We start from the raw sequence: 144,179 nt of genomic DNA, 5'->3' as shown, positions 1-144,179 counted from the left end.
TGTTTTGTGATTTATTGGTACCTTTTTGTAAACAGTTGTTGAACAAGACAAAGAGTTACATTTTGAGCAACTGTTATGCTACTGATGAAATATAAGTCGATTCTAAATGTGCACTACATCTCATGATATATGGTTATTTATAGCAACATACTGATGCTAAGGTTGGTGTGATAACATAGATAAAATAATACAACTTTACAAAGTAAAAGAAATGGATGAAATATTATTATCAAATAAAGTAATTTCTTTATATGAAAATCCAAGTAGATAATGTAACGTTCTCAAAATGAGAACAAGGTATACAACAACCGAACCAACAGGCAAATAAAAGATTGCCACATACGTCCATCTTCTTATCGCACAAGAAATAGGATAGTTTTAAATGAGATCACTCGTAGAATTTCTTCATATTTTTTATCAACCTGGGTCTTTTGAAACCCTGTGGTACGAATTTGAACGTCAGTTGACAAAAACCAAAAGAAAAAAGTACAGAAACTATATCAGATCTTAAATAAAAGCATCTACGGATTTGTGTTTTTGTTAATGTAAAAACCTATGATGACTGTGGTTTTAGTGATAAAGTGTATCAACGTGTGTTGTGTCAAGTGCCTGACGCTATTGATTCCATGTAGTGTGCGAAACCATTCTGGTAGAAGTCATGAGATGTCTATCATAATCAGCAGACAGGGGGAAAATCATGTACAAACACATCTTTGAATTCTCCATATTTGGACTTCTTGGTTCTAATAGAAATTGTTGATGTCAAAAAGCAATATTCCAAAATAGGTTTTAAATCAGCCACGAAATCGTCATTTAGAACAAATTGTCTACAACAGCCGTATTGCGTTCATGGCTTAAATGGTTGTTAATGTTGTTTTCGGAGCATAAAGATATAAATTGGTTTGAAATGGAATCATTTAGTTGCCTCTACTGTAACATAAACATTATCTGTAAGAATAGGTGGACAATATTTCAATTACATTATTGAAATTACCGTTGAAAATGAAATTACATCGATAGCAGTATATCACTTCGCTTCGGAGAGATTCATCAGTTAGTCAGTTCCTCATTTCCGAAACAATGCAATGTTATGACCAGAGAATATTATTTCAATTGCGAAACCTAAAAGATCACATAATTTATAAAACAATTGTATACATGAATGGGAACGTACACTATATCATCCACAACACAGTGGCTGTCAGATCCTCAAAACCACTCTGATAGGTTGTCTGTCATTCAAACTTTAGCAAGTGATGGTAACAAGATCAAGCAATGATGTATAACACGACAGTGAATCCCGTGAAGGCCGTATTACCAATGCTTCATTCAATTTGGAATCTATATTGTGGCTGTTATACCCAATACGGTTATACCTATCGCTGTAGCTTTCTACGATTTCTGATAACAACAACCATTAACTAACGAACTCATCCAGATGGAGTATTATTTTGATCATGTCTAAAACTGGGTTTCTTCCTGATTACGGTTTGTCTGAATCATAGGACTATAGGGTTATTTACATACATAAATTTATAATTTGAATATTGTCACAGATATTTTTTTCAATTCGCTGGCGGAGCCATATCTGACTACTGTTAACGTACATATTTTAGCAGAATTTGATTTAAGCATTCTTCGAATAATAGTATCATTGAACTAATGACAGGGGTTTTTTTTTTCAATTTTAATTTTTAACATGTATGGGTATTTCATTTTTATTGAAATAACTTGCCAAAACGTTACGTTGTACATACTATAATGTTTAGCACAGAAATGACCTTGGAAGATTTATTATTGAACAAGTTGTCTGTTTCTAAGGTATTTATTCGAATTTCTGGAAATAGATGATGTTTTTGTGTAATTATTCGGTAGTTTTGAAATGTTATAAACCCGATGTCATTAACGTGTCTAGACTTTTAATTGAGGGTCTTGCCATTTCTATCGATATTGCCGAAACTAGGTGCCTCGTAGTAAACAGATGCTAGTCGGGCTTCGTTCATATCAATATTTAGAAAATGTTTCCCAATAATTGATAGTTAAGAATTTAAGCCAGACGTTATCATTAGACTAGGCTTATTTTCTGAAGGTATCGATAACTCCAATGGCCAAAGGTCTTTTTACGAGACGACCGTGTTTATGGCTGCTTTTGCACTGAATATACTTCACAGACAGTCCTTTACCTTAAACATACCTTATCAACAGCCTCTACAAACCTGTATACATTTGTCAAAGTAAAATATCTTTACACTGTTAAACTTATGTTTTCATTGAGGTCTTACAACTCGACTTATAACTAATGCTTTGAATTTCAGTGCAGATGTAGGGTCTTCGCTATCGTCAGTCAGCACAAATGTAATCGTCACTCCGGACGGAAATGTTACGTGGTTGTCCATGTGGATATTTAAGAGTTCTTGTTCTATGGATGTGCGTTACTTTCCATTCGATGTCCAGAATTGCAGTATGGAATTTGCTTCTTGGACGTTCGATAATATGAAGCTAAAGATGGTGAAAATGGGCGAGAACGGGGACCTAACTAATTACATACCTAGTTCTGAATGGGAGCTTATAACATTTAGTTACAACCTACATCCCGTCAACTTCTCGTGTTGTCCCGTCCCGTATGACTTCATGAAGTATTACATCGTGCTGAAGAGACGACCTTTGTTTTACTTGTTTAACATGGTGATGCCGTGTATACTCATCACTCTGGTGGCTCTCCTTGGCTTCTATATGCCCTCGGACTCAGGAGAGAAAATATCCATGGGGATTACCACGTTGCTGTCCATGACAGTCTTCTTAATGATCGTGGCCGAACGACTGCCTCCTGTGTCAGACGTGGTACCCCTCATAGGTAAGTCACGTTGCACCCATTATAGGTAAGTAACATGGTATCCCTTGCTGGTAAGTCACGTGGTGCTCTTCATATTTAAGTCACATCATACTCTTCATACGTGAGTCACGTTAACCCCCACATTCTTTTGTGAGTCGGGTGAAAATATTCAGGTGATGTGTTACAGAGGAAAGACATTCGATAAGTAGTTGTTGACTTTATGTGCCTTTTTACATATATGTACCAACAAAAATATGCGGCAAAGTCTAGTTGTAAACTAGTCAGGTAGATCAACTTAACAGGAAAGGAGATTTCTTGCTCAAACCAATAGGACTTACCACAGCTGTGAACAAGTTATTTCCATTTCATGACACGTATTGAAGTTAAAAACAGTAAACTCCCACAAAGTGCAGATTGTAACAGAGAAATACGGGTTTAAGATAAGAAAAACTTTTACAAAGATGATGATGATGATGATGATGATGATGATGATGATGCAAGTAGGAAAGGATGAAGACGTGTTTTGTTTTATATGTATTATATTCAATGAAAAACATTTAACAAAAAAACAATAATCATAAGGGATAACCTCATTAAAGTAAGACGATGAAGTAGAGATGATTTTTTCTAACGAAATTAAGAAATTTATTTTAATCATTCAAACGAAGAAGAAGAGTGCACGATAATAAAATCGCGAAACAGCTTCAAGTAGATCGGTATTGCCGCCATGTTTGAATGCTTACGGAATTGCCCCAGTGACAGGTCCAAAATCGCCTTCATTTCGAAAGTGTTACAAATCGCGATTACTCTTATTCTACAATTAGATTTCCTTTCAACTAATTTGATCGATATTACTAAATTCCTGTTTTTTTAAACTGAATTTACGTTAATGCAGTTCTTATTTCCACAATTAAATACTCTTTCATTGCCTATGCAGCTCATTCCTGACCTTCGATCTTTTTCATACTGTTAATGTTGGCAAGTATTTTGCATAATCAAAACACGTACATACCATAGCGCGTGGCGATTACGTGTGCTCATCATCTTAACAAGTTCTGTTCAATTCTCGTTTTGTAAAAAGGTAAAGATGCCGTACTTATATTTTAATGCCATGCTGTAAAACGTCCCTTCTTCTCTTTTTCTTTGTATTTTTTTTTATTATTATTCAATGCCAATGTCCAACGTATTTCTTTCTTTGTTTTTAAACGTGAATATGGAATATACGGTAACGATGTTGAATGCTCATAAATTGTTAAGATTACTTCAGTGCATCTTAGTAAATACGTATTATCTCTGTTTCGTGATAGATAAAAAAAACACCACTCCCCTTCTCTGTGCAATTTAGGTTCTTTGCTCTTTGGTACCAAATTAAAAAAAGAAATTCACGAAGACTCTCGCACGTCTTTGTTTTTGATGACGTAGAAAATGTGCCCTTCCCAGTGGCAAATATAAAGGCATCACCCAGATAACTATAACTTCCCGAGTTAAACTGTCACATACACTTTAGTGTTGGCCGTAATTAAGAACAATGTGTATCATGACCTTGCTCTCAAATGGTTTAATTTAATGTATCCATGCTTCATGAGACCTTTTTAACCCCATGTTTTTTTGTTGTTGTTGTTTTTACCGATTCCTATTTACAGGTTTGTTTCATCCTGTCTGTTTCTTGGATTTCTTATCGATCCTTTATTTGACAGCATTAAGTGCTCTGTCGTCTCTTTTCTTTCCTTTTTATGAACCTCAATATTTGTTTTGATGTGGTTCTAGAAGCGTTATCAGTGGATGGGAATTCCATATAATTCCATAATTCTCACAAAATTATTATTTTTATTTCCTTTAAATTTGTAAAAAGCTACAGTATCGAAAAACGTGATGCGCTTTAAACAAATGCACACAAGTGTATAGCAAATTTAGAATGAGTTTTAGTATAGCGAGATAATGCATTATACTGTATCCTAGAGCTGTTTCCAACTTCCTGGTTTTACGACACCTCGATGAATAAGCCTCTTTTCGCTCGGTTATTTTTTAGCCTTGCTGGTGATAACCGTGATTATCATAGATCACGTGATAATCCAATATAACTCCAATTACTTTCAATCGGAATACTTATTAGTACTAGTTGTTGTTTTCAGCTCTATAGCAAATGGTTGTTGTTGATAGCGATTGGCAATACTTCTTGAATACACAACTAACAATGCCAGAGTAAGCCGCACTCGTTTACAAACGTGTCCCTAGTGGGTCTTTTCAACACGGTACCGTGTACCGTTTCTTAGTGGATTTATGTCCTGGTAAACACTACAGCATCTATTCTTAAAGTTTTTATAACATGACACTAACACTGTTTTTTCTATGTAACCCGTGTTTTATATTGCTTAAAATTATCAACCTTTTCCCCGGTGAGCCTGTGTTTTATATAACATGACACTTTCAACTTTATTGGTCTTTGGTTTGTGTAACATGATAATATCAACCTGCTACAGGTAGGTTTGTGTTTTGTAAGAAATGACACTTTCAAACTTACTTCTTATTGGTCTTTGTTTTATATAAAATGACAACCTTTTTCCTATGGGTCTTTGACTTGTGTAACACACCATCAGTCAGTCTTTTCCCAGACGTCAGCTTATATCCAATTAACGAATTGTTTGAATCGTTTCACTGAAATACCTGTATTGGTAACAATTCACTACAAAAATCTCCCTAATTTTACATCAATGATATTGTTTTCTACCCCACATGTCTTATTAACAATTAATCTGTATTTTTCAAAAGCATTCTCAACACTAATTGTCTTTTTATGTTTGTATAGTTGTGTGTGTATAATAAAAAAATCATACACTATGCATAATGTTATACAAAATCAGTTATTACAGATTCTGTTACGGTAACAAAATCCACATTTCATATTTCCGTGTTATGACATATGTACAATGTATTATTGTCCCACTGTTTTCATTATCGTTATCTAATCAATTGAAATAATACTTCGACATTTGGAAGGATTCATATGTTCCTATTTTGAAAAGTAAACCCATCTTTTTCTTCACTTGCTTTTCAAGTTTTGAAGCACAGCTTTATTTTAACCTATATATCACTTCTTTTAAATGTTATTTACATTTTTATTGGACAAAGCTTACCATTCGAGTCCCTTTATAAAAACAATGTTTTTTTTCTATTATAGGTTTGTATTACGGCATCACCATCGCAATTGTCTCATTCGCCACCGCGATGAATGTATTCACGTTGAATATTCACCACAAAGGCTCCCGAGGGTTTGAGGTTCCCATGTTACTAAAGAAGGTTTGCTTTGGTGTCTTTGCCCGGATCCTGTTTATCAAGCTGGATCTACCGGAACCTCCACCGGAGCCGGGAATGGTACAAACTTTACTATGTTTCCCTTTTTACAGTAATTAGTCGATAACCTGACGTGACTTATTTAAGAGACAATATTTTCTAATTGAAAATGTTTATATTGTTGTGTCATTCCCTCTGTGATTATGTTCTTTAGCTTACTGAAGATCGGATATTCAAATCGCCTTATGTCCGTAGTCTGTAAACCATGCTGTTATTTCTTGAACAGTATTGGATTGATCTCTCGTAAAGTTGATGCGCCCGTTTCCCATTGTCCCCTAAGGAATGAAAAAGTGAACATTTTTACAATTCATGATATCTCATGTTTGAAGCCTACGTCATCAAAGACTTACGTTATAGCTTTTTCCGTTTCAAAAACAAATTATATGTATACTCTGTGCACAAAAAAAATATTAAATTTGGGAATATATTTTTCTAGCATTCAAAAAATAGTTATTGATAGATAAATGAAGTCAAACATTCTTTTAGTCATTTTGATGAAAAAGTATACATTTATAATCTACTACTCTGACGTCAAAATAATGATGTATTACGTTACTATGACATATTATAATAATTTTGCTCTCAAATGCATTTCGATGTTGTTAAACAAAGTGCAATATAGTTATTTTAATCCTGATTTAACAATTACTGATAAAACTTGGATATTGAATTGCAAGCCAAAGAGAAGGAAATTGGCTTATTGAGGGCCACTGCATTGTTATACTGAACTTGTTGATGTGTCGGCCTGATTTTCCTCATGTTCTGTGAGGACAGTGTTCGCAATCAAATATTACTTAAGTCTAGTCATTGACAGGGCAAATAGTATTCAAATGCTGCAAACCGAATATGAATATTTTGATAAAAAATAATAATAAAGAACAACTATAAGATTATAATGTACATCAGTCTCTAACTATGTTTACAACTTTTAATGATCTAATATGTCTAATGGCGCAATTATGCTGTTCATTGCCTCTTTTAAAATGTTTGCCTCATTGAAGTTTCAATTTTGCTGGTTTCAAATTTACGTGGTGATAGAACACATATTGAACTAATTATCAAATAGATAAAAATGGTTGACAAAACTTATTTCATAAGATTTCATATATTTTGTGATAACCTGGTTTTGAAAATTGTTTTTTTTTTTAATCGTTATTGTTTTCCATTACCAATATATAAATGGTGAATAATGATTTGGGAAGGTAACAAAACCAGAATTTATGAAAAAGGTGATACAAAAACATGTAACTAATGCACGTTTGGACATGTAGTCAGTTCATTAACGTGTGGGTCCTTTGGGCCTTTTTTATCTAAAAGAGTAAAATTCAAGTGTATGTTTTTGTCATATTGTCGTCATCTATTGTACTATAAACATGCAAAGTTTGAAAGAAATACAGGTGTAGGCGGCTTTTATGGGAAACTTTACATAAATTGGAACCTCATGCATGTATGTAGGTTTCTCTTGGTACCTAGTTGCTCGTTTCTGGTTTTGGAACGGATCCGAAAAACACAACGGCTGTCAGGCGACCATCTTGGATTTATAGTTAAAGATTGCACGAAAGAATCGCACCTTTAAATCACAATTTAGCATAGGTAGCAGAGCTGCTTCGTCCTTATATGAGGGCTGATTGATAAGTAGTGAGCCTTGTATTGAAGAAGATAGGCAGGGATGTCCTTTTTCAGCTCTACTATCCACTTAGTAGTTAAGTCTATGTAGCCAAAGTCATTTGGTCAGGTTGTGTCGAAGAGGTAGCACCGTAAAGTCAACAAGACTTTTGACTTTTGGAAAATGGAAAAAATCGCAGAAAGAGCAGTAAATCAATATTTGTATAAGAACGGTCTAGCACCTAAGGATATTCATACTGATATGGTAGCAACACTAAGGAATGTTGCCCCTTCATACATGATTGCTACATTGAAAAGGTGGATGGCGGAATTTAAACATGACAGGCAGAGCCTTGGGGATGACGCGAATGCTGGGAAAACTGTCACCGTTGCAACCCTAAAAATTATCAATAAAGTCCATGAAGTTTTATTGCTGGCAGGCGAGTTACAGAGTGAAAGCCACTACAGGAAATAGTACATTCTAATCTTACAGAAGATCTTGCAATGAGAAATCTCTCATACCGTATGTTACCAAGATTTCCGACAGTTGATCAGCGTCAAACGAGGCGAACTTTGTTGCGTGTTAAGCTTAACCTTTTAGAAGCAGAACCTGGTCAGTTTCTGAAGAGGTTTGCAACTATGGATGAAAAGTGTAAAGACACTGAAGGGGATTGTGTTTAAAAACAATGCAATATGTTCGGCAAAGGTCAAACTCTTAAATATGACGTTCACAACTTATCAATTAGCCTCGTAGGACTCGTTAGTGATGCTTTAGGCCTAAAGCTGAGGAGGCGTCTGTGATCATTATCGTTATTTCAAAAAAAATATTTTTTCAACTTTCGTATATTTACAAGCACAAAAATTGAGGAAAGAACAGGGACAAAAACGGTGACAAATAAAGACTAAATAATGGTTGTCTCCCTACGGGATCTCTTGTCAATAATACGAATTTGATGATTGATCAGTGCGGACGGTATGATGACAAGTTATATGTGTATATCTTTTAGATATGAGAAGGATTAAATCTGCGTTATAATTTTATATGTCTCTAAAGATTGTATAGATCGGCCATTTATGGTTTGTTGATATATTTTCAATGACTACAGGTAACAAAATAACACTGTCTTGATTTCTTTCCAGGAAAAAGTTCCACAAGGAGAATACTACAAATTTGACAAATTCGAAACAGAAGTTCCTTCTGAAAATGGTGGTGTTTCCCCACGATTCACCAGACGCTTGAACGTCGCAAACAGTGAATATTGTGAACGACAGTTTGTGCGGGTACTACAAAAAGTGAATTGGACAATTGAAAGGAACGAAATGCGTTTAGCGGACCAAGATCGAAAAGATTTCATAAAATTGGAGTGGCAGCAGGTGGCGCTAGTAATAGATCGGACATTGCTGGTTTGTTTCCTTATCCTCTTGTTTGCTGTGACGCTTTCAATCCTGGTCCCACCTGACGACGAACTCGGGGATATTAAGGGTCACTGAATGCAAAACGCATATATATTACATGACAATGAATAAATATCGACATATATAAATATATAATTTTCCAATATGAATTTATTTCTATCAAATTTATTCTTTGATTCGATATCGTTTTAAGTGTAAAACAAAAGTATTAAAAGATTACGAGATTTTGATTTCCACCAGTACGTCAATTTCGGAAGTAGTAGGAGATTGCAAGTCCTTATTTACTTTCGATTGTTCCCATTAGCGTTACAGTGGAGTAAGTGAGGTCGTTGATGTTACTGCTTGACGTATGACAGACTCTAGCGAAACGCGCTCACTTTGACGCCGTACCAATATGAAGATGCTCGCACACGTACCGTCGCTAACAAAGGAACTAAAGCAAAATTTGTAGCATTATTCAGACCTCAATAAGGGGTTCATTATTTTTTGTCAGAATGTTTTTTTTTTTTTTATTTTTTTTTTGAGCGTTTATTATTCATTAACCATTTATCTATTAGCTTGCTTTTATTTTATAATTGATGCATAAATAGCTATACATTTTTTTCTCGAAATAGTCAAACAAGATTCTTACACCGAATGTCGTGCTCTATCAAATTTAAACTTCCCCTCTTGAGATGTTGTTTCAGAATTGGTAAATTACTTAAAGATGTTTTCAATAGATGCCAAGAGATTTTGTATTGTAAACATGGGGGTTCATAATACTTAATTAAGATTTATCCTTAATAATTAGTATTCTGGTGTTAATAGTGTATTAGACTGAGGAAATACCCTGCTTTTTATTGACGTTCCGGTGTAAAATCAAATCACACCGTACTCGATTTGTCAACATTAATTAACATTTGTTTATACATGTAAAAATCTAATAAGCTAAGGAAAATCCTGGAATCAAAAATCCATCATTTAGTGTTAACCCTGTCTTCCCGTACACAAACATCCTCCACGCGGTCTATGTCCTTTCTTAACATGCACTGGGTTAGGCGATGGAAGGACTCTATGTTAAAATGCCTTCCATGCTTAATTAAGTATTCGTGCGATAATTATTCCTTGAAATAACAGTATGTTTAGCATGGACACTAGATAAAACTCCGGTTCTATTATATGAACCTATTAAATTTCTAATTAATTAATTTTCCTATCCCATAAAAGACTGATTTTAGCCTGGAAACGAGTCAAAGCTGTAGTTCTCTTCTCCAGTTATAATCTGTTAAATCTCTTACTGATAGCTATGATGACCGTAATTTGAGTACGGAATCCGTTTTTGAATATAAGCACAACTGAAAAAGAAAAATACCTCTGGATTGAAAGTTACATATAAAAATTGTCCATCCAATTATTCCCTTGTAGTGATGAATCCAACTCATTATTTTGGTTTGATTTCGAAACAAAAGTACGAGGTTTTACTATTTCAAAAAGGTTAGTGTTTGATGTTCTGCTACAAAGAATACAATAGTATTATTGTTTGCTCATCGTCATTAAGGAAGATCTCGATGGGAAATCTTTTAATCTAAGATCAGTTTCGCAGAGGAGTATGATTGCCAAACGGATGTTAAATAATAAAAGGATTGACAAATCGGGATTCCTACACTTGTGAAATCTCAATAAGTTTCTACCGTAAATGTTCATATTTGCAGGATATTAGTCGCAGAGCAGGTGGAAACGTTATGTGCTTTTAATCTCGATCGTTTTCAAAAAGACAAGTACTTCTCTATAAGTCTGTTTAATACATTGATCGGTTTTAAATCTCTGCCAATGGTAAACACATACAACATCTAAAACAAACAGGTTAATAGGTACGAGTTAGTCTGGTGCTGTGGTAACGAAATACCTACATGTTTACGTACTTACCGTGGAACATAACTCTTCAACACTGACATAAATTAATGTGTTTATGTGGTTCGTAAAATGTCTCTTGTACCTTGCTGCTTATTATGTTCTGTTTATTTTCCCGTGTATACTGACCGTGTAAAATGAGCGAGTGTTAATTTCCGGTTATTGGGATGACTGTACAGACAGCATGGTAAAGCTATAGAAACGGCGTCAATACTTCAGTAAACGCTATACAATCAACACTAATGTACACAAAGTCACTGGAGCGTAACTAACGAGTATTTCAGGATGTTGTGTTTATATTGTCTTTTCCAAGTGCTGTATGTACAGAAAGGCATGGCGGAACAGAAAGACCCTCAATCTATACATTGATGTCCTCTAAAGCGTCAACATTTCTTAAACATAAAGAAAATAATTTCGACGAAAAAAATAGATACCTATTTAGGTACTGCTTTGCACTTTGTTGATAGAAGAAAGATTACTTAACGGGTTTCAAACGTCACTATCCTTCTAAATAAAAAATATGAGGGGAAAAAATTTTTTTTCTCGAAATCAACTTTTGTAGGTTTTTCATTTTTCACAAACTATTCAATACATGTACGCATGATTTTATATTTTGAAATCTTAAAATGATAAAAGAGTTTGGGTCGATGCAAAGATTAAATCTTTCAATTGTCAAAAATTCACATGTATCTATATCTTATTTTCTATGATTACTTTGCACTGATAAGAAAACATCTGCATATACATGTATGAAAAGAAAATGGCCTTCATCTTTAAAAAAGATTTATTTTGATACAGTAAATACAAACATGTATCACTATTTTGTATCAGGGGTTTAATTTGAATCAGTCAATAATATTTTAAACAACCAAAGGTTTTCTTATTTTAGAGCTTGATGTGTTTCAGGTTTAATACGTATTGATCTTTCGTTGTAGTTAGTTACCAACACGTTTTTACAGATTTTGTACAGATTAGGTTCTATAGTACAATCTATACACGGATAGCATTATAAAGGGACTTCTGACGTACTATACACCGATAGCATTATAAAGGGACTTCTGACATACTATACACGGATAGCATTATAAAGGGACTTCTGACGTACTACACACCCATAACATTATAAAGGGACTTCTGACGTACTACACACCCATAGCATTTTAAACGGACTTCTGAAGTATTCAGTATTATATTGAATTCAAGGTTGAATTAGGGTATTTTCGACCTTTCCAAGATGACCATTTGTAAAGGAATATTTCAAAAAACAAATGATGAAATCCAACTTTATAATTTCAACGATCATTCCTACTATAGAATTTGTAAAATGTTTACAATCACAGTAGTGATAGGACATAGCATCAACGGACATAGTTACTTTAGTGCATAGCACCAACGGACAAGTTACTTAAGTGATGGGACATAGCATCAACGGACAATTTACTTTAGTGATGGGACATAGCATCAACGGACATAGTTACTTTAGTGATAGGACATAGCACCAACGGACAAGTTACTTTAGTGATGGGACATAGCATCAACGGACAATTTACTTTAGTGATGGGACATAGCATCAACGGACATAGTTACTTTAGTGATAGGACATAGCATCAACGGACAAGTTACTTTAGTGATGGGACATAGCATCAACGGACAATTTACTTTAGTGATGGGACATAGCATCAACGGACATAGTTACTTTAGTGATAGGACATAGCATCAACGGACAAGTTACTTTAGTGATGGGACATAGCATCAACGGACAATTTACTTTAGTGATGGGACATAGCATCAACGGACATAGTTACTTTAGTGATGGGACATAGCATCAACGGACAGAGTTACTTTAGTGATGGGACATACTACCGATGGAAAATTCATTGGTTATGAAAGTCTTCAATGAAGCTTTAAATACAGATTTTTCGTTGCGATATCTCCAACCATCTACATCAGTAATTGAACTATGACCCATACTAGTTATAATGTTCAATCTGTAAGAATAAGTCTTAACTTCTTTATTAATTGAAATATAAATGCGATATCTACATCGATATCTACATCCACTAGCTAAAATGTCTTCAGTGCTGAATATTACGCTCAAATTCAGTTACGAGTAGTTTGATTGATTAGAAAGTTTGAGCCAATCAGATTACTTGTTACTAAATTATGAAGCCCGGATGTGGAACGACTCGTTCCTTACCCGACATTCAGCATTCAAGATGGATAATTTAGAAATCACATTCGAGTTAATCTCGTCAGTCAAACTGATAGTGATGACTGAATGTAATTAAAAAGTTCATTATGGCCACGATTTTATAAGAATTATATCTCTTATATGTAAATGAGTTTTGCTATGTATAGGTAGACATAGTTTGATGGTTGACACAATAGCAGTGTAATGACATGTATTTTTATAACAAAATCAAATCTTTAAACCATATCGTTATATAAAGTTTTATCAAATTTCTTGTTGTGGTAATATCATGTTCCAGAATCGCGATTATCTAATAATTTTCTGATTTTTTTTGTAACCATTATCTAGAGATAATAGACATACACGTTATACTGAGAAAGTAACGAGATATTCTATGATATATTCGTAATATCATAGTGAATAAATAATGTAATATTCCAATTATTCCAATGTTGATGTATATATATATATCAACGTCCTTTGATAGACCAATGAACAAATCAATATTATGATATGTAATATAATATGTAAGTACAAAAGGTACAAAGTTTATATATATATAACGCAGAAACGCAAGTGCTGTAAAGAATAGTATACCAACCAGTTTGTTTGGTAAGGTTATGATGTGGGTTATATCCAGGATGCTATGCTATGCATTGTTACGGTACGTATGCTAAATGTACAATTAATGATAGTTATCATCCTATTGTATTTGTACAGGAACGCTAAATGTACAATAAAGGATAGTTATCATTCTACTTTATTTGTACAGATACGTCGGAGTTACATCCGTTATGTGTGTATATTTATGGCACTATTGTACATTTTTACATGACGTCCTAATTATATGACAACACACATTGGTGTCTTCTTACAAACTTTTAAGCATTCTCTGTGCTATCGTTTGATAATGGAGGTATTCTAGGAGATAAATTAGACGGGATGTGTTAAACTACAGTAGATATTATAGGCTTTTTCATATATTTTGTCCAATTATTGTTATTTCTTTTTTATGATTTTTATTTGTTCATAAATGTAGACAAAAGGAGGGATGATACAGTACCGTAATATCTGTCTGTTGTAAGATGAAATAACCGGGTTTTTTTTTTTGTAATTTGAAGGTTCAAATAAATATATAAATACAAGATATATATATATGTGTGTGTGTGTGTGTGTGGAAATAGAAATAAAGGCTGGTCAGTTCACTATGAAGGTTGGTCAGTTTTCGACTGGACATGATACCCATTCTGACCACGTTACAGGCTACTTGGCTCACAGTACCATCATTCACAGGGTGTCATTTTTCACTCGACTGAAAACCTTATCGGCTCATATGATGGTCATTTTACAGCACATGCAGTCAGTTTAACAGGCCATCTGTCTTATAGCATGACCAGTGAACAGGCTATGTGGTGTACATGATCAGACTATGTGGTGTACATGAACAGGTCGCGTGGTGTACATGAAATTTGTTTGTTAGCAGGTAGATCAATTGACAGTCTGGTCAATTTATTGGCTTCTCAGTTTTTAGTCGAATAAGGTTACTTACCTGTAAATGCAAGGGAGTTTACTAGACAGCTCTAACACTTTGTATATATATTGCTTTGATTACCTGTATACTGTAGACAATCTTGTATACGTAGCTTTGATTGGTCGTTTTTTCTTCTTGTTTTGGGTTTTCATTACGGTTTTGGGTGGAATTATGTAGATAAACATACTTCCTGCAATGTATCATATTTTTGTTTTCTTATCTCAAACAGGAAATGTACACCGTGAATGAAATAGAATCCCCTCATGAAATCAAATCAAGTTTCTACTGGAACAACAATACAAGATCATTTACCACCTATATAAGTATAGATATCAGTATTACTTCATATGTTCCTTTCAGCAACTATCCTTCACCGAGAGCTTTTCAAAAGATTCCCGAATTAAGCACATTGAAAAAGCAGTTTAGTTCTTGACGAAACGAGATCGCACATACAAAAATTAACAGATAAATATGTAACTAAGTTTGACAAGGAATGTCCTGAATAGAGACATCTACATAGAAGTAGAATAATAGGCTGAGTCATCATGATGATACAGTTTTGCAAAGTTATATATAGACAGGAGGGAATAGTCAGGACTGACACTTTTAAAATTTAGTAAATGAAACCAAGTTAACGTGATAATTTCAATGATAAATCAAGATACATAATTCATTACACAATAGAGAGCGCCTCACACTAGTCATCCTAATAGCACAGGCTAAAATTTTCTTTGTTATGATTTATGAACTTTAAACAACGTCCTATATTCCTATATTCGGGAAGTTTTCATCCAAGACATTTGAAGCAATGTTGTACCATATGGTAGGTATATAAAAACAAATCGTCCATTACGTCTTACTTACATATCAAACAGCTGTCTTATAGATCCTGAGAGACGGAGAATTGGAATGTAAATCAGCGCTAAAAACCCTAATATAACACAATTAGAATACGACACGAAACTTTTGTTTTAAATCTAGATTAATTTTAAATGGCAATTTGAATCAATTTAAGACCGTAAAAAAGTTAAAGACAAAAACTGATGAGTAAATAACATAAATAACTTGTCTCTACTCTTTACATTAAAACCATCAGTCTAGGAAACGTACTGATTACAGCTTTAGGTCAGTTACTATATTATCATATCAATGGAGATATGTAGGACTTATAACAAGAAATTGCAAAACTTCGACTATAACAACGCATATATAGTATATCGGGATATTTTTGCGAAAATTCCAAAAATATGTCTTTTTTCAAATTTTGCTTATTTTCTTTTCTTTCGATTCCATCGCCTCAGAAATTTGGAATGCGTCTCTTGAAGACTTTGATCAGAGTAGATCCAACATCAACTGGAGATCGTATTGACTAGTCATACTAGATATGAAGTTTACCTACCAACTAGTATTTATCTATCGTAGAAGTGGTCACGACTACAAAGTATTCAGGTGCATGTAGGTACAGCAACTCTATAGATGTATTACTCGTGTTTTTTAAAAAAAAATGCAAATTTTGTTATCTTGATTTTTTGTTATTTTGAAAAGGTCGCTAAATTCGTAAAGATTAGGAACGCACAAAAAATCCCGATATACGATATACTGTATATATTGTATTTATGTTTCATTTTCCTTTATAAACACGAATAACCAAACTGTAATTTCGAATTAATTACACATTCGACTTATGAAAGGTGAAAGCATTGAGATAAGTAATTAAATGACGTTGGCTGTTCCAGATATAATGTAGTGCATGGACTACAGATACGTGAACATCGAAACAATATTTATGTAAATATACCAAGATTTTAAGAGTGGTACTTTAATTGACAGACATTAAGTGAAACCTGTAACGCGAGAACGCAGAATATTGTCTGCTTTCTCGATAGAGACATGCGAATATTGGGATCTGCTTTCTTGGTGTATACATATTATGTAAATAACTGATACTTATTTGTAATTCAAACAAGTGGAACAAGTTATTCAATAAAGGGTTTGATATAATATTTGTCTTGTTTGTTTTTATTTTCTCCGACAATTACTTTGCATTGCTGTTTATCGTCTATTTGCATGCAGTTTTAGGTACGTTCAACTTTTAGTTTATCATTATTTACATTGGGACCAGTCTGATTTCCATTATCACTCTGCATTAGTTATTTGTTTACCATAACAACCAGCAATGCGCCTCCCCATTTTAGATTTTTTGCATTTCGTTCGATCACTAAAATTTTCCTCAGTCCTTCGTTTCAAAATGTAGACCTTTATCATCACTGACGAATCCTATAAGTTCGAAACAGTTGGTGATGCAGTTAAACTTGTATTTGGCCTTGCTGTATCTAATGACATATGTACATATATGTAGATTCGTGTAATGATGCAGTATATCGCATTATCTCGACAAGTATTCTACTTTAATTACATGTTGATTTAAAAAGGAATAAAATAACAGAACTGCACAACTGTATCATATTTATTGGTAATGATATAGCTGAGCTAGGCTGAAAGTTACAAATTATGAATAATAGATATAGGATTATAAAAAGATTACTTTTTATACGGAATAAAGTAAATTGTTGATATCCTTTTTGTTTGTGAATTGTAGGACTAGCTCGTGTCTTAGATACAAAAAAAAAGTGGACGTGTAATTTGTGATATAGTAGGGTAGAAGAAGTGTTCTAGGTAATGAAGATATTCAATGGACTTTATTCAATAACTACAATTAATAAATACTAAAATCTATAAAGTATCTATATTATATTTGATATTGACCGTAAGCATACGAAAAAAGATAACTATGCTTAATCGATAAGAAATTCCCAGTTACATTAGTAAATGCTAAGGACCCGGACCATTTTCTTTAAGATTGGATTTCTAAAGTTCACAAAAACCCATTTTAATAGCGTTTCATGGCGTCTTACTACCACTGTTCGTACTATAGTCTTTTTAAATACTCGAAAGTGCAATTAATGTTATATGGAATATGAAGCACTGTAAAGAGTTGTTAACCAAATTTGAACAAAAGTATCTTCTACGGGAACATTTTGTTTTTCCACATTTACACTTCTGTATACTAAAATGCGTTAAGATCACTGTCATATCCGTGGGAACAAGCCGTGTCCCTGCCTAGTCTAACGTGCCGTTCGTTCCACTCAAGGCACATTGGATTTATCGAAGAGCATACCAACAAAGGTAACAAAGACATTGCATAGTCTTTCACTTTCACGTCTAGATATACTGGTTGAGTTTTCTTTTAAGAAATACGATATAAATTTCATATGCCTTGTCCATTCTATAAATCCACCAGTCATTAATCGAGGACGCTTACCTCGATATTTTCTTACTACACTAATAGTGATAGTTTTTCATTAAGCTGTTTATAAGCATAATAATTGTTATTTCTACTGATTTTTCGTTTCCATATAGTAAATTCCCTACTTACCTAACCTACGGTGTAACATTCCATATAAAAAAAACTTGTTCATGATTTCTACGAAAATTTTCGACAAGTAATTGACGAGCATACAGCACGGGTTCTTGGGGTGCTGTTTGATGGCAGCAATGGGGATTTTTTATTGGTACTTATTATTATCTCATTGGAAACCATTCTAGTGTCGTTGATGAAGCAGAAGATGCTTACACTCCTGGAACCTTTTGTCCTAAACTCCCTGTGCATTCTCAATGATCTTTCTATAACTTCTTTCTTTTGTTAATATCCTGTTTTCCTTTCAAAGATCTTTTAGATATTTTCTTTTTTTAATCATCTGCAACATTGTTTAAAAAAGATACCTTACACTGACCTGTCATCTTAAAAGTAAATAATGATAAAAAAAGTAAACAAGTCAACACAATAATATAATAATCATAATTCAAATTCAATTTCAAAGAAACAATGGCAAATTATGAACAAAAGAAAGATTTACACAGACTCGAGACAAGGTGGAGAAGACCAGACGTTCCTGAAGAGTTAGCGTTTTCTGCTTAATTAGCGACACCCGCGTAAATGTTGGTCTGGAACTGTGTTCCGTATTTTTTTGTTAAGGTATCTTCAGGCAGGTGAACATTATATGATATAAGGGAAAAAACGTCCATACTGACCAATAGAGTTATTGCAGAATTCCTTATATGACATGATCCTAGAATGTTTTATCAATAGTAAAATGGAAGGTGATTTGGAAGAACGAACTTGTTTCAAGTCGTTAAAACGTTCCTGTAATTAAAGTTTCTTGAATAAATACTAAAAATGACAAACACACCTTAATATAAAATCATAAAGTACTCAAAAATATTCATTGATTGCAAACCTGTTTCGTCACAAAAGAAACCTCCTGTCTTAATTCCAATAGGCAGAGATCGACTCAACAGGCGCTTCGGGTCTATATATATTACTTTGAGTGTGTCGACGACACTTTTCAGGTACATGTACATTTCGTCATCAGTATTCGTCCAGATGACTCTTGGCGTTGATTTTCCGGATAATCAAACAAGATGTAATTTTAGTACGTTGAGAAATTTTCATGTATAAGCAGAGAACCTTAGAATATTATATCTTATTTTTTACACTTGTTGGGAAAAGAGTTTTTTTCTTTCTTTGTTAATGTGCAGATATTCTGTATTTTCCCAACCTTCCTTTTTTATACTAAATTGGTTTTATTTTCCGAACTTTGATTTCAAATCTAGTCCATCTTTTCCTGTTTTTGCTTGTCTATATTTGAACTGTGTCATGTCCTGTAATGTTCCTTACTAACGTCTGTCCCTGACTATCTGCAGGTTTCACTAAATTAATTCTAAATTACATGCGGTAAATTATTGGTCTGTAGTTTTGAATGTAAGTTTAACTTGTGCTGTGTTTTATAATTCAACGATGCATGTTTATCAAATACAGAAAAAAAATGAGTCTATTAGCAACGTAAACGATCTATATATGGATTTTATCTATCTATTTAGCATTAATTTGGGGATCAGTAGGCTTGGAGATATTTTTCTTTGTTTTTCACAAACAGTTTTCAAAAGATAAGGGTTACCGATTTCAGAGAGATGACTCCGAACTAATGAAGTATTTGTTTTAAAATTGACCGCGGTGATATATTTCACATAAAGTTAACTGCATTCGATTCCCGTTAGAATGTATGAGTGCCTAGTACTTTCCTTGTGTCATTCTAAGAAGGTGACATGAACTGGCCTAGATTTACATGACATGCGCCCTTCGAGACTGCATGATTTCCTTGTACTTTTCAATGACCCTCGTATTGTCCACACGTTAATCTTGCTTTATCGATTTTCTTTTTTTTTTTATCTCGGTATAATGTCTCCTTTTTTATATTGGATTATCTTAATTCTTACTTTCTCGTTTGGGAAAAGTTTTTTTTTTTTTTTTTTTTTTTGTCGTTACAATCGGACTGTGCATCGTTAAAGCAATGGTTTTATTATAGTTTCTAGTTCTTAAGGGTAACTGCTTGTACCTTTTATACTGTAACTATTTCTCAAATTACGTTTTAATGATTCTGATGTTTTATGTGGGGGTAACCATTAACCAGTATAGTAGATATCGTGATCTGGATGTCCACGACAACACCATAATATGTGTAAATGATTCAAGTCCTGATAAGATTTAATTACTTTCACCGAAATAGTGTTTTGTTGAAGGAACGATCTGTAAACAGTCTTTTTTACCGGAGAAACTTAACCAAGATTCCAAAATGTCAAGCCCTTTGCTGGCAATAATAACTTCACTCGACGTCAGTTAAAAAACTGTCAACATAAACAGAAGTTATTTCGTGATATATACATCCCTAGATTACCCATTCATTGTAATGGTGGTCAAAGAGGTGGAATGACGGACTGTCCATATAACAACACTATACGGATACCTATAGGACACATCAAGTACGTTTTTCCAACAATAAACAGGAGGCTATAAGGTATGACTTTCACTTACCAACTAATTTACCACACCAAGGAGGCCGTTCAAACAAATACACTGACATCAGACTCTCCACTTTGACCAAAAGATGACGTCACTTATTTTGAACTTTCCTTAGTCGCTTCCTAGGTTTCAAAATCTCGGTCCTCAGCATCACCGACAATTCCTAGAGGCACGAAACAGCTGTATGATGCAGTTTAATTCATTGTTTGGCTCTACTGTACCTTATTCAAGTTTGTATTAAAAGATGTAATCCACTTGTGTGTCTTTGACAACCCAACCTATAACATCTTTTTATTTCCTTTTTTCCATAGTAAAATCTTTTGCTAGTAATCTCTTACCGGATGACGTATGACGCACAGTTTACGTTCTGGTAATGTCTTTCAAATTAGACACACGTGTATTTCCCGAATTTGTTGTGGTTTTCAGTGAGGTGAGAAAATCGTCACTGATTAATAGATATTACAAAAATCGATAGCAAGGAGATATTATTCTACAACTGACTGATGTTACGGTAAATACGCAAACCGGATATCAAAGAACAGTTGATTCTTTGTGAGCATATTGACAGACATTGGTTTTTTTATTTTTTGTTTTTTGATTTTTTTTTTTTTTTTAACATTTCTTTTTTTTCAATTATGTCTTTTTTCCGAATGGGGCGATGTTCAACTGGCTAGCGAAGCCACGGTCATTACAGATTGCGACCTTACACATATTGACCTACACAAAAGGCAGTAGAAGAAGATGATCAAGCTGGTCAGGATTGCACGAGAATGGGCTTTGTTTTACCGGACTAAACGTTCCCGCAACAATAAAGGTCATATGAAGACGTGTATCAAAGAAGACAACAAGAGTGAAAAACAAAGAAAGGAAAAGGAGAAATATAAAGATTTTAAATACTGCCATGGGGGCAGCAGATCTATTTTGGTCTCTGTAATATCCCCTTCATAGAAGAAAACCCCGCAGGTAAACCATTGTTAATCGTTCCGTACGATCATACCGTAGGATATAGCAGACCATACTATTGGGCTCTTCGATGTTCCCTTCGCACGAGGAACGGAGACAACAACCCGAATCTGGAGGAAGGGGCGTCCGACCGGAGGTCGACTCTTACGACATTCGTTCCGCGTCTCCTGCACCATGTTTAATTGCAAAAGAAAAGGGAATAAAGTACGCAGTGGTGTACTGATGTACCAAGGAATTTAACCCATGCAAAGAAAAGAGTAAATGAACTGAGAAAGCTTCCTTGAGACGAAATAAAAATGACCACTTTAAAACAATATCAAAGCTAGGTCTTTTACTCTACGAAAATATCGTGCAAAACATTGAGTTTAATTCTTAAACTACAAGGCGTCATCATTTTGAATGAACTTTGTACATAGTGAAAAGTGCGATCCACATTAAGAAATATTTGTCCTGGTCATTCTTTCGCCTTGCTGTTTGTGTTGATATCATATTAAATACTGGTTGACCTCGTGGTCACAATCATTAAATTCAAACCAATTACCAAATAAGAGTTTCTTGATATTTTTCAGTCATCGGTGATAAAGATCCACTATGAACTTCAACCCATTACAAATTAGATCACTCACAGCGTCGTGTAAATATTTATTATATATATTAAGTAACAATTAATAATATTGATGAGACCAAAAACAAAACATAATTTCGATAACGTAGAGCAAATCAACATGCCCAAATGTTAAACATCGTCTGTCAGAAGAGGGGGGAGAGAACATCTGTTTGTATAACATTGAAGTAACGAGTTTGTACCCAGTGATCACCTACAATTAAAGACAGGAAAAGTATTTAAATCTTTACTTACCACGAATATCAATCATGTTAAAAGTTAGAATCACTGAACATTACGTTACATTACAGCGGCATGCCAACATCGATTTCTCTCCGTTTAAAAGGGTAACATCTGTGAACCAGTTTGTATTTCTAGGTTTACTTTCGTACATTAATAGTTTCTTTCAAATATCTTGATCAAAATTAAACCATAACTAGCTGTTTATATAACGAAGAAAAACGAATCATGATAGCATATCTTTTAGAGACAACGGAAGAGATATATATTGGGAAGTGTAACTCTAATGTATTTCAATAACATAGTTCCTGTTTGAAGGCAGCGTCGCTATAATGAGTTCACATTTTCGCGAATTTGGTTCGCAAAGCCGAGAAATTTAACCTGTTTAGAGCTAGTGCTAATTGTTGTGACAATCGGTGTGTCTGTCACTTTACAACACAAATCGTCTAGTTCCTGTACCCTGTACGCAGAAAAACTCACCGGTACGATCCATTACCGATTGAAAATTGAATTCTTAAGTCACCACTCATGTCGTTTTCTTTCAAACCATACAAGTCCTTTCAACAATACGGTGCAGTGAGTAGGCTGTTTTGTCTGATTACGAGACCATCAAGTTCCTGGAGACCACATAAATGAGCTAATGGAACGAGGTGTGCTGATTGTCATTAATTGATAGTGTGCGACTTGAAAGTAACAAACTTCATTCCACAGTAGGATATCTTCGTCACACATAATTAAAGAAGCCGTGTAAATTCTCTAGTCATTTTTAACAAGTTCTTCAGCGCCCTCAACGGTTCATCAAATGGGCGTGTATTGAAAGCAGAAACATTAAACTTTAAAAGGACCAACAGCATGCCATTTACATATCATTGTTCACGACAGCCTGCTGTGTATGGCTTCTGTTTGAAATTATCAGTAGACTGAGAGGCCCCTAGGGGTGCATCGTAGAATTAGACATATGCACAGATAAGCCAGAAATTACCACTCGACCCCATTCATAAACAAAATCTCATTCAGTCCCTCAAAAGATCAGTAGCTATATGTAAGTAGTTTTGTCTAAATATATTACTTTTGGAGGGTTGGTAAACATGGCTTTTCCAACATGTGTTTGTATTTTATCCAGTCTTCCTCGTTGTAAAACAGTCTAGATTCCGGAGGGATGGCAGGGCTGTCATGGTCGTGGAACCATTTATCACCGGACGGTAAAAAGTACCCAGGACCATCCCATTTTCGATTCCAAGCGGAAGTTTGAAAAGGAAGGAGGTTTGGCACGGGGACACCGGTAAATTGTGTTGGAACTCCCGAAAAAGTTATACCTGCAACGAGAATTTACGAAAATCGACGAGAGGTGACAAAATGATGTATGGCTGCATAATGGTTTATTACGACCAGTCATACATGTATTAGCAAGGAAAGAGCAAAAGTTACATTTTAATATACATAATAAAAAAAAAGGTTTTAGTTTGATTTCCCAATGAAATTTAATTAATGCCAGTAAAACGGCTTTTTGTTTCAGTTTTGTAATAGTTTGGTACTGACTATGTCTAATTTAATTAACTTTTTTAGCTGACTTTCCGTTTTCGGTAAAGTTGTGGATATATTTTATATGTACATGTCCGATAACCAGACATTTCCTATTTTGTTCCTCCTGGACAAGTGTTGTAATTCAGCAGGAGTTTTAGAAGAGCAGCCCCCATGAAATACAAACAAACTTTACAAAACGAAAACACAAAGTTCATTGTTTGTATTATCGATGACGTAATTATAATGGTCTGATCGACAGTGCGGGATATGGGAGGGAGACCTGAAGGAAAGCCACATAAGAAAACAAACAATGCCCTTAAATTTCACGAGCATGTAATTTGGCAGGCGAACGTGTTTTTCTTCACGTCAAACTAAAAATTTCTCATTTCAAACGAAATCAATTTTCTATATCTGCATGTTGGTAATTCAGATTTCACTCGCATCCATTGGAGACTATAACAGCAAAGTAAATCCTATCATGAACTATTTATGGTGGTATGATATGTTTTATGGAGACACGGTATATTGAGCGGGGATCATGCGAGTAATTGGTTAGTCCCGCACCTGTTTGACTTTTAATATTTAAGATTTCTCACATGAAAACAAGATGAGCACTGTAATTCTACACTAAAAACAGAGATTATGTATCCGATATCTGTGGACATTTTTCGCTCCTTGGTCGCTTATATCTGAACGTTTATCATCGAATCCCATCACTTCTGCCGAAACTCTTATCTTTGAAGTCACTTCTGTCGAAACACTTATCTTTGAAGTCACTTATGTCGAAACACTTGTCTTTCAAGTCACTTATGTCGAAACATCTTTAAAGTCATTTCTGTCGAAACACTTATCTTTAAAATCATTTCTGTCGAAACACTTATCTTTGAAGTCATTATGTCGAAACACTTATCTTTGAAGTCACTTATGTCGAAACACTTATCTTTCTAGTCACTTATGTCGCCACACGTATCTTTGAAGTCGACATATTTATGCGCCAGACCTACCGCTAGGTTTCGGAGCTGTATCACGCTTCCTTTGGTACTCCACCCAGGCATCTTCAGACTCGAACAGGACCGCATCCCTTCTTGTTTCCGGTGGAAGTGCCCTGTATTCGTGGTACTGGATCCAGCTGTCGTCCAGTGGTATGTAGTAACCCGGTCCACGATACACGTGTGACTTGCCTGTTCCACTGAGATAGTTGTGAACTGGGGTTGGGTTGTAGGGACCCCTCTCCTTCAAGTTTGTCCCTCCACTCGTTGCGTACTCGACTCTGTGCATCCTACAAAACAAAAAGGGGTGGATTTTGACAAGATCTAAAGTCGATACTGTAGTGTAAGCAGTAGAAGTATATGAAATAATTTTGATATCTTTTGTTGAAGCATTCATATTATACCTTAATTCGAGTAACACAATAATCTATGTACATGTTGATAATGTGCATATGATTTCATTTCTGCAGCCGTCGTCAACAAATGTCACTTAATTTTGTTTGAACGTAAAGTGCCATTATTTCTACGATCTTACATTAACTACTTGCGTCTATTGCAAACCGTGTAAAAAAATCGTTTTCATAAACTGAACTAGTGGTGCTGGTGGTGGTGATGGTGGTGGTGTTGGTGGTGGTGGTGGTGGAGGAGGAGGAGGAGGAGGAGGAGGAAGGGGAGGAGGAGGATGTTTTGATGTGGATTTATCTGAATGTGTCTGAATGGAAATGCGGACTTGTAATAAATGTGCATGTAGAAATGTTTAGTTGTAGACATAAAAAAAACCCTGATAGAAGAAAAATAAAAACAAAATAAAAAAATGTTCCTTTTCTTGTTCAATTAATCTGACAGATCCAGTAATCTTGATGTTTTACATTATACTGAAGTATACATAGATGTTATGTTCAAGTGCTCGCCTGGTCGGTATTCTGTATCGCAATGGCATTAGCGCTGATTAAGCATGACGAATGAGGGGTTATATCTACCTCTAAATGCTATCTTCACCTATATTACAGGGTTATCGGGCGTTTCTCACCTGTACGATCAACCTGTATCAAAATATCTCGACAATAAGCCGTTGTTTAATGCCAAGTTTCCATCACAATTATGAAACCTACCTGCTTTTTTGTAATTATTACTTTGATCTCGATTACACTTGTGCACTTACCTGTGACTGTTGCAGCTGTACAAACCGGATGTTTACCTGTGTGGTGTTACGTTGGGTAACTAATGTAAACTGATTAGGGCGCCCTCTACACACAGACTGCCGATTGTGCACTGTTGATGACTGGTCATTTAAATCTTATCCGATACGCGGAGATTAGAACGACCATATAGGCTAAGCTTGGAAGGATAAAAACAATCAGGGTATTGTTCTACCTGAAATACAGGTAAGACATCACTTCTGCAGGAAGATATTTCAAGGTGATACTATTGCATCACAGGTGTTGACAGTGTTACATCGCTACATGATGTAGGGGAAGCTACTCCCATTGAAAGTTGTTACTGTAGTATGTTGAACGGGAAAACTTTTACATCATTATATCGAATTCTAGTTAGACTTTCATATCATTTATATCGAGAACTAGTTAGACTTTCATATCATTTATATCGAGTTTTAGTTAGACTTTTACATCACTTTATCGAGTTCTAGTTAGACTTTTACATCACTTTATCGAGAATTAGTTAGACTTTTACATCACTTTATCGAGATCTAGTTACACTTTCATATCATTTATATCGAGAATTAGTTAGACTTTTACATCACTTCATCGAGATCTAGTCAGAATTTTACATCATGATTTCTGTTGAATTTTATATTATAGAGATCCAATTAGACAAATAGCATACCGAGTTCGTGTTTATTTATTTATTTATTTTGTCGAATTCATGTCCAGGGAAGTTTGATTTGTTATATCATTATACTGAAATGTTTAATCATAAACAACAGGGTTATGTGACACTTTGTACTCAATATCACGACCTAAGTGGAAAAATCATTGACTTATGACGTCTATACCGTCGATGTATATCACGATACCTCAGTCCATTCCATTACACCATCACACCTGAGTCCATTAATTTACACCATCGCACATGAGTCCATTTCTTTACACTATCACACCTGAGTCCATTAATTTACACCATCACACCTGAGTCCATTAATTTACACCATCACACCTGAGTCCATTAATTTACACCACCACACCTGAGTCCATTAATTTACACCATCACACCTGAGTCCATTCCATTACACCATCACACCTGAGTCCATTTCATTACACCATCACACCTGAGTCCATTAATTTATACCATCACACCTGAGTCCATTAATTTACACCATCACACCTGCGTCCATTCCATTACACCATCATATCTGAGTCCATTAATTTACACCATCACACCTGAGTCCATTAATTTACACCATCACACCTGAGTCCATTAATTTAGACCATCACACCTGAGTCCATTTCTTTACACCATCACACCTGAGTCCATTAATTTACACATCACACCTGAGTCCATTAATTTACATCATCACACCTGAGTCCATTAATTTACATCATCACACCTGAGTCCATTCCATTACACCATCATATCTGAGTCCATTAATTTAGACAATCACACCTGAGTCCATTAATTTACACCATCACACCTGAGTCCATTAATTTACACCATCACACCTGAGTCCGTTCCATTATACCATCATACCTGAGTCCATTAATTTACACCATCACACCTGAGTCCATTAATTTACACCATCACACCTGAGTCCGTTCCATTACACCATCACACCTGAGTCCATTTCTTTACACCATCACACCTGAGTCCATTCCTTTACACCATCATATCTAGGTCCAGACATTTACGTCATTTTATCACAGTACAGATGCACTAGCTAATCTTCCAGGTGTCTACTGGGGTTCGCTTGTCAATATCATTTCGATGTGGATTCTCCTAATTATAGATAGTGGCTACATCACAGAACATGCATGAGATCACGACAGCACAAGATGATTAATGATATTAGATACATATACCTAAAAACACAAACAAGTAGGAATTAAACTACGCACCATCAGAGGGGGTCACGTGACCATGATATTGGAAAATCGCATTGTCCAGGGCTAGTTAATTTTAACACGAAATAGGCGAATAGCTCAGCTCTCCTTATATTTTTAATATATATATATTAGGTCTAAATCGGGTTATTTAAGATGAATTGTCTAATCTAAGTCTTGTACTTAAGGTAGCCTAATTACAGCTATGCACCGGAAGGAGTACGCCACAAGTGGAGGGACTAACCTGAAAGAGCGTGGTCCCACTAATGCCGTTCCCGTCCACAATTACCTTAGTGGCGACGGAAAGTCACATGCATACATGGGCATGGCGCACTACGTTCCCTCGGAGAGAGCATGGATAGCCAAAGACCAATTCCGGGCGTTACCAAGGGAAACCAAGCGGGACGCCATCGATATTCAGTCCGAGGACCAGTGGGTTAGCTTTATGAGAAACCGAGACACGCCTTCCGGTACAGTATAACGTATTCAATGAGTCATCGATGCTTAACTTAAAAAATGCAGTCATTTGAGTAAAAATCCGACAGAACAGGGAAATTGAAAACGCGAGGTTAACGAGCGACTTTAAGAACTTTCCTTGCACACGAAAATACGTGCTTATTCATTACGGTTCGCTTCAATTCAAATTCTGAAAATGATAATCACTGTTTGGACATTTCATGATATATAATTCAGAACAAAACTTATTGCTATATATATGACCTCGTTTAACAAGTAAATGTCTTTGTGTTCTATGAAGTCGCAAGTATCTTTTTCAATCTGCCGTATGCAGTTAATTCGTGTGTAAATAATGTTATGTTGTAATGTTGGTTCGTGAACCGTATTAAAATTATCTGTTGGTTTCCAGGTTACTACAACAAAAACATTGGTCTACTACAAACCGGTAAAGCAGACCTGAAACTCTTTGGATACACACGTGACCTCCCTGCAATGCCTTCAAAGGACATTTTCCAAAACCCTTGGCCGAAGAGCGATGCATTTGTTCCAGTAGAGCGGAAAGGCCGTGGTGATTACTATGGTTATTATCACGAAGCGATCGAAAGTGAACGAGAGCGAAGAAAGAAAGAGTTCCCGACAAGTTGGGTAATAGAACCCAGGGATGTACCAAAGATCTGAAATCTGGATGATTATTGTAAACCTATCCTCAATTTACTGTTCTTCCAAGACGCAATATACAGCAGACTGGACCTCGGTTTTATAAACGTTTCTTAACTAAGGAAATATCCCTTCTTGGTTTAACTCATCATAACGGAAACATATTTTAGTTTGGAATCGTTTGTGAAGCTGGAACCAGTTCTTAAAGGACTTTGAAATGTAGTCGGATGTTATGGGCACTTCTGAAACAAGAAGTCATTATCATCAAGTGTTTGTAAACTCAGGATTTACAAGTCAGAACTTTCAAATATCCTACATACAAATTTAATCAATTTAATACAAACGTGTTCCCAAAAATATCTATAAATCCCCCGAAAATCAACAGAAATAGATTAAAAGTTTCCCGTAACACATGGAATTTTACGTGTCCAACGACGCTATATCCTCTATGTTTCTATTTTCGTTGAATACATCCATGTCTTATAATTTATCGCAACATAAACACGATAGTTACACAGATGATATCATTGTGTGTCACGATGAAAATTTCTTTTTGTGGTGGTAGGGGTGAGGATCGTCCATGAACAGCCAAGGTCAAGATAAATATAAAATTTATAGGGAAGACGATTTCCATAATGACGTTAAGAATGAATCGTATATTTTTTTTAATTCATTTCACATAAATATTATACAAAATGGAAACTTTTAACTCTTAAAAGCTTTTGTGTTTTCTATAGATAAATTATTTATGTATTGTCATGTACAGAAATATGTTGGGTTTTTTTTCAATTGTGCAAAACATAAAATAGATTGCAAAATATGTAGAAATATCTTTCTTGCCGTTTCTACACGTGTTGGCTTTATTCTCCTGTTACACTTTTTTGTATTTATCTGTAGAGGTGATTAGTGTGTGGTATGCCCTGACAACAGTATTAAATTGCAGTGTTTGTGATTTGTGTACGCGTTTTGTTTTTATGAACAGAGCCAGACATTTCATATCTAACTACATACATAGATTTGAAGTCGTTTACGATGGACGATTTCGGGCCATTTTTATAATTCAAAGCAGTATGGTACACATGAATAAAACAAAACACATAACACAAGAAGACAATATGACATACGGATCTCCATGGTCTCGTTGCCATTGCTTCTAACAAAGCCCCCTTCACCCTCTCCGTATATTCCGATACAGTATGGAAAGCCTTTAAAAAGAATTATAAAGGACACAAATCTTTCGCATTTGTCATTTGTCCGGAATATGCTGTTAACGATGTAACCTCAATATGTACCCATTGTTGTTCATCAGACAATAATATAAATTCTGTTAACAGTGTTACCCATCATCGATGATCGTACAAAAATATGTGTATGTGGCTTACAGGAAGTTTAGAATAATTAACAAGACAGACGTTGGCTAAGAACGTGATCGAAATACCTTTTCACGTCCGTTCAGGGAATCGAACACCGGACATTTAGATGAATAGCGAGTGCGTTACCACTGCGCCACCCCGACAGTGATCCAATAAAGAAAAATTACGAAATCTATTGCTATATGGGGCAAGTGCACCTCCCCATCTAGATAACGTGAGGATCCTTAGGTTTTAAAATCTTTACCATCACTGACGAGAGCTAGAAGGATGAAACAGTTGTATGAAGCAGTTTTCTTCAGTGCTTGGCTCTACTGTATCTATTCTCAGTTTTTATTGAAAGATGCTAATTTCTTGTGTTTTAATGGCGTTCACCATGTTAGGAACATCACATGATCTAATAACCATATGTAAATTAAAACTTGTCCAAAAGAAACTTCCTTCATAAATCGATCTTAGATATCTAATACTAAATATCATGAATATGTTTCATAAAAATATAAGATATATCATGACAAAAAGGTAACATGTAACAAAATTAGATGTCTTTATCTAATTCAATTTTGTCATGCATTGGTTCAATATTTTCGGTTCAATGAACAAATCATGGCTTGTCATAGATTCAAATTTTAGCAGGTACACGTTTCTTAAAAAATAGCATTACATGGAGCTTATTATCCCTCTCTTTGTCCTAGTCATAGGCAATTTGTGTAGCTGATCCAAACGTACTATTTTAGGTTTCCCAATATCACCATTTTCACGAAGAGGTTGATGCACAAAGATAATTTTTACTTTCTTTGTATCTTTCAATAGATTAGATACAAAAGACTACAAAGAGAGTGTAGTTTGAGAGGTCTCGCACTTACATGTACTATCAGCTCAGATTTGGATCTAAGTCCTGCTTTCATGACATGGAAATTGACAGTTCCAGTCTTCCTTTGCTCCAATGGTGGATACAAAAGCAACATGGCGGACTATTTGATATTATTCTCATTTATTATTTCATGCATTAATTTTTAATTACCTAAACATCAACTACTGGTTGGAGACCCATTATCGTGACGTACCCGTTATCATGATTTTTCTAAATCGATATCACTTATTTTTAAGTCTTTTCCATACAACAAGGACAATACAATCACATTGCGGACTTAAATATTGACATGTCCTGGTTCATATCTGTGATTTATCAAACTCAATCTTATCGCTAGATGTATTTTGAAATATTTTTTTATATAACTAAGGAAGGTAAATGTTTTACTCGGTGGAATAGCACACATTTACTGAGTTTTACGCGGCGCTTGAGTTTAATATTTTCTCTTAACTGCCTAAGAAGTAATGCATAATATGTACCATCCATTGTGTGTCCCTTTTGCAGATAATCTACCATCAGAATACCATCAGCATCCCTTCTTTGGTTAGGACTGATTCAAGGTGCTCCCATTGTTCTTTGGTCTCTGGGGTGAAATGATGAACCAACGTTTCATCCATAGTCACGAACCTGTGCAGAAAGTAAACAGTATCTGTCTCTAAAAGGTTCAGATTAGCACGCAACAAAGCCTGCCTGGTGTGATTCTGATCAACTGTCAGATATATTGGTACCCAACGGGCTTGAAAGCTATCTGATAGCAAGATCTTTCCTTAAATCACACCTGTACTGGCTATATATATATACATATGTAACTCCTCGGTCAACCATAACACAGTGACATGTTTTCCAGGGCGGGCGTCATCCCCAAGGCTCTGTCTGCCACGCACCTTTTCACTGAAGCATATGAAGAGCGTCAATCCCTAGTGTTGTTGCTCTATCAGTATGGTTTTCCTAAGGGGCTAGAGCTTTCTTATGCAAATATTGAATCTCTGTTTTTCAGCGATTTTGTCCATTTTGCAAAAAAGTCACTTGCCTTGTTAACTTTATAGTATTACCTCTTCAACAACGTCTTAAGTAGTCAGGGAATAGTAAAGCTGAAAAAAGGACATCCCTGCTTCACTTCTTCAATACAAAGCTTACAACTTAACAATCAGTCCTCGTAGATTAAAGTCCGTGGTTTTTCGGTGTTTTCAGAATGAAAATCTTAATTTCTTCCAGGTGAATAATTTTAATTCAAGCTATGCCTAGAATACTATATCAAGCATGTTGATCCGTAATATTTGTTAACCGAGACCTTTAATAGGGGGTTTGATATATATCTATATCCCAGCCCGTGCATTCAAGTTCACAGCAGATGTTTTACCACGGAGCCTAATTTCATTTCAAACACTGAATTATTTTCATTTATATTGATAACTATAGTATTGATAAATATTGATCAGAACTGTCTTTTATTTTTTTACTAACTTAAAAAATCACGATATTTGAGTACTGCGGAAAAAATTCAAATATGACTAATCCTATTACAAAAACGATATGAAAGTTAATATTTCTAACATTAATATTAATTCTATCACATAAAAATATGATGCTGAATCCATGAATTATACAGTCGTCATAAGCACTACACTGTACCATGGCCATCACCAGGCCTAGGGGAGGTAATCATTTCAGCACGTCCGACTGGAACTCTCCTGTCAGAATCAGAACGAGGCAAGCTTCCTTCAACGTCGGTGAGGTTCACATGTTCACATTCGCGCAAAAAATAGGCAATCAATCTACATTTTATAATGCATTGACTCAATGTCGTCATCACAAGCCCATTATTACCTACTTGGTTCAATAACCACATTCATCGATTGAAAATTTATCAAAATTTTGATCGATTTTACTTCACTGGTGGACCGGCGTCAGACTTGTGAATGGTCACCACTTTTGACGGTTTTAGGTTTTTTTAGGAAAATAACTAATAAGTACACACAATTAAACTTTGCTTATTCCTAAAGACAATCGCACGTTGTGTATGAATTGGAAAAAACTGAAAATCTAGCGTAATTACTATTACTCAGTATTACTGACGTAGAGGAGGATATGAGATGCTCAGCCGATTACAATTGGCAGCCGCATCACAGCCAAATGCGATTGCTATTGTTTAACGACTGTCTTGCTGTATTATAGTTTGGCCCATAAGCCGCAATAATTTAGCCGACCACCTTACATACGATACGATTTTGTTAAAGTACGTTGTTTAGAGGAGGAGGATATCCATATATTAGTACTAGGTTTTGCAAGGTTGGGAACATCGACCCTTGGATCAGAGGGAACGTGTGTCATCTTGTGCAAACGAGGTTAAAAATCGTCATTTTGATACATTGGTTTACAAGCCTTCACATGCTTTAAAAATAAATAAAGTATTCTCCATCATTTTAGACATGAGACATGTACAGTATCCCATGTGGGTTATAAACGACTATAGGTTTCTCCTATGTTATAATGCTCTGCCAAATAATCCAAAAGCGAGAAATTATCAAAGAACTGCATCAGATATTTAGGCAATGTTACAGTATATTGAATCACTGAGGTATTTCATTCAGTCACAATTGCACAGACTTTTTTTGAAATCACCTGGGTTTTTCTAACACAAGGATTAAATCATAATTAGTGGTACTATCTTATGTTGTTTTATTAATTTTTAAGAAAACTAGTCAACAGCATGTTTTTTATCATATGATTGAGGACATGCCATTACTTATGACCTGAAAACCATGTTTAATTTGAATTACATGTATTTCATTGGCTCCTACCAAAATTCACACCAAACAATCAGAACTTACACATATTGAAACTGGATAACTTGAAGAAATTCTGTTTAATTGATTTTTGGCAATGCATTGTTTTCTCATCTATTGGCCAAATTTTGTGTATTCTGCTTTACAACTTCATACAGAATATTTTAATGAATGTGCACTACAAATAATCATTGATTATAAATATCTATGATAAGATGTATTGTTTTTGCTCAGATTAGAAGTATGAAGACCTTCACATGCTGGCTGGTATTCGCTGTTATCCTTGTCACTGGAATAATCTCAGTGAAAGCAGGAAACCCATATGATGCTGATATTGAAGACAATGACTTTGCAGAATTTGAAGAATTTGATGATGGTATGTTGATACGATTATAATAGAACAGATAACCACAGTATTTTTCCTGAAATTTACATACAGCAAAAAATGTATCTTATCATGAAAAGACATAATCTGATCTGTTATAACTAGGTAAAAGCTGGGTTGAAGTACATAGATTATATTATGGTCATGCTACTTAAGTCTGTGTACCTTATCACTGGTTACATGGTATATATAAAAGATATACATGTATTAAAATTGAAATTGGTGTGTTTGTTTGATAACTTTATAAAGAGATGATCATTAAGTTTTACAAAAAGTGATACACATGCTTTTGGCTTGGTGTTTTTTTTCAGTAAATAAGTATTTGGAATAAAACAAATTAATGTAAGATATTCCTTATTTTGATTTCCCAAAAGAATTATCAGCTGATAGATGTACTTGCCTTATTTTGATTTCTTCCTTTCTCTTTAGTTGATGTGTTGGAGGATGAGGACAGAGCAGAGTTTCCAGATGAGGTAGAAGTTTCAAACCAGAAGGAAGGGGATGGTGAGGGAGAGGATGAAGATGATTCTACGATAGAGGTATTTCTAATTTACTATAATACTAAAGCAGAAAACAACTTGTAAAACAAAAAGGTTAGAATTAAGTAGTACTGTTGATTCATAATCAGGTGTTAATACTGAATTACAATCTGGTTGGTTTATGTACCATCTAAAATAGTTTGTACCTTTGAACTGCCTCAATAACCCATTACAGTGATTTATTCCTTTTGAAGTGCCTCTAAAGTCTCACCGGTGAAACAAATTAACAATCAATGTTGCTGCGCAATGTTAAATATTTTTGTTTTATTTTTAGACTGACGATGACGACGATGAGTTTGATCACTTCACAGATACAGATGAGTTTATCGGATTTGATAAAAGTCAAGGTGCCAGCTCAGGAAAGTCTAAAGACAAACTTCCTGATTTGAAAATGGCTAAGGTATGTAGGTTGAATGTTGTATGGAGAAATCTAGTAATTTTTAAGTTAGCACACTTTGACAAATTCTGACCAGGGCTGAGTAAAAGCATTTGTCTGCTCATCCTGTTGAGTGGATTTTGTCGACAGATGTGTGATTTTTATTGTCAACTAGCTCCGTCAGACAAGTAAATTTTTTCCCTGTTATCCTTCATACTTTTCGAATAAAACTGTCTACCAATTGATATCCTGTTTATACTGATGAATGAGTATTTTTTAAAGTTTTTTTTTTTTTGAGCCCTGCTGACTGAAATTCATTCGTTCAAACAAAGTTAAGGTGAAAATAGCTGATTCTAGATGTATAATTATACTGCTATTACTGTCACAATGCCTTTGACAGGTGCCAGGCCATTTACGTACAAACTGGGACAGCTTCTACATGGAGATCCTTATGCTAGCAGGTCTTGCTGTCTATTTTCTTAACTTCATCCATGGTAAAAACAAGAACCACAAATTAGCACAGGCATGGCTTCAGTCGAACCGTGACCTACTGGAGAGTAACTTCCACATTGTAGGTGAGTTTGTCGCATAATAATTATATATGATGCTGCCTTTTTGTTACTTCTGAAGTACTCCAGGTCACTGATACCAGTAGCAGAATTCAGTGTAGATTTGTATGATATTAAATCTCAACAGTAGTTTGGTAAGTATTTACAGAACACTGTATTACATATAAGGTTACAGATACAAAGTAGTCACAGCCATATCTAAGTATAATATTATTCAGTCTTGTGTCAAATGGCAAACCATATTTAGATAAAATCAAGGCAGTGAGATACAAACAAAAAACAGTTTCATTTAGCAGTTAAGATTTTATGCTATGTTCATATTACCCTGTAACTATATTTCTAGGTGATGATGGATCCACTAAGGAGGCACAGGCTGGTACCTTGATGAAGGAGTCAGAGAATGTATATGCACTGTGGTGTAGTGGACGGAGTGCTCTGGAGGGGATGTTGGTAGAGCTTCGGCTGTTGAAGAGACAAGATCTCATCAGCACAATGGCCAACATGTTCAAACCTGCCTCCGATCAAATAGTATGTATTGCAAACATCAAACAGTATTTAATTGCAGTTTTCACAAGTAACTTTAAAGACAACACAAAACATTTACTTACTGTTTTCATTAATTTGGGAATAATTCTGAGAAATTGCACTTTTATCTCTAAACATGAAGTTTCTAGACTTTGAATGAAGATATGTTTTATTCAAAGTTACATTATTATTATTTTTATACTTCCTGAAAATTTTCAGGCCATTAATTTACAGGTTTATAGCCCTTTGCTAAAATTTTGCTCTCGGATCATAACTTTCCATGCACATTAACTAAGATAAAAAACTTGATGTATACATTGATCATGATAAGAAGATACACAGTGTACCAAATTCAGGGCCCACAATCTCTTAATTACAAAGTTATTGCTCTTTGTTGAAATTTTTGTCAAGAGCACAACTTGGCCTGCATGTTAACTTAAATAATGAAATATGCTGATTATATTGGTCTTATAAAAGCAAAATGCAGTGTACCAAAGGCAGGGCCTGCATCCCTTCAGTTACGGAGTTATTGCCCTTTGTTGAAATTTTATGTCATGAGCTTAACTTCGCTTGCATTAAACCTAGGATAATGAAAAATAGTGTATACATTGTGAAGCAAATTCAGGGCATGCAACCCATAAATTACAGATTTGGTTTCCTTTGCTAAAATTATTATAATTTTCTTTCATTTAAACTTAGACATTGAAACTTTGCATATACATTGTTTTGTACTGAGAGAATGTACAGTGTGCTAACTTTATTGTCTGTAATCCCTCTTCATTACAGAAATATTGCCCATTGTTAAAATTTTGTGTCCAATAGAGTTGTTTTCGGGAGCATTCATCAGTTTCACTGTTGTTATGGTAGACAATACATCACTAATGAAACCCCTACTCAGAATTTCAATATTTTGCATTGACAGCTGGTGACAATTGATCTTGACAAGAATGTAATGGACAAGTTTGTATTTGCCATTGCTACAAAGAGGAGTTGTGCTAAGTTACACAAAGAGATGATAGATTTGGTAAGTAGGACTGCAGTGAGTTTATTTTCACTTTTGTCTGGCATGGAAAGATAAATTATTAATTCAGAAAAACGACATTGCCAATCAGCAAAGCTAAAAGCATTTTATATGATGCTAAGTTCATCACAAATCTGAAATTTAACATACATTTTGATGTCATTCACATATTTCTTTCTAAGTGACATTAAAGAAGTTCCAATTTGTATTTCACAGAGTCAGTTTACAGAAAAGAAGAATTTAGATAGATATACTGATTTGCCAAACTCTTACCAGCTACTGAGTGAGGTGGGAGAGGCTTCTAGTGCTCTTTTAGATAAAAAGGTAAGTATTCTTAGAGGGAAGTGTTGTCGTGCTATTCACTACCCCTTCCCCAACCACCAAGATAACTACATGTAGGTAGATAATGAGGTAAGTAATTTTAGAGGGAAGTATCTTCATATTTTAATGAGATATAGAATAGAACTGCTGATTTACAAAGAGAAAGAGATATGATTGTAGTGACATAAGACAGAGCTGTCATAGTGATTTTGATCAGTAACTACCCACATATGGAATTAAAGTATTGATCCAGATGGAATTTAAAGGAGTGAGTTTCTTTGTCGGCACTTTAACTCCAGTGACGCTTTGCTTATGCTATGTTGTTATAAAAACATCGTAGAATTAATTGAATTGCTCCATTTATTCATAACATGTTGTCTTCACTATTGGAGTTAAGATCTACATCATTTAGTATTTATTCTAGGATGCCCATATAGACATTTCCAACCTTGGAACAATGCAACCAGAACAACAGAATTAGATATTTATTGATACCTTCTACAGATGGGCTTTGTACTTTATTAAAATGGCATTTGCTCTTATTTAAAAGGATATATACATATTCTGATTTAAAAAGTAAATTTCAAGTGTATTTATATATCAGAGACAAATGTTGTCCCTATTTTGTAACACTTGTTCATAACTTATAATCTCTTTGACATGTTTTTGTGTATTTTTATAGGTTTGCCAGGTGCTGACCAAGTTTGAGGGTCTTATAGAGTTTATGCATTTCTCTGACCAGTTCTGTGGGGCTAAATCACAAGAGTAAGTGACCATGTATATTTAAAGGGCTTGACTAAATTGATGTTTTGACTCACCGCTGCATTGACTGCATTAACACTGAAATAAAAAACTTAATGGTTATTCCTTTTCAACTGTTATAAACTAAATAACAATGAGTGTAGCTAAATATTTTTTCTGTAAAATTTTCACTCCTGTATGGTTGGATTGGAGCACAAAGGGAATTTTGATGAGTGAAAAAACATAAAACCGGAAAGGAACCTATGTGTTCAGGCAAATGACCCAGTATTTTTTTAGAGAAGTCAAGATCTAGATAATTAAACTTCTCTCAACTTTGTGAAAAGTGGATGGTTATGAAAAATGAGTTTATATTTTTTCTGACGAAGTGTAGAGTAGGAAACATTCAATGCTTTATTGGCCCACAGGATATTCAGAGATCTATAAATAAGCTTCCCTATCCAAGATAAGAGACATCACTCCTGAGATTGATCTCTATATAGGATACATCATAGTCCACTAACACTATCCTTGTAAACTTGCAAAACATTTTTTTAACTCCATGTTTTGATATTCACAGTGAATCCCAAACCACAAAAATGCCTGAAGTTAAACCTGTAATGATATTTTGCTTTAATGGTAAGTATATCTAACACATGTGTTTCCTCATCACACTCAACACACCTATTCCATTATTTCTATTCATGTAGCTATACACATGTACAAAGTTTGAGTACAGTCCATTTATCATTGTTGTGTTACTACCCAAAATTGAAACCTGTTTGGGATACAATATTTTATGTAAAATTACCATGATATCAATTATAGTTAATTATATAGTTATGTATATTTATATATAATTATTTATTTTATATAGTTATTTTATATATACATATAGTCAATTATAGTTGACACTATTGGTAAAGGTTTGATTTGGGACTTGTCTCTCTTTGCCTATATGTTCCTTCACAGACAGGAGTTTGTCTCTCTTTGCCTACATATGGTGCATGCAATGCTAAAAGTATATACATATGTGAATGAAGGTATAGGGGTGTATTTTTGTGTGGGTATATTTGCTGGAACACGTAAGTATTGAATGAATTTGACAAAATGTGTAGATAAATTATCATGATATAGTGCTTATTGTAATGGCATTTAGGAATTTGTTGAAGAACTACTAAAAAAGAATGTTCATAGCAAAATTTCTTGAAAGAAAAAGATAATTCAGTTATTCTCCAGTGAATATAAACTGGTTAACTGGGATCTAGACCATTTCTAGATGACGCAAATCTGGTTTCTTGCATCGTATCTTTATTGATGATACTGGTCAACAATATTTATTGTCTGAATAATTCATTAATTTGGTAGTGCATAATTTAGTTCTCAAGCAGATTATTAGGGTAATGGTTTTGTTGTTTAACAGTACCAGGCAAGGGTAAGAGCAAGCCTTCTGATATGGAGCACATGAAACCCTTGTTACAGCTAGTTTTCTACTGCCTGGAGAAAGTCAGTCGTCTGCAGCTCGGCAAGGAGGTATGGTACTTATAACAATGATGTGAAAGAGATATTCCATCCATGTTGCAAAATTTCTGGCTATTCTGACTTTCAACATCAAAATATTTCTCCTGTACTTAGTTTGTACAGGCGAAATCTGTGAAAATACTCCCAGCCCAATGTTCTAAATATGATGCATCACAAAATTTGGACCTGAAAGTCACTGGATCATAGATTTTATGCAGAGTAGTGGATAAATCACAAGTGTGTACATTTTCAATAAGAACATAAGAAGATAATTTTCTACAGATTTCTTCAAAAGTATGAAATCCTAACTTGTGCAAAATATCCCTTTCATGTTAATCTGACAAGACACATATAAAATGTGACAACATATGAGGAAAGGATGTAGTAAAATAATTGTGAATGAACACAATTTTACTAAAGGCATTTATCTTATTGTCTTCATACACTCAATTGTCATTTGACATGAATTGAGACTTTTAGGAAGGAGCAGTCCTTTTCAGGTCCTTAATTACATATTTCTCTGATCTGGTTAAATGTCCCCCACAGGGAGATAGGGGAAATTGGGGGACTATAGTTTTGCATTGTAACCATCCATTTTCTTCTGCTTTCATGTCTGGACTCGATCTCATACACTTCTTACTTGATGGGTGGTTTCACCTTGGACAGGCGGTGAGAAATGTATCAAAAAGAGATCAGTCTGACATACAAGTTGACCTTTAACCTACATCAAATAAATGGTTTGCCTAAGGTTTATCTTCTACACTACTTGTCACTGTAATTTCAACTTTGGGATAAGAGTGAAACTTGGTGAGGCAGTATGTCAGTATGAGACTGTAATTCTATTAATTATCTTGTTTATGTGGGTTTATATAGACTGTCTGTGCTGAATTTCCATTACAGTAAGAATGATGTTATTCAATTTTAGTTACTGTGATAATAGTAGTATTGTTGGTATATAAACAAGGCCTGTAAACTATTTCTGGAAAACACTAGCCTTGTTCCTATATAATTCCATATTGAAGGATGTCCTGTACAATGGTTGAAATATTATTTCAGGCCAGAAACAAGTCTGAAAAGAACAGGAAGAAAGCAGAAGAACAATTCCTGAAAGCAGCTCATTCTCAGCTCCAGGAAGCAGCTCAACTTCGTCGTGAAGAGAAACGACGCCAGGAGAAAGAACGCATGATGAATGAGGAAGATCCTGATAAAACTAGAAAGTGGGAGGTAAGTCAAGTTCTAATGGGTTATAGACCATAGTCAGGGTTGGTAGTCAAGTTCTAATGGGTGATAGACCATAGTCAGGGTTGGTAGATCAAGTTCTAAAGGGTTATAAGCTATAATCAGGGTTGGTAGTCAAGTTCTAATGGGTTATAGGCCATAGTAAGGGTTGGTAGGTCAAGTTGTAATGGGTTATAGACCATAGTCAGGGTTGGTAGGTCAAGTTCTAATGGGTTATAGACCATAGTCAGGGTTGGTAGGTCAAGTTGTAATGGGTTATAGACCATAGTCAGGGTTGGCAGGTCAAGTTCTAAAGGGTTTTAAGCTATAGTCAGGGTTGGTAGTCAAGTTCTAATGGGTGATAGACCATAGTCAGGGTTGGTAGATCAAGTTCTAAAGGGTTATAAGCTATAATCAGGGTTGGTAGTCAAGTTCTAATGGGTTATAGACCATAGTCAGGGTTGGTAGGTCAAGTTGTAATGGGTTATAGACCATAGTCAGGGTTGGTAGGTCAAGTTCTAATGGGTTATAGACCATAGTCAGGGTTGGTAGGTCAAGTTCTAATGGGTTATAGACCATAGTCAGGGTTGGTAGGTCAAGTTGTAATGGGTTATAGACCATGGTCAGGGTTGTTAGGTCAAGTTGTAATGAGTTATAGACCATAGTTAGTGTTGGTAGTCAAGTTCTAATGGGTTATAGACCATAGTCAGGGTTGGTAGGTCAAGTTCTAATGGGTTATAGACCATAGTCAGGGTTGGTAGATCAAGTTCTAATGGGTTATAGACCATAGTCAGGATTGGTAGTCAAGGTCTAATGGGTTATACGCCATAGTCAGGATTGGTAGTCAAGGTCAAATATTTTAGAATCTTTAAATGACTTCATCTCAATAACTAAAAGGATGTGGGTGCTGATATTGGACCAACTTTCAAGGTCACGGGGGTCAAATTAGTTGAAATGCTTAAGCAACTTCACAATAACCAAAAGGCTAAGGGTCTTGATATTAGGTCAGCAGCTTGCTTTTTCAACAAGCAATATGTCCGCAGTAATGGAAATTGTGAAGTGCTTGTGTAAAGAATATGATTTCAAGTTTGCAGAAAATGTCTTGATGAACAATCAATGCCTTCTATTTAGCTGTAAAATAGTTGAGCAAATTATTTTAGGCTTACTTTGCTTCTTTCACATGTAGGTCTTTATAGTCATATGATGGTTAAGGCCCATGGGCTTCTGTTAGGTCATCTGACTTGAAGTGCGTAAACCTTTCAAACTTCTTCTAAAGTGCCACCAAGTAGGATTGAGCTCTAACTTGTCTGAAGTGATCCTGAGATGGTCCTTTTGTAAACATCAGTGAGAGAACACAATTAATTGAGGCAGACAGAATGTCGGGGGTCCAAATGTTATTCCTCCTGAAATATCATTTGGGGAAGACTTATTACTTATATGTAGGAGACATGATTAACCCCTTTTGACACAAGGGCTGTGCCTTCAGAAAGGAAACTTACTCATATAGGGTTGAATGCTATCTGAAAACTGTCAAAAAATAGATAACACTTGTTACAGTTAACTAATGTTCACCAAAAGTACCATCTGCGTCATGCAAAACAGTAAGTAAGATGTCATTCAATGTAGATAAAATAATCCTTCTCTCTGCTGAACGTTTTGTAGTCTGATGGCTGTTAAGGTCCGTGGGCTTCTTGTTACTAATTTATATGGATTACTTGTTCTTTATTTAAAGGAAAGAGAAAGTCGACGAGAAATGAAGAGGAAACAACCAAAAATGAAAATGATGAAGGTAAGTTAATGTCTTTATTACAACTTTAAAGCCCTATATGAACTCTTTATGCTTAATTCATTCAAAAGAGTACCTACAAAAAATTAGGTAATTTTGAATCTTTCTAATTCTCATGTTAAGATTTCATGTATTCTTTTGTTTATAAATATGTAAGTATTAATATATCTTTTTTCGTTTTTGTTTACTTTTGTTTGACATTAAATATTACGAGTTGAAATTCCGCTTTATTTTTTACAGATCTGATCTATGGTGGGTTGTCAGGATTTTGACGCAAGTCTTGTCCAGTTTGATTGTCAGATGTATTGTGAAGTTTCTGAGAAACGGAGAAAGCTGTCCAATTGATATTGATATATCTGTAATAATGGTTTACCAACAACTGTTCTTGTGTGATTGTTGCAGTCAGTTATAAACTAAGATTTGTGAATGGTGAATAAAAGTTGGTTGCTATTGTTTGTAAGAGCCAATATTAATTTACCTGTGGGGTTTTTTTATTTAAAAGTGTATCATCCCATACCTTTAGTTCATATTATCTTCGTAAAAGCCACTTAATGTATTTAGCCAACTTTTAAGACTTAGCACTCTACACTTTTCTGAGAATCATGTTATCTTTGCTATTGCTCCTTACATTTCTTGGTAGTGACTTATCATTCCAACTAAATATAATTCCAGGTTGAAAACCAGATGTTTCTTGTTACACAGAAATAAACCACTTCATTCAGAGATCCCTTTTTTCTTTTCAAATGGTAAATGGGGACATCATTTCTCATTGCATTACATATTATTTCTAGATTTTTTCCACCCTTATTTTTGTGCCTCCTGTGGAGCATATACTTGTTGCTGACCTGTTACAATATGATATGCAGCGCCTGGGAAGAAATGTCCAACAATATAACTTCACGTTGAAAAGTATCGTTTGCTTCTTAGTTCCAGAAAAAAAACAAAAAGTACAAAAAAATGTTTTTGATATCTATGATACAGTACCTTTGTACTGTGTTATTGTAGTCTTCCTATTCATTGACCTCTTTTTTACTGGTCAGTGAGCTTGTCTCTCTAAACCAACAAGTGTTTTTTGACTGACATGATAGAATGTGTGCAAGTAAAAAGGAAAAAGTTGACATGCTGCTGTTGAGAAATAACCAAAATCATGATTTGAAGCTTTAAAGTCTTATGGTACTTTATTAGACCGTTTGATACTCAATTCATTTTAGGCAGTGCTATAAAAAGTATTACATTGTTTAAGTACTGGGTTAGGAAGATTTCATTGGTTTTTTCTTTGTAAAGACATATCATTGGGTGTGACCTAACAGCTTTTCAATCCAAAGTTATTAGTATATAATACAATTGTCTTATGACAGGCAATTTAAGGTATAAAATGATAAAGTTAGCAGAAACTTATAATTATTGTTCAGCTCAACTCTATGCTAGCGGGCTACAATTTTTACCTACCTTTACTGGTTCAAATTAGTGTGACTTGAGATAGCCAAGATGTTTAATTTCATTTTGATGTTGTGAATGAGAGGATGGTTTGATGTTTTGTAAGTGACAGATGTATTGTGTAAAATGTTTTGGAGATTTGATAAGTTGTTTCTATATAAAAACAAATTAAAGTGTATGTATATTGATGTTATATAACTTCATAATAAGGATTTTAAATGAAAAAATCTACAAACTGACTTTGTCAGTACCGTAGATTTGGTACTGGATACCTGTACACAAGATCAACCAACATGTTTCGAAAGAACCTTTAAGTAAAAGTCTTCAAGGTCAGTTATCTTACCTCTTGATTAAAACACTCTGAGGAATCCAAAACATGAAATTAGATTTAGTTAGCGATATCTTTACAATGTAAATAATTTTAATGTTTTCCTTGATATCATTCACAATTTCTGGTTAATGAAACCTGGAAAAACTTCAAATGTGCAATCGACTTTGGCTGTAAATATTTAAACATTTAGCTAGAGATATATTGCATATCTACCTTATTCTATATCTTGCTCATCAGACTTGATACACATCATTTGCTATCCAGATGTTTGTCTCTAGATAAATAAGATAATTACAAAGCAGATTAATTACCTTGATATTGGCCATAACGCAATGCATAACTGTGTTGTTTGTTGTTGGTGGTACAGATGTATATCTACCAAGCATAGGTTCAGACTGGTGCAAACATTGTATGGTCTTTAGGTACAATTTAACTTCATTTTTTGTTCTGTAAAATAATCAGTCTAGCCAGTTTGTGATAATAAAAGGGTTTGACTTCTTATCTTTCAATTTTTGCCTCTTATGGCATTGGCATTGTCTATTGAAGTAATAAAACATGTCAACACCAAGAATCCGTTGTGGAGTTTTCATTGATTGAACATAGGATTAAAATCATACCATAACACCGTCTGTCTGGCTGTAGTGTCTCAGTCATGTTAGTGACAATACACATAGCATTAAAATCATACCATAACACCGTCTGTCTGGCTGTGGTGTCTCAGTCATGTTAGTGACAATACACATAGGATTAAAATCATACCATAACACCGTCTGTCTGGCTGTGGTGTCTCAGTCATGTTAGTGACAATACACATAGGATTAAAATCATACCATAACACCGTCTGTCTGGCTGTGGTGTCTCAGTCATGTTAGTGACAATACACATAGCATTAAAATCATACCATAACACCGTCTGTCTGGCTGTGGTGTCTCAGTCATGTTAGTGACAATACACATAGGATTAAAATCATACCAAAACACTGTCTGTCTGGCTGTGGTGTCTCAGTCATGTTAGTGACAATACACATAGCATTAAAATCATACCAAAACACCGTCTGTCTGGCTGTAGTGTCTCGGTCATGTTAGTGACAATACACATAGGATTAAAATCATACCAAAACACCGTCTGTCTGGCTGTAGTGTCTCGGTCATGTTAGTGACAATACACATAGCATTAAAATCATACCATAACACTGTCTGTCTAGCTGTGGTGTCTCGGTCATGTTAGTGACAATACACATAGGATTAAAATCATACCAAAACACCGTCTGTCTGGCTGTGGTGTCTCAGTCATGTTAGTGACAATACACATAGCATTAAAATCATACCAAAACACCGTCTGTCTGGCTGTAGTGTCTCAGTCATGTTAGTGACAATACACATAGCATTAAAATCATACCATAACACTGTCTGTCTAGCTATGGTGTCTCGGTCATGTTAGTGACAATACACATAGGATTAAAATCATACCATAACACCGTCTGTCTGGCTGTAGTGTCTCAGTCATGTTAGTTACAATACACATAGCATTAAAATCATACCATAACACCGTCTGTCTGGTGTCTCAGTCATGTTAGTGACAATACACATAGGATTAAAATCATACCAAAACACCGTCTGTCTGGCTGTGGTGTCTCAGTCATGTTAGTGACAATACACATAGGATTAAAATCATACCAAAACACCGTCTGTCTGGCTGTAGTGTCTCAGTCATGTTAGTGACAATACACATAGGATTAAAATCATACCAAAACACCGTCTGTCTGGCTGTAGTGTCTCAGTCATGTTAGTGACAATACACATAGGATTAAAATCATACCATAACACTGTCTGTCTAGCTGTGGTGTCTCGGTCATGTTAGTGACAATACACATAGGATTAAAATCATACCATAACACCGTCTGTCTGGTGTCTCAGTCATGTTAGTGACAATACACATAGCATTAAAATCATACCATAACACTGTCTGTCTAGCTGTGGTGTCTCAGTCATGTTAGTGACAATACTCCTATGTGCTTATGAAACCTTTGCAATGAGACAAAAGGTTTGCTTTTCTGAAAAAACAACAAATGAAATAGAAATATGTCAACAAAATCTCAATTCAAACTCAAACTATGGCAAAATGTGAACAAAGATTTACTCCGAGACTCCTGAAAAAGTGTCCAGGTTTTCTGCTTCACTTACGTTTTAAGTCTTGATCAATACAAGTAAGTATTGTCAGTGCAGTTCCCAACAATTCCTATCCAATTGCAAAAAAAAAGAATTTTAAAGTCACTGGTACCAACCATAAAAACTGAATTCGAAAGTAGTATTTCGGAGTCAATGTAATAGTATTTTGCCATTTAAATGGAAGTCAAGAAACACAGGTCTGTGAAGGCTTTGTGGTGTCCTTGAACAACTTCACTGTAATTACTCAGGACGGCCTCCGACTGATCACCTCTGAAATGTTCGTTAACACGAAACTCCACCTCCAAGCAAGCAAACCATTACATGGATCATCAAGATGAATAGGTGAGAAAGCATAAGCAGCAAATATGGTGTCAAACAGTACTTGTCATACTTGTAAAACAAAAGTACTGGTGAGTATTTACAGATATAGTGTTACACAGTACTTGTCATACTTGTAAAACATAAGTACTGGTGAGCGTTTACAGATATGAAATTTAATGTCTGTAATATGAAATTGACTGATGAAGAAATTACAAAAAAATCCTTTTTTTGTAAATCTTTTTAATTCATGCTGATATTGGCATATCTTAACTATATACTGCAACAAAAATAAAACATTAAAACAACAATGTAAGCACATTCTGGTGTTCGAGACTTTGAAAGTCTTCTGACCAATAATATTACAAATATAAGATTATCATAGTTCTTTGTATAACATGTAAATACTGGTATAAAATTTCATAATTGATCATACATATTTATTTGTTAAACATTCATCTGACACTAGCAACAATGTAAAACATATTGTCTAAAATAATGTCAACAACTCACATGATTTCATCTGATATTGGTCATATCATGACCTGCTCAAATCAAGAAAAATACTAGAATTACCCAACATGTCTTTACTTTTGATCAGTGTTTAAAAAGTTTCCAAAATTTTTTTTCTTTTGATATAACATAGTCAAACAAATGTTTAAATATAACATAGAACATCATCTAAATACATATAGATGTGGTAACTGTACAATAAAAACTGATTATAAAGTCTTTCTATCTAAATATCCTTTAAAACACCTTGTTACTGAAGATTTGGAAGGTCATGACCACATATTGTTGGACAAGAGGTTGCCGACATTGCAAACACAAAAACATGGATTCTTAAGATCTTCAAACAGTACAATACAACAGAAAGTACTTTGAATAGTATTACATCTACCAGGTATTTGTATACACCTGTCCAATTCACTTAACATCTAAAAGCTGTGATACAATGTTACACACTAAAGTTTTAATACAAAGCTGTGAAAGACCTTTGCTGTTGGTGTTCTGCCACATTCTTACATGTGCAGGCTATGATACACCACTGCTCTTGCACACCCTTACACTCTCATTTAGTTACACATGTAGACTCTTGTATACCTTTACATTAGTTCTGATATACCGGCACACTTGCGAATATTCTTTTACATATTCAACTTTTCACACAACATTACACATGAAAGTTCTAATACTTTGTTACACATACAACTTCTGAAGACGAACATTTACCAGGTACCATGCAAGTTTTGATATGCCAGACTTCCAATATATTGTTACACAATTGGGTTCTAATGTGCCTGAAGTTTCAACATGTGAGCTCTGGTACACATTTACATATGAGACATCTGATATTTTGTTTTCCGACTCCAACTGGTAGCTTCAAGACAAGCGTATAGCATTTCTCACCCAGCTGTACCTCAGAAACCTATGTCCATCACTGTTGTAACTTTGGATGTACAGCTTAAGATTTAGCACAGGAACGTTTGAAATTACAGCAAAATGGTGCAAGCTTGATCCTTTCAGTCTCTGTAAATTAACTCTCAAAAGAAAATTATGTAATGCGAGACTACGGCTTATTCAATACCAATAGCTCTTTTCACAAAATTACTTCACAAAGCTCAAACATTCATGCTGTATACATCCACATTTTACTAGAGCCAATCATGAATACAATACACTGAGTATTGTTGACTTATTTGTATGTGTATCAGAAACTATGCACCCGAGCAAGGCCAGTGTGTTCATTTCACATTAAACATATTTTAACCACTATCTTAATGATACATGCATCCATCAGGTCTCATCCCACATACAATACATTTTCTGTTTGGATACATAGTCAAAGGAGAGATGTCGTTTACAGGTTTTGATGCCACAGCGGTAACTGACATACTTGCCAGTGGAATCCTTGCCACGACAGTACTTAAGGCCACATGGGTACCAACCCACAGTAAGACTATATGTACATAAACACGGCTTTGTGGCATCCTCCACTTGGTGACAGTGTTGGTATTTAGTTGGGTAAAGTCGCTGTACAGTGCTCATAAGACCATCTCTCCCTGGAGCTGTGGTAAACAGTACAAATACACACAGTTAAACAACATAAGCTACATCTCTCTCGGAGTTGATGAAACAATACATGTGTTGTTTCATCTAAAGCAAGCCTGTGGAAAAAAAATCACAAAAGCTTTGGAGAAAGTCCTTAGGCTCTTCTTCTACTGATCAGTGCTTTTCTCTTCCTAAATTCAATAGAGCTGCCTGTGTAAAGTTATATTTTTGCAGAAAATAGGGAAATATTCTGCTATGGTTTTTTTTTGTAACTTTGGGAAAATAACACTTTTCAAGTAGGAGAAAGAGCTTTTATTTTAGCAATGCTTGAAATTGATTTTAAGTATGACAGGAATAACTGAACCCAAAATTTGACTATTTTTTTCTTTTGTTAATGAAATATTGATTATATTCTAATCATGAGGGTGTATAACACAGGTCACATGACAGACAATAAAAGAGTTGATGCAACAGACACATTATGATATGTATCGCAGTACATGAAAAATATGTCAGTGTAAAATTTGAAGAGTAATACAAGATGAAGATGTACCTCTGGCCCACAATCTGATGTCACTTTCCTTAGTATAAATGGAATCAACTGTATCACTACAGGTAGCTGTAAGATGAGGGGAGATAAGTCCTCCACGGTCTAAGTAAACCTGAGTGTCCATTGTGTGTAACTCTGGGGGGCGTTCCTCCTCTGGCTGACGAATAGCTGTTGGATTTTTCTACAACCAAGATCTCTTCATAAAATCTTATATCAATGGCACATCATATACATCTATTGTAAATATTAAGAATATTTTAACAATTGTTCATTTAATCATATGCAATTGTGAATTCTCTAATGGAGTAAGTTATGGATTTGAACACATTAAAACTTAACTCTGTCAGAGTTTACATACCTGTCTTAATTTTGACATAGCATCCGCTGATATAAACTCATTTTTGTTGAAGCGAGTAACAAAACATAACACTTGTGGTTTGTACTGGGAAAATCCCTGCTCTTCTTCCCACAGAACATGAGCTCTGAAAATTTGGGCCTCCTATAATTGTAACATATATACATCATAACAATTCACAAGAGCTTAAAACAGCAAGCACCTATGAAAACATAAACAGAATAGTTAGAAAAAAAATTGTGAACTTCAATTATATAATGTATTGTATATGATCAGGTCAGACACATTCCCGTTAATGAATAATGCATTTGAGTAAAAGTTAGAGCTTTGAGTAATTAATTAATAAAAAGTTGTGTAATTTGGAATACAAGTATAGAAACACATAGTTATTTTACATGCATAATCAACCTACAAGGGAGCTAGGAGTCATGTACATGATGCCACTTGAAGAATTTCTGGGAATATTTAAATTTTACATCATCAAACCCATCTTTTTTTAGAAATAAAATTGAAGAGGTCTCACGATAATAAATTGACCACTGAACACCCTAAAAGTGCATCATCTTTAAACATTATTGATAGCCAAAGCGACACTGTATTGTATAAAAACAAATTTATGTAACCATATACTAAAATATATAACAATTCATATCACCAATTTTAATTTGTTCTTCCCTAACTACAGAGTACAGAAATTACATAGTGGGATCATTAGTCATAAAGAGTTCAGAGTGCCCAACCTGTACATATATACATATATATAATGCATCTAGATCTGTCAAGTATGATAAACTAGACCCATGAATGTGTATGGTGAACATATATATAGCACATGTCCTTAATTAAATTGTATATCTATGTGACAATAATGTGATGTCTAAGCAAATGTCTGAATACAGAAAATGGACATGTTCCATGTGAAATATAGTTTTCATAACACTAAAATTGCACGAATATATAATAAATTAGCTTATTTCTTATCTGATAGATGATTTTGACTATTTCATCAGGTTGGGCATTACCCTTCATATGGGTAATAGTAATGCATTTGAGGGAGAGTTAGCATTTTGAGTAGTCAGTTATAATAACAAATACAGGGTCATTTTGAAATAGTAACACAAAGTTTGTTTAAGTAATTGGTACAAAATGGAGTGTCATCTTTTTAACGTGGTTATTGGGTCATATGAACAATATGATGCCATTTTTGTTGCAAATGTTGAACGGAATTTGATGTGTTTCTATTTCGAATGACCCTGAATTCGAATAATTGAATACGGAAACTGTAACTATTCCTCCAATGCAGGACTTCAACCTGGTGCGAAATGTCTTCCAGTTATGATGGAAAATAAACGAGAGTTGGGACGAGGTAAATCCATAACGCGGTAGAAGTTTTTAGATCACATGAATGGACAATTTTCATCACGTCACTTACAGATTTGTAGTCAATTAGTTGGTGCACAATCGTTCCGTCTGTGTTCTGGAACTGGAGTTGCACTACGTCATTAGACGTGTTAGCCTGTATAGTTTCAATCACAACATCTCCTCCGCGATTTTTCACGTTGACAACTAACTGGGAACTAGTTTGCTGAAGGAAAAACAAAACTGATATCAACAAACCCAATTTGACCAAAGAATCCATTACGGAAGACCTACACTAGCAGTCACCTGTGCGTTTGAGTTCTGAGAAAAGATTAAAGCATACAAAAGACAAAGATTTTCTGTTCGGAACTTATCGGACAATATACAGTATGTTAATAATAAAACCCGAGGCTCTTGCGAATGCGGAAAAGCTGTTTGTTATTTGCCTTGTGACTAAGAGTCATCTGGTAGATTGGCTAATAAGTGACGATTCTTCAGTTTCAGGTGGAGTATCAAAGTTCCAGTAAGATCACACAGGTATGTTAACATCTTATGTTATCGAGAAAAAGGAATGTTTTGATGATCATGAATTAATAATAAGTACACAACTTCGACTCTACAATAGTATGTACAACGATGTCAGTTGGTGATGTGAAATACTTGATGAGTGATGACTGATATTTTTAGATATCGGGCAATCCAACGAAGTGTACAAAATGAAAGTGATAGGTTTAAATTTATTACTTCGTGTTAATTTCATTTGATATAATTAAAGTGACACAGCAGGTTACCGTGCGAACAGGTTAAAACACAATGACATTAAATTGTTGAAAGATTATCAGCGTCAGGTGCGTAATGTACATAAAACGCTCATAAGCTGATGATATTGGATGACAGTTCACTTTGTCTATAGTTTCGTTTTTGTACCGTATATACTAAGCAGGACAATTAACTTATTTTAATGGCTTTTGTGGTCTCGCACAAAATGTGATCTTTGGCAGGAAAAAGCATAACTTTTCATATGTAATCAGAACCATTCGGACCAGAGCAGGAACGTATAATACCGATATTATAGGTCCATGGACTACAAAGACCCTGAAATAATGGATTCAGCTATAACAACTTACTCATTGTATATTTCAGCTCAAGAATAAATCAAAATGGCAGGTAAAGGTGGCTACCCTGGCGGAAACATGCCTCAATCTTATCAACAACCCCCAGGACCTAATTACTATCCTGGTGGACCAGTGCCACCTCCCTATAGTGCCCAGCCACAGGCAACATACCCAACTGCTGGGGTAAGTTTTTTTCAGTATGAAGTTTCTGTCCTAGAGCCCAAATCTAAGGTAACAAGGAGATTTAGCATGTCTCTCAGAAGGTTTGAGATTTTAAGAAAAACTTGAGAGAGTGTACATATATCGACCACTACAGGATTGTTAAGTGATAATAAAAATTAACAATACAAATATCTTATCTTATTTCATAGGTTTTGAATGAACATTTTACCAAACTTTTTATTTGTGTGTAAAGGCCTGATCTTTTTATTTGCTTAAATATAATTGTATTTAGAAGAATAAATATCCTGATAATCATTGGCCTGTTTGTGTCTAAAGTTCAATTATGATCTCATTACTATATGATAAATGCCAATCTTTTTATCAACAGCCAACTGTTGTAGTCCAGCAGCAGCGAGTAGTTGCTCCACCCCCTAAGAACTCAGTAAGTTGACAGTCTTCCAACTTTCGATCATCTAATCTTCATGATGGAAATACACACACATGGTGTAACTGTAATGGCATAACCAATGACTGCTTGGTCTGACGGTGTCACTATATTAACATGACCCCTGACTCCAGAGGGTGTCACTATATTAACATGACCCTTGACTCCAGATGGTGTCACTATATTAACATGACCCTTGACTCCAGATGGTGTCAATGTATTAACATGACCCCTGGCTCCAGATGGTGTCACTATATTAACATGACCCTTGACTCCAGATGGTGTCACTATATTAACATGACCCCTGACTCTAGATGGTGTCACTATATTAACATAACCCTTGACTCCAGAGGGTGTCACTATATTAACATGACCCTTGACTCCAGAGGGTGTTACTATATTAACATGACCCTTGACTCCAGATGGTGTCACTATATTAACATGACCCCAGACTCAAGATGGTGTCACTATATTAACATGACCCTTGACTCCAGATGGTGTCACTATATTAACATGACCCCTGACTCCAGATGGTGTCACTCTATGGACATGACACTTGACTCCGTAATAGCATCACTGTATTGAAATGACCCTTATCTCCATAATGGTGTTACTTTATTGACACCCCAGACACTATATGGAGGTGCTACTGTAGTGAAATGACCAAAGACTCCATATGGAGGTGCTACTCTATTGCGATGACCCCTGACTCCATACAAATGTGTTATTTTAGTGAAATGACCCCAGACTCCATATGGCTGTGCTGACATACGGTATGCAGTATGTATTGACATTACCCCAAGTTATCATTTCATGTGAAATTAGCAATTCTTATTTTGTCACTGAAAATGTATTGCCAGATTTTCTGTTACCTGGTCAAATTATTTTGTTGAAGAAACTGAAGGGTACAGATATATCAAAAGTATACAGTGTCAGAGTTTTGACATATAACATCGTGTCTTGTTTGTTGCACAAGGCTTAGCTTTTGCAAACAGGTAAAAATGTTATAAGATTTAATTCTTTCGATGAGAGAAGTAAGTTTTAACTTCCAAAAGTATTTTCATTATCTTAACAATTATCATGATTTTATATGATTGATTTTGCAGCATGGTATTCTTGGATTCCTGTCAAAGGAGGTGGATGCCATGGGAAGGATGACAGAACGTGAGCTAAACTGGGTTGCAAACAAAGCAGTAGGCCATATCGACCAGAATTCTGCCAATCCAATACTGGTAAACACTGAATAGCTTACATATTACCAGTTAAGCCACATGGTCTCTCAAGACAATAAAACTCTGGTCATATGGTCTCTCTGGACAGGGAAAAAAAAAACTTGATAACTTGGTTTTTCTAGACATTTAGAAACAACAACTTCACAAAGTGTAAACAGCTAGTTCATGTGATCTCTATATACAGGTTTAAAAAGCTAGATCACATGGTTTCTTTATACAGGGGTAAACAGATAGGTCACATAGACTGACTAGACAGGTGTAAACATTTAGGTCACATGGTCATTTTGTACAGGTGTAAATAGATAGGTCACATAGCCTGACTAGAGAGGTGTACACATTTAGGTCACATGGTCATTTTATACAGGTGTAGATAGATAGGTCAGATAGCCTGACTAGAGAGGTGTAAACATTTAGGTCACATGGTCATTTCATACAGGTGTAAATAGATAGGTCAGATAGCCAGACTAGAGAGGTGTACACAGGTCAGATAGCCTGACTAGAGAGGTGTACACATTTAGGTCACATTGTCTCTTTAAACAGATGTAAATAGATAGGTCACATGATATCTTTAGACAGGCGGTAGTTATACATTTAACAGCTATGTCACATAATTGCTACCTACTATGTAGATATTTACATTAACTTTTAAGTATTCACTTGAAATTTACATCAAGGATTGAAGACAGGTTTAGATTGTTTCATTTACAAAGATAAACAAATGTGTGAGATTTTAAGAGGTTAAAATATGTAAGTGTTTTGAAGTAAAAACAGCTTACTTTGTATCTTTTATTGAACCAATTTTCTTTGATTGCCGATTTATAGATTGCTGAAAGAACTGAATACTAGTAAGCAACCCTTTACTTAGCTTGGTTATTGTTATTTTGATGTTTCAGGGTAATTTCACGACAAACAATGTCATTCAGCTCATATCTCGAGCAAGCGGCCACTCCCTACAAATTGTAATGGCACCTACTGGGGAACTGGTTGTGGACGGGGCTGGTCCTGAGGGGCCACAGGTGAACAATGGTGAGTATTTACACCCCTCTCCCTGTATTAGAGAGAGTAAAATCAGAAGTGGTCCAGAAAAGGTGGAAATGAAAACCATGGCAAGTTCCATTAAGGCAAATATATATTCTAGATGTCAGTGTTTAATGATGGTTAATGATATAAGACTAACATTATTGTCATGTTTAATCAGAGAGATGTAAGTAAGCTGATTTTACCAACAAGATTTGTGGGAGATACATTTGATGGTTAAAAGGTATAAGGGATAAAGCCAATGCCATGGTTTTATCTTAGGGCAGGTCCAGGTGTCCCATACTGGATACCCAAATGTATGCTAGGCAAATGTGTTGTAGTGATCAGGCTATAACAACCACAATTATAGCTTCTGAGTTTGAGTTCCTCAGTTTTATTTTTCAACATAGTTCGCCCTAGGTCCTGGTGAAGCTCAAATAGAGCGAAATATGTTGAAATGAATAATAAATTGAACAACTCAAACTGGGAAGCTGTTGTGGTTGTTTTACCATGGTTTGATGGTAAAAGATACATTAGAGTAACATTTAATTTTTTTTCAGCTGTCTGGACTGTGGTAAACGAGGGGAAAAACCAAGTTCGTCTTCACAACAACTACAATTACCTGGCAATCATCAGGGGTAACACCATGGTCATGAACATGGTAAGTAGCCCAACAATAAACTCCCTTGTGAAGGAAGCCTTATGCTTTGTAATATCCCTATATATTTTGTTAACTTTAAATGGTTTACAAAAACCTTGTTATATACAAACAACAATCAATTTATGATTCTCCAATATTTATATGATTTTATGATCTGATCACTTCTTACCATAAGAACTGTTTACTGTCTAATTTGATATAATCAATACCTTTCATAAGCCTAGTGTGGAGATACTGATATATAATATAATACAGTACTGTTTGTTTTGGAGACACTGATATAACATATAATACAGTACTGTTAATTTGTAGCCACCAGGATCCCAGTATGGTATGGAGACACTAATATGATATATAAATACTTTTTAATTTGTAGCCACCAGGATCCCAGCATGGTATGGAGACACTAATATATTATATAAATACTTTTTAATTTGTAGCCACCAGGATCCCAGTATGGTATGGAGACACTAATATATTATATAAATACTTTTTAATTTGTAGCCACCAGGATCCCAGCATGGTGTGGAGACACTATTTCAGGTTTCTGTAGCAGCTAAACAATTTGTCACCTTAATGTCAGTGAGCACAAATGGCCAGTATGTGGGGGTGTTGCCCTCTGGACAACTGAAGTCTGCTCTTGCTACTGGGAGTGGGGATCATGCACAGTTTGGAATCCGACTCCTCGTAAGTGTCAAGGTCATCGTTGTCATGTCATATTTTGGTATAACTTTACCATATCAAATTACTGCTTTTATGATCACTTAGAATCAATATGTCAGAGAATGTTTCGTATGAATATTCTAACAGAATTATACAAATAATAAATATAAAAGAAAAAATGTAACAGCATGAATTAAGGTTTGATGAGCCTTGGGGGAATAGATAAGACAGTGTCAAAATGAAAGTGGCTCTCTACAGAACTGTTGTATTGGATAGTAAACACACTCTATATCTTGGGTTACAGTACATTCTTCTTGTCTGTATATCATGTCATCTAAATATTGTATGTGGTGTCAATTTCATTACAGTCTTCTCCTTACCCACAACAAGCAGGAGTCCCAAGGAAGTGATTATACCTTCCAGTGAAAAGTAAAGGTGACTTTCAGCATATGGTCATAGTGGGGCCTTCCACACAAGGTCAAGGTGACCTTTCATACAAGAACTTTTGATGTCACTTTCCAAAATGCTGCAATTTAGATAGGAAACAACTGTTGTCTTTGAGCATTTCGTAAACACGAATTCATTTTTTTATAGCATTATTTTTGTTAAATTTGGTTGAGAAGTGACTGTTGATATTGTACAATTGTTTAATGCTGGTTGATGGTCCTATTGACAGATCTTGTGATGGACATGCAGGTTTGAGTTTTAGATATTGTTTTAGTTTTTAGTTCAAAATGTTACATTGTGTTTACATTGTTCCACAAAGATCTGATCAGTGATTTGCTTTCGTAATCTAGCCATGGATGATATTTAGCAAACCTCACCTTAGTTTCCATATAATTGATGACACTGTACTAGCATTGAACAAATCAAATAATTGAACAGCTACATTCATTTTGAAAAGAATTTCTATAGTGCCTAGATAGTCAACTACACCACTTACTACAAAATTTATCAAATGAAAAAAAGAATTAACTTTTTGTATACAATATGCATATACATACTATTTGTAGATACAGTAATTGGTCAGTTTTATGATCTATTGGGTTGGTGATAAGTGTCTGTTCTCCATTATAATCTAATCAAATTTACTCTTTATTAAAAAAACATATCTCTACATACGAATTATGATGTGCCTCACTTTATATTTTAATATTATATATACATGTATTCTCTAATATTCTATTATACATAATTTTGTACATGCAATTGTAAACCATCAAATCAGTAATAAATTTCAGTAGTAAACTACAGGTAAACAATCTTTGGAACAAGTATTTTTGGCAATTTGTTTGGGGGATGATTTAAGGCATGCTTTATCTTCACATAATTTTAAGCCTACTTTTACATGTAAAATGTATTGTTAGTTATGTCTATCACTGGATAAATATTGTTAATCTGTTGTGGATTCTTGCCTACAGTTTTTTTTTCACCTGGTGAGTTAATCACACAATTCCATGCACAAGGAGTGTTGTTCCATTCTAGACACAGAAAACATATTTTCTTGTTTTTGTTTTTTTATTTATATAAAAATTCAGCCGCTTGAGAATTTTCTTGTGTTGTCATCATAAAAAGGTGTATTTATGCTGTTTAAGGTGTTGTATCCTTTTAACTGAATACGTCCATCATCTTGATGTATACATTTTACTACCTGTTTCTCGTTTATCTGTGATACATTCTATACATTTGGTGATATACTCTATACACTTAGAAATGAACTGTCACATAGGTCAAATTTAATCCTTTTCCTAGAGAAAATTAAATAGATTTTCATTAGTAGTTTGGTTTACTTTTATGATTTAAAACAATTATATTTTTATATGAAAAAAAGTTCAGTCTTATTTCATTCATGTGAATACTTGTGGGTACATTTTTCTTTTTTCCCTGGGGATGGGGAGTGTTCTTATCAAGGAACCAAACTTCCGTAGTCAAAGAAAAAAATGACAATGATGGGCAGGTAGCAACGTTTCATATGTTAAATTCACCAACAGATCTTCTGACACTGAACCACTGGATGCTAGTTCGACAACAACTATGTTAATGATCAATGATAAGCACTTATGACTGCTAACATTGTAAGTCATACAATATGTAAATTGTAGTGTCTTTTAAATATTATGTGATTGATTGCCTCATTAGTTTTATTAATGACATGTATTTGATTGATAATCGTCTTCACACACAATACTGATTCTTGGGATTCTGGAGTAATCCAGTCTACCAGTTTTATAGAATCAGTGCCATTAAAATTTTAATAACTAAAACCATTTCTTTGTTCTTTTTGTTTCAACAATAACATTTTGAAAGTACTTAACCAGTAAAAAAAAATTCAATTTGTGCTTTGAACTTTACTATGATTATGCTGCAATGTGTACTTTGTGAACCATATCTATGGTTGTATACCTTCTGTTGTAGGCAACACATTCTCTATATGAGTGCACATCTTGTGAACCATACCTTTTGTTGTTGGCAAAACATTCTCTATATGAGCGCACATCTTGTGAACCATACCTTCTGTTGAAGGCAACACATTCTCTATATGAGCGCACATCTTGTGAACCATACCTTCTGTTGAAGGCAACACATTCTCTATATGACCACACATCTTTTGAACCATACCTCCTGTAAACTACACTTGTTGTGGATCTCAGCTGTTGTGCCTTATACCTTCTGCTGTCGACCAAACCTTCCTTTTTTTTTCTTTTTTAATTTTTAAATGACACCTGTAGTTGTGAAATAAACATTCTGTTGTGAACCACATCTTCAACTGTGAACCACACTTATTGTGGACTGAACCTGCTGTGAACCACACCTGTTGTGAAGCAGACCTGCTATGGACCAAACCTACTGAACCACACCACCTGTCGTAATTCACACCTGCTATGGGCCACCCTGTTGTGAACCACAGCACCTGTCGTGATTCACACCTGCTATAGACCAACCCTGTTGTGAACCACACCACCTGTCGTGAACACACCTGCTATGGACCAACCCTGTTGTGAACCACACCACCTGTCGTGATCCACACCTGCTATGGGCCACCCTATTGTGAACCACACCACCTGTTGCGATCCACACCTTCTTTTGTGGATGATACTTTCTGTAAATTGTAAATAACACTTTTCATGAATTAAGTCCATTGTTATTTAACACACATGCCTGTTGTTCACAAGCATCTGTTGTCAACCATTGCTCCAGTTGTGAACCACAACTTTTCTTTTAAACCACACCTTCACCAGTGAACCACATATTTGGTTTTGAAACACAGTTCTTAGGGTCTGGTATTCCAGTAATATAATAAACCTGACCCTAAAATGTAATGTCAGATAAGTTATGTGTATCTTAATAAGGTAAAGAACGTTTTGTGGAATATGTCAAATTTGACATACAAGGACATATTGTGGAATATGTCATATTTGACATATTCCAAAAAACGTCTTTATAGTGTTGAGTTTCCTTTTTGCTTTATTATGTTTTCTCGTTAAGGAACTATATTGATCCTATACAGATCTACCCAAGGACACCACCGCAAAGTTCCACATGAGGAGTGTAGGATCACCCTTCATTTTTCTATGTATCTTATATTGCCTCAGTATGCATTAAAAATACAATCTACAAGGAGAGAACATTTGTAAAGAATATATTCTATATGCCTGCTACTATAGGGCTTGACATTACGTACATAGACAACGAAATAGAAAAAACACAGATTACACCGACTTTCATTTTGTACATTTCTGCCAGAAATGAAGACTCATAGTTGACACAGCTACACCGAATCCAGTCATAGCTAGACTGATCAATATAAAAACATAGTACAGAGTATTATACATATTACAATGATGATATACCATAACTAAGGTTAAGAGATCAGAATGGCAACACTGCAACAAAATTTATTTTTATCTTTAATCAAGGAATAATACCGGCTTGCAGGACTCTAGAACTGTTTCGAGGATAACAACTGTCAGCTACTTAAAGAACAGGACATTAAGGCAATACTAATCAGACAATTCCAAGGGGAAAATCCAAGTTATGGTACTAGTATACCTATACAGAGGCAATAACTTGTGGATTGTGATAATGGCTGTTCGATTCAAAATGCTAAACATTTTAAAGATGTTGTACAAGCAGAGAGACTGGTCACTTTTGTTGTTTAAGTCATGGACAATCTTCAATACTGCAGGTGGTAGACACTGCTTGTGGACTCTTAGTTCTTAAGGTTAATGGGATCCAAGGACGCATATATGTTAAACATGAGAGTGAGATGCAAAGGATATCACATTAGATGCCAAAATAAAAGTGTGCTTTAGTGTTCATAACAACTTAGCTCAGTGTGTAAAAAATGAACCAGATCTTACCAGAAGGGCTAGATGCGGATAATTGTGACTTTCCTAAGTTAGAAATGGAATACCGTACCTGCCAACAATATCCTGCGGCACATTCCAAATATCATTGGCAGCTCGCTACATAACTGAGCATTTCTGTGATGTGGTGAAAACAAAATCTGGATCTATCCACATTCATGAGACACTGTACAATGTCAAGGATATACACTCAAGGCATAAGAGCAGTATGAAGTATAATGTTTGGATCCAGCACGACAGTTTTGACAACATTAATCCCATGAAAGATTATTATTGCCAGTGTCCTACAGGACAGAGTACCATGGGGTATGTGCCTATGTAGCCAGTATCCTGTACTAGTTAGGATACTTCATGCATTTCGAAACCAGTAAGCCTTTGCATCCACAAGTCAAAAGGTTTAAGACATACCTCAAATTATGAAGATTTCCCTGCCAACCGTCATCTTCAAGGCATTGGGTATGGTCGACTTGGACAATTATAACTACACTACTGTGCATTGTAGACCAATACTGACATGACCAATCAGATTATGGGACAAAGAAGCCTTATTTGATTCCAGATTAGGTGGTTTAATCTGTATACCAATATAAAGCTATCATTTAGCATTCTTATTAGAGTATTGATTCAGCAGTTGTAAGAACATTTAATTTTTTTGTGGTTATCAGGGAACGTGACAGCCATTTTGAAAGTTGAAATTTCACTTTAGTGGGATATTAGTGTAGGTGATACTCCCTTTGCACTAATAGAACAAGTGTTAACATTTTATTTCAGTTCACTTTACAATACTTTAATCCAAAACAGATTTCCCCTTTGTCTTTCTTTACACAAAAATGCATAGCAGTATTGCTAATAAATTTTAATTTCTTTGTAAGAAACCCCTAATTGTTATTTTTGGGCAATTTATTTCATAATGTTTGAAGATGTTTTTAGCACAAAGATCATTGGGTTCCAAAAGGAAGTTGTATTTTTGACTATCAGAAAATTTCACTTAATGTAAAAAGAGCATGTTCTTTCTCAAAATCCATCACATTTTTATCTCCTGTTCCCAATGTATTCAAAACTGTGACTTCTTCCTTTGCCTATATGATACCTAACATAATATTACCAGCATGTTCATGTTTAGTTTTCTTAAAATAATGAAGATATGACAAAGCATTTCCCCCCCCAAAACCATTCATTTGTTTTTTCATTTTGGTTACAAAAAGGGTGCTAAATTCTTGCATTTGTACATGTTTCGACTTAATTGCCTATTTGTAAAAGTATGAGCACAGAGGCTAACAACAGCACATACAAGCTGTTATATTTTGGCTTTTTAGGTCATTTTGAAACCCCATCTTTATTTGATTTTGATATTAGTACATTTCCACCTCCCTGTCAGTTTTTTTACATTGCTTTTGATCAATTTTGATTTTCTCAAATGAAGGCAGTAAACAGTAGAATGGATCAGGTTACAGTATTTTGTGGCTCTAGAAACTTTCTAATGTAACAGCTAAGCAAGCTTCAATGAAACCAGAGGAAAATAGCAATTTTATCATTACAATGTATCTTGCATCAATATGAAATCTGAAATGGCCACCATGTGAATGATCTCAAATGAATATTAGAAATATTGATTGCCAGTAAATGTTCCCACATCCCCTGTCCTATTACAGGATTTAGTACTGTGTCAAAAACCTAGATTTAGAATTATTTTAAAATCAGATAAGACAAAAGTAGTTGAATTAAAACTCGTAATATGAAAACTTGAGAAACAACATTAAAATGTTTCAGTAATTTGTATTATATACCATACATGTAACTGATCATAAACAAAAAACATAAACTGGCATTAATGTCACTGGCTGTCCATTTGGACTTTCATCACACAATGACTAATTAACATGGGTGCTGCAGCTTTTCATTGGTAAGAAATCAATAACTGTACAGAGTGCTCATTGCCTATGAACATCCTTATGTGAACCATATCAATTGAGTGTAGCTATGCAAACAAACTCTATACACAGTTTAACTTATTGCAGTGAATATGTGGACTTGAAACCATATTGCTCTTTATAATTGCAATTAACACAGGTCGATCTTCAAATCTCGATCACGAGTTCAAAAAAATAATAATGAATTGGAACATTCACACAATTATCTGGCAACTTTAACACATTAACATAGGATAGTTATTGATGAACAGTCAAATAAGATTAATTAACAAGGTAAGAAATCTTCATAAATAGGAAAACAAAATTCCTTGCGACATTTTTCTCAAAAATCAATCAAAATTGCAATTAAAACATGAATCAGACAAATCATAAGAGCCATTTTTTTCAACATTGATTTGTATACGTAGCCATCACAAACACCTCTGAAATATAATAGATGTTATTAGATACCCTGTAAACTACCAGTCTAATGTTTAACAAATCTGATATCCTCAGTAACCCCGACTTCTGTCATTTAATGAACAATCTGATATCCCTAGTAACCATCACTTCTGTCATTTAATGAACAATCTGATATCCCTAGTAACCATCACTTCTGTCATTTAATGAACAATCACTTCTCTCATATGATAAACAATCTGATATCCCTAGTAACCATCACTTCTGTCATTTAATGAACAATCTGATACCCTTAATAACCATCACTTCTGTCATATGATGGACAATCTGATACCCCTAGTAACCATCATTTCTGTCATATGATGAACAATCTGATACCCCCACTAACCATCACTTCTGTCATATGATGGACAATCTGATATTCCCAGTAACCATCACTTATTGTCATTATTGGACAATCTAGGATCCCAAGTAAGTCTGTCCTTTAATGGAAAACCCTGTGGATAATCAAAAATCTTATATGTAAAATCATATCCGATAGATTACACAGCAGGCTCCATATGGTAGGTAAATTAAGTCTAGATTTGTAACTGAATGAAATATCCCACAAGGAAAATCATACTTCTTCCGAGTCCAGTTCTTTGATCATTTTCAAAATTTCTGTTCCTGATTCCCATTCCAGTACTCTTGCTTTCAGACTGTACTTTTTAAACTTCTCATCACCGGCGAGAATGGCATTTACTTTCTTCCAAAGGCGTAGATTTACTCTTGGGCAGATATAATCCTTGTCTGACAAAGTCAGGGCGGGGCAAAGGTCATTGGAGCCATCCCCAACATATACCACACGACTATAGGTATGACCAAGTACAGCCTGCTCCCTGATATGTTCTGTGAGAATATGGCCCTTACACAAGTTCACAGTGCTGAGATTACACCAGTCCTGATGGTGGTAGAGGTCAATTTTCAGACAACCCTCTTTATCAAACTCTGCTGGGTTTGTGTAAACTTTCGAAATAATATTTTCTAAATTGTAGCACTCTAGGATGTATCGAATGAAGAATGAGTTGGAATCAGAAATAATTATACAATCATGTCCCTGTTTGTGTGCATAATCCAGTAGCTGTTTAAATCCACTAGTCAGAGGGATTTCTGTGAGGCATTTCTGGATATCATGCTGTCTCGCACCTATGTTATAGAGGTACTCAAAAATTGTCCCCATATAATGTGTCCAGCCATCATCACTGTATTTGTCCTCGATCTCCTGAGGAAGCACCCCCCCTGGGGCAAGTCTCTTCACCCACAAGTCACTGTTCTCTTCAATCATTGTATGATCAAAGTCAAATGCTAGCAGCAATCGACCAGTCATCTACAACATAGTATAAAACTAGTTTATATGATATGTACTATAAAAAAGGAGTAAATTTACATCTCACTATTAGTTATGCAAGCTGATACTGCTCTATCATAGACAGAGAAAGAAAGTCTTACACTTCAGAACATCAACAATGTCTTTACACAGAGATCAACATTTGGTTATATAATAACTACCATAAACACGGAAGGCAAACTACATCATCACTGAGCTCATATGGTCCTTAAAAAGCAAAATGAGATGATACTCATTTATCAATTATGCATATTTTCTCAAACGAATTTGAATTAAAGATGACCACCAAGGAACATTTTAAATTGAGAATTTAAGACTTTGTGACCAACATATATTGGGTAGATATAAGGTAAACCTTTAGCGTCCCACATATTGAACACAATGGCATCCGTTCAAGGGAGCTCCAAAACTGTCCTGGCAAATAATAATGCATGTTACAACTTTTCACAGCTGTTAATAGCCAGAAAACGAAAATTAACTCTTTTTTCTGTAGACAGGGTGGTATGTTCAGTTACATGTATCTTCCTAAACACCTAGCTCGACTCCAAGTAGACATGTTGTGTTACAAAACACATGACACGTTATTACATTCTGAGTAACTATTCAATGATTTAAACCAATATTTGCGACGTATAACAGTGACATAACATACCTTACTGATATTAGTGTTATGGTGGCGACTGATTAATTTCGTAAGTCTATGAATCATTCGTTGTAGACCTGATCAGCTTATAATGTTCAACGTGACCTGCAAGCTATACTGTCGGAAGTTTACGATTAGGGTCAAGGACGTTTTCTTGAACGTATGGACGGAAGTGACGTCACAATTCCTGATGTTTGCCTTGACAACAGTGCTAGAAGTCAATGTAGCCCGTGGAAATATTGAAGATTGAAGACGTTCCAGCTGGAAACATAAGGCTACGAAATGGCTACTGTCATGCATGGCCGAAGAAAAGGCAGTGCCAAAGGTAATTAAATCATTCATAATCTTCAAAACTCACAAAAATATCGTCAAGTGTACTTTTGAAGCTTAACACGAGACAGGACACGGCCACCATTTTGGTCAATGATGAATTATTTCCCTACCGATGAAAAGTAAAAATGCGTACATTGTATATCCCTGGAGCCTCTACTTTTTCAAACGTTGGTGATACGATTATATTTCCTTTTGATTTAAACAGCAAACCATTTTGTACTGTATATATATCTGATGTGTTAATAATATCTATGTTACACATAAGTTGTACAACGTACTTGTATGACTACACTAATGTTTGTTGAGAGGATTTCTAGCTTTCGAGTGGAATGCACGTGTTTTATTTCATTTGCGTTCTTTCAATTCCAATGTTGTTTCCAACTACTTAAAGTACGAATTACCATACCTGTGTTTTATGAGCTTACATGAATATTGTTTCGACTGGTTTTATTTTCTTACCCGGATAAGGTGATATAAGCTTAACTTTACTGCGTACAAGATACCCGTAATTGAGCTCTTTTCGTGATCTATGATGTCTGAAGCATTCTGTGAAAATCCCAGCCTTGATACTTTGACATAGACAGAGATAATTCATGACTGGATTGTCAGATCATACCCTCAAAACCATGAAAATATCTAAATAATTGTACTTATTTGTAATGAATGGAGAACTTTGATTTTGATAGTGAAATATACAGGTGTTTCTGTTCCAATTCTGACATTATTGTGACACCTGATTTACATGTGAAGTGCCCCATCTATGGCTGGATACAGTGGACCTTGCCATCTATGCAGACATCCTACCACTAATTTCTGGGAAAATCACTTTAGTATTAAGACATGCATGTACATTATAATCTCAGTTTTTAATGTAAAAGAAAGGATAAGTGACCACATTCCACGCACCCTGCTCAATAAAAAGAAAGATATATTTTACTTGCTTTATATATCTGTATTAACATTTTCAAGAGGCTGTAATGACTTATTCAGTGGGATGTAGGCTTACATGAGGTGTATTGTTTTAATGCTCCCTTCCTGTGCCCACCTCAAAATGAACCTTGTGGTTCACAAGGCAAGAAACAAAGCCAATAAACCAACAAATGCCTGCACCTTCATTAATCAATTATTTACTTTTTGTCAAAACATGTAAACACATGCAAGCTACAGAATACATTTAAAATGCTTTGCTGTATATGTTAACAGTGTTTCTTTAATATGCAAGCATTCTACATGTTTGATGAAATTTGATATAAAATGAGAAAAAAAAAATCTGGTCTAGCTGTGGTGTTTTTGTAAAGAAAATGTACAGCATTATGATATTTGTAATACAAAATTTACAAAATTTTGTAATATTTTGACCTGGGATTTTCATTTCTATCTATCATTTCCTATTCTATTGTGATAGTACCTTACCTTTCAGGCAAGAAAGAGCTGCCATTTTCTACAGATGGTCTTACACAAGGCATGCATTTAGCTGATGGCACTGACCTTAGACAGGTCACAGTTCTGTCAAAAGAGGATTGGGACCGCATCCAAATGCAGCTTCATCGCAAGCAAATAGAAGAAGAGAGGACAAGAAAAATCAGAGAAGAAAGAGAAGAAAAACAGAAAAAATCAAATGAGATGATTAAAGACTGGGGAAACACAATTGCAGTAAGTATGAAACAGTTAATTGTGGATCATTTAAATGAAAATTTGAGAATGCATTTGTATCATATTGTTGTACACAGTATTATATACATGTACTATATAACAAAAAATGCCTCCCATTATGATGAAATTAGAACTGTACAATTTTTAACTTCATTGTGTAGGGACAGAGACAGCGTAAACTAGAAGCCCGTAAATTGCGAGAACAGAAGGAAGAGGAGGAGAGACAACAGATTGACCTGGAGGAAGCCAAATTTCAGGCTCAGCAGCGCAAAGAGGCTATAGAGAAAGCCAAGACCCAACAATACTATCAGACTGACAGAGTCAAGTCCTTCCATGTAAGTATCATTATCTTAAAATACTGACCTGTAGTTCATAATTTTTCATCATAACAATCAAGCACTTATAGTGGTAGAATGCTAAATAAATCAATTACTTGTACTGGGTAAGTGTGGTTCTGACTTCCATGATTTTGAACAATGTCACACCTAATTCTCATTACCAGTGGAATGTAATTATGTAATGTATACCATGCAAACTCCAAGTTTAGTAATGATTATCATTTTCAAGTGTTTCTTGACTTGAAGTAGTGCAACATACATCCATGAACTAAATTAAAGGGCTTTCCTGCACAAGCTAGGATTTCAAGGGATGTTTTTGAAGGAAACTGTCCAAAATCATTTTCTTACGGAAATCATGCACCACAATTTACCATTTAAACAAACATCCAATATTTAATTTGCAGAAATTCTTTATAGATCTAGCTAGATCAATTTACAAACTTTTGCTAACATCAGACAATGCAAGTATATGAATTCTACTATTTCTATTTGCCCAGAGTGCTCTCATGCTAACAGAGGTCCTGAAGGAAAGAGAAGCTCAGATTGAGCTGAAAAAACTGAAACAGAAGGCCAATGAGGGTCAGGACATTGAATACTTGAAACGGGCCCAGCGTGAATATGATGAAGCAATACAGGCAGATCAACATAAAGCCATGGAAAGAATCCAAGCTGCAAAACATACAGCACAATTCCAGATGTCACAGTATGTTTTTGTACACAATATTCACATTTCTAGTTCTCATGTTATTTACGTATAACACTCAAGCTAGTGTCATAATCAGTATTCTTTGAGGGTTGTCTTTCAGATCCCATTTTGTTGGGGCATTTGTCATGTTTTGCTGTTGTTATGTACAGGGTAGGAGAGCACATGAAAAACAAAGACAAAATGGTGGTTGAGGATCATCTTGAAGGACAGGAGCTGAAGAAGCTGGCATCTCAGTACCATGTAGAGAAGGAACATCTTGAGTCCATCAGGAAGGATGAGAAAGCACAGCTGCTGAAAGACAACATGGCACAGATTGAAAGCATCAAGAGAATGAAACAAATACAGATCCAACAGGAGGAGGTAAGGGGTAGTTCTCCAGTCTGATCTATAGTTACAGTGTCAGTGATAGACAGGAGGAGGTAAGGGGTGGTTCTCCAGTCTGATCTATAGTTACAGTGTCAGTGATAAACAGGAGGAGGTAAGGGGTAGTTCTCCAGTCTGATCTATAGTTACAGTGTCAGTGATAAACAGAAGGAGGTAAGGGGTGGTTCTCCAGTCTGATCTATAGTTACAGTGTCAGTGATAAACAGGAGGAGGTAAGGGGTAGTTCTCCAGTCTGATCTATAGTTACAGTGTCAGTGATAAACAGGAGGAGGTAAGGGGTGGTTCTCCAGTCTGATCTATAGTTACAGTGTCAGAGATAGACAGGAGGAGGTAAGGGGTAGTTCTCCAGTCTGATCTATAGTTACAGTGTCAGAGATAGACAGGAGGAGGTAAGGGGTGGTTCTCCAGTCTGATCTATAGTTACAGTGTCAGTGATAAACAGGAGGAGGTAAGGGGTGGTTCTCCAGTCTGATCTATAGTTACAGTGTCAGAGATAGACAGGAGGAGGTAAGGGGTAGTTCTCCAGTCTGATCTATAGTTACAGTGTCAGAGATAGACAGGAGGAGGTAAGGGGTGGTTCTCCAGTCTGATCTATAGTTACAGTGTCAGTGATAAACAGGAGGAGGTAAGGGGTGGTTCTCCAGTCTGATCTATAGTTACAGTGTCAGTGATAAACAGAAGGAGGTAAGGGGTGGTTCTCCAGTCTGATCTATAGTTACAGTGTCAGTGATAAACAGGAGGAGGTAAGGGGTGGTTCTCCAGTCTGATCTATAGTTACAGTCACAGTGATAAACAGGAGGAGGTAAGGGGTAGTTATCCATTCAAACCTATAGATACAGCTATGTGTGAAACATTGTAATAATCGTTCTTTTTGCAGTGAAGATGTTATTATAAGAGACTGAATGTAAAGATAAATTTTACTTTTACAATGTTTTCACCTTCATTATCACAGGAAGAAGATGAGGAGTGTCGTATCTTTGCAGCAGCCAAGAGAAAGATGATGAAATTGAGAGCAGAAAAAGAATCAGAAATTCACACGTAAGTCATTATATCATGAATTGTTTTGTAGTATATGTTATCATGTCATCTGACTTAGTTAATATTTTTAATATTAATCAGACAAAAATTTATTAACATCATTTGGCATATTCACCAGAGAGAAGCAACGCCACCTGGAGAAGATTCGGGAGAAGCTTGGTGCCCAAATGAAGCAAAAGGTTAGCGATGAGGATGATAGGATTCGAAGAGCAGTTGAAGAGGCAGAGGAGAAACGTGCTGCAGAGGAGGCCTCAAAGGAGGCAAAGCTTCGAAAGATGATGACAGAGGCTGCAGAACATCGTGATGGACAGGTAGGTCACATCACTGTCATATCTATTCCATCATGTCACAGTATGGTTCTTCAGTGGTCAAAGTGACACCTGATTTAGATAGAGTTCATAATAATTATCAACACTATTCCATTGAACTAAGATCTGTTAACATTTCACTTGATTAGTGTGATTCACTTAATTATGATGATAATTGGTCCCTTGTTGTGCCCGTTTGGCACTGATCACAAAAAAAATGGCTAACAGGTGGCCATCCTGGATTTTTTCAATGAAGTTTGTTATCTCCTTTTCTTGAAAAACAGTCGATGGATTTCACAAAAATTTCATAAGTAGGTTCTCATTGGTCTGTAGTTAGGGTTATCCAATTTTGGGACTGATCAGAAGAAACAAAATTGACAACAGACAGCCATCTTGGAATTTGACTTTGCAATATTGTTATCGCTATATCTTTAGAAGTGCTGGATGGATCTTTCTTAAATTTCATTTGTTGGTTCCCCTAAATCCCTAGTTGTGCCCATTTGATTTTGGGTCTGATCAGAAAAAGAAAATGGCTGACAGGTGGTCATGTTGGATTTTGACTTTGCAAGTTTGTTATCATTATTTCTTGAGAACTACACTATAGATCTCAAATTCCTTGTATAGGTTCCTCTTGGTTCCTAGTTGTTCCTGTGTGTTTGAGACTGATCAGGAAAAAAAAATGGTCAACAGGCGTCTATCTTGGATTTTGATTAGAAAATACTGTTATCCCTGTTTCTTAAGAAGTACTAAATGGAACTCTCAAATTTCATACGTATGTTCCCTTTGGTCTCTACTTATGCCTGTTTGATTTTGGGACTGATCATAAGAAGCCGAAATGACTTCCAAGCAACCATTTTGGGTTTAGCAGGTAAAGATTATCATTGCTATTTCTGCAAAGGAATGTTCAAATTTCTTATTATCAAGAGTAAAAATAGAGAAGAGAAAAGAAGGGAAAGGTCCAACTTTTCAGGAGCAAATAAAGATCAGACAACGGTGTGCACCAAGATCCCTCCGGAATCTCTTGTTAGTATTGATTTTCTTTGTATAACAAGTGATTGATTCTTTACATTATCCAGATGAAGGAAGCAGAGCAAAAGAAGAAAGATGAACGTCGCCAGGAGCTGGAGACAATTCGTATCAGAAAGGCAGCCGACGAAATCTTTGAAAGAAATGAGGAAGAGAAACGTGTGAGAAAGCGGGAAGAGGCCATGGGGCTAAAGGACTTCCAGCGCGTTCAGGCTGTAAGTGGATTACATTGATCAGCCATCTAGGAGCCATTCATTGTTTTAAGTAAAGATTGGGCTACTGATTTTTTTCTGAACCTAAGGGCAGGACAGATGTCAGAATCTGGTTGCTAGGGAAGAGCAGATATCAGAACCTAGTTGCTGGGTTAGGGCAGATATCAGATTCTAGTTACTGGGAATGGGCAGATGTCAGAACCTAGTTACTGGGTCAGGGCAGATATCAGGTTCTAGTTACTGGGGAAGATGTCAAAACCTAGTTTCTAGGGCAGGACAGATGTCAGAATCTGGTTGCTAGGGGAGGGCAGATGTCAGAACCGAGTAACTGAGGAAGGGCATTTGTCAGATTCTAGTTACTAGGGAAGATGTCAGAACCTAGTTTCTTGGGCAGGACAGATGTCAGAACCTAGTTACTGGGTTAGGGCAGATATCAGATTCCAGGTTCTGGGGGAAAAGCAGATGTCAGAACCTCACTTCTTGGGAAGGAATAATGTGATATCCTGGTTGCTAGGGAGGGGCTGCTTTATGAACCAAGTGTCATGGGTAGATGTCATGACCAAGTTTCTAGATAAAAAAAGCTGATATCAGGTTCTTGTTTCTGGAGAGGAGCTGATATCAGGTTCTTGTTTCTGGATAAAAAAAAAAGCTGATATCAGGTTCTTGTTTCTGGAGAGGAGCTGATATCAGGTTCTTGTTTCTGGAGAGGAACTGATATCAGGTCCTTGTTTCTGGAGAGGAGCTGATATCAGATTCTTGTTTCTGGAGAGGAGCTGATATCAGACTCTTGTTTCTGGAGAGGAGCTGATGTCAGGTTCTTGTTTCTGGAGAGGAGCTGATGTCAGGTTCTTGTTTCTGGAGAGGAGCTGGTATTTAGGAATCATTTCTGACAAAGTGCCTACGCAAGAGTCTTGCATTAGGGGAGGGTTTGATGTCAGAGCCTTGTTTCTGGGGAGGAGTTGATGCCTGGGGCCTAATTCCTGAGGAAGGGACTGATGTCAAGGCCTTGCTTCTGGGGTGAGGCAAATGTCAGAATTAGTGGAAGATCAAATGTCTTATCTTGATTATCTTCTTCTGCAGGAGGAGAGGATAAACAAGGCACGTGACACACAGCAACAGGCCCTGATGCTGGACAAAGCCAACATGGAGCTGCTCAAGATCGAAGAAGATCAGTTCCAGGAGTATGCCGGTAAAGTCATTGAGCACTGTGAGCGCGGGGGGCGCAATGTGTACCCACTACGTAAAGCAGCACAAACTGGGGCTGGAGGTGGCAGTGGGCCAATCTTCAATGGAAAGGGTGGCATCCGACCTAGCTATATGGTGTCTGACAAATCGGGTAAACAGATGCCACACTACCAACGTGATACAACAGATGAAACCAAAACAAACATTTATGGCAAAAGTGGCTCAAAGAAACGTCTTGGATTTGTGTGGTAGGCAATAACAACTTCATAAAGTAACTATGGAATTTAAAGTCGAAGAAAATATATTATTTCGAAATGTGGCATTTCGTAATCGAAGCAGAAGAAAATTAAAACATGCTGTGACTGTCGCGGAGTACACCATGGAAGTGGAGTCTACATGTGTGCAAATATGTATTAAATCATTGATTTTTATATCCTGAACTTTGGAAAATTAAAAAAACTGCAGGACTTGTGAATGGGGATACCCTTAGGAGCCCTGTATATAATGAGAGAGTGGGCCTTCTCCAACGTGTTGTAACTGTTTTTCCAGTGGAGAGACTTATTCTTTATGTCTAACCTAATAACACATCCATCAGTCAGCACATTAAGTCCAAAATTATCCTTATTACTAGATATCAACACCACTCAACCTCCTTGTCACTTCTCACACTCTTCCAGCTGATAAACATTTCTAAGACAGCATTAAGGGAGAACTATATTGTCAATAGCAGTTTCTCTCAACGATTTACTTGTTATTTCTAAGTTTTAATTTTTTCAGTAAGTTATCCATTATTTTCAGTGCTAAATGTTGTATGTTTTAATACACACAGCTATCAAACTTGACCAAATAAACCGACCAAGTGCCGGGTTCTCAGCTACTTTTTCTCCAACTGGTCTACAGAGACAAATTCACACTGTATTATCCACATCCCTTAGCACTTTATCAATTGACATTTGAGCCAATTTGAAAGGCTGTCTCTATTTTATTTAACGTATCTGTGATATAGATAATCATATACAAAAATATGTCATGTATATTTTACTGCTGTTGAATCATGAAGGAATTAAAAACAAACAAAAAAATGAAAATAAAGTTTGTCATAATTGTATAGTGTCAGTATATCCTATGATATATTGGAGCATCAATATTTGTGGTATTTTTAGCCCATCATTTTGGTGGTGGGCCTTTCAAGTCACCGTTCCTATATTCTCTGCCTCCCTATGTCCTTAAACAATTCTTATCACAGTTTCTTGACAAGAATTCCTCTGTACATAATGTAGGTTCACCTTTGTCCCTGGAAGTGCTCTTTTTATTTTGAAAATGATTAAGAAAACTAGGAAGCAGCCATCTTGACTACCGGTTCTTGAATTTTGACAAAAATGAAGTTTGTCATTACTTACAGTGTATTTAGGTGATATAATTCTTTATGCTATTTCCCTTGGTTATTTTCTACTTTGAGACTGATGGGGGGAAATGGCTAACAGCTGACCATCCTGGATTTTGACACGTGCTATATTGTTTTAGTATTTCTCGAGAAGCACTGGATGAATTTTCAAATTTTATTTCAATGTTTTTACTTGGTCCCTGGCTTAGTTGTAGGTTACACATTTTGAACCTGATCAACAAAATGAAATGGCTGGCAGGCAACCATTTGGAGTGATATTATTATCACTATTTCTTAAGAGGAACTGACTGGATTATTCTCAAATTTCATAATAAAGAAGGAAGAGAGAAAGAAGGCAAAGGTCCAACTTTTTCCAAATTTTTGCTTTTGAAATCTGTGATTTGTGGTGATAAATCATGGAAAATTCACTTGAAATCTGCTTAAGATTTCCAGGATTATAATCAAGAAAAGTAAAATGTTGATACTACACTGTATTAACATGATCACACTGTCAATTAAGTCATCAAAAAAGTGTAGTCCATAGACAAAATTTCTTTCAAACATTAGAGTCTGAGAAAGTACATACCTCATAAGTACATGTACAACTATGGATAACAAATTAAACACACAAATCCAAGATATTATTTAAGAATTACATTTACACTGAATTGTGTCCTACTTCCTATCAAACATCAGGAGAGTACACCCTAAAACATTTTTGAAGTTTCAATTTTTCATTAATGAAATTAGAAATGCATTAATATCACAACACAAACAATAATGAACTGTTTTATAAAATTTATAAATCTTTATATTCATAACAGAATTCATATTTTCATATAACTAGACACTAATACAAAGACTAACAGATTATGTTGACTATATTAGTAGGCTGTATAGCTATTTTTTCAACGAGTCCAGCTGGCACAAAATGCCTCAGACAACCAACTTTTGCAAAACAATCAAAGAACTGTGGGGCCTATCTCCATTACAATAATGATATAAATATTGTAGAGATCTGGGTAGATACAAACATTTCCACACTTTATGGTGATGTTTCACATCAACTTAACAGCCTTGTAAATACAGGCATTATTTTTGTACTCTTTCTCACAACTTGCACATAAATAATTGAATTAAAACCTACTCTCAATCATTGACAATTCTGATTAGTTATAAACACACATCACTGTCAGTAATAGAAGTTTACCACTGACAAATATGTTATACCTCTACCTCTGTTACTGCAAAAACATCACTCATAACTCAAAAACGAAATCTATCATTTCCACTTTCTAAATAACTGCATAATTGAACTAAATTTCATCAACAATGAAACTAGCTTAATTGTAAAATAAAGGTATTTTTTTGCAATTGTGGCTGACTAATGTGCATAAATCAATAAAATAAGAAATCAAAGAATATCATCATATAATTTTTTCAATTAAAACCAACATCAACTTCCCTCAAATCATTTTCAAACCTATACAAACATTTGCATCACATAAAATATGCTTCTTACTTTTAGTCCAACCACTCTGAAATAAACATTGAACTTAATGTACAATACCTGATTACCTTTCCTTTTTCTGCTAATTGTTAAAACTATTTGTGTATCTCATATTAAACATCTATGTTGTAATGTTGGGCATTGTGATGAAATTTTAAATGGTCTGACTAGATGTTTTTTCAAATCAACCCCCCACCCCCCACTTCCACCCCCAGCCCCCTCCCCCCACTTGCAAATTATGGAAGTTGACATCTTATAAAGTAAGATGCGCTTCTTCATGAATCTGTTATATAACAGTAACTACATGACTTCTAGCTTTTTACCTGAAACTATTACATGCATATACAAAGTGTATAACATGATGAGTACTACCTACAATGATATGGGTAACAGCACTTTGGTACTAATGTCAAACATTTTCCAATAAAATCTGAATCACATGATCATATCACAAGACTAAATAATCACAAATCACTCTATTGATAAGTAGTAGTTACTGTGAAAATCTTCTACTTGAAGCTGAAGAAAGAACCTTCACTATCACTTCCTTATGCCAAAAATGAGGTATTCTCGAAAAAGTTTAATACCTGTAGTTGAGTTCATAGAATGTACCCACCGTTTGCCATTGAAATTGACATGGGTACTTTAAAAGTCACTTTTTTCGTTGATTTTTTCATCGTGAGCCATCTTGAAATCACAAAGAGTATTTTGTAACCACTGTCTATATCATTCATAATTATGAGGTGTTATCAAAGCTCAACAATTAAGCATTGGCTGTATCTGGAATGTGTCATGGTCCAAACAGTAGTATTTCTTTCGGCCATGTGTATACATCCATCCCAAATCACCAAATCTTGTCCTTGGTTTGTAGATTTGATAGGTACACGCCATCATCAATGAGAAAACTACAAAATAAAAAGAGGGAAACCATAAAAAGGACGTAAGGATAACAATATGATTCTTAAATTCTGAAAACTCCATTTCCGTATCTATATCCCAAAATGATAATGATGTTTTGCAAAGAAGTAAATCTGCTCAAAACACGTAATATTGTATAAACATATTAACTGAAATCTCAAAACCTAAACAACAAAAGCAGAATATTTTGTACATCTTTTGGTTTGTAAAAAAAAGTCTGATAGGATATATCAATGTATTCCTTACACACCACTACTTTCTAAAATCTCCATTCAAATTACATGTAATGGTAATTTCCAGACATCATCATTTACATGACCGTATTGTCTTGTTACTCTGTTACGTAAATGAAGCTATTCAACATTTGGTTAAACTTGTTCATTTCGAAATAAATTTTCTTTTTTATTGTTCATATTTATGTATAATAAACCAAATAAAATAAATGTATTTAACATTTATTATTGAGTGTAATACAGTTACCTTGGAACAACTATTTCTGTGTGCCAAAATTAGAGTATTTTGAACAGAATTAAGTTTCATGGTACCATAGATGATAATTTTTTTTAATCTTCAATAAATATTGATCACTGATTGATTGACACTGCATACCTGTACCAAAGATAACACAGAGGGAATGTACTGGCATGCCAGAGGGAGTGAGCATCAAACACCCAGAACACAGGCGAAAACTCTCCCAGTTCAAGGGCCAGGAATACGTTGAGCCCAACGACGACAGTGGCACACTTCCAAACATAACGTTGTTTGTGATAACAACACCATATCATCCAGCCCACCAGGTTTACAGAACCTTCAAAGTCAAGAGAAATTGTTGGAGATGAACCATGTTTTCACTCATCATAATATGTTGTAACCATTTCAGTAACTGAATCTTACCTACAGTCATGTTAACCATTATAACACTGTATCTTATCTACAGTTATGTTAACCATTATACCACAGTATCTTACCTACAGTCATGTTAACCATTATAACACTGTATCTTGCCTACAGTCATGTTAACCATTATACCACAGTATCTTACCTACAGTCATGTTAACCATTATAACACTGTATCTTATCTAGTCACATTAACCATTATAACACAGTATCTCACCTACAGTCATGTTAACCATTATACCACAGTATCTTACCTACAGTCATGTTAACCATTATAACACTGTATCTTATCTACAGTCATGTTAACCATTATAACACTGTGTTACCTACAGTCATGTTAACCATTATAACACTGTATCTAACTACAGTCACGTTAACCATTATAACATTGTTACCTACAGTCATGTTAACCATTATAACACTGTATCTTACCTACAGTCATGTTAACCATTATAACACTGTTACCTACAGTCATGTTAACCATTATAACACTGTTACCTACAGTCATGTTAACCATTATAACACTGTTACCTACATTCATGTTAACCATTATAACACTGTATCTTATCTACAGTCATGTTAACCATTATAACACTGTATCTTACCTACAGTCATGTTAACCATTATAACACTGTGTTACCTACAGTCATGTTAACCATTATAACACAGTATCTTACCTACAGTCATGTTAACCATTATAACACAGTATCTTACCTACAGTCATGTTAACCATTATAACACTGTAGTATCTTAAACCATTATAACACAGTATGTTAACCATTACCACAGTATCATGTTAACCATTATAACACTGTGTTACCTACAGTCATGTTAACCATTATAACACAGTATCTTACCTACAGTCATGTTAACCATTATAACACTGTGTTACCTACAGTCATGTTAACCATTATAACACTGTATCTTACCTACAGTCATGTTAACCATTATAACACTGTTACCTACAGTCATGTTAACCATTATAACACTGTTACCTACAGTCATGTTAACCATTATAACACTGTATCTTACCTACAGTCATGTTAACCATTATAACACTGTATCTTACCTACAGTCATGTTAACCATTATAACACTGTATCTTACCTACAGTCATGTTAACCATTATAACACAGTATCTTACCTACAGTCATGTTAACCATTATAACACAGTATCTTACCTACAGTCATGTTAACCATTATAACACAGTATCTTACCTACAGTCATGTTAACCATTATAACACAGTATCTTACCTACAGTCATGTTAACCATTATAACACAGTATCTTACCTACAGTCATGTTAACCATTATAACACTGTGTTACCTACAGTCATGTTAACCATTATAACACAGTATCTTACCTACAGTCATGTTAACCATTATAACACTGTATCTCATGTTAACCATTATAACACTGTATCTTACCTACAACCATTATAACACAGTCTTATACAGTCATGTTAACCATTATAACACTGTATCTTACCTACAGTCATGTTAACCATTATAACACTGTATCTTACCTACAGTCATGTTAACCATTATAACACTGTATCTTACCTACAGTCATGTTAACCATTATAACACTGTGTTACCTACAGTCATGTTAACCATTATACCACAGTATCTTACCTACAGTCATGTTAACCATTATAACACAGTATCTTACCTACAGTCATGTTAACCATTATAACACAGTATCTTACCTACAGTCATGTTAACCATTATAACACTGTATCTTACCTACAGTCATGTTAACCATTATAACACAGTATCTTACCTACAGTCATGTTAACCATTATAACACAGTATCTTACCTACAGTCACATTAACCATTATAACACAGTATCTTACCTACAGTCATGTTAACCATTATAACACTGTATCTTACCTACAGTCATGTTAACCATTATAACACAGTATCTTACCTACAGTCACATTAACCATTATAACACAGTATCTTATCTACAGTCATGTTAACCATTATAACACTGTGTTACCTACAGTCATGTTAACCATTGTAACACAGTATCTTATCTACAGTCATGTTAACCATTGTAACACTGTATCTTACCTACAGTCATGTTAACCATTATAACACTGTGTTACCTACAGTCATGTTAACCATTGTAACACAGTATCTTATCTACAGTCATGTTAACCATTATAACACTGTATCTTACCTACAGTCATGTTAACCATTATAACACTGTATCTTACCTACAGTCATGTTAACTATTATAACACTGTTACCTACAGGCATGTTAACTATTATAACACTGTTACCTACAGGCATGTTAACCATTATAACCCTTTATCTTACCTACAGTCACGTTAACTATTAAAACACTGTATCTTACCTACAGTCACGTTAACCTTCATGTTGTAACCATAGTCAAACTTGATCATACTGAGGTAGTAGGTATGCTGGATGAACAAACCCAGTAGTACTACACCACATAGAGCTGGACGGAGGGGACGATCTGTACCTAGGACCCTGTCAATTACATCAATACTTTTTACAATACTTTCATTATGTTCAACATAATTTAAGATTAGAGAAAAAAAATAACTGTCCATAGACCTCAATTTACACTATATTCACCAAGGGAATAAGTTTTTACAGTATATGTCAATGCCCAACTGTAACATTTGGTATTTGTGTGTTATACTAGTCAGTGAAATATCTTATTATACCATAATTACAGTCTAATGGGAAAGTTACTCCATTTAGGGTATTTGTTTATTTTTTGTTTTTGTTTTATCACTCACATTTATTTGTACGTAAATCTAGATAAGTTGACTAGCATCATTTGCATCCAAAGTGCACAACACAAATATCAGGAAAAGAGTGACACCAGGGTACATACCTACAACACAGGCAGAAAAGGTTGGACAGGACGAGGGAAAAGGCACTGAAGTAGTCCATCATCTGTAACAAAACACAAAGGAATACCAGAAATAATATCAATATATCCTCACTTTTCCTCTCTTGTTTGTCAGGTCTTTTATTTGTCATGTGCTGAATCTAACAATGTTTATTTAACAGAAAATAACTGACAATGATCTAGGCATTAAAGGCAAATACTCAAATTGGTCCTCTGGCTAATGTCATATCAAATGGTACGAAATTGTAAATCATTAATTATTCCATCAAGCTTAAACTATACCATTAATTACATGTCACCATCAAAGTTTCATCATACTAATCAATCAGCAACAAATTTCTATTACAGAAATATGATTCAGACGATCATGCTGGATAAGCAATCTGAAGACTTGTACATTATGATACTTACTTCTGTTAAGGGTGTGTCTCGGGCATGAAATACTGTTGACCAAAACCATGTATGCATTGAAATCTACAACATTGAAAGGTGAAACTGATGTTAGAATATTGACAAACTTTTACTTTAATAATCAATCATAACCTATAAAATTTCTGTCCACTTTTTTTCTACTTGTTTTGCTTAGTTTGTATCATGGTACAACTCACAGTTCATTTTGTAGTCGAGTTGGGGTTTATTTTTGGGTTGAGTTTGTCAGTAGTCTGTTGTTATAGTCAAGCAGTAGGTCTACTACCTAAGTTCACTATTCCTCAATCCCTTGGTTTACACTCTAGATTCACTCTGCTCTATCTGGCTTCAACCACTAAAATATGGCTCTAGGTACATGACTGTATTTTGTTCCTAATCAGTTATTGCACCCTTAGGAATGCTCCTGCGTCAATTCACATCATAATTGATTATTTTCTATGGCCAAAACAGTTCTCAGATACCTTTGACTTTGACCGATGATTACATTACCTGTGATGGTCTTAATTTGTTATGTCATTCTCTACACAATTAAAAATGCTGTATTACCCGACACTCATTGCCTGCTTCGCTTGGTTGTATAACACATTCTCGGTATTGACTTAGCAGCCTGTATCTGTTTTGTGTGATAACCAGCAGTTTACTTGATTACCTGCTTCTGATTCACTTTTTTTGTCATGGCTTTGCTGACAGAATAACTGTTTTGTAATTTGTTATGTCTGAGCTTAAGTGTACTTACCACTGCAACACACTGCCATACATGATACATAGGCACTGAAGATGGCACCAGCCGTCTGTATGTCAGGATGCGCAAGTGGAACAGCCCATTTAGTATGGAAAAAAGTACTGAAGCAGGCTCTTGCATTCCAAACAATCTGATGAATGGCCACTACAAAAAAACAATTGTATGAATATATAAAGAATTTCATGATACATAATTTCAATCTGAAAATCAAATGATCTTTGATGCATTTATCGGTAAAAGTATTCTTTACTATCTTCAAAATAACCCTGCTATTTTGTTGTATTGCTTTGTGACAGGAACAGTACTGACCTTTCCATAAAAGTGTGGTATTCCAATACCATCCTTTTGGAAGGCATCAACTGTGGTCCACATACAGATATAACCACATTCGTCCTCACATGTCCATCTGAGTGCCCACTGGTGCCAGGGTTGGGCAGTTGTGAATTGTGAAAGAGCCTGCGAACTTGTACAGTTATGCTGCACACAGCTGTAAATGCATCGCTGAAACACATAAGAGCGATCTCCGTAAGAGGCATCAGCCTGTTTTGCAAGCCACAACAGGCTACATGTTGCGGTCAGCAGGCTGTAAACAGCTGACTTACACATGGACACCACACCCATACTGTCAAACTTCCCACCAGCAGCACTGAAATATTCAGCTACATCGTTTCACAACCAGCTACATCCCAAACTCTGTTGAGGGAAGAAAAGTAAAGATGCATTATATAATCCTGTTTAATCATGTCTTTTCACTGTTGAACATGTCAATCTTACTCACTTTTAACAGATCAAGTTTCTCAAATGTTAATAATGTTCAATGTAATAATACAAAAGATTAAATGTACAGATTGTGATGAACCAGGGATACAGCATTTCTTCAAAGAGATCAATACTATGGTGGTGACAAGAGGATTCAAACAATTGCAAATGAGGTGAATTATGTGTTAACTGAAATTGCATAGTAACACAATTATAAATGATCATGTTAAAATATGTAAGTTTGAAACACATGAAAATAATACATAATACACAAGACAAACAGATTGTTTATATTATCAAAAAGAATGTGCAGTGGTACGCCATATGTGAACTATGCTTTAATGTTGTCAACTATTGATGACTAGCTGGTGACTAAATCATTGCTAATCAGAGTATCAGCCATTTTGAGATTCCAGGTTTAACTCAGTGTACATGTATATTCCATCTCTGTCTACATTTGGGATGGGGGCTCTCAGATGATGGGTCAAGACATATCTCTCATTTAGATCGATAATTTTTAATAAAATCTGTCAATGTAAACTTAAGTTACATGCTAGTTGCCATAACTACATTGTCACTTAATTTTTAGGTCACTTAGGTGATGACTATCACCAGATACCGATAGGTCAATTGTCCAGTCAAACGTTCTGAGTTTCTGGATTTGAAGACCTACTAGCACATTAGTATTGCCTTTAGCACGACTCCTTTACATTGAATATACGAGGTGCTGATTTATTACAGGAAGACAAACTTTATTCAGTTTTATACCAATTCATCTATCATAAGCTAATTTTGTATCTCGCCACATATACACTGTACACCTGATGTTATCTTCGTCTTTCCATGTTGATCAGTTAAGTATAAATACCGATACGTTTTGCTTCTTCAGCAGTCCGAGGTATTTGACTTAGATAGTCCCAATGCTGTAGCTCTGGTAACATTACGAATTTCGTACATGGTGTTATGAGGATGCCGGCTATTAATATTAGTACTCGAACTTAAATATGGATCTGCATCCAAGATCGTGCTCAGAATAAATACTACATACTCTGAAAAGAGCTCTGTGATTGTAAGCTAGGTGTGTCTGAACGTATCTCCATCATTAAAGTGTGAAAACTTCAATAGACTTGGATAGTAACATAAACCTGTAATAGTCGAGGAAGTATTAATCCAAGTAGGAGACCTCTATGTACCGCACTACCTCCTTCAATAGCGTTCATCGCCTGTTAACAACATGGTAATGAACGAGCGAAGGTCTAAAGCAAGATTAAAATCAGTGACAACTTTTTAAATGTGTACCATAGGAAGAATATTAGGGGAAATAGAAAAGGATTGTATCACTGATTAGACGCATATCGTGCTTAACAAGAGAACCATACTTTCGTGACTTCGTCCGCTCTAATCGGCGGCCATATTGAATGGGTTTTTCCATTTTGCAAACTTTATATGAAACGCATCGGTTTACTCAAATTGAAAAGTAATTGGCACATGACGTAAACGTTCTAAAGAAATCAAGAGAGGACTGTATATTTATAGAATATTGTAACTATACTGATAATAATATATGTATGTTTTTTGGTAGGTAATTCGACATGCAGTTCCGTTTTAAAGGGGAAATTCTTAGAATTACTAAAACCCCGGTTGGGGGCCTTTTGGACCTGTATAAATTGTAGGAATGTGACTAAGGAACGACAACTCTTTGGATAATATTATTATACGCGAGGTTGCAAGCGGCGACGTTCACATTTTAAACTTTTAAAGAAATGTTGTATAACATTAAAATGATATCTTCAAAATTAAGCTTTGAAATACAATATATGTACATTACAAACAAGCCATGAAATCATCACACAACATAACAGTCACATATTACAACACGCATCATAACACAACGTACAGTCATCATAATACACAACACAATAACCACGATAGATCATACATAACCACGGTACACAATAAAACACAACATTCACAATAATACACAACAAAACAATCAACAGAAAATATAACATACAATACACCATGATTAACAACACAACATTCATGATAATAAAAAAAAAACAGTCATCATGTTTCATCACTTGACAATCATCATAATACACAACACGACAGTCACTACAATACATAACACAACACTTATCATAATACACAATACAACATTTATCACAATAAACAATACATCAATCATCATAACACACAACACAACAGTTATCATAATACACAACATAGCATACATCATAATGCAAAACACAACAGTTATCATAATACACAACACAGCATACACACAACACAACAGTCATAATACACAACACAACAGTCATCATAACACACAACACAACGGTTATCATAATACACAACACAGCATACATCATAATACACATCACAACAGCTATCATAATAAACATTATAGCATACATCATAATACACAACACAACAGTCATCATCACACACAACACAACAGTTATCACAATAAACAACACATCAATCATCATAACACACAACACAACAGTTATCATAATATACATTATAGTATACATCATAATACACAACAGTCATCATAACACACAACACAACAGTTATCATAATACACAACATAGCATACATCATAATACACAACACAACAGTCATCATAACACACAACACAACAGCTATCATAATACATAACACACCATTTATCATAATGCACAACACATCAATCATCATAACACACAACACAACAGTCATCATCACACACAACACAACAGTTATCATAATACACAACATAGCATACATCATAATGCACAACACAACAGTTATCATAATACACAACACAGCATACATCCTAATACACAACACAACAGTCATCATAACACACAACACAACAGTTATCACAATACACAACACATGAATCATCATAACACACAACACAATATACATCATAATCAACTTTCATCACCATACACACACAACAATCATCACACACAACACATCATTTATCACAATAAACAACACATCAGTCATCATAACACACAACACAACAGTTATCATAATACACAACATAGCATACATCATAACACACAACACAACGGTTATCATAATACACAACACAGCACACATCATAATACACAACACATCAATCATCATAACACACAACACAACAGTTATCACAATAAACACACAACACATAACACACAACGCAACAGTTATCACAATAAACAACACATCAATCATCATAACACACAACGCAACAGTTATCACAATAAACAACACATCAATCATCATAACACACAACACAACAGTTATCATAATAAACATTATAGCACATCATAATACACAACATAGCATACATCATAATACACAACACAACAGTTATCACAATAAACAACACATCAATCATCATAACACACAACACAACGTTTATCATAATGCACAACATAGCATACATCATAATACACAACACAACAGTCATCATAACACACAACACAACAGTTATCATAATACACAACATAGCATATATCATAACACACAACACAACAGTTATCATAATACACAACACAGCACACATCATAATACACATCACAACAGTTATCATAATACACAACACAACATTTATCACAATACACAACACATGAATCATCATAACACACAACACAATATACATCATAATCAACTTTCATCACCATACACACACAACAATCATCATAACACACAACACATCATTTATCACAATAAACAACACATCAGTCATCATAACACACAACGCAACAGTTATCATAATACACAACATAGCATACATCATAACACACAACACAACGGTTATCATAATACACAACACAGCACACATCATAATACACAACACATCAATCATCATAACACACAACACAACAGTTATCACAATAAACAACACATCAATCATCATAACACACAACGCAACAGTTATCACAATAAACAACACATCAATCATCATAACACACAACACAACAGTTATCATAACACACAACATAGCATACATCATAATACACAACATAGCATACATCATAATACACAACACAACAGTTATCACAATAAACAACACATCAATCATCATAACACACAACGCAACAGTTATCACAATAAACAACACATCAATCATCATAACACACAACACAACAGTTATCATAATAAACATTATAGCATACATCATAATACACAACATAGCATACATCATAATACACAACACAACAGTTATCACAATAAACAACACATCAATCATCATAACACACAACACAACGTTTATCATAATGCACAACATAGCATACATCATAATACACAACACAACAGTCATCATAACACACAACACAACAGTTATCATAATACACAACATAGCATATATCATAACACACAACACAACAGTTATCATAATACACAACACAGCACACATCATAATACACATCACAACAGTTATCATAATACACAACACAACATTTATCATAATACACAACACATCAATTATCATAACACACAACACAACAGTTATCACAATACACAACACATGAATCATCATAACACACAACACAATATACATCATAATCAACTTTCATCACCATACACACACAACAATCATCATAACACACAACACATCATTTATCACAATAAACAACACATCAGTCATCATAACACACAACGCAACAGTTATCATAATACACAACACAGTATACATCATGATACACAACACATAGACATCGTAACGCACAACACCACATTCATCACCATACACACAACAATCATCATATCACACAACATCTATCACAATACACAACCCAGTATACACCGTAACGCACAACACAACAGCCATCACCATACACAACACAACACTCATCATAACACACAACACAACATTTATAATACACAACACCTCAGTCATCATAATACACAACAAAACAGACGCCACAACACAACGGCCAGTATAATACTATAAAATAACAGTCACCACATCATAACATACAACAGAATTTGAAATTACGTCAAGGCGATATACAAAATAAGACATCATTAATGTAATAGATGTGAAAGACAAACCATAACGTAAAACATGCCAGGCACATACCCAACACATCATCACAAAAAGTTTGTACTTCTGCGTTGACTGTTGGATCGCCACCAATTTTTTTGCGCCGTGAATGAACCTCCAGACCTTTGCCTACGTGTTTATCGACTTCAAATGGGGGATTGGGGGCTGTGCACGGCCAATTACCTCTACCGATCATCAACGAACGATAAGGATTGCATTGTGTTAATTATATTTCAATTTCTGTGGCCAAAACTTATCTGGGGTGATTATGATGTATTACGGTCGCTGAACCACTCCACACAATGTATACAGACAATGTGTAGTGATTAAGTGTGTGGAGAGGCTATGCATACTGTGTACGTGCATCGCCCGCTCCCACATAACCAGCATCATCATGTGGACCTCTCTCGTCTTCTCTCTTCTTTACCTCCAGGTACGTACCCTCACTGCGATGCCGTTTTGTATACTTTTATTATATCTGGTTACGATAGCGCAGGGTTGATAGGGATTATCATAGGCAAATGATGCTTACCAAAGTACTAGATAATGATGTCTTAGAAGAGACAATATCTTATATTGTGGTAAAATGGTATTAATGCGGGCTAGATAATGATGTGCGAGGAAAGATAATGTGTTATGTTGGATGAAACAATATTTAATGTACGAATATATCATTATTTGTGAGGAAAGATGATGTCTTAAGCTTGGATAAATAATGTTTGATGTAGGGATATATAATGATGTGAGAGGAAAGATAATATCTTCTGTTAAGGTAAGGTAATGATATATGTAGGGATGATGTGTAAAGTGATAAATTGTCTATGTTAGGTGAGATAGTTTTATGTAGATATGATGTGTAAGGAAAGATAATATAGTTTTATATCGGGATGCCAAACTAGATGATGAAATATTCCATAACAGGACTGTTGTTAACTGACACTTTTTCACGACAGCCTGATTGATATTTATTCAGTTGACCTCATGTAAAGTTCATGTCCCTTGTCAAGGTCATTCTCGCTTATGATGTCATTGTCAATGCGACATGGTATTAGCGCACTGGATTCTCAAAGTATCTAATGCTTTGGTTGGCATTCATCGACTTGAAAATGACAAGAAGATAAGAGCAAATTCTATACATACGTGTTGAATTTGTTAAGGAATGACAATTAAAAACAATTAAGTGCTTGATATTACTAGTACATGTATAAAAAGGAAAGACAATCTCATGCTTTCACATTAGTTAAAAAAAACCCTACAAGTTTTGATAGTTCCTGAGCTGTGAAACATAGCTGACATTGGTATTGTTACACCGTAACAGTGCCTTTCAATGATAAACAATGGATAACCATGTAATCAACAAGCATTCCTATTACACGCAGCAAAATATGATGTAATCATCCCACTACATGGAAATAACATCGAATTTAGATGTGGCTTTTGTTTGGCTGGAAGAGCTGCGTAAATACCTCTCGAAGGAAACTCCTTAAAACAAATCAATAGACACCAGAGTATACTCTCTTCATACATAACGTTTAGTATATAGTAATAGTTCCCCTTTCTGTTGACGCACGAGAAAAAACAACATACAACACATTTACAAATTCGTTTGTCATATATTGAAAATGAGTACCATCCTTATCTGTTGCCTCCGGTGTACAAATTTATTCTACACACGCTGTGTTGAAAATAAAATATTGCCTTGAAATCTACATTAGTAGCTCTGACATCGAACTTTACCGTCAACGCAACGTATAGCGAGTTTTTCAATTCTGTATAGTAACAATTCTGTTTCTCCAACACATGCTGTATATTTGTCGCAGTTGACTCTGCATTAATTGACAGCTGACCGATAATCTTGTAAACAAAACTGGAACACCGGATTTCGAGAAATACAACCTTGCTCTCTTTTGGGAACGTGGCATTATTTACACTGCGGGTGTCATTGATGAAATGGATGACACATACCCTTCCAAAACACCTACTTATGTGCTTCGTGTACGTTTTCAAAGGGCTTCAAGTATATACGGATCATGGACATTTCAAGTCCCTGTGACGCATTGATTCTTCGCTCTGGCATGGAAGGTGAATTATCACCCACGCGATGTTTCATTAGGTAAGCGCCTTCTTTTAAAAAAACGCTTCAAAATGTATCCTTAGATAATTTTGTGATTACTAGAAATATTTTTTTCGGACCGAGTATTATATCGTTGATGAGTGTCAGTATAATTCGCAGAACCACCTAATTTTGTTTTAAGATATATACTTGAAACAGCGAGTTTATAGTGTTAGGATAGTGTATGTCGGGAGTTAAGGATGTAGCTAAGTGGACCGGTCAAGGACCTGTATAATTAGTCCAGAACTCACAAAGGATTCCGGAAACAGTCTTACTTCTGATATAGACACCCCGTAATGGTCGGTGTTAATCACATGGTCTTAGCAATAATATACATGTTTAGATACGGGAAATAGGATTGGCGGGTTGGGAATCCCTGCATGCCAACCCCCTGTGGTGCTAAATACTTTGACTCACTTCGATAGTGTTGGAGATGAATTTTCCTGCTTTTTAAAAACAATCTCACATTGTTTTGTGTTGCGATTATATACAATTATTATAGGATCAAGCATTTAAAATCTTGACACTAAACATATAGTTATCGCTGGTAAACATGTGTGACATGGATTGTTAAATAGAAATGTCAGCGGTATTTTCCCATTGGAATTACATACTCCATATTGCGCTCTACACTTTGGGCTCCAAGTAAGATCACCCGTCTTTAGCCATAATTGCATTGGAGTGATGGATTAGAACATAGCATATCTTTGTGACAGATTGATATAAGATCGCTTTTCCAAGACGGTAAAACGGTATTAAGTGTCATCCCTGGGTAACAGTTGACAGAACAATCGTCTGACGTCTAATTACATTTGTAATTGGTAAAATATTAACCACATTCTACCGATTCATGTAAGGGAGATGTGTTGAAGGAACATTGAAGACATTCTAGAACTCTCCACTGGTCCTTAGATAATATACCACAAATAGTTATTGAACATATAAAAGGCAATGACTTCCGACGTATATAAAGATAAAAATGGACTTATATAATTATACCATAATATACGGTATCTGAGTAGGTAAACAAATCCCGGACAAAATAGGAGAGAATCGCAGTCACGGAAATCATTCGTATTTATTCATCTGTCCTATTATTATGACTCCCACTGTAGAACGTTGTTCGTACTTTCAACTGTTTTGAACTATTTCTGGTATCAGTGACAACCTCACACGGCTATACACTCATTCCAAAGCATTCTTAGCTATATTTCTCGTTATATCGCCCTAACGCACCCCAGATTCTTACACATCGGAAAGGAACGCGCCCCAAATTCAAAACACTGCGAGAAATTAAGAAACAATTATATATTTATCCTGACTGATAATATTTCTCTGACAGCTCGTGCCCTCCTAATTTCAGTATAGTTCGGCAGTCTTGTATGTACGGCACGAAGCTTTAGATTATCACCTGACGTCATTCCACTTCACGGTATTTCCTTATTCATTATGTGACGTCAATCATGAACTGTATTACGTCACTGTGCTACACCTGAGCCTAATATCTGGAGCAGGATATTTTCGTTTATTCTTACCATCTGTTTGTTTATATCAGCGTTGATTTGTTACTATGTAAAGGATGTTTGGTTTGTGAGGGGGAATTTTGACGAAACTATACATATCGTAACGCACATCTGTAACAGATTGGAGTCTGTTACCTTAGGTCAAAATTTCAGCGGGTAGATGGACCGATCCCGCGTGGTATTATAATACGAAAACATGCTTTTGTAGATAATCTTTGAAGTTTGGCAGCGTCTGACACTACAAACTTGGCAATAGGCCTATTATAACTGCAAAACACAAACAATTCGGGCCGCTTATCAGTTTCGCCCATTTCACCAGCGACGTTTTGATGTTAGAACAATCTCCGTAATAATAAAAACTGGGTAAATTTGCGTCGGATACAGTGTAACACAAGTAACACATGTTGTATCGGTACTCAAAACTCAAACCCAACCAGACAGAAACATATACAGAACTCTCGATAAGGGTCGCTCCTCGGCCCATAATTAGTAGCATATAAAGTGCTTTGTATATCTCTATTTGAGAAAGAGGACAGGATAGGATCAGGATGGATGGACAAGTAATTCACCACGAAAACAATTAACTTGAAAGGAAAATAATTTTGATTTTAGTATACATTCATAATGGCAACACGACAACATCCACAAGGCAACATGTAACCATGGCAACAGTTACAGATGACAACACAAACACATGACAACCTACACACAATTAGCAATAGGAACACATGGCAACATATAGCTGTTGTCTCTGTTGTAGAGTTTAATTGTTGCTTCAGTGGTAGAGTTTAACTGTTGTCTCAATGGTAGAGTTTAACTGTTGTCTCTGTTGTAGAGTTTAACTGTTGTCTCTGTTGTAGAGTTTAACTGTTGTCTCTGTTGTAGAGTTTAACTGTTGTCTCTGTTGTAGAGTTTAACTGTTGTCTCTGTTGTAGAGTTTAACTGTTGTCTCTGTTGTAGAGCATGACTGTTGCCCCTATTGTAGAGTTTAACTGTTGTCTCTGTGGTAGAGTTTAACTGTTGTCTCTGTTGTGGAGTATGACTGTTGTCTCTGTTGTAGAGTTTAACTGTTGTCTCTGTTGTAGAGTTTAACTGTTGTCTCTGTTGTAGAGTTTAACTATCGTCTCTGTTGTAGAGTTTAACTGTTGTCTCTGTTGTAGAGTTTAACTGTTGTCTCTGTTGTAGAGTTTAACTGTTGTCTCTGTTGTAGAGTTTAAATGTTGTCTCTGTTGTAGAGTTTAACTGTTGTCTCTGTTGTAGAGTATGACTGTTGCCTCTGTTGTAGAGTTTAACTATCGTCTCTGTGGTAGCGTTTAACTGTTGTCTCTGTTGTAGAGTTTAACTGTTGTCTCTGTTGTAGAGTTTAACTGTTGTCTCTGTGGAAGAGTTTTACTGTTGTCTATGTGGTAGAGTTTAACTGTTGTCTCTGCTGTAGATTTTAACTGTTATCTCTGTTGTAGAGTATGACTGTTGCCCCTGTTGTAGAGTTTGACTGTTGTCTCTGTTGTAGAGTATGACTGTTGTCTCTGTTGTAGAGTGTGATTGTTGCCCAGGACAGCAGATGTTACCGCCTGAATGGTAATGGGAGGAATATGGTTGTGTTCGAGAACCAGGAGGACATATCTGTTAGGTAAGCCATTAACACACTGGCGATATGTATGTGATTTTTCTATACTAAATAACGAGGTGGCGTGTTTGCTTTTTCTTAAACGTTTTATAGTTTTAAACCCAACGTCGCGGAGGGAAAGTGAGTTGATGTCGAATTCGTCTTTTCCGATTAAAATCTTGATCCCTAGCATTATAAGAGTCAAGATGTTTGGTCAAGACCATGCTTGAAAGAAAGAACTATCAGGTTTATTCAAATCGATGACCTTGACCTGCTTTTAGGGTCACGTGATCTACATATCTTAATTTATTCAAAATACTTCTTTTGAACAAAACAGATACATTGTAGCCCATTTCCATGATATTAGGCTATTGAAATGTAGTATTAAGGAATTCAAATATTTGTCCTTGACCCACTTTCTTTCAACGGCTTTTAGTCATCGACCAAGTGGTTTGGATTCGGCATATTAAGCAATTAGCTCGCTTGGTTATGAAGTGCTTTCAAATTTAATAAAATGAATTACCTTGGCATGTTTTCAGTATGACATGGGTCAAAATATGAAGGTACGAAAAGGCAAAATTATCGAAAGACTTGTTCTAAACCAAAGGACCAAAGGTCGTGATATAGTGCCAGTAGTGTGTTGTAATTTTGGAAAAAGAGCCGTCAAGCTGTTCAAATGGATTACCTATACTACATTATACACTGTACCATCCCAAATCACATGATGCTTTTCATTTATATTTAGTCTTCAATTTTTCTTATAAGCAGGCTGGATATCGAGATGTTTTGTCTCTAGCATGCATGTACAGACCATTGTTTTTGTTCAAATAATTGATATGGAATTATATTTAAGGTTGAAGAAGTCCTGCAGTGTGTGAAAATACTCAAATGACCTTTTTCTGTATCATCAAAAGGCCTAGAGTAATCACAAAGGCCAGTAACGTGCTGGGATGAAAGGCAATCAAAGTTGTTCAAATAATTATTTATTTTAAATAATAGATTAAAAGTTGTATAATTTCATCTGTAACTTAATGCACAGGAAAAATGACATTAAAGATTGGATCAACATGAAAGTTGCCAGGACAAATTCTTCTAATGTCCTCTCTTGTAAAACAGGCTGACGATACAGGCCCTCTAGTCCTCTTCATGTTAATCTTTTTTATTGTTTAGATAGTACCATCTTCATTACGTAATTCCAGAATCCAGATTCAGCCATGTTGTATTTTTGTAGGTTTCGGTACAAATTAACGTTTAACACGCTGAGGGCTAACGAGTTATTATACTATGTGGAGGGAACCTACACTGAGCACAAGCCACACGACTATGAGAGCTTATTCATTTCAAACGGCATCCTCCATTTTTTCGCCTTTAATCCCGCACCCTACGGGGCTGGACAGTCGTTTGGTAGCCACGTCCAGACAAACTTCACCGTCAACAACGGAACCTGGGTTGAGGTATGTATGGCGCGAGCTCCCTCTGGACACATTGGCACGTCGCTATCATCGCTATCATAGACCTTTCTATACACTCGAGTTGTCTGTTTACCTACTGTAAAATCATATATTTTCGATTACTCAATTTCGTGGTATTTAAAATTAGTGGGAAAAAACTATTTCGTGGAGAACTGATTTTGTTGATAAATAGTTCAATAAACCTATTTATACATGTACTTATATTTTATTTTAACATTTAGAAGTTGGTAGATGTTTTAATTCGTTCATAAAGAATATACACGAAATCAATGGAAATAAATTCCCGCGAAAATTAAAGATTTTACAGTACATAATATATATCCTTGAAATCAAATGATCAAATCAAGCATAAAGGTTTTATGAGCTACGTTACCAGTGGAATTTTAGGCAGCAGAAGGTAAGAAACTATCATGGTCCTTTTCGTAGCACCGTAACATTATAATATATCTTTTCAATGTAGGTGGAGTTTTTCCGGAACTATGAGCGTCAGATAGAAGTGAATGGACATGAAGTGAATCAGACCGTCACGGGGATGAGTGTGGGTGGACATGATTTTGTAGTGACAGGGACGAGAACAAGCATGGATCTTACTAAGTATCTTTGGCTCGGCGGGCACCCCGACATGAACAGACTGGTAAGCTATATACTCAACTGCCTTCATGGTATTGTATCAAAGTATGATGAGAAATTATATATCGAATAAAGACTTCTGTAGTATTAAGTCTTCATTTACTACAAAACAAGTTCGCTCTTTTTTATCAAGAAAACGATTCCTTTTCTGTTTCTTTATTTACCATACTAGTCATCTTTTTATGATATCCAAACTTGCTTTATCATTGCTACAGCAAACAGTTATGTTTCAAGTTCTTTTATGTTTATACACGTCTACGTCATGGGGTTTTAAAATCAGGTGTCTCCGCTGTGCACTGAGAGGTAATGATTTGTGAATTCTGATGCCTTTTAAATATTTTTGGAAAGATTTCAATATCAACAGGACAAACCATGAAAATTGTTTTCAGATATGAAAAAACCCTCACTTTTCAATGTATGCATCCTGATCAGAAATTGACCGGATTTCCTTCATATATCTCTGAGAGTTATCTCTCTTTGATACGATACTTTACGTTCTGATTCTTGGGAGAAATTTCAGTTGAAAAAGCCGCACGTGGAGAGAACGGGAAGGGAAAAGAGGAAAAGTTTATTATATTAAGTTTTTGATGTATCATTTACCGTCAGTTATTTTCATGTTTTGTAGAGCACAAGATTGACCACGTTTGATGGAGAAATCAAAGACTTCTACGACCTGAATAGGAACCGTGAATTTAATAATGAGTTGGACAGCTCGATTTTCAACCGTGAAGCAATTTGTATCGATATTTGAAATGTTCAAATATGTCATTTAATATACAATATGCACTTTTATAAAGTGGAATTTTATCCATGTATAAATATAATGGCTCTTTAAATGTTGGCAAAAACAATTTTATCTCGTTCGTCTCCATCACATTTCACCCTCTGTTATCTCATGCTTCACAAATTTTGTATGCTTAATACATTGTTATAAATGCTCTCCCTGTAGCGTCGCTAGGCAAAAGTATTTTACAAGACCCTTTCACATAGCGTTTCCGGATTACAGCATTCTTACAAGGATCCTCCTCCCCTAGCCCCTCTTGGCAAAAGTATTTATGTAATAACCCTTTCCCAAGCGTATCTAAACACTAGTATCTTTACTTGAACTCCCCAATACGTCTCCGTGCAATAGTGTTTTTCGAGGCCAATCTCTAAGCAACACTGTTTTACAAGGACCATCATAGTAGCATTAATAGTATTTTTTTCAAAAAAAAAAAAAAAAAAGAAAAGAAAGAACAACCCTCTGAAGCGTCTCGAAATAACAGTGTTTTTACAAGAACCATTTCCACATCGTTTCTAGGCAACAAATACCTCCCAATAGCGTCTCTAGACCATAGCAATTTGTACAAGGACCTCCCAACAGTGTCTCGATACATCATTATTTCTACAATACTCATCTCCATAGCGTCTCTAAGCAACCATTTTTTATAAGGAACATTATCGTAGCGTCTCTAGGCAGCAGTTTTTATTACAAAGACCTCCCCTAGTGTCTCTATGCAACAGTATTTTTACAAGAACCCTCCTCACAGCCTCTCCAAACAACGGTAACATCTCGGTAATTTAGAATCTCCTGGCTATTGTAGTAATTGCACATGTATGTAGTCTTCAATCTGTCGTCAGAAATATTTTTATATCTTACACAGAATTCGATAACCTACATATTTTTATATCCATTTTAGCAAACGCATCTCTTTCGTGCATTATTTTGTAATTAAATTTCTTGCTTTGTATACAGATGCCTTAAATACAATTGATACAGTTAAAGTTACTAAATAAATGTTATGAAATATATTTGTTTATTGTTTTACATGTGTTTAAGAATCGACAAAACCGCACTACTCTTTGTGTTGCGACGTCGATTAAAAACGTGAAAAGCATGTGTGGAAAAAACCCCAAAATAATCAATATTAAAATCGATGAAATGAAGACAAAACATAGGTGGGAATCATTACACGGAGACCGTTGAAAAAATGTATAAGGAGAATAACAAATAATAAGACCAGATGTTCCAAAAGGGTAAGGAACTTCTGCTTCATCGACAACACCCGTCATGTAAATATTGGTGGATTCGAGTAAGTAATTTCACTTCCCAAAGGAGAAGAAGAAAATACAGAAAATAATTGCTTGATGGAAAGTTTTGTATATCTAACTCATAAGTGATGACACTTCAAAAATATCCCATTATATATTGATCTTATGATCACATTGTCCATACGCATCCGTTTGTTATTAAATAACAATCAGAGTACTGACTAGGGCTAACTGGCCCCTCTAGTTTTATCAACAACGGCACTACCTCCGGAGGATCTACGACCTTCTAAATCCGTTAGTGCTAACGAATAAGTTTAAGTATAACAGATATTTGGTGTATATTCAGAACATTATTTTCCTTTTGAGGGTCGAGTTTAACTAACTTCATTTCCAGTGAGAATGTATGAATATATATAGAAAAACTATGATACGCAGCGAACGGCAAGTTTACAATCACGTTACAACAGCGTAAAAATACGACCGTTTATATTTGACTTAAACATACTTAATTTACCTTAAAATGACAAAAATGATTGGGCACAAATTCTTACAACTTATTAAACCATTATAAATATGTACATTATACGATTTATATATATTAATTTGTTTACATGAAAATTTCAATATTTTGAATCAAACTGAATCAACATAAGCATGACACTCCACTGCGGGTGCTGTGACGTACTGTTGGTCACTACCTTCGGGTTCGGGGCGAAATGACATGAAGGATTTTACTATACCAAGGCATGTCAGCTCGTTACCTACAAAACTCCTTCGTGTTTCAGCATTGTAAAACATTCTGGGCAGAACAGAATTAATGTATATGATGAGGCTGAGACCACCACAAGACCGGGCCAGGAACCCATCGAACCTTGGTAGACAGTCTTTCTAATCATTAAGGTTATTCCGTGAAAGGTATGCTTGTCCATTCCGATGAGCCCACAACTCCTGGTTGTATTGAGTAGAACATCACTTGCTTAGTCGCAACATCGATGGCCGCCTACACAAAAAGAAGCGGCCAATCCGCTCCTCCTTAACGGTCGGTTGGGCCATTACATGTATATCACTTCCACCTTCGGCACTGTACACGAGGATAGGGCTTTCAATCCGATGCCGCCTCAACAACCCCCAAAACCCCTTATAACAAGCAACAATGCAAGGGTCCGTTGACCAAGCACACAAACATGGAACAACATGGGTCTTACTTCTCTATCCCTGGTCAACTTACTCGTCTCAATTTTAGAAATAAATCCGGCATCGTCATCCGTTATGAAGGGGTCATCTGCAGATTTTCGCAATAGTACGATCATCATGTCAGTGACTTTATTCAAGGACGTGAAACCAATCAGGGTGTTCATATAAGGCAGCACGGAAAATTTACCCGTAGGGATGTGCATACACATGTATTCAGCCCATGTGTTCAACCCACGCAACCCCTAGAGGATGATGGTTACAACTGACATGACCCTCTCATTGTGAGCCACTATTTTTGAGTTTCCCCCCATGAGTCGGATATTGGGTAACAGTTCGACTCCGTGAAATACTCAAATTACATCAAACTCGAACATGGTCTGTACAGACACAACAAAACGAACCACTACACTTGGGCCAATCTAGAAGGTAAGTGTGACGCTTGTTATCGTGTATTGAATTCTTGGTCATCATCTAAACTAATTGCATCCTGCGGGTGAGCAAACAGGCAGGTAATGAATCCCCGGAGGAAAGGTCCCTTGTTGTTTCCAAAATATATCGTTTAATTCAGCAATGATTCCCATTAGCTCATCTTCTGTTTGCCGAGTTTTCCCCGACCCATGGACCACTTACATCCTTGTTCTGAGAAATTGAATCAAACAACAACAGAATGTAATGCGATAACCATGAAGTGACAATAAAAGTATACCGTGCTAGTACATCCTGTCTGACGAGTCCTAGGACAGAACAACTGTTAAAGTCATTGTTTGGCTCTACGGTACCTAGCTCTAAATTTGTTTCAAAAGATGTTATTTATCTGTGTGTCTTTTGTAACATCACCAATGTAACTATCAATAGTTTTCGCTCAGTGCACTTTTATAATAACTCTGTTCTATTGTGGAATAAATACATATGTTTAGAGTAAGTCTATAGCATACCGTGGACGAAAGGTATACTGTAGGGTCAAGCTACAAAAGCGTAAGTCACGCTTATTAGTTTGACCTAGTGCCTACAGCGATGAGTGCTGTGACGTAATGTCGGTCATCACCTTTGGGGCGAGTTGACATGACACGAATCAACACTTTACTACCTACATTAACAGCAATATCATGGAATTGATATAAGTTTACACTTTTTCATATAAAAACATAAGGTTTCAGGGAGAAAATGTAACAAATATTTTGACAGAGTGAAAATACAAATTTCCGATATTTTCGTTCATTTTTGGCCAAATCCGAGAACACAGTAGTTACAATAAGAATATCAGTTTCGCCTGGAATGCAATCTGGCACTAATAAGGAAAGATAGAGATTGTTAAAAATGGGATGAAAATAGACCAGGGGGACAGTGGGTTCGATCCGGATAAGGGTCAAGGTAACAGGAATTTTGACTTTTCAGGAATTTTTAGGATATATTTGAGATACACATGTAAAGCAGTTTCGTTATGAAAAACAACACATTGAATACATGTATAATTATAAACTACATAACAATTGCAGCTGTGTTAGAGAAATGAACATCGCGAAAAAAATCCCATGATTTCTGACTGGTGAAACTGAACCTGAACTGAACCAACTCAAAAAATGCTAAAAATTCTGAAACGTCACTATTTTTAACCCCAATCTACACATTCGAATGGCAGGCTATTTTTAAACTCTTGTCAAGGTAACAAATTAATCCCGTTTCAGCAAATTCCAACTTGGGACAGCTTCACAACATGTTCTCACACTAAGGACATCCCACTTCTTCTAAAGCTATATTTTTTGGTGTGTGGACACATATTTAAGACTGTCTAAACAGTAATCTCCGCATTATATAGCACACACATACTACAAATTATGAAGGTCCAACATGACTGTACAAATTTGAGCGAGTATCTAATTTTCAAATCCTAATAAAAAAAACTTTATAAAAGATAATCTAATTTTAACAAAACTATCAACCGTGGTCTTCCAGGAAACTCGTGTAACCAATGGAACACGCAAACGAGTCAAATTGCAGCCTATTTTACTGTAAGGTCTTAGTCCCGACCAATCTGAAAATTATTAGAACGTACGTAACTACACGTATGAGAAAATATCCGTCATAGTAATGATTATAGAGCACGAATTCAAGGTGGCAACACCAATGAAAGGTGAGCACAAATATAATATATTAAACGACCATGGTTTCTTTACAAACATTTCAAACTTTCAGTACTTTGATTAAAAACAAGTATCCGGAATTATCAGTCAGTAACCGGCATCGAATTAGTGTAGCCTTTTCTATATAACCTGCAACAAGCATTGTGTTTGCAGGATAGTATATCAATATAAGGTTCTTCTGTCATTAAACATCTGTGTTGTTTTAATTTTTATATATCAATGTAATAAGTTTACAATAATAAATTTTCAGTGCGAACCTTATCTATTTTTTATCGATCTTCTGACGTCACTTCCGGTAAATATAGCGATGGACGTGGAATACACTAACGGGAAATACATGGTAAGGAGTTACTATTTGTACTTTGAACACACACAGTATTCATCTCTGGACATTTACAGTCTAATAGAATTGTTTTTGTGATTATATTTTTCAGTGTGGGTGTTTCATTGATTTCATTTTAAAGTAGATCAGACCAGTTGTATTTGGGACAGTTTGGCATGTCACGATGTCATGCATGTACAACTTGTTTCTCATTTATTACGTGCATAAATCGTGTCATGATTAGGGCTGGCACACAATTTAGCAGGTAACTAAAGACATGTTATGTCTAAGCTGCCATCTCTCAAGGTAATATATAGACTGATGTCCGGCATTTATTTTTTTGCTGATTGAGTGTTCATGAGATTGTATGGAATAGTCCTGCATTTGAATGATAGTGATAACATTGTGTAATGAGTTAGTTAGTCGGACGGTGTCATTCTGGAATAGAAACTCACTATTTTTTCAATTTCCAACTAAAAAGGCAGCATCTTTTTTTACTTAATCCAATAGCCAATGTGACAATGTATATATTTCCATAGGAATATTGAACTTTGTGTTAAAAGAGGCAATTTACATCATTGACTTTGTTCGTCATTGAGTACATAGCCAGTGGCAGTATTTAATGCAAATGTCATAGGTCAGCATGAATTTACCTGTGTTCTATACTAAAACACACTATAAGCAATTAATAATCAATATATAATATTAAACATTAATACACATAAAATACCCACCTCTTCAATGCGAAGAAGGTTTTTTTCCCGGACGAAGTCCGCCGAGCACCAATTCTGGCTCGATGCTTACACTATACAAAAGGAAAGTATGATGCACATCAAAGTCTTCTTCTTTAAAACTATAGACCTATACGCTTATTACAAAATGTAAATTGACCACACCCAATATTTGAATTTACTAGATTCTGAAAACATTTACTTTTACTTGAAACAAAACTATTACGTAAATTAAATATATTGTTAAATAGATACCATATTAAATTATACTTATAGTTACATACTAAGTATCAGGTACTTACATTACTCCTATAGCTAGTGTCCCACAAATAGCAATTATGACTAGGCAACTTGTTAATGTTGCCGCATCGGCCGCTCTGCCCAACATGACCAGTGCGCTCCCAGATCACCCAATATCCCCCGTAAATATACTAATAATAGATAAGACAGACTGGACAAACTGGTTTACAAATACAAACGTCACATCCATCTCGCGCTCCACTCTCATTTTCACGTGCCATACTCGCGCGCGCACTAAAATCCATGTCGCAATGCACCACGTACCGAATAATACGAAAGGTTGACTTCCAGTTCCTAACGATAATATTAAAACAATAACAATTGCATATAGCACATATATTAAGATATGTAAAAATAACATTACTACATATCTATGGTACTGGATTGAAAAATCAATTTTAGAAATTTTTACATGATTTACACTGGGTTGTGATCAGTTACTATTGCTAGCCATGAAGAATCAGTTACTGTGATCATGTGATAATTGCGTTCAAGTGCATTATTTCCTCATGTTCATTGCAACTGAAGAAGAACTTGTAGTGTTAAGATTACAGCTACAAAATAGCATCTTATTATCAATATTTAGCCTAGAATTCTGTTAAAACTCCACACTTTTAGCAAACAAACCAAAAATCCATCCAGGGTTTCCCAAAAGATATCATACAGTAGTGCCTGGGAATCTGACATGGCATTATTGTTTCTAAACTCAAGGAACTTGCTCTTGGGGCAGAAAACTTTAAATTGTTTGCTAGGCTTATTCAAGCCACAGAAAGGTCTCTTCTTACTTGCTAATGTCAGATACTCAAAATGTATGTAACATCATGTAAAACAAGGAAGTACGGCAAATCAGACCAGTCCAGAACGAGTTCATTAAACTACTTCAGAAGCACTTAGCAGTGTTGGACCTGGATAGTGATGATACCGTATCTTCCTCTAACTCATCTGAAGTACCGTAAATTTGCGGGTATAGTGCGCACTCGGGTATAGTGCGCAGGTACTTTTTTGGGGTCAGATTAAAAAAAAAATCAGAAAGATTAATTTATTACTGGTTACCGCGATGAAACAGTTGTGGTTTGATCCATTGATAATTAGGAAGCCACAATCATCGTGACCATAACATATTTAATTACCTTATATAAACAAATTCACGCAGGTACCTGACTTAACAAGCATGAAAGGCTTGGCTTATTGGATAATTAACGGTTCTTAACAGGTAACAAACATGTTGAGTATGAGGAGATTGAGGACACCCGGCTTCGGCTGAATGCGTGCTATTGCTCAGTAAACGATGTTGTTTTAACTGTCTGAAAAGTTTCAATCATACCTTGTCCCCATATCTGTACCTACCGCGGTATCCGAAGGTACTTAATTATAGATTGTTTACACCGACTTTGACATGGGGAAACTGCGAACGCCTTTTGACTACGCCGAGAGACTTGAGTTTCATGCCGCTTGTCGCCACTTCGACATTCCAGAGTGAAATATCAAGGCACGGAAGAAAGAAAAGACTGTCTAAAGTCCCAACCACTGACCAGAAGGGTTGACATAGGTGCGACAGCGAAACACCCAGAGATGCAGAGAGAGAGCTGTTCAACTTTGTATGCAATCGCCGTGATCCCGGCATCTCTGCCAGTACAACAGAACTGTGCGGGCCATGCAAATCAAGAGAGGTCATGGGGTCACCAACTTTGAGATTGGTGGGATGGGCTGTCCGATTTATGAACAGAATGACAATGGCCCAAAAACTTCCGGACTCACTGAATTCCACAGATACATCATCAAAATGAGACAGAAATTCAGACACTACTATAGCCCCGACCAGTAAGACTGTCACTATTCGAATGACGGGAAACGAAAAAAAAAATAGATTCACCGTAATGCTAGCGTGAATGGCCGATGATTAAAACATTCAAAATTTATTTTATTTTTTGTTGTTGTTTTTATCTTCAAACTATCATATAAGACCGACGACTTTTACATGTAACTATGTGAAGGGAGGTAATCCAATATGGCGGACGCAGAACTCGGGAATGATAAACACACAGGACTACATGATGTTGAGATACCAGTCGAAACGAGTCGACAAGATTAATAAACCTACTACCAACTTATCCTGAGCTTGTTGTGTTGATACTTGCGTTGCGATGTAAAATACATTTGATATAAAGTAGTTTTTCAATGTTGGTGCATGTAATAATCATAACACTGAACAAACTGCAACAAAGAAATAATTCTTAAGTAAATGCTCATGGTAGAATGTACCATTTATCTAGTTGAACTATTATGATGGTCTGTCTACTTTTATATATCAGTCCGAACTCTGTCCCTATAAAAAGTAAGGGAAATAAGTGACACATGCAGTGGTCAGCATCCTAATGATAATTGTAGAATCTTTTGTTTTTGATGGATCGAAAGGTCTGTTCAGTGTTGTGTTTCAAAGTTCAGCACAAATTACATTTTAATTTATCTTAATAATGGTACTGTTTAGAATAACCCTTGTACATGTACTTGACAGTACTGGACATTGCTTTGAAATGATCAGACATGTGTATATGAAAATTAGGAAATTCTTGGACTGGTGCACTTCCACATCAGTATTCAGTCTTGGCAACTTCTTTGAATGAATTATCTGGTCATGACCAGCTAAAACAAGAGTGAAAGGGTAAAAACAAGGGTCATGTGCATAATGACTGTTTTCAAGTTATTTCCCTTATTTGTTTTCTTGCTAAAACATGGAGTATGATTAAAACATGTATATAAATAAACAATTTTATAGGAGTAATAATATACAGTTCTTTTTTCTTTATTTCATTTTTGTATTTTTTCTTGAAGCTGCAACTGGCAGCTTTGGCTGCTAATAACATTGTGAATGGTTCATTATCTCAGGATGTACAAACTGATATATGTCATTGTCTAGTCTCAATTTCTAAGCATCCCTTCCTAAATTTCTATCATATGTATAATGGCAGTGTTGTGTAACTTTAATTTCTTTAAGAAGATAAAGAACTCTAAGACTGTTTCAGCATAAAAGAAACCAATCAAAAGTAGCACATTGTCTTTGTTCTGTTACACCTGGTTCTAATCACAGTTTGAAAATAATCATTGAAAATCTTGTCTCTTTATTTTTGATTATGGATACTTTGTATGGAAAATGTTAAGACTGTTTCGTGAATATTGTCCTGATGTTACGATGGCCTACTGATGTTTCATGGACTGCTGTTTTCTTGCTTACAACAAGAAATGTCTGTCCTCAAAACGAATTGAACTAACAATGACATCACAGATAAAAGATGACCTAAACTGAAAACTACTCATCTTTAATGCAAGAAAAGCTTCTCTGTCTCCCTATGTCATGTCTAATGTCCTGGTTTCTCTCAATCAGGCGCTTGGTTATGATGTGAGAAGGTGTAGGGATAACAAAGTTCTGGTTGAGTGAGATTACTGATATCTTAGTGAATAGGTAAATCTAGAGGTGTTCCAAAGCAAGTTGTCTTGAATGAGAAATGTGAGTTATTTGATAATCTGACAGGTCAAACGGGTGAGTCACTCACTGCAGTCTAGATATAATGTGTTGACCCAGGGAAATGGGAGGAGTCGGCAATATTGAATATTTCTAATTTCGGTATAAATTTAGATTTTCCTCAGGAGCCTGCTAAAATGAGGCTTTTATATCACCGACAAGTCCAGCCAAGAAGGACGAAACAACTGTATGATGCAGTTTAATTCATTACTTGGCTCTACTGTATCTAATTCTTAATTTTTATTGAAAGATGCTATTGACTTCTGTGTTTTTTGTATAATGCTTTACAAAAAAAAAGGATATGTTAAGTTTCAAATTGAGGCTCAATTTTTTTAATACAATTATATATGCATTTTGATATTTCAACCTGTATTTGACATACAATGGATGCAGTATTTTCTGTACCTGAATTTTGCACCTCAAAGGATCTGTCTAGGTTGGGAAAATATATACCTTGGTAGTAATAATTACATTTAAATTGAGAAGATGTTAAATGATTTTTTTATTCAGTTTACTTCAGCTGATCAACTCTACAACTAGTTATTAGATATTTCCAAATATATCTGAGAGAAATACAATGGAAATTTTATAGTAACTGGCTATGGCCACATCCCAGTATTTTATAAAATTCTTAACAACTGAAAATTTGTTTATCAAAAAGAATTGAGAGATGCTTGCAAAAACTTGTTTGGGGGAGGAAAGCAAATACTTGCCTGTGAAATACAATCATTTTTTTTCAATGGTAATAAAAACCAATCAACCTCATATATGAGGGTTCCTTGCTTAGTAAAAATGTCAATTAGATCACAATTTTTCATATATTTTTTCTGAGCAGTTAGATAATTCTTATGTAAAATATTACTTGTTTGTTGGACAAGGATGAATGTATGTATATATGTATTTATATATATAATTATTGGACCAATAGATATATCAGTAGTTTTTGTATGATTTTTCAGACGAGTCAGCTGTACTTGTTTCAAAATTTTGTCCCAAATACTCAGAAATGTAATAGTGGGCTCTCAGAATTTTATTGAGTCAAAAGTATGGGAGTCCTGAAAATCACTGTATATTATATTGATTAATTCAATGCTTGGCCAACCACATTCTAACCCAAACTGTTTTGATGTTGTATGGGGTTTTTTTGTTTTGTTTTTTATATCGGTTTGGAGTCCATGAACATCAGAGTGCTTATGCTCTATATATGTATATACAAGAAATTAACATTTTCACATGCATAGTACAAGGATGAAAAATATGTGTGCTTTTTCTCTACAAACCGATAGGAATGTCATTTATCAAAGTTCTGTACATTGTATACACTTTACTTGTATATTTTCATTATTTCAAAATATAGCTATCCTTATTTTGATAAATTGATGGAAATTAGGTCAGGAACTATTTGACTTACGGAGATTTCAAGGTATTTCCTCAAATTTAGTACTTTCATTACAAAAATAAACCAGGTGAAAATAAATATGTCTCAACCTTATTTTACTTTTAAAAAACTTTTGAATTTTCAATATATTACTGCATTGTCACAATCTTTATACAATGATTCCATTAATTTCACAGAAATGAAATTGATAGAAAGAGCAAAGCATTGTTTCTTATAGTATTTTGTTGTCTGAATATCTCTGAAAGAAGCATTGAGACTGTAGGCATGTGATTAGAGGAGGCGTGCACACAAATATAAACCAAAACCGAGTAAGGTCAGGAAAATGTATGATCATTGAGTGTATTATTATGAGAAATGTCCTGTTTGAAAATTTTGTAGGGAAGCAGTGCAGACCACCTTTTGATATGTGTGCGCCATGCATATGAAATTGTTGATTTCTTTTGGTAATTACTGTCAGAATGCTGACTTTGGTGCAAGTCACTTATTGCCCGCTTTTTATATAGAGTCAGAATTCTGATGTTCATTGACTCCAGACTGATACATACTTTTTTTACAAGTTTCAAATTGTTCTGATATTTCCCAGCAAAAAAAAAAGGTATAAAAGGCTGGTAGAATGTCAGAATAATTTGGACCATATAACCGAATTCATGATTTTGATAATTAAGTGTTTCAGAATATAAGCATATACTTTTTACTTAGTAGCTATCTTGTCTGTGATATGAAAAATCTTTTGATCTGAATTTGACAAATCATTACATCTATGTATTTTAGTGATCTGACAGACCTGTCTGCTGTAAAGCTATTACTGCAGTAATGTATAGTCAGAGAAGTACCTCTGACCTGTTCCAAGTCTGTCAAACTTTGACAGCAACTCATATTTTTTTGTCTTCTTTTTATTCAACAAAGCATTTCATGATTGATTGTTTTGAACCCTCAAGTATTTATTAGAATCTTAATGTCTTTAGCAAAAATTAAGGCGATGTTGTACATCATTTCTCCACCATCCACCATCTTTTGTAATGGTTAAAGCACTTTTTATCTAAACTGGTAGGTATGTAATAATACCAAAATTATCAAAAGTAATGATGAAAGACGACCATCCATTTTGGATTTTGAATTTCAAAATTTGTTACCGTTACTTCTATGGAAGAATCTGCATAATGAATCTTCCTGATTATGACCAAGTTCATTATGGTTTCTATATGTATTCTAGCATGAATATTCAAGTGGGCTATGCATACCTGTGGCCATCTTAGATTTTGACTTTGAAGTTTATTAACATTAATTCCCATTTGATATACTTTGGACATGTAGATATTGATGTAATCTATTAAAGTAGTAATAATACATTGATTGATTTATGTATTTTTAGCTACATATAAATTTATGCCCTGATATTGGCAGTTCTTCATGCTGAATAAATTCAATAATTATCAACTTCATTTTACTACTATTGTGAAAAGTTTTTTGGGTCAGACCAAGACCAAGTCTTGGGACTTTTGAAATTTTGCAGAAAATATCCATGTACAAAGCTGAACCACAACTCTGAACTTTATGATCTCTACCCTGCAGGGGGTCTAAAGGGCGGGGCAAAAATCATCAAATTCACCTACATTTCTACAGTCTTCTTCTCGATGCCAAGATATGGCAGAATCAAATGCTCATTGACGGGGCTTAGATGCCTTACCAAAATTGTGAATTTCATGATGCAATGGTCTCATATTTGACCCTCTGGGGTGGTGGTTGGGAAGAATTTACCATTGTCTATATAGGGATATTATACATTACATTGAGCATGTGTTGTTTCAATACCAAAACTTTATATTCGATATTGCTTACCTCAGGTGACCTGCTAGGCCTGTTGTCTTTTATTCTCCCTTTAATTGTTGGCTAGGATGGAATTCGAAGATTGTAAAGGATCCTGGTAACTAAGGGTGCCTCTGTATGATGGTCAGGATGTGTGCAATCGAGTGTAAACTTCAGACCACTTTTCTCAAGAGCATAGATTTGAGATGTACTAGTGGCGGGGGATGATGTCTGTTGGGTTACATACGGATAGTTACTGGTAGTTGATTCTCCACCATGGGTTTTCCACCAACATCCAAAACAACGTTTGTTCCCTTAATGCTGTTATAAAAGGTCTTTAAAGGTGATATTGACTGTTAAACTTAGAAAGAACATAAGATAGAGGTTTGTTTTTTTTATGGAAAAAAAAAACAAAATATTTAATTCTCATGCATGTTCAGGCAAGAGATCTCAAGCCTTTACAAGTCTGATCAGGGAACTTCATACTAATCAATGTCCATATAAATCAGAGCTTTATAAATATGAGGTGAATGTTTTTACCTTTTATTGTATGTACAATGTCACTATCTGAACTGATTTGTTGCTCCTGGATATTAAAATTAAAAAAATAAGATATTAAGAAAAGAAGAATCCAATTAAAAACACAGAATGATTTTATATCCCTGTCAAATTGGTAAATTTTGTTTCTGTGTGAAAGGTATGGCTGCCGACCACAAGGGCTTGGCTCTATTTGTTGAAATATATAGCCGTTTGTTGCTCAGGTGAAGAAGTGTATTGGTTTATACACCTTGCACTTATTAGCACTGTAGAAGGTCAGTAATTAATCACTGAATGAAATCAATCCACCTACAGCTGACAGAAATAAAGCCAGCCCAGCTCAATGGGTTGTTATAGCTAGTATGATGGTGAGTTTTGCAATGACATACATGTATGTACAATATGCCAGCTTTAATTAGGTACAAGTTTTTGTCCCTGATCATGAGCTGTCGTTTTTTATACATGTAAGTATAAGTTGTAATTTTTCGGTTTGTTTCTAAAATTTTGTCAATCTGCCAATGAAACTTATACTTTTTTTACTGTACTTTTAAGTTTTCTAGTTGCTGTGAAAGTGACCAAAAATGTACAAGTATTATAAATGTACCATGGACTCATTTGTAAACAAATTTTACAGTTATTGTCCTTTTACATACCATTATACTTCAATCATGTGTCCAGTATCTCGCATTTGTTTGTTTGTTTTTCTAGAATAAATTACATTTCACCAGTGGGGTGAAAATTTCCATATTTATGTAATTTTCTATGAGTGCTATCTATTAATAAGCTTTTCTGTTCATTACATCCTTATAAAAATACATGTCCTGTTGTTAAGAGACCTATATAGCTACAGGTATAAAAAGATATATGCAGTCCAGAGACTCTCGTCAAAAAACGTTGCTATAAGGAATAGTGTATTGTAAACAATGTCACAACTAGTTAAGAACATATAAAGACTATTACAGTTGACACTGGCGATATATTAACCGTTGGTTATTTTTTCATCCTAACACTCACATATATATATAAGCTAGATTTCTTATTGGTCATGTGTAAAAATAGCAAAACAAATATGTACAGATTACAAAATATCAAAAATTATGTTTTTTCTAACTGACATGTCTTGCCATATGTGAACTGTAACATACAGTAAAAAGTTATGGATGGTCCCTGTCATAAAGAATTCAGAGTGTTTTTTATCGGTTTGGGATGGGGCATTTTTTGCTTATTATGTGAAGAAAATTGGTTAATCAAAAGAAACTTTTTAGGAGTAAATTGGAAATTTAGGAATTTGGCTTGAATATGAAATTATTTCAATCGGGAATGGGGCCCATTACCGACCCTAAGCAGCCCTCAAAAATCCCTGTAAATAATTGTTGATATTAAATGTAGTTGTACTGTTGTAACACATGCAGATGTAATGAAACAAAATGTGTATGTTTAGAGCTGTGTAGATGTCCCAGTCTGTTTGTTATACATATGATGTTTAATTATATTAATTATGAATAACAACAGATATATGCAGTAAGTAAGACATTAATTACTTTACCAAATGTAAATTATAGTGGATTTTGTCATGCTGTTATGTTGTTAAATAAATCCTTTCATTTGTAAACATCTCTCACTTCAATTCAAAAACAATCTTTTAAAGTTTAGACTCTTTATAAATTCCCTTGATTAATTTTGTTGTCTTTTCTACTTTTTTGGTTTAATTTGAGACAATGATTAGAACTGTTTTTGTTCTGTTTATGGTATGTATTTTAATTAAAGCAGACACTATTTTATGACTCATTACCAAGGTATGGGCTGAGATTTATGATTACATATTAGTAGTGTTTCACCCTAGAACTCATCATTCCTGTCTACTGGACAGAATTTCACAGGGAGTTTCCTCTACCTTATTTGTCAGTTTTGTATCCGTAACCTCTCAGGTAACCGAAGTAATTCATGTGCTTTCCATTAGTAAATAGGGCTTCTATTCTGTAATTGAACTGTATATAGTTTTGTTTTGCTGAGCTTATAACCCTGTGAACAACCAGAGTTGTTTTCAGATAGGGTCTCTTCGTGGTAGCTGATAGATATGTAGACCACACTGAACAACATTTGGGAGGTTCGTCACATGCCATTGAAAGCAATTAGCTTCCTGAGAAATGCAAGTAGGGATCGAGTGTCAAACTATACACCTCAGCAGATTTCCACCTGAAGTTACATAGGTCAATGTACTAAGTGACCTAGCTATTATAACCCCCATAGTCAATGTATTAAAAATAGAAACTTCAATCATTTATCAATATAACTGCCGGTAATTTTTCATAGAATTGATGGATAATTATCCAGTGTCTGAGATGATAGTTAATTGCATTGATCAACTGTAACAACACTATGAACCCCAGTATAAATTTAAAGTGTATTACACATGTGCCCCTCACGGTCAATGTGTGGAGTTCATGGGACTGCCTCATTATGATGGAAATATTCTAATTAACATATTATATTAACCAATAAACCTATATGAAATGCAATTAAAATGTATAAACAATAATAATTTTATTAATATGAAATTTTTGGAAGTCAAAAAAGCAATATACTGCAAAAGGACACTAAATTGAATTGTTAATATGTAGAAGTTATGAATTTAAAATTCCATTAACATTTTACGTTTTATGAATTTTTAACAAGTCTGTTATATATATATATATATATATATAAATTGATAACAGTTGTAGGATCATTAAATTATATACATGTACGTACATATATCTACTTATATAGTGTGGACTTCATGAATGTTAATCACGACATACATGATTCACGTACCTAAAGCTGTTCAAAGACATAAATCTTCTGTATATTACTGGTATAATGTATATTATGCTGACTTTTGAATCATATTTTTAACTTATGGCATATACATGTATTTCAGACGACTCTGCATGCCAGATCTTGTCACTTGGTTTTCTAGGGTGATGTTTCTGAACATTTTAAATGAAAAAAAGGATTTAATCCCGCCGTTATCACTTAACTTACAGGGTATTTTAGTGGGTAAATGTAGCCTTTTATTCAGTGGTGCCTGGGAAGTACAAGCTATAAGTACATATGATTAAAAAATAATCGTGGTAACTGGGACATCCAGGATGGTGAAGCCTCGCTGGATGCATGTTCTCATTCAGATATGGTGCCTTATGGGGCTAGTATACTGTAGTCTGTAGTCCTGTGTAATATGTATGTAGTACAACAATAATGATGTGATATATATACTGCTGTGCGGCAGTGGTGTCACATCAGAGTGGTATTCTGCTGTGGTACAAAATGTAGTATGAATATAACCTGCAGTAAGACATCATTGAGAACCATGATACTACAGTACTGTATTTTGTGTTGTAGATGTAGAGCGACTGTAACCTACTGTAAGACAATGGTAAAGCATATGAGGCTACAATATTGTATTTTGTGTTGTAGATGTAGAGCGACTGTAACCTACTGTAAGACAATGGTGAGCCGTGTGAGGCTACAGTACTGTATTTTGTGTTGTAGATGTAGAGCGTCTGTAACCTACTGTAAGACAATGGTAAAGCATATGAGGCTACAATATTGTATTTTGTGTTGTAGATGTAGAGCGACTGTAACCTACTGTAAGACAATGATGTGTCGTGTGAGGCTACAGTACTGTATTTTGTGTTGTATATGTAGAGCGACTGTAACCTACTGTAAGACAATGGTAAAGCATATGAGGCTACAATATTGTATTTTGTGTTGTAGATGTAGAGCGACTGTAACCTACTGTAAGACAATGGTAAAGCATATGAGGCTACAATATTGTATTTTGTGTTGTAGATGTAGAGCATCTGTAACCTACTGTAAGACAATGGTGAGCCGTGTGAGGCTACAGTACTGTATTTTGTGTTGTATATGTAGAGCGACTGTAACCTACTGTAAGACAATGGTAAAGCATATGAGGCTACAATATTGTATTTTGTGTTGTAGATGTAGCCATCTGTAACCTACTGTAAGACAATGATGTGTCGTGTGAGGCTACAATATTGTATTTTGTGTTGTAGATGTAGAGCGACTGTAACCTACTGTAAGACAATGGTAAAGCATATGAGGCTACAATATTGTATTTTGTGTTGTAGATGTAGAGCGTCTGTAACCTACTGTAAGACAATGGTGAGCCGTGTGAGGCTACATTACTGTATTTTGTGTTGTAGATGTAGAGCGTCTGTAACCTACTGTAAGACAATGATGTGTCGTGTGAGGCTACAATATTGTATTTTGTGTTGTAGATGTAGAGCGTCTGTAACCTACTGTAAGACAATGGTAAAGCATATGAGGCTACAATATTGTATTTTGTGTTGTAGATGTAGAGCATCTGTAACCTACTGTAAGACAATGGTGAGCCGTGTGAGGCTACAGTACTGTATTTTGTGTTGTAGATGTAGAGCGACTGTAACCTACTGTAAGACAATGATGTGTCGTGTGAGGCTACAGTACTGTATTTTGTGTTGTAGATGTATAGCGTCTGTAACCTACTGTAAGACAATGATGTGTCGTGTGAGGCTACAGTACTGTATTTTGTGTTGCAGATGTAGAGCGACTGTAACCTACTGTAAAACAATGGTGAGCCGTGTGAGGCTACAATATTGTATTTTGTGTTGCAGATGTAGAGCGTCTGTAACCTACTGTAAGACAATGATGTGTCGTGTGAGGCTACAGTACTGTATTTTGTGTTGTAGATGTAGAGCGTCTGTAACCTGCTTTAAGACAATGGTAAAGCATATGAGGATACAATATTGTATTTTGTGTTGTAGATGTAGAGCATCTGTAACCTACTGTAAGACAATGGTAAAGCATATGAGGATGCAATATTGTATTTTGTGTTGTATATGTAGAGCGACTGTAACCTACTGTAAGACAATGGTAAAGCATATGAGGATACAATATTGTATTTTATGTTGCAGATGTAGAGTGACTGTAACCTACTGTAAGACAATGGTGAGTCGTGTGAGGCTACAGTACTGTATTTTGTGTTGCAGATATGATGTGTCTGTAACCTACTGTAAGACAATGGTAAAGCATATGAGGCTACAATATTGTATTTTGTGTTGCAGATGTAGAGCGACTGTAACCTACTGTAAGACAATGGTGAGCCGTGTGAGGCTACAGTACTGTATTTTGTGTTGCAGATATGATGTGTCTGTAACCTACTGTAAGACAATGGTAAAGCATATGAATCTACAATATTGTATTTTGTGTTGCAGATGTAGAGCGACTGTAACCTACTGTAAGACAATGGTGAGCCGTGTGAGGCTACAGTACTGTAAGGTGATATTGGTCACCTCTATGGTCTGGTTCCTCATTGATGTCTTCATCTTGATGTACTATACTGATTGTGCAGCCATGGGATCAGGCACAGAGTGTAAGGGAAAGAATGATAACCAGCCTCATATGGATTCTAAGCGTCAGGGCAGTGATGATGGATTTTTAGGCAAGCTCTTACCCAAAGGTATAGAAGACAATCAGCACGCTGTAATTAATTATAGAAACTAGTTAAAATTATGCAGATAACGTTTTAAGTAATGCAGATTATATTTCACAAAATATGTAAACAGGACATCAGTTGTAAGACTTCATGATATTAATGTTCATTATAATGCAATTCTTATATCAATATGACATGTATAGTGCCTCGTAAATCAGTAATTTGTAACACTAGGGTAAGAACACTTCATTATCATTGAATTAATTCCCTGGCATTGATGTCATTTAAGTCTGTTTTATTGTGAAACTTGCATTACTGCTGATAAACATGTATTTCTCTCTGTAGTAAGTTCAGGTATTTGACACAAAATACTTATTTCAATACACTATTAAGATGTAAATGTCATTATGACATTAATGTACTATTCATATGCAGTATAAACATTTATGTAGCTTTATGACTGTGTTTGAACAGCTACAGTACATATATAACCAGCAACAGTGCAGATTCAGCAGAAATGATCACAAATGATACACAGGTATCAATCTAGGATTATTTTACTACTGGTATTGGGTTGTTTCCCCCTAGCTAGCAGGTGAAATTTACCTCTTTCAGAATGTTATCCTTGAATTAAAATTATTCCCATATTTTACATTAATTACTACTTTTCTTTTTTTTTTAATTTCTTGTATTTCAACAGAGGTTGCATTTTGATCTTTTGGTTTTATTAGTTTTTGAGTGAAATCAGATGGATTTTGTATATGTTTTGTTTAAAAAGGGAATCTTATATTATTCTAAAGTTGTTTGAACAAAGAACTTAACAATTATAATTTGTTTTCAACCCAGGAGGTTTCCTCCTGTTTGTGACTATACATCATCTTTTAAGGGTCAGACATTAAGCTTTTAATTTACCTTCTTTCGATGAAGAACTTTCTCAAAAATTGCTTGTTTACATATATTGTTCTGAAACTACTCAGCAGATTTAGTTTATAAATCAACATCATACTCTACACCTTACTATATATGGTGGTTATTAGTCACTTAAGTTTATAGGTATCTAAGGTTGTCACCATAGTCCAATTTAGCTTACCTGGCCCAAATGGCCACTTGAGTCTATGTTCAGGTGCTTTGTCCGTCAGTCAGTCTGGTGTCAGTATTTCTTCTCGCAAACCATCAGAGCAAATATCGTGATGTTTGGATTATCGATTCCTGGGATAAAAGCCCAACAAAGATTGCAAATGAAAAATGACATTGACTCATATTCAAGGTCACAGGAGTTAAATTTGTCAAAACCTTTAAACAACTTCTTCTGACCATCCAAAAGACCCAGAAGCATCATATTTGGGAGAAAGATTCTTAGTGTGAATTCTGACAAAGTTTGTGAAAAAAAACATATATATATATATCAAAAGTCGAAGGGGTCAAATTTGTTAAGACCTCTAAACAATTTCTTCTAATCAAAAGACCTGAAAGCATGATGTTTGGTTGATAGGTTCCAAATATGAATCCTGACAAATTTTGAAAAAATGAAATGACCTTAACTTATCAATGTTACATGGATCGAATTTGTTAAAACCTTAAAACTATTCTGATTGACAAGAAAAAGGCCAAGAAGCGTAGTATTTGTCAGATAGGTCTATGAGATAAAGGCAATCAATTTTGTTTTAAGAAAAAGAAGTGACCATGACCTGTATTCAAGGTCAAAGGGGTCTATTTTGTTAAAACCTTTAAATGACTATATTTGATAAGCTGCCAAGAGGCCCAGAAGCATGATATTTGGCAGATATGTTCACAAGATAAAGCTTGTTTGAGGTTTACTTAACAGTGGTGCGAAATGCTCCTGTGTTTGATATGAGCATTAGATACCAGGTGAGTGATGCAGGCACATGGGGTCTTTTGTTTTATAACCTGGTAGTGGTAACCATATTTGTCCTACTCCTCAATTCTCCTTCTGAATCAATGTCATACCTTGAGAACTTCTCAACAAATTTACTTATATTTACTCCCAAAGTTTTATACACCTTATTAGTTACTGGTTTGGATATAGGAATAGGGTATTGATGTTTGATAGACATTTTCTGGTGTTTCTCTTATGAATACTAGGTTCAATGTACAGCTCAGCCAGATGAGGTCTTCCCTGGCGGTTGAGTATATGTAACCATGGAAAATACAAGCTGCAGTGTACCACTAGGCTAGAGAGCCAAAGTTGAGTGTAAGACTTAAGTAAACCAGAGGCCTTGGGTTTGATTCCAAGCGAATGCATTGAAATTAGTAATGACATCTGTTATATCATTTAACATTCAGGTTTGTTCTACCAGTAGATACTGAGAGTTGTTGTTAAATCATTGTTTTAGGACTAATACAGCGGCATCCCTCTGGGCCAGGGGAAATGGGGAAGGGTGTGGTTGTGCCTACCGACCGTCAGAGTGAAGCCAAAGAGAAGTTCAAAATCAACCAGTTTAACCTGGTTGCTAGTGACATGATGTCTCTCAACCGGTCCCTTCCAGACTACAGAATGGACGCGTAAGTCATTAGGAATTATGAAGAATTATTAGGAAGATGACAATTGTGATGTTGGACAAATACAAACTTATGATCTTCAGATTTGCCCAGGGTTTATCAGGTCTATTTTTTTTAAAAAGAATTTATGTTTAGTGGTTTCAGCACTAAACATCAATTTTTTTTCCAAAAGATTTTTTCTCCTAAATGATAAGACCTTTCAAACCCTTTGTTTAGGTTGTTATTTTCAAGAATAAAAGGAAATTGTCAATAATACATACACCTTGGAAATGATATTGATAAAGAAATTCATGGTCTTTTTCATAATTTCTTTTGTAAAGATATATTCTTTTGCATTAAGCTTCAGTTAAAAACAAAATTTTAATGTTTTCATTATTCTGATGAACTTGCAACAGAGTGACTTTTTAACAAATTTAAAGACTACCTAATAAAGCATTGAAGAACTTGTCGCTAGCGTATTGAGATAGATTTATCCTGATTTAAGTTGATCCTTCCTAAGCAATCCCCTGCATACTCTCAGATATCAATGTGAAAGGCAAAGGAGCCCTTGATCCACCAACCGTAGTAGCAACAGCGTTGGCTCTACTTTGGATATATTTTTAACAAGTTGTGCAAACTTTATATCTGTATAATTGTTTTGATTTCTTTATAGACAATACCTTGATGATTAAAATCCCTCAAGAATATTTTGCTTTACTTGAGTTCATCTTTGTAGTAGTGATGTTTAGCATTTTTCATAAACATGTATGTTTACATTGTACTGACCTTTGAACTCTGAACTCTTTAAAATGCTGACCTGTAACCCATTTCAGGTGTAAGAGGAAGAAGTATGCCCCAGTATCTGACCTACCTACAACTAGTATAGTGATCGTTTTTCACAATGAAGCCTGGTCAACACTTTTACGTACAGTTCACAGTATCATTAACCGTTCACCAGCTCGTCTAGTCAAGGAAATCATCTTAGTGGATGATGCCAGTGAGCGAGGTAACTTTCCTAACCAAGTTTATGACAGATAAATAAAATTTTGTCAAGGTCATATAGGTCTTGGTTACCTATTTTGAAGAACAGGTGATCATGAACTGTTAAAAATGAGAATTTCAAATCAATAGTGAATTGTTTTATCAGATCTGTCGTTTGAGTAATGTGTCATTTTTAGCGGTTTATGTAATTAGGTCAATGTGAAGGTAATAAATTTGAAGAAGTTACTGGGTCAACATTTTTCAGTTATGTCAGGTTTGTCTGCTAACTCATGAAAATTGATCTTGCAGAAGAACTAGGTAGAAAACTAGAGAAGTATATAGCTACCTTGCCTGTACACACAAAAGTTATGAGATCAGAAACACGGAATGGACTGATCCGAGCCAGACTGACAGGTATACCATTGTTATATATATCTGGAATTAGGGGAATATGTCTCCTCTCATGTTACTTGTAGTTAGTCATTATTAACTAATAAAAGATAAAAGAATTTTTGTATTTCTTGCTTTATAATATCTTTCTATGTCATTTCATTGATGCTCCACTATATTTGTCATCATTGAGATACAAATTATGATCAGTCAGAAAAATAACGGGGTAGGAAGTTTAACTTAAGTATTTCTGACAACATTTAATTGATAGTTCTGCTGTATTAAATGCACATTTTAATATTTGTCTACCGTCAAGATATCCATGAAGTGAGAAATCACCATCATTAATTGCTTTTTAAGGATTAAGTTTTTTGTAATCTGAATCAATTTTAAAAGTGGGATTAAACAACTCTGTTTAGGAGCAGCGGCAGCTAAAGGTGATGTGATCACATTTCTGGATGCTCATTGTGAGTGTACAGAGGGCTGGCTGGAGCCACTTCTAGCCGAGATTCACAAGGACAGGTATACACTGTTGTGATTTTACAGTTTATTGGGTTAATTTGTAAAGTGTATTGTGCTGATCAGTGCAATTGGAGGATTGTTACACCAAGCCCTGTACACCTGTGTATCATTTGAACTTTGAGAGGATGTGCATGGTTCATGGATTTGATGTGTTGTTGATGTACTCCTATGACTGGAGTTTTCCCCTTGACATCTAATGTTATTTCAAACCTACATAAATATACTACAGTATTACTACAGTATTACTACAGAGAACCCTTGGTATCTGCTCCATTGTATAATAATTACTGAATACCATGAGAAATGTTGTGTGTCAGTTTGTGTCATGGATACTACCTTAAACATGGAGTGTTGACTCGGTGTAATGATGTGTGAAAATTAGTATAGATTCTTAAATAGATATTTGCTGTTTATATCTTGGCATGTTTACAGATATGCTGAATATTCTCTCAACCCATCTGTTGATTTGGTGTTGTGGTAATGTGTGTTTACTCTCTAAAACCTTGTGTGTTGACTCAGTGTCCTGATGTTTTTTGAGTACGCTTTGAAACATCGTGTGTTGATTTGATGTCTTGGTTTTTTGAGTGCACTGTCTGATAGATCTTGTGTTGACTTAATGTCATGACTGTTGCAGGACGTCTGTGGTTTGCCCAATTATTGATGTGATCAGCGATGACACCTTTGAGTACATTACTGGTTCTGACATGACTTGGGGTGGCTTTAACTGGAAGCTCAACTTTAGATGGTATCCAGTACCACAGAGGGAATTGGACCGACGAAATGGAGATCGCAGTAATCCAACAAAGTATGTTATCATTATAGGAGATTTGTGTAATTAAAGAAATTCACACTTAAGTTTCTATTGGTTATATTCATATGTACTTCTATTCTACAGACACAAGATAAGAAAGATAAATTGTAAAACTTGAAACTTGTTTTCAGCCATTTTAGTCTTTGTAGAAGTTGACATTTGCCTTAATTTGAATTTTAATCAAGTAGGGCTGTACAACACTGTGGTGTATGATTATGCAAAATTATCTATTTTGTGTGAAATTCTTGAAACTGACTATTTTTTGTTTGGTCTTGTCATATGACAAAAAGTCCCAAAAGTTAGACTACTTTCGTATATCACATAGTGGACACCTCTACACATTCATCATTTACAGAATATCTTTACTGTGCAGCTAGTTAGATTACAGAGAAACTGGACTTGAAATTTAAGCATTTAGCTTAGTTTTCTCATTAAGTGTTATTCCAATCAAACCAGAAATATACTGAAACACACACATATATATATATACATACATACATGTGATTAAAAGCCTAATTATGAATTTACAGCATATCATGAATAGCGTGTTTAAATGCTTGGACAGCTAAAAAGCCTATTTGGTCTTTTCTTATATCCTATTACAGCTGTCTTGTAAAACAATGTGTACAGTCGTGAGCAAGGATTTACCAACCTTTTTCTGTGAAATGAAACCTTTTGTGCAGTTGTTGTTGAATATATCTTGAAAATGAAGGTGTGATTGGTTTATGATTTTGCTCAGAAATGAACATGTTTGTAGATCTTGGATTTTGATGCAGTAATAATACATAAAGACTTTATTGGAATGAGTCATTGAAAAAACAGAACTCCTAGCTGCTTGGGTTTGAACTAAGCCTATAGCTAGTATTCTTCTTCTATCTGGTTTACACCTCCACCAATACTAATGATTCTGGTTAAGCTATCTGACTCTTTGATCTCTAGGCAAACACTCTACCACTAGACGAAAGAGAAATCCCCACTAGCTAAGGTTAAAAAGGTAACCGTGGTTACCCTCAACTTCTAGTATCAGTAGGACTCATCAATTTAAAAGAGACCTAAACCAGTAATAATGTGCAGTGCTCAAACAAGCTATGAACTGATGAAATGTTATTGGTCTCTATTGTGTAAGATGATTTTAAATAATTGAAAAAAAAACAGTTAATTGGATAAACTAATTGATCGGTCACTAGCCAGTTATAATAACTGATCATCCATATTGAAATCTCAACCCATGAACACAATAAAATAATCAAACCTGACCTATAAGCGTGCATTACATTGGAAACAGTGCAGATTTCAGAGTCACACTCGGACATGGTCTGTTATTACCTTTTAAAAAATCACACTCATTCACCATAATGATCATTTGAAGATCTTATCATTGCTGTATGACTTGAATTTTTATATAATATAATTAGCGTTACCAATTACTCAGAATGACAGCCATCACATATTGATATAACACTTCCTTTATTCCTTTACTTCAATACACATAATACACAGTGTCTCTGAGTGTCCTCAACACTTTAATGCACAGCTGACTCCAGTATTTACAAAACCCCTAAAATGGCCAATATATTTGGTATGATAACTAATTTTTGTATTTACATAACCACTACCGTGACCAGTATTTTATATAATAGCCAACGTTTGTAATTTATAGAACTCCTACTATAGCCAGTATTTTGTATAATGGCCAACGTTTGTGATTTATAGAACTCCTACTATAGCCAGTATTTTGTATAATGGCCAACGTTTGTAATTTATAGAACTCCTACTATAGCCAGTATTTTGTATAATAGCCAACGTTTGTAATTTATAGAACTCCTACTATAGCCAGTATTTTGTATAACAGCCAACGTTTGTAATTTATAGAACTCCTACTATAGCCTGTATTTTGTATAACAGCCAACGTTTGTAATTTATAGAACTCCTACTATAGCCAGTGTTTTATATAATGGCCAACGTTTGTAATTTATAGAACTCCTACTATAGCCAGTGTTTTGTATAATAGCCAACGTTTGTAATTTATAGAACTCCTACTATAGCCAGTATTTTATATAATAGCCAACGTTTGTAATTTATAGAACTCCTACTATAGCCAGTATTTTATATAATAGCCAATGTTTGTAATTTATAGAACTCCTACTATAGCCAGTATTTTATATAACAGCCAACGTTTGTAATTTATAGAACTCCTACTATAGCCTGTATTTTATATAATAGCCAATGTTTGTAATTTATAGAACCCCTACAATAGCCAGTATTTTGTATAACAGCCAACGTTTGTAATTTATAGAACTCCTACTATAGCCATGTTTTGTATAATAGCCATGGATATATGTAAAAACTTATAGATGTCCTTCAGAGCCAAACTTTGTATAATGGCCAACGTTTGTAATTCCAGAGTAAGTAACACTTGGAGATGTTATATAATAACACTTGGAGATGTCCTCCAGAGTAATTAACACTTGGAGATGTCCTCCACAGTGGCTGTAACACTTGGAGGAGATGTCCTTGGAGATGTCCTTCAGAGTAAGTAAAACTTGGAGATGTCCTCCAGAGTAAGTAACACTTGGAGATGTCCTCCAGAGTAAGTAACACTTGGAGATGTCCTCCAGAGTAAGTAACACTTGGAGATGTCCTCCAGAGTAAGTAACACTTGGAGATGTCCTCCAGAGTAAGTAACACTTGGAGATGTCCTCCAGAGTAAGTAACACTTGGAGATGTCCTCCAGAGTAAGTAACACTTGGAGATGTCCTCCAGAGTAAGTAACACTTGGAGATGTCCTCCAGAGTAAGTAACACTTGGAGATGTCCTCCAGAGTAAGTAACACTTGGAGATGTCCTCCAGAGTAAGTAACACTTGGAGATGTCCTCCAGAGTAAGTAACACTTGGAGATGTCCTCCAGAGTAAGTAACACTTGGAGATGTCCTCCAGAGTAAGCACTACTTTGAATGTTCTTCTGAAGAATATGATAAATGAAGTTAGGGAAGTTATGATGTTTTTCAAGTAATGTTATATACCTTTTGCCATTGAGATTTTTGAATTTTACCACAATATAATGTTGTTAATCAGTTTCCAAGGTATTAATAAGTCATTCCAAGTATTTTTACCACATGTGGAATAAACTGTGAACATGTTTTGATTGGTTGAGATGGCAAACTTTGACTGGAAAGATGCTTCACACTCGCTGAAATTGAAATATGAAATAAGTAGTTCTTAATTGTTAAATAAATGGATTTCTGTCATTTTACTGCTTTGAAGATAAATTAATTTACTACTTGTTATGGTTTGTAATAAATTACTATATTTTTTACATATTTCTGATTTTGACATTTCAATACAGGTCATATTAAAGTTTCCAGATTGGTGAGAATTTGTCTCCCTTTATTTTGTAGGTATGGATGTGTGGGGGACAAGTATTTATTGTTACATGCTCCAGGGTAGGACATGTGTTCAGAAAGACTTCACCCTACTCCTGGCCAGGGGGCGTGGCACGTATCATCAATCACAACACACAACGCATTGTAGAGGTGTGGATGGATGAGTACAAAGAATTCTTCTATAAAATTAACCCAGGTATAAAGTATGTTTCTAAGCTGTGCAGTAATTCTTTCTTCCCAGTCTAGACATCAATCGAAAGACAACTTAGGTATATCAGTATTTAATATGAATCTGAATGTAGATGACATAGAAGATGGAATATCAACATCTAGGTTCTGTGTATTATGAGTTTACATGTTTCGGCTAGCTTGACTAGCCGTCAGTAGAGTGGTTCTGATAAAGCTAACCGGAACATGTAAACTAATGAAAAAAACATAGAATCTAATGTTGATGTTCTATCTTCTATATCATTCATATTTACCTTCCTTGATGAAACTTTGCTGAATACTGTTGAATACTGTTAGGTATCCAGCTTTGATTTCTTCATGATCTGATCTACCACCAAAGACAACCAGGACATTGGTTCTCTCTCACTTCATAAAGAGATTTTTTTATTTTCTGTGTATTGATGTTTTCTAAGTGCGTTTTTAAAGGATGTAATCTGCATAACTTTTATTCAATCAATTCTATTTTTTTATCATTAATCACTTCGTGAGTATAACTTATATTACATCATACTTTGTAGTCACTCAATGAAAATTCCGTTTGATTTCAAACATGTTGAATATAAAGCAAGATATATGATGAGTAGAGTTATATTGAAAAGAAATGTAAAATTCATCTGAAAATTCAATAAATTTGATTCAATATATAATTGTGTTGATATGATCGTTTGTGTTCTATAGCGGTGAAAAGCACAAGCTATGGGGATGTGACAGCTAGAAAAGACATGAGAAAGAGGTTAAATTGCAAAAGCTTCCGATGGTACCTGGAAAATGTTTATCCTGAATCTCAGATGCCAGTGGAATATTTTGCACTGGGAGAGGTGAGGAACAGTGTAATTTGTACAGGCATTCATGATTCAGCATACAACTTAATTCCTCAAAAAATTTTTGATATGTATACAAGGGAATGATTTAAAGTGTAATATATATAAATGCACTGGAAGTTTTGTCAGTTATTCCCATTTGTCATATAAACAGTAAAGTGATGTCATTTTGTTAAAACTGTTTATCAGGAATTTTTAATGCAGATAGATTTGTAACAAACAGTATGGAAATCGGGACATAGTGATAGCTGTGTATCACCTTGTTTTATGTGTACAGATTCGTAACAAAGAGACTGGTCACTGTGTGGACAGTATGGGAAGGAAGAGTGGAGAGAAAGTTGGCCTTGTCAACTGTCATGGCATGGGAGGTAACCAGGTAAGGCAAGGAAAACAAAAAAGGAAATGTAAAGGGAGGTAATTATGTGTGATAGAAGAGGGAAAAGGTTTTACAAAAACATGGCAAAGTTAGGGCAGGAAGCCTTGTTTGGCAGGGAAAGAAATGACAAAACATGTGGGGCATCATGTGATAGTTTGAAATGAAAGGCAGAGAAAACCAAAAAGACTTAAAAATGCAGGAATGTAAGGGAGGTAATAAAATATGTGAGGGAAAAATTATAAGGAAATATAAGGGTGGTAATAAGATGTGGTAGGGGATATGACCAGGCATTGTAAGGAAGGCTAAAGAACAAGACAAGGAAGATGATATAGTACTCAAGGGGAAGTGTTAAGTCAAGATAACAGAGAAGAAAAGTATACAAAAGTGTATTTTTAGAAAGCAGCTCTATGAGAAAATCCTATGTTATGTTTCTGATATACATTTGTATTATATAGTAATTAATAGGGATCTGATACAGGAATTGCAGTTGGAATTACAGGAAGGTTGTGGAATGTTTGTAAAGATTCTTATATTGGTTTGTTATATGATCTACAATCTAGTTATCATTAAAAAAAATTGTGCAATAGTTATGTAATGTTATGTTTAATTGAGAAGATGAATTTGTAATATCGAGCCTTAATTTATTCTTTTTATTGAATTTATTATATATACTATGCTATTTTGTGTAAATCTTTCATATGTATTTTTAGGATAATTACTTCAAGAGAGTTAGAATTTGAATTATGTTGAACCTCTGAAGAGGGACAGAAAGACCATCATATATCACCACTTGCTAATTTGATATACCATGACTACACACTTTCAGATCTTTTCTTACACAAAAAAGAAAGCTTTACAAACAGATGATTTGTGCTTGGATGTCTCGTCTATCGGTGGCCCGGTAAAATTGTTTCAGTGTCATGGTCTGGGTGGCAATCAGCAGTGGGATTATAATGGACAGGTAACTGGCTGTCCTTGACCTGACGTCTACAAAACTGACCAGTTTAACCTGCTGACCACACACACAGTAACAACAACAGCTAGTTAACATCTGAACAAACCTAACATGTTCTTATGAATTAATTACTGGTTTCGGTTTTTCTTACTTTGAATTCATTTGATTTCAAATTCTTACACTTTTTGAGCTATTTATTCCTCAGTGGTGGTGATTTTTTTTTATCATACAAAAAATGATTAAACATGAGACAGGTTAGGCTGAAGTAAAAGAAATTTAGAGTACCGTGAATTAGTGTGGTGTGTTTGTGGAAGAAGGCAGCTGAGTCAGGACTAGTGGTATTAATCAGATTGTTTCCAGGGCTGTGAGGCTGGCATGCTGTGGCTGCCGTTCTATAGGCTTGCCTTCCACTCCATGTGTCTATAATGCTAAATCTGCATGTATTACCAGGTGTTTGCCTACACAGGCAAGCAGCAGATAATGACCGACGAAAACATCTGTATGGAGGCTGCGTACAATCAAGTAAAATTTGTGCGATGTGACAGTGGAAAAGGGCGATGGAAATATATACGACAGGTAGTGTTGAATTGTAGCTTGTAACCTTGCTTATTGGGTGTGGTGTTTCACAGCCTAACTGCTCCCTCACCCACATGCCCCACCTGAGAGATTGTAGCCGCTCTCTTCTCTTCGTGCTGTTCTCTGGGTCAAACTCTCATCTAGAATGACCAATGTACAGTAACCTGGTTGTAATAGTTGTCAAAAAATGTCTAAATTTCATTTTAAAAATCATTAAAATGTTGTTATAACATTACTTATACGGTATTGATGTCAGTTCATCTTGTTTATTTAGAATTCGTTCATATTTCATATTCAAGAAATATCAAAGGCTTAGTTACTTGTCTCTATGTGTGTTAGCTCTGCATGACTGATGCCAGCCAGCTGTAGTACTAAATTCACAACATTCCAATCATTTTTTCTGTGTCCAGGATCATTTATTATTTGATTGTAGCAGAATCATTGTCAGTTATTGGATGGGTTTAGAAATTTAAAAGTTTTGAGCTTATCAAATAGCAGTCCAGAGATACCTATAAAATTCTAGGGGTTGAGAGGGAAGGGAATCAATAAAATTCTAGGGGTTGAGAGGGAAGGGAATCTATAAAATTCTAGGGGTTGAGAGGGAAGGGAACCTATAAAATTCTAGGGGTTGAGAGGGAAGGGAACCTATAAAATTCTAGGGGTTGAGAGGGAAGGGAACCTATAAAATTCTAGGGGTTGAGAGGGAAGGGAACCTATAAAATTCTAGGGGTTGAGAGGGAAGGGAACCTATAAAATTCTAGAGGTTGAGAGGGAAGGGAACCTATAAAATTCTAGGGGTTGAGAGGGAAGGGAACCTATAAAATTCTAGGGGTTGAGAGGGAAGGGAACCTATAAAATTCTAGGGGTTGAGAGGGAAGGGAACCTATAAAATTCTAGGGGTTGAGAGGGAAGGGAACCTATAAAATTCTAGGGGTTGAGAGGGAAGGGAATCTATAAAATTCTAGGGGTTGAGAGGGAAGGGAACCTATAAAATTCTAGGGGTAGAGAAGGAAGGGACCACTTTCCCTTCCTTTTTCTGTATTGTGTGATTTTATGACACATAACAGTGTGAGGAGAGACCGGCTAATTTGATGGTGAAGGAAAGGCAATGGTGGAGGTGTAGTCCTAATAGAAGGTGTAGGTTCATATAGGTATAGGCTATTGTAGGTGTAGGTATGTTCTAGCTCATATATACATAGGCTAACACAGGAATAGGTTAACATGTAGATATAAGTAAGCATAGGTATAAACTAAGATATATATATAGGCTGCAATGTATATGTATGCTAACACAAGCACTATTGGCAGAAATGTATGAGTAGGAATATGCATGCATGCAATATAAAAAGGCTTGATTCACCATAGGCTGACATGTATATATAAACTAACACACGTTTAAAATAGGCTGAATTTTATATGAACTAACACACATTAGCTATAAGATGAATTAATACCCCTGTATATACTACCTATAGACTGAAATAAAGGTTTGTACTTAGACTAATACATTATACACATACAGGTATATATTATCACACATAGATTCTTAACACATTTTAGAGTGCAGGCTAATATATTGTACTCCTACAATTGTAGACTATAACTTATACAGATTAATCTATGGGTGTAAATGTAGACTAAAAACATGTACTGCAGTCTTACTGATGTAATGTAATGCACTTAAAAGCATATAGGTCTGTTATGTACTGCTTGATTTGAATACTTTGGTAAAAATGGAATTTGTTTTGGCATCTGTCCCACCTGCTAAAAATGGTACAGTTGCAATCAAAAAGCTGTCGATAAAAATAATTTTCAGACTAATACATACTTTTGCTTTAAGTATTTTTACAAGAGCTATTGTAAAAATGCCAAAATGAAGAAAGGAGTTTCAAAATTAATGAAGACCTGTAAATTGAAATTTCATTTTTGCAGTACCCAAAATCATGATCCTATAGTGCATCATGTTTATTGAGTTATGTGATTAAACAGCAATTATTTACAGTAGGGACCGACTTGTAGCATCTATAACAGCCTTGTAGAGATATTAACACCAGCACAGCCTACTAAACCTTCGACTTGTTTGTCCTTCGCCCTGACCTATTAATACCTGTCTGAATTTGCTACATGTATGCATATCTCTGTACAAGGAAAAAGTACTCCTGTAAAGGGAGATACCTGTGTCTGTAACTGAGGAACAAAACATTACTAACATTGTAGATGTTTGAATACAATTACCTGTACCTGTTTTTAAGGTAAGGTAATATGTACCTGTTGTTAGGGAAGACAAGCTGTATGTAATGGGAGATAACTTTTACAAGCTTTGTAGGGTCTATAACATATATTTGTTACTAGGAGGAGATAACCTTGACCTGTTCTTCAGGGAAAATGACCAGTATCTATTAATAAGAGGTGATGAACTACCTTTTACTAAGGGGTGATTAATTGTTGACCATGGAGTGAGGATCACAGCATGCTGGCCGGCCTGGTGTTTTGAATGTGTTGATACGAGTAATATCTCACCATTGTCGCTTACTGTCAACCAAGTGAAGTCATGTTGCAAAGAATAATCTTCACAAGCACAGACTGTAACATATATTTAGATGATGTCCCCTCAACCTTTTTGGGGATACAGTTGTACTGGTGTTTGTAATACATGGCCTTTTTTATTCTAAATAGTAGCTTTAAAATACAAAGAAAGTAAAGAAATAATTTGTATAAATGACTTTTCCTTGATTGACGAAAAGCGACTGGTGATGTTGCGTTGATGCACTATATTTGTCCCTCCTCTGCTGGAAATATGGGTATTACCTTTTAGCTGTCTGTCGTTGTAGACTTTGTAAACTTTATCCTTAAATGTAAAAGCAAAATCCATCTTCCTCTTGAACTATTCCGGTAAAGTTTTTCAAGTCGTAAAAACTTTTTTTTTTATTTTGGATTGTCTTTTCATTTTCTGCTCATAAATTTTTCTACATATTGTAGAATTTTTATTATGCCCTGTCACAGAGATGAGGAGGGACATTTAAAAATGCTTTGTCAAATCACAATTGTTATGAGAATATAATTTGTGCATTATGATAGCAAGTTCCTGCAAGATGAAGACAACACTTCATTCTACAAGAAAGACTCTTTGAAGCATAATGCATGTTACCCTGGTCCCTGACAATTTCATTTAAAGTTATGGATTGACTGTAATCAGGATAACACCTCATTGGACTGCATTTTCTTGTTTTGAATTCTGTTTCTGATTTTGAGAAATTCCAGCATATAAAACTATTCAAAATTAACAAACACTTTCTGTGTAAATATCTTTGATTGTATTGGTGACTGCATGGCTTAGAATAAAAATTTTTGATTCAGATTAAAGAAGTAATTAATTGGCTGATGTTGCATACAAACTGTTGTGTGTCCCCTGATATCGGTAATATATCCACTAGTACAAAAGTACCAGGAGTACAAGAGTACAACCACTGCCATAGATTTTTGGGAAATTGCTATCATGATGCTGGCACTATTGTTGTTGGATCTGTTTACAATAAACAAGGTGATGTTGTGTTATAGCATTGAGTTTGATAACATACCACCTAACCTCATTACTTATAATGTACAGGGTTATAATTCTAATAGAATTTTATGGTGTTTTATAATGATTTATGTTGACCTAATGTAAATGTTTATTATGTTTTGATGTGGACATTTACAGCAGTTATTTATCTATTGAGTACCATTGATATAGAAATCTGTAGTAAGCTGTTTCTAAGAGTGTAGTAAGCTGTTTCTAAGAGTGGTCTCCCCCTATCTAACAGTCTCAATTTTCAGCTTTTCTGAATATGGAAAAATCAAGACTAAAGTCATTTGACATGCCTACTACTTCTTCAATAGCACATTTAAAGTTGACAGTTTTTTTTTATACCATTTATAATGGGCTATCAATGAATTAGTTCAGTCAACTATATTATTTGAAAGACCTTTCCTTATTCAAATTTATATTCATAAGCTGTCCAAGTGTAACTGTGCTAACAAATATTACAATATTCAACACAAAATGAGGCCAGGAGAAAAAAAAGAAACATTTAGTGGGAGCCCCCATCTTGAGGCAGAAAAAATTAACTCTAAGAATGGAATTCTGAAATTTTGAGTCCTTTGCAAAGCTTGTGTCTGGATATTTCAGATTCTTTTGCCTAAATTTAGATTTGTTTTTCTCAAGGTGGAGAAAGATTCTATGAATCCATTCTTGTAACATAACAATGAATGTGGAAATATAACATCATTTGTTGATATTCTTATGAAACTGATGAAAAAATCCACTAAATGCATCCTGTTTTGGATTGGGGGAAAAACAATTCCAAATATGTGCACCATGAACAGGGCAAAGTTACCATACACTTGAGATAGGGAAATCATTGGACTGAAAAATGGTGGCTGATAGTAAGGGAAACACTGAAGTCTTTCAATATCCAGTCTTAATAACTTCATAGAATTAATAGTTGTAGTTTATGTTATCACTTTGTATTGAAATTCATGCTGTATGGTTCGTTCTGTGACACTATTCAAATATTTGTATTTATATTCCAGAGTTTGGAGCTTCGACACATTAATAGTAAACAGTGTCTTGGTGCTGCCAAGCCATCAGATAGGGAATCACCCACCATTGGTAAGACTTAACTCCCTCTCCTCTCCCGTCCCCTACCCATCCAGTGTCTTGGTGCTGCCAAGCCATCAGAATGAGAATCACCCAGTATTTGTTAGAGTATACCCCCCTCTCCTCTCCCGTCCCCTACCCACAAAGTGTTAAGGAGCTGCCAAGTCATCAGAATGAGAATCACTCAGTATTGGTAGGACTTTACCCCCCTCTCCTCTCCTGTCCCCTACCCACTCAGTGTCTAGGTCTTGCGAAGTCATCAGGATGGGAATCACCCAGTATTGGTAAGACTTAACTTCCTCTCCTCTCCTGTCCCCTACCCACCCAGTGTCTAGGTGTTGCCAAGTCATCAGGATGGGAATCACCCAGTATTGGTAAGACTTTAACTTCCCCTCCTCTCCTGTCCCCTACCCACCCAGTGTCTAGGTGCTACCAAGTCATCAGATAGAGAATTACTAATGGTACATGCACCTCTATATTCATCTCATGTTCAGTATAGCTCCTGTATCAGATAGGGAATCAAGGACTTTGTCATTTTGTTAGATTTTCATCCACACTACCAGTTTCAAAATTTGGATGAATCTTCTTACCTAGAGATAGAGAGAGGTTGCAGACAGAAAAAAAAAACACATTCTAGAAGAAATGCATGAGTCCAGGATTCAAATATCTGAGTCACGAAAATCACTTGCATTATCGGTAAAATTTTATGTCCTATCCAGTCTTGGTAAGACCTCACTACTCCGCCCTTTTTCCTTCCCCATGTCACGGGCCAAGTGTCTGTGAAACCATTAGATAGGGAATCGTCCAAAGCCACTTTTGAAAACACTTTACCTCTACCCCCTACTGGAATAAGGACTGTTGACTGATCAATCTTTTCTGCCTGATATAAATAAAGCAGTTTTATTTTGATGAAAGTAAATTAGTATGTACTGTAAAACTCCACTTACTTGTATTCCTCAGATACCTCCTGTCCGTCAAACTGGTGGCTTGGTCTCGACCATGCTCTTACATATTTCTTGTTGTTTATTGTCAGATTCCTTGAACCATTATTCCCCGAATACCCTCTATTCCTCATGCTGTGTTTTATCCCCATTGCTGCACGTTAAAAGTATTTGCACTTTTTTAAGGCGAACAGATGTCGCGTGCAGGTTTGCCAAAGTTTACCTGTATCACACACGCCTGCTTCCAACTGTAGGAAAAGGTTCAATCACTCCTGTGTTTCATACACATGTCTGGGAGAACAGCTGATAATTACGGGATAAATACTGGTATCATTATATACATACATTGTCACCTGCAATGTTATTTCATTGTTGCGTCGGGAAATTTCTAATAAATTCACGTTCTTCATTCTGTCACTTGACTCAGAAAAATTAACTGTTGTTCAAACAGAACTTTGTCTCCGAGCGTAAGCCAGTTTATGGAAGTAAAGATGATTCACTCGTACATTTTGACAGTTGTTTAGGTGAATTACACACTAATTGACGATAAATTGTGTACACATATGTCAGAGCTGAAATTCTGTTTTTCCTAGTGATTTGATGACTGTATGTATAATTTATTCAACAGTTTATCTTAATGTTAAATTCTGAAAGTTCCCCTTTTTACAAACACCAAGTGTTAAAAACCATAATTTTTAGCGACATGCAGGTTTATATATTGCCGTAAATGAATATGCTACAAAAAACACTGAAGAAAAATCATGAACTGAAGTGGTTAAAAATAATGTGTATCTAATCAATCATTTACATACACGGATGATGGGTACGTGACAATTTATGACGAACTATTACTTGAATACCCTGTATTCCTAGAACTATTGACATGGTCTGAAGGAGTTCAACTTAGCGGGGTTTTACTGTATTAATTTAATCCATATTTAACACATAAGATTCTGTTTTTTCGTCCTTAACTATCTTGTGTGTATTGAAATCTGCATGAAGTGATTCCGTTAGCTAGCTTTATAGGAGCACATATTTTGGTCTCATTTCACATACACATATTTCATATCCTGTGATTGTGATACAATGTTTTTACCTGCAATATGACACATTGTATATCATAATCTGATTTTTTCTTTGTGTTTCAGGACCATGTGATGGCAGTGCTTCTCAAAAATGGGTGATTAAGGATATGAAGTGGTGATAAATGGCATAGTTTAGTATTCAATGTAAAGACATGTGATAAAAGCTTGTTATATTTAATTGTCTTAAAAAAATGTGAGAAAGTTAACATGATCACTACTATCACATGCTGCAAATGGAGTCTTGCTTAGCGATGTGACATGCTGCAAATGAAGTCTTATAGAGTGACACACTGTATTCCAACTGGAGTCTTGGTCAGTGAAGTCTGACATGTTACAAGTGGAGTTGTGATCAGCGATATGTAACACAAGGATTTTTGACACATTTGGGACCTTTCAGGACCAAATTAATTTTGGTGTGGTGCTGCTAACATCCGTATCAATGGTGTGGTAGATCTAGCAAATGTTATGGGATGATTCAAACACCAATATCACAGGCTTGGTATATCAAGCAGATGTGGGATGTGATGCTGACAACACCAGTATCATAGGCTTGGTATATCCAGCAGATGTCTGTTGTGGTGCTGTCAACACCAGTATCACAGGCTTGGTATATCCAACAGATGTGTGATGTGGTGCTGCCAACACCAGTATCACAGGCTTGGTATATCCAGCAGATATGGTGTGTGGTGTTGACAACACCAGTATCACAGGCTTGGTATATCCAGAAGATGTGTGTGGTGCTGTCAACGCCAGGATCACAGGCTTGGTATATCAAGCAGATGTGGGGTTTGATGCTGACAACACCAGAATCACAGGCTTGGTATATCAAGCAGATGTGTGGTGTGGTGCTGTCAACACCAGTATCACAGGCTTGGTATATCCAGCTGTAAATGTTGATATACAGCATACAGGGCTTTGGTAAAGTTTTCAGTTGAGGTTATATGAGTTGAACATGAATGTGTGAATGTAACAAGAATAATTGGTTGCTTTACAATCTTGTAAACTGTTTAGACTAGTAGCAGGCTGCATGTCCCTTTGAATTAATTCTTTATTGTTTATTTATGATATTTAGAAACCATTCCGGATAATCTGTTCAAAATGACAGGCTTTAGTCTGATAAAGTCCATTCTAGCAGGGATATGGTCACTTGAATGACATATGATCCTTCTGTAGAGCTTCAAAATGACTGACTTTGATCTGATAAGGACTGTTTGAGTAGGGAACGGTCACTTGGCCGATATATGATCCTTTAGAAGAGATTCTAAATGTCTTGATAAGGTCTGGTAAGGTCTGGTAAGGTCTGTTCAAACAGGATACAGTCACTTGGACATCGTATGATCCTACTATAGAGCTTCAAAATGCCTTTATAAAGTCTGAGAAGATCTGTACTAGCAGGATACGGTCATTTGGGTGTCATATGACCCTTCTGAACAGCTTTGAAATACCTTGGTAAGGTCTGATTAGTCCGTTCTAGGAGGAGATTTACTTAATTACAATACTTCTCTAATACTTACTATACAATAAATTACCCTTTGTAGTAATTAATACAACAACATTCTGAGTCGTGATTCAAATGTGACATTTCACATTTCATCTAAATGAAATTTGTTTAGTAGTCGTATCAGATCAGAGTTGGTCATTCTTGACCAAAGTTCAAATTGGATTCTGCCACCCTTGACCTAATGCTGAATTTAAGTCTTAAAAATATGACGTGATAACAGAAATCAGTCAACCTTGACCTTTGTTGCATGGCAATATTATTTGACATTTTGTAACATGCTTTATAAAATACATTTACAAAATGTTTACTTCCAGTGTCTCGCTGTTCAGATAAGGCACCATTAACTTGAATAATAGTTTTTTAAGGTCATAGTGTACCTGGAAAACATACATAATGATGTGAACTAATTTGTCATGAAACTACCTTGTTTTATAACTATATATAATTTAAATTATTGATTGAATAATGAAAGCTGAACCTAAGTAATAAGGATTTGTATCTCTAGTGTCATATAACAGTACTTATTTTTATATGAATTATGTGCAAGATTGACATTTGCTAGCCTCGTCATTTTAAATAATTTGAATGAAACTATTTGTGTGTCTGTGTTTGTTTGGAAGGGCTCAGGAGGTGAACATGAAACAAAGTTGTATGTACTTAAATTATATATATATGAAGTTATAGTTAGTATTTTGAAAAAAAATACTTTAAATTTTGTTTGTATATTTTGATTTGTATATTTTTATTGTATATGCAATGTGTAGTGTATAGATATGTAAATGTAATCAATTACTCCGTTCCACCTTTTGTCACCTCAACTTACCACACCATGTCCCAGGTCTGAGGGGGGCACAGTACATGTACCAGCTTCTCGCATGGCTGAAGTATGCACATATAAAAGTCATCATTTTTCCTGGGTTTTGCTTGTTAAGAATAAGTAACCTGATGTTATATGGATGACAGTAAAGTGGTTTATTTTGATGTTGAGATGGAGCTAAATGTATGTGGTCAAGATATTAGTTGAGTTTAATTTTGAAAATGACTATCTCAGAATCCTTATAATGATCTTAACTAGATATTTAAAAAAAAACACTTTATTTTCTCAATACCAGAGCTAATGTTGAAGTTTAGTTGGCTGTTTGACTTTAAAAGCTTTAAAAGTTCTTATTCTCATATATCCTTGGTCCTGGATAACCTTAGGAAATACCTTGTATATGGTCGCTATCCCAGTGTTGGGTCCCTAGTAAATGTTGGATATCCTTTTATGGGGTCCCGGTTACATGATCAGTATCCCTGTGACTTACCTAGTAGGTACTAGATATCCCTGTGGGGTCCCTGGTAGATGCTAGGTAACCCTGTAGGGTCCCTGGTAGATGCTAGGTATCCCTGTAGGGTCCCTGGTAGATGCTAGGTATCCCTGTGGGGTCCCTGGTAGATGCTAGGTATCCCTGTGGCTTACCTGGTAGGGGCTAGGTATCCCTGTGGGGTCTCTGGTAGGGGCTAGGTGTCTCTGTGGGGTCCCTGGTAGGTGCTAGGTATCCCGGTGGGGTCCCTGGTAAATGCTCGGTATCACCAAGAGGTCCCGGGTAGGAGCTAGGTATCCCTATGGGGTCCCTGGTAGATGCTAGGTATCCCTGTAGGATCCCTGGTAGATGCTTGGTATCCCTGCGGCTTACCTGGTAGGGGCTAGGTATCCCTGTGGGGTCTCTGGTAGGGGCTAGGTGTCTCTGTGGGGTCCCAGTTAGGTGCTAGGTATCTCTGTAGGGTCTCTGGTAGGTGCTAGGTATCCCTGGGGGTCCCTGGTAGATGCTAGGTATCCCTTTAGGGTCCCTTGTAGATGCTAGGTATCCCGATGGGGTCCCTGGTAAATGCTCGGTATCCCTGTGAGGTCCATGGTAGGGGCTAGGTATCCCTGTGGGGTCCCTGGTAGATGCTAGGTATCCTGGTGGGGTCCCTGGTAGATGCTAGATATCCCTGTGGCTTACCTGGTAGGGGCTAGGTATCCCTGTGGGGTCCCTGGTAGGTGCAAGGTATCCTGGAGGGGTCCCTGGTAAATGCTCGGTATCATCGAGAGGTCCCTGGTAGGGGCTAGGTATCCCTGTGGGGTCCCTGGTAAATGCTGGGTATCCCTGTGAGGTCCCTGGTAGGGGCTAGGTATCCCTGTAGGGTCCCTGGTAGATGCTTGGTATCCCTGTGGGGTCCCTGGTAGATGCTAGGTATCCCTGTGGCTTACCTGATAGGGGCTAGGTATCCCTCTGGGGTCTCTGGTAGGGGCTAGGTGTCTCTGTGGGGTCCCTGGTAGGAGCTAGGCATACTGATGGGGTCCCTGGTAAATGCTTGGTATCACTGAGAGGTCCCTGGTAGGGGCTAGGTATCCCTGTGGGGTCCCAGGTAAATGCTGGGTATCCCTGTAGGATTCCTGCTAGGAGCGAGGTATCCCTGTGGGGTCCCTGGTAGGAGCTAGGTATCCCTGTAGGATCCCTAGTAGATTCTAGGTATACCTGAAGGGTCCCTGGTAGGTGCTAGGTATTCCTGTGGGGTACCAGGTAGGTGTTAGGTATCCCTGTGGGGTCCCTGGTAGATGCTAGGTATCCCTGTGGGGTGCCTGGTAGGTGCTAGGTGTCTCTGTGGGGTCCATGGTAGGTGCTAGGTGTCTCTGTGGGGTCCCTGGTAGGGGCTAGGTATCCCTGTGGGGTCCCTGGTAGGTGCTAGGTATCCCTGTAGGGTCCCTGGTAGGTGCTAGGTATCCCTGTGGGGTCCCTGGTAGGGGCTAGGTATCCCTGTGGGGTCCCTGGTAGATGCTAGGTATCCCTGTGACTTACCTGGTAGGGGCTAGGTATCCCTGTGGGGTCTCTGGTAGGGGCTAGGTGTCTCTGTGGGGTCCCTGGTAGGTGCTAGGTATCTATGAAGGGTACCTGGTAGATGCTAGGTATCCCTGTGGGGTCCCTGGTAGGTGCTAGGTATCTGTGAAGGGTACCTGGTAGATGCTAGGTATCCCTGTGGGGTCCCTGGTAGGGGCTAGGTATCCCTGTGGGGTGCCTGGTAGGTGCAAGGTGTCTCTGTGGGGTCCATGGTAGGTGCTAGGTGTCTCTGTGGGGTACATGGTAGGTGCTAGGTGTCTCTGTGGGGTCCCAGGTAGGTGCTAGGTGTCTCAGTGGGGTCCCTGGTAGATGCTATGTATCCCTGTGGGGTCCCTTGTAGGAGCTAGGTATCCCTGTAAGGTCCCTGGTAGATTCTAGGTATCCCTGTGGGGTGCCTGGTAGGTGCAAGGTGTCTCTGTGGGGTCCATGGTAGGTGCTAGGTGTCTCTGTGGAGTACATGGTAGGTGCTAGGTGTCTCTGTGGGGTCCCAGGTAGGTGCTAGGTGTCTCAGTGGGGTCCCTGGTAGATGCTATGTATCCCTGTGGCTTACCTTGTGGATGCTAGGTATCCCTGTCGGGTCCATGGTTTTCTTCTTTTTAGGCAATGTGAGGGAGCTCTGTGTGTTCTTAATATGACTTATGCTGAGTTTGTGTCCCAGGAAAATTTTTGACATTCCTAGGAAGCCTTGTGTATCTCTGAGAAGCCTAGTAAATCTGTAGGGCTGACTGTCATGCTGGCATGACAATTGTTCTTTATTTACTGTCACCATATTATGTTCATGTAACTGAATTTAGTCTGACTAGTTATTAATTGCAGTTGTTTGAAGGGTTATATTTTTTGGGAGAAAATAGCAGCCTGATGTCTTCTGAGTAGTTGTGTTCCTTATTTTGACCCCATATGGCTTTCTTACATGTTTAACCCAAAAATATTTAGCATCCCACATTTGGAAGATAACCCATTACTGTTAGTGTTATCTTTAGGAGACTGATTGAATATATATATCCTTTAGTAAACTCATCATTAGTGCTGACTAGTTTTAACAGGAGGGTTTCCAAACAGGTGTGTGGGCCTGTTTATTTCTAATACTTTGTACCATGCATATTACTAGTATCCCAAAGACTTGAGTTTAGCTTTAAGAGTGGTTTTGCTTTCTAGGAGATAGTTCTCTACAATATCATTGTCATCAGTGCCATTGTCACTGTTTACATGTGCTGATCTGATCTTTTTACCGAAATCTTCTCGGCTACTCGGGGATTTATGACTTTCTCAGCAGAAACTGATCAAGATTTGTTTAACCACAGTGGTAGGGGAGATAACTCATAGAAATATCTTGACAAAGAGAGGAGGTGTATTGTATTATGTGGTCCTTATAAATATCAGTCTTGTTACTTGAGGATGATACTGACATTTTTAAAAATCTTTTACCCTTATTAAGTTACCTCATCATCTGTTGATTGTGATCTGTGACAGATGTGGGTTAGCAACCTTTCTCTTTCCAGTATTAACGTCATAGACTTTTGAATATATCAGTTGCTGGTGATGACCATCGTTTTGTTATTAGGTTTGAGTACAAACTTGGATATATCTAAGTTGGTGGTTTGAGGTTGTCGGATGGTAGTTTGCAACCTCCGAAATCTCTAACACTAAATGTTGATTGCCTTTTGTTCCAGCCATTTCACTGTATTGTTTATTCTTATGTATTGTAAAATCGATTGGATAATTATGACGATGATCGTTCTGAATTCCTTGGAGCTGAAGTATTAGAGAGGCCTTTAGTATACCCGGCTGTTTGTTACATTCCTGGGCTTATGACTGGCCCTTGACGCTGTGATCCTTCAATAGTCAATCAATATTTATCAAAGAAGATATCTATCAAAGTTGGAATGAAAATCAACAAGACCATTTTCAAAAACAAAAGTTTTTCTTTATAAATTTAATCAAAAATTTTCAGTATGTATTTTTGTCTTATCTTCCCATCGTTAGGAAATCAAACTTTATACTGTGTACAAGTTTTATTTGATTTTAGTGCGATTTTTTTACATGTTTTTATTGATATGTACATTGTTTCAGTGATTTTTTAAAAAAATTTCATAATGCATACTACAAAAAGAGGACAAGCTACTGTATTTACTTATCTTTAATCGAAAATATTTCTTATTGGACATGTGAGAACTGGTTTCAGTGCGTATTTAGAGCAGGCGAGTTTAGGAATCATTAAATGTTAATTACACATAAGTTATGATATATGTTCAATAGTACTGAACTTTGTATAACAATAAATCTATTTGATTTACAATGGTTTGGTCTAGCAGGATTTCTTAAGACTAAACCTGCAATTACTCCTGTTTATGGTAATGGGAATGTGTTTAGTAGTAGAAAGTAATCACTAATATCATTTCTGCACAATTACAATGTAAAAATTATGATTATTTGTGACAAGGTTAGTTTTTGTTGCTACTGTTTGCATTGGTAGGCGGGACTTTGTGCCATGTATCAGTGATGTGTTCATCCTTATGTAGGCCATGCATGTCCATTTACTGTTGGTCACTTGTTTTAAATTTACTCAAGGATCTTCGTTAATACATCTATACTATACTCAGTGTTGCCAATTCACCTGATTTGGTCAGACCATATATGATCTACCCAATATTTTCCAGGTTTTATTTTGTAATTGAAAAATTCAAAAATTTATTTTGGGATTTAAATTGTTCAAAATAATGTTGGAACATAATGTATTTCATCATCTAATAACATACAAAGCATTAACTAACCAAAAGAACTGATTACAAGGTACATCCTTGATGACATTTTAAAATACTATGATCAGCTATTAGATAACTAGAGGTTGGCAACACTGCAGTATACACATACCAGCCAGCCATTGTATTGTCATTGTGTTGTAGTTGGTACTTACATCTAATGTAGACAACATCATTCGTTTTAGAATTGTCACTGAGTTTTATAAATTCACTGATATGTCCCATCCAGTGTTTGTTTGGTTCTCTAGTGGTATTGGTTCCATCAACTTGTGCTGTATGATAATTTGTTCAATTGAGTTGGCACAGTGAATAAAGTTACTTTGTTTAAATATATTAACATCATCCAATACCTATATTAATATTGAAATGTGTCATTAATTGAGTGATTCATAACTTTTATAAGAAATTAAAGTAACCTAATTTTTTTATTTCCTTTTATTTTTACCATTTTTTGTTTATCATTATATTATACATTTAGCTATATACATCATACATAATAAGTAAGTCTAGGATGTAACCAACACACACAATATATAAATGTACTTGTCAAACACATACCGGCTATATATAATCACATTTCGATGTTTTGCTCATTGTGTGGCATAGATATACTGTTATCAATATTACCTGAACATCTTACCTACAGCACAAGGCACACAGTGTCTCTGAAATTACAATAACTTCAAAATTATGTTTAATTGTGAGTATCACACAGGTACAGGGCATTTGAGTCAGAAGCAGTAGCTAAACTAATGGAAAGAAGTGTAAATATATGAGGGGTTTGGGTAGCAGTAGACATTTGAAGACATGTTTGTATGGAGTAACAACAATTCCAATCTAGTCAGTGTAATTACATCCGTTCTTGCTCCAGTTGTCTTGACATTTTAACACTGCCCGCTGTTTGATTTTGTGTCATCACTTACATATCATACTTGTATACACGCAATGTGTTGACATTTGATCATAACTTGGTAAGATACATAACAGCATCAGATTAAAAACAATGGGAACAAGAAGAGAGATGAATACCAAAATATAATTATTGAAATATCGTACATACAATTGTTTCATGTTTAGAACTATTCATATGCCAAGATAAATGTAAAATAAGAGAGTTGCTGAGGCTCATTAGCTCACTATTTCATTTGAATTTGATGTCAACAATCATTTTCATTAGAATGATTCTTTTGGTATCTCGCTTGTTATCAATTAGAAGTAATAATTGATAAAACATGACTAAACATTTAATTTTGTTGATGTTTGAAAGGAAAAAATATTCTTGTATTAATTAAATCTTTATTAAGCAGTTAAAGCACCACAGCTTCTGTGGTTATATGATTTTTAATTCCTGTGATTGTAATACACTGACATTGTCTTCATTTGAAACATAGGTTTTGTTCCCGTTAGTATGTGCCAGCTGTGTCGGGATCACATTATTTTGTAGCGTTATATTTGGATGTGAGGGTAGTTGTTGTTCAGTGTGTTTATAAGGTTATGGAGTAGAACTATATGCAAGTTTGTACACTTTTTTAAGCTTAGTGTATTCTCATCGTTATTCAAACTTGTTAAAACATCATTCATTAAACAGAACATATTGTACACAATGTTTTTGTTTTGATATTCTTTTCTGATACAAAGACATACAGTTGACACTGTGTTTTGATATACCACCTCCAATGGTACAAGGACTTTTTGTATTAAATGGTTTGATATCCCGAAGAACATTTAATATAGATAAGGGTAAAGGTCATCTGCTTAATTGACAAGATCCACCATGTTAATTTAGGTCAAAATGAGTAATGTCACATACTTTGGGCATACTTAAAGTGAAAAACGTGTGTCATTGAAGGCATTGGGTATACTTACAGTGAAAAACGTGTGTCAATGAAGGCATTGGGCATACTTACAGTGAAAAACGTGTGTCAATGAAGGCATTGGGCATACTTAAAGTGAAAAAGGCGTGTCAATGAAGGCATTGGGCATACTTAAAGTGAAATAGTTGTGTCAATGAAGGCATTGGGCATACTTTAAAGTGAAATAGTTGTGTCAATGAAGGCATTGGGCATACTTAAAGTGAGAAATGTGTGTCAATGAAGGCATTGGGCATACTTAAAGTGAAATAGTTGTGTCAATGAAGGCATTGGGCATACTTAAAGTGAAAAACGTGTGTCAATGAAGGCATTGGGCATACTTAAAGTGAAATAGTTGTGTCAATGAAGGCATTGGGCATACTTAAAGTGAGAAATGTGTGTCAATGAAGGCATTGGGCATACTTGAAGTGAAAAATATGTGTCAATGAAGGCATTGGACATACTTAAAGTGAAAAACGTGTTTCAATGAAGGCATTGGGCATACTTAAAGTGAAAAACGTGTGTCAATGAAGGCATTGGGCATACTTAAAGTGAAATAGTTGTGTCAATGAAGGCATTGGGCATACTTAAAGTGAAAAACGTGTGTCAATGAAGGCATTGGGCATACTTAAAGTGAAAAACGTGTGTCAATGAAGGCATTGGGCATACTTAAAGTGAAATAGTTGTGTCAATGAAGGCATTGGGCATACTTAAAGTGAAAAAGGCATGTCAATGAAGGCATTGGGCATACTTAAAGTGAAATAGTTGTGTCAATGAAGGCATTGGGCATACTTAAAAGTGAAAAGGTGTGTCAATGAAGGCATTGTGTGAAATAGGTGTGTCAATGAAGGCATTGGGCATACTTAAAGTGAAAAACGTGTGTCAATGAAGGCATTGGGCATACTTAAAGTGAAAAACGTGTGTCAATGAAGGCATTGGGCATACTTAAAGTGAAAAATGTGTTTCAATGAAGGCATTGTGTGAAACAGTTGTGTCAATGAAGGCATTGGGCATACTTAAAGTGAAATAGTTGTGTCAATGAAGGCATTGGGCATACTTAAAGTGAAAAAGGCATGTCAATGAAGGCATTGGGCATACTTAAAGTGAAATAGTTGTGTCAATGAAGGCATTGGGCATACTTAAAAGTGAGAAAGGTGTGTCAATGAAGGCATTGGGCATACTTAAAGTGAAAAACGTGTGTCAATGAAGGCATTGGGCATACTTAAAGTGAAATAGGTGTGTCAATGAAGGCATTGGGCATACTTAAAGTGAAAAACGTGTGTCAATGAAGGCATTGGGCATACTTAAAGTGAAAAACGTGTGTCAATGAAGGCATTGGGCATACTTAAAGTGAAATAGTTGTGTCAATGAAGGCATTGGGCATACTTAAAGTGAAAAAGGCATGTCAATGAAGGCATTGGGCATACTTAAAGTGAAATAGTTGTGTCAATGAAGGCATTGGGCATACTTAAAAGTGAGAAAGGTGTGTCAATGAAGGCATTGGGCATACTTAAAGTGAAATAGGTGTGTCAATGAAGGCATTGGGCATACTTAAAGTGAAAAACGTGTGTCAATGAAGGCATTGGGCATACTTAAAGTGAAAAACGTGTGTCAATGAAGGCATTGGGCATACTTAAAGTGAAAAATGTGTTTCAATGAAGGCATTGGGCATACTTAAAGTGAAACAGTTGTGTCAATGAAGGCATTGGGCATACTTAAAGTGAAATAGTTGTGTCAATGAAGGCATTGGGCATACTTAAAGTGAAAAAGGCATGTCAATGAAGGCATTGGGCATACTTAAAGTGAAATAGTTGTGTCAATGAAGGCATTGGGCATACTTAAAAGTGAGAAAGGTGTGTCAATGAAGGCATTGGGCATACTTAAAGTGAAATAGGTGTGTCAATGAAGGCATTGGGCATACTTAAAGTGAAAAACGTGTGTCAATGAAGGCATTGGGCATACTTAAAGTGAAAAACGTGTGTCAATGAAGGCATTGTGTGAAAAATGTGTTTCAATGAAGGCATTGGGCATACTTAAAGTGAAACAGTTGTGTCAATGAAGGCATTGGGCATACTTAAAGTGAAATAGTTGTGTCAATGAAGGCATTGGGCATACTTAAAGTGAAAAATGTGCGTCAATGAAGGCATTGGGCATACTTAAAGTGAAAAATGTGTTTCAATGAAGGCATTGGGCATACTTAAAGTGAAAAATGTGTTTCAATGAAGGCATTGGGCATACTTAAAGTGAAATAGTTGTGTCAATGAAGGCATTGGGCATACTTAAAGTGAAAAATGTGCGTCAATGAAGGCATTGGGCATACTTAAAGTGAAAAAAGTGTGTCAATGAAGGCATTGGGCATACTTAAAGTGAAAAAGGCGTGTCAATGTAAGCAATGAAGGGAATATAAATATCTAACTTGGTATGGTATAGTCAGTCCATTTGTCTGTAAACAATGTTTAAAATCACTATTCCTTGAGAATACTGAATGGATCTCTATCAAATTTCATACTTAGGTTCCCATTGGTCCCTATTTTCGCTCTATTGATTTGAAGACTCATTTTCTCATTTAGTCTGTCGTCCGTATATTTGTCATAAACGACCATGACTTAGCT

At 35.5% G+C, this 144,179-nt stretch overlaps 11 protein-coding genes across 13 annotated transcripts in view; 7 read left to right on the top strand and 4 right to left on the bottom strand.

Annotated features, from left to right (window-relative positions):
* The window catches only part of LOC132547232 (neuronal acetylcholine receptor subunit alpha-10-like), a 20,936-nt gene extending 11,656 nt beyond the window's left edge, over positions 1-9,280 (top strand). The window contains exons 5-7 of the mRNA XM_060210998.1: positions 2,316-2,854; positions 6,012-6,205; positions 8,930-9,280. Of these exons, the coding sequence (XP_060066981.1) occupies positions 2,316-2,854; positions 6,012-6,205; positions 8,930-9,280 (1,084 nt within the window). The remainder of the gene's footprint in view (positions 1-2,315; positions 2,855-6,011; positions 6,206-8,929) is intronic.
* Positions 9,281-23,540: 14,260 nt separating this feature from the next.
* On the bottom strand, positions 23,541-25,346 carry LOC132547241 (uncharacterized). The gene is made up of 2 exons (XM_060211007.1): positions 25,073-25,346; positions 23,541-23,860 (listed from the first exon to the last, which is right to left on the bottom strand). Exons 1-2 carry the CDS (start codon positions 25,344-25,346, stop codon positions 23,610-23,612), a joined length of 525 nt encoding a protein of 174 aa, XP_060066990.1. The 3' UTR covers positions 23,541-23,609.
* Positions 25,347-28,318: 2,972 nt separating this feature from the next.
* LOC132547239 (uncharacterized) lies at positions 28,319-29,454 on the top strand. Its single transcript, XM_060211005.1, has 2 exons — positions 28,319-28,583; positions 28,979-29,454. The coding sequence occupies exons 1-2, from the start codon at positions 28,319-28,321 to the stop codon at positions 29,245-29,247; spliced, it is 534 nt and encodes a 177-aa protein (XP_060066988.1). The 3' UTR covers positions 29,248-29,454.
* Positions 29,455-33,191: 3,737 nt separating this feature from the next.
* Positions 33,192-45,594, top strand: LOC132547190 (PAT complex subunit CCDC47-like). The gene is made up of 14 exons (XM_060210950.1): positions 33,192-33,200; positions 34,491-34,632; positions 35,071-35,180; positions 35,455-35,580; positions 35,957-36,131; positions 36,469-36,653; positions 37,573-37,674; positions 37,888-37,995; positions 38,675-38,757; positions 39,311-39,369; positions 40,154-40,263; positions 41,308-41,475; positions 43,202-43,258; positions 43,496-45,594. The coding sequence occupies exons 2-14, from the start codon at positions 34,500-34,502 to the stop codon at positions 43,499-43,501; spliced, it is 1,422 nt and encodes a 473-aa protein (XP_060066933.1). The 5' UTR covers positions 33,192-33,200; positions 34,491-34,499; the 3' UTR covers positions 43,502-45,594.
* A 2,147-nt stretch (positions 45,595-47,741) lies between these two features.
* LOC132547225 (out at first protein-like) lies at positions 47,742-52,105 on the bottom strand. The gene is made up of 4 exons (XM_060210990.1): positions 51,899-52,105; positions 50,470-50,610; positions 50,115-50,292; positions 47,742-49,578 (listed from the first exon to the last, which is right to left on the bottom strand). Exons 1-4 carry the CDS (start codon positions 52,103-52,105, stop codon positions 49,307-49,309), a joined length of 798 nt encoding a protein of 265 aa, XP_060066973.1. The 3' UTR covers positions 47,742-49,306.
* A 152-nt stretch (positions 52,106-52,257) lies between these two features.
* LOC132547185 (uncharacterized) lies at positions 52,258-59,384 on the top strand. Its single transcript, XM_060210942.1, has 8 exons — positions 52,258-52,362; positions 52,969-53,123; positions 53,491-53,544; positions 54,654-54,779; positions 55,673-55,805; positions 56,357-56,457; positions 56,962-57,144; positions 57,489-59,384. Exons 2-8 carry the CDS (start codon positions 52,986-52,988, stop codon positions 57,528-57,530), a joined length of 777 nt encoding a protein of 258 aa, XP_060066925.1. The 5' UTR covers positions 52,258-52,362; positions 52,969-52,985; the 3' UTR covers positions 57,531-59,384.
* A 4,648-nt stretch (positions 59,385-64,032) lies between these two features.
* LOC132547198 (pyridoxal phosphate phosphatase PHOSPHO2-like) lies at positions 64,033-65,953 on the bottom strand. The gene is made up of 2 exons (XM_060210960.1): positions 65,857-65,953; positions 64,033-65,183 (listed from the first exon to the last, which is right to left on the bottom strand). The coding sequence occupies exons 1-2, from the start codon at positions 65,911-65,913 to the stop codon at positions 64,434-64,436; spliced, it is 807 nt and encodes a 268-aa protein (XP_060066943.1). The 5' UTR covers positions 65,914-65,953; the 3' UTR covers positions 64,033-64,433.
* A 176-nt stretch (positions 65,954-66,129) lies between these two features.
* Positions 66,130-74,084, top strand: LOC132547230 (cilia- and flagella- associated protein 210-like). The gene is made up of 9 exons (XM_060210996.1): positions 66,130-66,172; positions 67,601-67,833; positions 67,995-68,168; positions 68,669-68,874; positions 69,027-69,237; positions 70,214-70,299; positions 70,418-70,610; positions 71,684-71,848; positions 72,926-74,084. Exons 1-9 carry the CDS (start codon positions 66,130-66,132, stop codon positions 73,280-73,282), a joined length of 1,668 nt encoding a protein of 555 aa, XP_060066979.1. The 3' UTR covers positions 73,283-74,084.
* A 2,068-nt stretch (positions 74,085-76,152) lies between these two features.
* Positions 76,153-87,688, bottom strand: LOC132547191 (post-GPI attachment to proteins factor 3-like). 3 transcript variants are annotated; one of them, XM_060210953.1, is made up of 8 exons: positions 87,625-87,688; positions 82,110-82,493; positions 81,795-81,944; positions 81,041-81,103; positions 80,612-80,673; positions 80,102-80,238; positions 77,452-77,650; positions 76,153-76,829 (listed from the first exon to the last, which is right to left on the bottom strand). In XM_060210953.1, the coding sequence occupies exons 2-8, from the start codon at positions 82,419-82,421 to the stop codon at positions 76,769-76,771; spliced, it is 984 nt and encodes a 327-aa protein (XP_060066936.1). In that variant the 5' UTR covers positions 82,422-82,493; positions 87,625-87,688; the 3' UTR covers positions 76,153-76,768. The 3 variants fall into 3 exon arrangements, with proteins under 3 accessions (XP_060066936.1, XP_060066935.1, XP_060066934.1); XM_060210952.1 differs by lacking the exon at positions 87,625-87,688 and adding an exon at positions 83,939-83,977; XM_060210951.1 differs by lacking the exon at positions 87,625-87,688 and adding an exon at positions 83,608-83,648.
* Positions 87,689-87,695: 7 nt separating this feature from the next.
* On the top strand, positions 87,696-96,721 carry LOC132547192 (uncharacterized). The gene is made up of 5 exons (XM_060210954.1): positions 87,696-88,021; positions 92,760-92,854; positions 94,062-94,284; positions 94,763-94,936; positions 95,558-96,721. Exons 1-5 carry the CDS (start codon positions 87,983-87,985, stop codon positions 95,681-95,683), a joined length of 657 nt encoding a protein of 218 aa, XP_060066937.1. The 5' UTR covers positions 87,696-87,982; the 3' UTR covers positions 95,684-96,721.
* A 17,478-nt stretch (positions 96,722-114,199) lies between these two features.
* On the top strand, positions 114,200-132,723 carry LOC132547224 (polypeptide N-acetylgalactosaminyltransferase 13-like). Its single transcript, XM_060210989.1, has 15 exons — positions 114,200-114,413; positions 116,744-116,912; positions 117,722-117,894; positions 118,179-118,283; positions 118,679-118,781; positions 119,416-119,586; positions 121,571-121,608; positions 121,816-121,820; positions 122,101-122,124; positions 122,991-123,171; positions 123,882-124,021; positions 124,302-124,400; positions 125,227-125,361; positions 130,504-130,582; positions 132,660-132,723. The coding sequence occupies exons 1-15, from the start codon at positions 114,200-114,202 to the stop codon at positions 132,713-132,715; spliced, it is 1,692 nt and encodes a 563-aa protein (XP_060066972.1). The 3' UTR covers positions 132,716-132,723.
* The last annotated feature ends 11,456 nt before the right edge of the window (positions 132,724-144,179 follow it).

This window comes from Ylistrum balloti, unplaced genomic scaffold (assembly GCF_031769215.1).
Source record: "Ylistrum balloti isolate Yb309-2 unplaced genomic scaffold, AGI_CSIRO_Ybal_v1 Utg369938, whole genome shotgun sequence".
NCBI classification, from domain to species: domain Eukaryota; kingdom Metazoa; phylum Mollusca; class Bivalvia; order Pectinida; family Pectinidae; genus Ylistrum; species Ylistrum balloti.
The sequence above is the reverse complement of the archived record's forward strand: the minus strand, read 5'-3'. Positions and strand labels throughout refer to the sequence as shown.

Coding starts and splice junctions, on each gene's coding strand:
- LOC132547191 (XM_060210953.1), bottom strand. CDS start 82,421: ATGGGTGTGGTGTCCATGTGTAAGTCAGCTGTTTACAGCCTGCTGACC. Junction 81,945..82,109: donor TACCACACTTTTATGGAAAG/GTCAGTACTGTT, acceptor GTTTTTTTGTAG/TGGCCATTCATCAGATTGTT. Junction 76,830..77,451: donor CTGTGTTATCTTTGGTACAG/GTATGCAGTGTC, acceptor TTTATTTTGTAG/TTTTCTCATTGATGATGGCG.
- LOC132547190 (XM_060210950.1), top strand. CDS start 34,500: ATGAAGACCTTCACATGCTGGCTGGTATTCGCTGTTATCCTTGTCACT. Junction 36,132..36,468: donor GAGTAACTTCCACATTGTAG/GTGAGTTTGTCG, acceptor CTATATTTCTAG/GTGATGATGGATCCACTAAG. Junction 36,654..37,572: donor AACCTGCCTCCGATCAAATA/GTATGTATTGCA, acceptor TTGCATTGACAG/CTGGTGACAATTGATCTTGA.
- LOC132547224 (XM_060210989.1), top strand. CDS start 114,200: ATGGTGAGCCGTGTGAGGCTACAGTACTGTAAGGTGATATTGGTCACC. Junction 117,895..118,178: donor GGATGATGCCAGTGAGCGAG/GTAACTTTCCTA, acceptor TTGATCTTGCAG/AAGAACTAGGTAGAAAACTA. Junction 124,022..124,301: donor AATATTTTGCACTGGGAGAG/GTGAGGAACAGT, acceptor TTATGTGTACAG/ATTCGTAACAAAGAGACTGG.
- LOC132547185 (XM_060210942.1), top strand. CDS start 52,986: ATGGCAGGTAAAGGTGGCTACCCTGGCGGAAACATGCCTCAATCTTAT. Junction 56,458..56,961: donor ACACCATGGTCATGAACATG/GTAAGTAGCCCA, acceptor TTTAATTTGTAG/CCACCAGGATCCCAGCATGG. Junction 57,145..57,488: donor AGTTTGGAATCCGACTCCTC/GTAAGTGTCAAG, acceptor ATTTCATTACAG/TCTTCTCCTTACCCACAACA.
- LOC132547239 (XM_060211005.1), top strand. CDS start 28,319: ATGCACCGGAAGGAGTACGCCACAAGTGGAGGGACTAACCTGAAAGAG. Junction 28,584..28,978: donor AAACCGAGACACGCCTTCCG/GTACAGTATAAC, acceptor GTTGGTTTCCAG/GTTACTACAACAAAAACATT.
- LOC132547241 (XM_060211007.1), bottom strand. CDS start 25,346: ATGCACAGAGTCGAGTACGCAACGAGTGGAGGGACAAACTTGAAGGAG. Junction 23,861..25,072: donor TACAGCTCCGAAACCTAGCG/GTAGGTCTGGCG, acceptor TTCTCGTTGCAG/GTATAACTTTTTCGGGAGTT.
- LOC132547225 (XM_060210990.1), bottom strand. CDS start 52,105: ATGGATTCTTTGGTCAAATTGGGTTTGTTGATATCAGTTTTGTTTTTC. Junction 50,611..51,898: donor AACTAATTGACTACAAATCT/GTAAGTGACGTG, acceptor TTACAATTATAG/GAGGCCCAAATTTTCAGAGC. Junction 50,293..50,469: donor CTATGTCAAAATTAAGACAG/GTATGTAAACTC, acceptor TCTTGGTTGTAG/AAAAATCCAACAGCTATTCG.
- LOC132547192 (XM_060210954.1), top strand. CDS start 87,983: ATGTGGACCTCTCTCGTCTTCTCTCTTCTTTACCTCCAG. Junction 94,285..94,762: donor ACAACGGAACCTGGGTTGAG/GTATGTATGGCG, acceptor TTTTCAATGTAG/GTGGAGTTTTTCCGGAACTA. Junction 94,937..95,557: donor ACCCCGACATGAACAGACTG/GTAAGCTATATA, acceptor CATGTTTTGTAG/AGCACAAGATTGACCACGTT.
- LOC132547198 (XM_060210960.1), bottom strand. CDS start 65,913: ATGATTCATAGACTTACGAAATTAATCAGTCGCCACCATAACACTAAT. Junction 65,184..65,856: donor ATAACACTAATATCAGTAAG/GTATGTTATGTC, acceptor ACTATGTTGTAG/ATGACTGGTCGATTGCTGCT.
- LOC132547230 (XM_060210996.1), top strand. CDS start 66,130: ATGGCTACTGTCATGCATGGCCGAAGAAAAGGCAGTGCCAAAG. Junction 68,875..69,026: donor GCACAATTCCAGATGTCACA/GTATGTTTTTGT, acceptor TGTTATGTACAG/GGTAGGAGAGCACATGAAAA. Junction 70,611..71,683: donor CAGAACATCGTGATGGACAG/GTAGGTCACATC, acceptor TACATTATCCAG/ATGAAGGAAGCAGAGCAAAA.